The sequence below is a fragment of the Saccostrea echinata genome, unplaced genomic scaffold, assembly GCF_033153115.1.
Source record: "Saccostrea echinata isolate AGI-Se365-2 ecotype Australia unplaced genomic scaffold, CSIRO_AGI_Sech_v1 ptg000030l, whole genome shotgun sequence".
Lineage (NCBI taxonomy): Eukaryota > Metazoa > Mollusca > Bivalvia > Ostreida > Ostreidae > Saccostrea > Saccostrea echinata.
In genome coordinates, this window is record NW_026889779.1 from 36,147,501 (window position 1) to 36,248,625 (window position 101,125).

The window sequence follows — 101,125 nt, forward strand, 5'->3', positions numbered from 1 at the left end:
TGTTTTGTTTTGTTTTGTTTTTTTTGTTTTTTGTTGTTTTTTTTGCTTGTCAAGAAAATTCTGTCAGACTCGGAAATTTTTTGACAAGCAAAACAAAAACTGAACAGCTTGTCAAAACCTGAATAATCTATTTCTCTAAAAGGGGACATTCCTAAGTAAATTTTCTTACTTCTTACATGTCTATTCTTGCCATTTTAAGGTGATTCCATGTTTCCCAGGAGGAGCCAATGTCATTAAAAAAAATTTCGTCCCTTTTACATAGAAATCTAATAATTTCCGGACCCACCCACCCCTAGATAGACTAACCCACCCCCTCTAGATCCGCGCATGATATAGGTTCTTAATTTGGGATATGCTGGTAACCATTTCCTCATACGTTCTGGGTAAATTCGTATAGCTTCCTTTTAATTCCTTTAATACCTATTGAATGTTTAGAAACACATACATTCATATTCAGCTTTTCACATATATTCTGTTCATAGTACCGCGTTCCATGATTACTACAATTACCCTATGCCCAAAACGAACGTTTACGGGAATTATGGATGTTTCGGGACCGCGATGTTTCGGGACCCCGACGTTTCGGGACCTGACAACACGTTTCGGGACTTGGGTTAACACGTTTCGGGACTTGGGCTAACACGTTTCGGGACTTCTAAATATTTTGTAAAGGAAATGAAATAAAACTTGTTTACTTGTGTTTTTATGTTTATACATGTATAATTTCTCAGTTTGATACACAATTTATAATTTAAGAAGCACTGATTGGAGTTTTTTATTAGTTTTAAAGTTTGCCTGCGGCATGGAGCACGCCTGCCGAGAAAATCAAACGCCCGCGGTGTTGTCTCTTTAATTTCTTATTACAGTATTTGATATATTACCTTTATAAAGTATTTGGTTAACATTTGACCAAAATTTAATTCAATTTTTTTTTTAAATATTTATTTGATTTATTTATAGTGTTTGATACGAGAGTTTGTAGAATTAAAGCCGGGAGACATCGTAACTGCTGTGTGAAGACCACGGACGTGTTTTTCTTTCTAAGACTTTCTTTCTCTCCTTTTTAATAATAATTTTATGTATTTGATTTCATATTTGTTTACAAAATTTACAAAGACTCAAGCTAGCACATGTGCAGTAAAAACTTTACGTTTTACGGGTAGTTGTTTTGAATCAGAATCTGAAATATTCCATGTTCAACTTTTTAAACATCAATGTATGAAATTTATAATTATTATTTCAGGTTATATATGCAACAAAATCATAAAAGCAAATTTATACAAAATGTTATGGGTAAGAGAAATGTTATAACTTAAGCTATAAACTTCCTACTCATCCATGTATACGTTAAGCAGAGAAGGGAAAAAAAACGAAATGGGTAAGAAAATCAGCATGTATTTGACATTTCAAATATATATAACGTCAAAGAACGGCTTGTAAAGTAAATTTTTCTGAAAGTATGATGTGTATATATATACCATGTATGCAACATTTGGAAATAAACCAAACTTACTAATTTTCAAAATATAAACACATTTAACTTATTTTTCATCTTAACGTTTCAAAGTTAGACAATTTCTTCGTCTATGCAAAGTACATGTACTCGATGGCTTAAGAAAAATGATGAAAGTAATCGATTTTATTCATTTATTTCAATTAGAAAAAAATTATTCCCACGAAAGTCCCAAATATTCCCGCTATATATTATTGTACTATCAAAATTGTTAATTTGTCTACAATGATATGGATGTCTGAATTTATGTTTACTGTGTATACACAGACTACAAATCTCAATGAAACTCAATTATCGATCTTCTTATATATCCGACCAGTGCGTAATATTATATGTGGTTTTACATAGTTAGGTACATGACAAACTTTAAATAATACTGTAAATAAATACTAAATATTATTTAATTTGCAAATATTAAATTTTTCATGCTACATGTATGTTGTAAAAGTGTTTAAAAGACATTCCACAATTGACTACGTTAACAGGTCAACTTAAATTTCAAATTTCCACCTTGCCACATTAAATAGATAAAGCTATGATGAAATTTGAAATGTTTTTAAAGACATTATTTGAAACGATATCAAATGAAATCATGTTGTTTATACCATTTAATGCTTTTTTTTAAAGTATGGTATTTTTTTTTAAATTTAGGGCCAATGTTCTCGCAACATCTGTAAAATATGTTTATTTACAATGTTTTGGAAACTTTAAAAATGTTTTCGTAACATTTCCAGGGAAGAATCTTACAGATACTATGCCAAAACTTTTTGGAAAAAAAATATTTGAAACTGTTTGGGAAAAGGTAGACAAAATCAAGATCAAAACATTTTGAAAACCTTTATATTTTGTTGAACTATTGTTTGATTCTCAATTATTTCATTTACCAATAAACAAACGATATTTTTTCCATATTTTTAGATTTCTATTTTCTTAAAATAATTTCAAAAGAAACCACACAATCTTTTTAGTTCCCATTACCGGCGGCATCTTTATACATGTACGTAACACCTCCCTATGTACAGAGTATCAGTTGGGATATGTGTACCTGATCCCAGTTGTTGTTTTAACAATTTACTGACATGTTTTTTAAAGATATATTCGACGGTAGCTGGAGATCACTTGAATATTTTAAAATATCTATCATCAACCTAACTGAGAAGATTAAATTTTGAAACCCCCCCCCCCCCATCACCACACACACAAGAAAAAATAACTAATAAAAAAAAATGATAAAAAATAAAAAGAAATAAAAATGAATATTGTAAAGATTTATTCTTCTTCGTCTGTTATGAAAAAAACCCCATCAAAGTATATCTTTATGACAATTTTTATTATATATATACATAAAAATTAAAATTCGGATTTAGCTTGAAATATTACGTACTATGTGTAATTAGAATAATATGCTATATCACCATAATAAAATAATTTGTTTAGATCCCGAAAAAAAATAACTCAAGTCCCGAATCGTCTTTACCCAAGTCCCGAACCGTCTTGTTGCTAGTCCCGAAACGTCGTATTAGTCAGGTCCCGAAACGTCGTGGTCCCGAAACATCGTGCACCCGTTTACGGACATAGCCGAAGCTTCAAAGACCAATGATATTGCTGGAATAAATCCTCGGGATTGCATCTTCCTTCCGTTGTGTAAGTTCAAGGAGAAACATTTGCGAAGTATTGACATTGCAGAAAAGTCGTTTAGAGTGACTAGATCAGTATTTGTTAAAAGACAAAAGATGCCACGCAGAGGACGTGCTTCTTCCCCAAAACCAAGTGGTGGTTCCGGTGGATTTATGGGTGCAAAATCGGGGTAAGTTCACAGATGTAAACAAACGCACATGGCATCAGACGATCGGTACTTCGGACGTTCCATAATCTATTACACAATAAAGTTTGATAATAAATTAATTGTAAAACATTATTCAAGAACCCCAGGGTTAAGAATTAATTTTAGTAAATAAATGTAAAACCACATTTTTACCTATGCAGAACCTGAGCAAATATATTAGAAAGCTTTCAAGACTGGGGGGGGGGGGGGATTCAGGTCCAATGTGTGGGAATATTTGCCAAAATATTTTGAATAAACAAGCCTTATTGAAAACAAAAAACTTTTTCTGATAATTCATGTTTCCCAGTTGGAGATGTGTATTACCAGAGACACAAATTACTTTACTCTTATTTATGTCTCTATAGCTGGTATTACAGTAACATACATTTGTTCACCTTTTACAGCTAGTGTGATGTAATGGATCTGTACCTTATAGGTGTAGTAACAGCATGAAATTGATGATGTGTTGGTAATACATAATGTTAACCATTCATTGTCTTTCTCTTTTAGACCCCCAGCTCGTGCTGCCCCGCCTCCCCCTCCACCAATGGTTGCCCAAACACAGCCTAGGCAACCTGGACTGATGGCACAGATGGCTACCACAGCAGCAGGTGTAGCTGTTGGATCAGCAGTTGTAAGTATACTTATAGCTGTAATGTACTCACTAGCTAACACTGTAATTTTATCGGTCTAGTATTCAGGGGCCCCACAGAAGCCCCCAAATTAGAATTTGGGACTCTTCTGGGCACCTTGCCAGGGCTAGAAATAATTATTTTATTTCACTGGTCCAGGGCTCAACATTAACGCTTGTCCGCTTGCCCGGTACCAGTGAAAAAAAATTACAGACAAGTGAATATTGCTGGGCACTTGTCCAATTGGACAAGTGCATTTTAATGTAAAGGAGTCTCTAAATAATAATAAGAACGACTGTGAAAGATAATCGGTAGTTTCAAGACGGAAGCTGTACATAAAAACCGGACTTCGATCCCGATAGGGAGTTCACATTGATTCGGGATCGAAGTTCACTAATTGCATACTACTGAAAAGGCATGGAACTTACGAACTTAACGAAGTTTGGTTCACTTGTGGACATTTATGTTGTCAGGACAGAAAGCCTAGATAAAATTTCGTTTTATGTGTTTGTTGTAAATATCAATGACATCACGAATCAATCAAGCACATGTCATGTGTAATGGACTTTATTTTAGTTTTCAAGTTGACAGTATTAGATCTTTATTGAAAAATTTTCGGACAAGTGAAGTTGAAGTTCGGACAAGTAAATGTCTTGGTCACTTGTCCGAATGGACAAGTAAGAAAAAAAGTTAATGTCGAGCCCTGTGGTCATTCGGGCTATCACCTTAAATTTTTACTGGTCAGCTGAGAACTTTCACTGTCCCACTGGACCAGTAGATTTTTAAAAGACTGGCCCTAAAGATTAAAATCATAAGAATAAAAGTAATATTTTGTTTATGTATTGTGTTACTTAATAGTACAACTTAACAAAACAGGAAATGGCAGAACTTGGACACACAACCCTGTCAAGTTCACTAGCCCCACCGTGAATGGATATTGTTATGCATAAAAAATACACTGACCCAAAGGGCACATGCCCTTTACAATGTACTGGCCCATATTAAAAATTCACTGGCCCCAGACCAGCGGGCCATCAATTATTTCGAGCCCTGCTTGCTGAAATCTGATGAAAATCTGTCTGTCATCAATTATTTAAGTCTCACAATTTTTACTTCATCCAAAGTAGAAAAGGCTTTTCAGGACACTTGTGCTAAAATCTATACTTTCTGTCTATAATGTGTAACTGTTCACAATTTGGACAATGTTACTGACACACTGGATCATTTTCACCTTACCTGTGATTGAGTATCCATGGGTGAAAACAGAAAATGATTCATATTTGTTTAAAAGGAAGGTCATGCCCACTTACAAGGGGAGATAATTGAATAGGGGGAAATAGGATGGAGTAAAGAATCATATGGTCAAAAAAGACAGCATTTGGAGGAAAGCTAGCCTGTGTGTTCTTCTAATGTACATGCTTTATGAATTTTTTCTTTGATGGGTTGAACTTCTATTTAAATGATGTATTTCTGAGTGAATTTAACATTTACCTGCTTGTCTTCAGGGTCATACACTAGGAGCAGCAATGACTGGAGCAATGGGAGGCGGAGGGCACAGTGAGCCCGCCCAAGCTCAGAGCTACCAGGAAAACCCCCAACAGTTTCAGCAGGCACCAGCCTGTCAGTTTGAGCTCAAACAGTTCATCGAGTGCACTCAAACTCAGCCAGACATATCACTGTGCCAAGGCTTCAATGACCTCCTCAAAAACTGTAAACTTCAGCATGGTAAGTTTATGGAGAATGATACATAAGAAAATGTTTGCTAAAATGATATCTTTTGTCAAACTTGCTCCTTCAGACTTCTGTTAAAGTCGTTGAGGTAGCTGGTACATTACTCTATTCCAATTATTAGAACCCTGCTCTGCAGGTGCCCAATAGTAATCAGTCTGCCTGTCTGTACATCCGTCCATCTGATTTCATTTGTCCAGGGCATATTTTCTCTCCTCTTGGCCCAGTTGAGCTCAAACTACACTCGTAGTGTGCCCACCAGTAGAGGGTGTGCAGTGACCTTGAGCCAATTTTTCTAGATCAAAGGTCAAGGTCAAAAAACCTCTGTATAAAATCCTTGTCTGGAGCATATTTTCTCTCCCCTTGACCCAGTTGGGCTCATACTTGACCAATAGATTGTCCTTGGGTAGAAGGTAGGCATTGACCTTGAACCAATTTTCTAGATGAAAGGTCTAGGTAAAAAAAAAAAAACCTCTTTGTAAAAATCCTTATATCTGGAGATCTTAGCATATTTTCTCTCTCCTTGGCCCAGTTGAGCTCATAATCCATGGATTGCCCATGGGTAGAGGTTATGCAGTGATTTTGAAGTAATGAACCAATTTTCTGCTTGAAAGGTCAATATTAGAAACCTTTCTGTGTAAATTTCTTGTCTGGAGCATATTTTCTACCCCGGTGGCCCTTCCTGGTTCATACTTCACCTGTAGAGTGTCAGAGGATAGAGGGTGACCTTGCACCACGTTTCTAGATTTGTGGTCAAGGTCTCTGTAAAATTCTCTTTTTGAGCATTTTCCTCCTGTGCCAATCTGGCTCAAACTTCCAAAGATTACCCTTGGATAAAGGGTCTTTCATCTAACATCCTTTGCTAAGGACCCTTTGAAATGGTCACTATCTAAATGATGTCTTGTTGTAGAATTTGTTATGAATTGCACATAAAATATTTACAAAATACAAGTATTATGGATTGATGTATTAGTTCATAATAATTGTATTTTTAATTATACATGTATGTATTTGAAGATGTTTTCTGTTCTTTGCAGGTATACAGTAAACTATTTATGTGATAATGGTCTGTGGTGTGAATAAAAGAAAGTAAATTTGAATGTGTAGAATATATGAAGCAGACCTTTGGACAGTTGCATTATGTGATAAACATATATTTTACTGTGACAGTTTTTGTACAGTAAATTTTTCTCACTGCAAATAAAAGATTTGAAATAAAAGGTTTGTGTTATATTTCATGCCAGTAAAGCTATGACTTTAGTTCTAATTTACAATTGGTTGTCTGTTTGGTTTGGAGATGATAATTTTTTTTTTCTGAGTTACTTACATGTATAAGTTGAAAATCATAAAGTATCATGGGCATGATTCAAAGGCATCATGGTGTGGATGAAAGATGCATCTATGAATGATATCTAGATTTTAAAATTAATTTTTCAATAGTTTCTATGTTTCAAATGTTTCAATTGTGATTAAAATACCTGTTGATTTTCTGTCTGAAGGTCAGAGGCACTGAGGAATTGAAAATAATGTGTGATCAGAAAATGGGCATAAATTGAATAACATGCACATTTGACAAAGTGTACCGTAAAAGTCATACAGATATCAGTATGAAAGTTTAAGATATTCTTTAATTTTGACGTGTTCAAAACCTAATTTTACTGGCCATAGACCAAAAATCCTTCTGTCATGGTAAGGTTTCCTTTGTCCAACTGTAAAAAAGAAAAAAATTACTAAAATTTTATCCTATATATTTTTAGTGATGGGGTGTCTGTCTTTCTGTCCGTCCGTCCATAACGCTTTGCGGTGCCCATCTCTTATCCGCAACTCCTCTTACACCACTGAATAAAATTTAACAAGACTTTCACAGAATCTTTGTTACATAGTGCCATCGTGCACCTCCTATTTTACTTTTATGGACATAAAGTAGGGATTTGCGATAGCAAACATAGACACTGCCATTCTTTCTATAATATTGAGGGGTACCCAGCTTTTATCCGCAACTCCTCCTATACCACGGAATAAAAAATTTAATGATACTTTCACAGAATCTTTGTTACATAGTGCAAATGTGACCTCCTATTTTACTTTTTGATCGGACACTTATTTCGGGTCTCCCATAGCAAAACATGGACTTTGTCACTATAGTCATATAGGAGGCTGGGGGTATCATTTTGTGAGCTCAGTGCTCACAGTATACCTTTAGTTTGATTTTAATTTATGAATAAAAGGATTGACATTGCATTAAATTTGCGCATATTTTGAGACAATTTAGATGCTGTCATTAAAGAGTAATACCAGATCGCAAGTGTTTGCCTATGAGATTATTCTCCTTCGTACTTGCGTAACTAGTAAAGAAGCAACAGCATTTATTCAATAATTTACATAAATATACATTACATATATAAAATAGAGCATAAAATGCTCAGGTGAGTATATGGCCTATGGGCTTCTTATCAGCCTGAAACTAAGGAATTTAATTAAGCATCAATTTTGTTTGAAAAGGAGTTTTGGAAAGAAAGATAGATTTTCAGTTTAAAAAATTTTAATTTTGGCCCCTAACTGGACTCCGGGATGAAAATTCCCAATCTTATTGAATATCTACAGGACATTGCCAATCATATTCTAAACAATGATTTGGCTACTTCGTAAAATGTAAGAGGAGTTCTGGGAAGATGGATTTTGTAAATTTATGTCGTTTAGGGCCTCCAATTGGCTTACCCAATGTAAATGAAAATTCTGAACTTTTTTGGCCAGGCATGTAGTAATAGTAGGGGGGGGGGCTGTTTTTACTGTTAATTTAGTATGAAAATGCTCATTGAAAGGCGGGTCCCCCCCCCCCCCATTTTTGTAGTATAGGCAAATCTTCCTATGTTAATGTATTCGAATTATTTTGTCGAAAAAGTTTGAATCTAACGATCCTCCTCCCACCCACCAGAAGAAATACGATTTTATAGCTCGGACAATTTTCTTTTTTATGTTTTTCAAAGAATTTTCAGGTAGGTTGTCAAAACAATACTACGTGCCTGTTGGCTACTGCATAAAATGCAAAAGGAATTCACGGTACCGGTTTTTTGGTAGAAATACGTACGTATCTTTCGACCCCCAATTGGGTCCGAGAGTGAAAATGACATCACCAATCACAATCTAAAAGATTATTTGGCTACTCACAAAATTTGAGAGGAATTCTGGGAAACCGCTTTATGTGGGAAAATGTCTTTTTGGTCCCGAGGGTGAAAATGAAATTTTTTAAAAACCTTATTGTATACCTACAGGACACTATCTGTATCATATTCAACAAGATGATTTGGCTACTGAGTAAAATTTAAGAGGAGACTGATTGACGAAGATAATTTGACAGACAGACGGACGGACGGACGGACCGAGATAACAGCTTTCTATAGAAAGTTCGGGTATTAAAAAGTTGGATAAACTTCATCTGGGGAGGAGGTTTTCTCTAAATCCTCCAAAGACTGCATTTTACATAGGTTTCACATGAACTAAATTACATAAATTTATCATCAACTTGTACGAAAATTTAATTTTGCATTAGTGCGCAAAGATTGAACACACTGATGTAACACAATCATTGCAGCGAGCTTTGACTGATTCATTGGCGTAGTTGAGCGGTATTGGTTACAAAGAATCTGGGGGGATTACACGAGCCAAATGCCCATGCCCATTTTGCGGCTATACTGTACGAATTTACCTAGGCATTTAAATGTGTACAGTACTTGTCAAAATGTTGATACATTGTATCTAGATTCTAAACAAACTAAAAGCTTGTGCTTTACTTTATTAATTTTGGACTTCATACCAAGCAGATAGCAGCTATGTCCTCGTCATCGTTCTATAAAGATGGGATGACACGGAAGGGAGGGGACACAGTAATCAAACCACAGTTTCTCGGACTGAAGAATCATTAACACTCCATTATCAAGTAAAAACTTAATGGAAAGGGCATTCTGGATGGAAGGACAAGAAAGTTGTTAATACAAAAGAGAATTCAATTATTCAAATAATAAAATTCTCAGCAAGTCAGAAAGACTGCAATCGAGCAAGAATGTTCAGCTAATTTTTGCAGATGCCTCGGTGAAGATCTGAGTTTGAAAGAAATTATAAAATGACCATAACTATAAGCTAGCTAGTTCACTTTCTATACCTTAATATCTAACTGTATAATGTCCGTGAACATCTTTGGTTTCTTCAATATTCTAAATGGATCCGTCATAAGAATTATTTCACGACACGAAGCCAAGAACCATGCAACTCTTGAACGCGCGCACACACACACACACACACACACACACACACACACACATACACACACCCTCTCTCACACACAGTCATTCACATACAATGGACAAGTAAGAAACCAACCTGTATATATCGTATCACATACAATGGACAAGTAAGAAACCAACCTGTATATATCGTGGAAAGACTGAGGATCGCATAATAAAACAACAACGAAAGCTAGATAATAAAACAGCACAGAGGTGCAAGGGAAAAAAAACACTCTGCATATGATTTATGGAAAGTCTGTGAAAATTTCCCGTCATTATATGATTCCAATAACGAAGGCCTTCCCACAACACTCTGTAAACAGTTCCCTCAAGTCAAGTCATATGATTCTAGTAACACAGTGCATTGTGCATTTAATTTGTTCAGTTAATCTATTTATGCCAATCTAATTGATTTTGAAAAAGAATGATGAAGGTTTAAACCATCTTTGAAGGCAAATTGTGAAATTACAAATACATGTAAAATAAATTTTAGGTTCAGACATACAACTACTGAGTATATGACCTTTTCCGGAAAACATTTTAGATAGTGGACAATTACTAGTACTCCAGCTATACTGCAGTTCTGGAGAGGAGACCCCTTTGCAAACTAGACGGTGGGGATGCGGGACTTCATCGATGGTACATATTTACGTGAATTGGAGAAGTAACGAGGGGGGGGGGGGGGCAAAGAGGTGCCCAAGCCACTAAAAAAGTATTGCGTATGTGCATCAAAAAATGCGCGTTAATATTTAGTTTTATCTGATCAAAAGTTATTTTACTACATGACTGAAGCAATTTATCAAATGGATTATCAGTTTATCTTAACTTTGGTCATCTGCTTTTGTTTGTAGTCTAAGTAGTTCACACACTGGTACAAACATTGAGGGGAAACAATCTTCCAAAGTAAGTAAAATGTTTGTATCATCAAATGCTTGACTCTGTTACGTAGCATTGAACAAAAACCTGAGATGATTCTAGTGACCCTAAGATGTGTTTAATCTTTTTTTTTTTTTTTTTCATTTTTACATATTTAGATTATTTTGGTTGTATGTTGTTCATTATATATACATGTACATGTACGTACTCTGTGTCTGGTATGCAATAGGAGAATTCGCTTTCATGCTAAGGGTGTCGCTATCAAATATTGATTGAATTTGTTTGTATTGTTTAGTTTATAATCTTGTAACATCTCGTTTGAATATCTTCCACTGTCGATCTATCTTATCTATTTTCCTCTGTGACATATTATTGCGTATGATAAACGCAAAGATTTTTCCCCGAATAAACAAAATACAATCATTATCTTTGCATGAAATGTGAAGATAACGAACAGTGGTCATTCTCAAAAGTCCATTTAAACAATACAAATTATGAGCAGAGCCAAGACGGACCTCTGAAAACAGAGGTAGGATCAGGTGCCATAGAGGAGTAAGCATCCCCTGTCGACCAGTCACACCCGCCTTGTGCTCCTTGTCATGATCGGGTAAAAATAAAAATCAGTAGACAATTCAGTGTGGAAATAATGGTCTAACAATTTGTATGAAAGACATCAGTCAACATTGGTCTTAAACGACAGATTATATTTTCAAACAAGGTCATTATATCGACCATAGAATTTGCGAAAGGTTGACTTTAAACGAGATTGTTGATATTCTTGTTTCATCAACTTACTTTTCAATAGCTTGTCTCGTTTTAGAAATTGTTTGCATGTAGAATATTCTAGCGTATCGAATCAAATGTGATATATACTCCAAATCAGGGATGGGGTCAATTACTTTAAAAAGTAATTAATTAAATTACAATTACTTTGACTTTTTCTTCAATTAAATTACAATTAAATTACAGGCTTTCTAAGACATGTAATTAATTAAATTACAATTACTTTGCAAAAGTAATTAATTAAATTACAAATTACATTTTTAATTTTTTTGAAAATTTTTATAATCCTTCACTGTAAAAAATGTGTTTACAATTCAAACACTTTTCTAAACACTTTCTTGTCACCTCCTTTTTTATATGTTTAATTTCTAAACATGTAAAATTCCTAAACATGTCTTAGAAAGTGTTTAGAAATTAAACACTTGTGTGCTTAGAAATTAAACATATCTAAACACATAATCACAAGTGTTTAAATTCTAAACACATAACAGCACATGTGTTTAAAATCTAAACACATCATAAGTTTAATTTGTGCCTGCAGAAAAACAAAACACTCTCGTAAATTTAGGCACAAAAAGTTTATGTTTTTTAAATGCGCATAATTGTCAAAATTTTCAAAATATGTAACCAATATTAATTATTTTCCATAAAGGCACTGAATGTTGGGATATGTATTTAATTATACAATGCAATGGTCACTGTGCGATGTACATGTACTTAATTTACACAAATAATGTAGGAGATAGAACTGAATAGATTTCATTTATCTCAACAATTCAATCGGAATGACACATAATTTATAACGTACACATAGATAAACAACTTTTAATCTTCAAAATTATTAAGAAAATAATATTAAGCTGACAATTTAATATCAAAACTTCATTGAATATTTCTAAAAGGCTTTATTAAAGAATTGTTAAACTAAAAATACAAAATGCATATTTATATATATATTTATTATAATCATATTTTGAATCGGCTGCAGAGTTTTCCTCATGTCAATCACAAAATATAAAATTTTATGAACTTTCAGCAAGTCCCAAAGTACCACATATTATAATCTATATCCCATCAATAACTGCCAGAAAGTAACCCATTTCGAATGCACGAGGATAATTGTAAACACTGTCGAATTAACACAGTAGTCTTCAACAAATGAAGTTTCAAAGTGTTGATTATGGAACAACAACATTGCTCTTGAAGATGACACCAGGTACTCTGATACGTGTATTTTGAGTTCGATCTGGACTACGTACGGTGCCTGTAGGAAAGAGAGCCAGATTTTAGAAGAAGTACACTATCACTGATATTTTACATTACTTAGAAAAACAAAATTGTTCAAATTTTAGTGAAACTACACAGATATAAATATAGATGATTTTAATGACATTTAATATTATTTCTTCTCCTGCAAGTCTATGAACGAATTCAAGATATCCCAAGTCAACTTTATTTACGGTGCTCATCGTGGTTAATTAATGCAAAGAAAAAGAAAACAAACCTTTAATGTATTGCAGCAACAAGATGCCCTTTCACGTATTTCACTATTTTGTCATGGTTATCCCTTAAATTGGGTTGTCATAACTCTCATTTATACATCACCTTAGCTTGTTGTGTTTTCTTTGTTTACATAGCCGCTCAAATTAACGTTCAAATATATGTGTGTCATTTCCGGGAAGATAACTCTGCACTTTACAGTAAAACGTGTTTAATTTCTAAACGCGTTTAGATATAAAACATGTTAAGACATAAGTGTTTAGTTGTTAAACACAATACTATACACGTTTAGATCTAAACATGTAATAGAAGTGTTTATTTCCTAAACACAATTTTTACAGTGTTGTCAATGAATATACAGAACATCATTTATTTGTATATAAGCTCAGCCTCTGCACAAACAGTACAAGAAATAATATGCTATAGGCATTGTGTATCATTCTGGTTTAATTTATATCATTTATTTACAAAACAATAAGAATCTCTTAAAGAACTATCCGAGTTCAGTTTGATGCAGTTTCCACCACACAAAACCTACATGTACACAAATTGCATGGCTTATGATATTTGATTAAAAGTGAGTATTTTAATATATAGTGAAATGAGTCGCAACTGTGACCCCTCAAATTAAACATTTCCTTTGAAGGTAACCTGAACATCCTAAATTGCTATTTATGTTGAACAATTTTACTTCATAAATCAGAATTGTACAGATAGAAAATTCATTCATAAATATCTGTTTAGATGTTAAAATAATTATCAAATTGAAATAATTGAGTTTTTCTTTTCTAAAGCTAGCGGGGCATTTTAAATTGAAATAATTTTAGCTGTGATCTGGAGGGGAATTATCTCTTCCCAACAAGAGAGAACTTTATTAATGACACACACCTTCTTTTTCTTTCTTATTGATCAAACAACAAAGATTGAAATATAATAAATGTGTGTTTTATAGCTGAATAGACCTAAGAAGGGTGGTTCAAAATTCATATTTATAAACATAGATCAAAAAATTCAAATTTTACATAATGATTAAAAAGAAACTAGTTTATTATTATCAAGCCAATCATTTAATTATTTTTTTGTAAGCATTAACCTAAGATTTTGTAAAATTGAAGGATTGAGGATATGTTTAACAATAAAATAAAAACCAGTAAAATGGGGAGTAGTGGTGACGATATATCATGAATGAATGTGTATTATATAAAGTAATTGAAAAAGTAATTGAAATTACATGGTATTTTTTCAGTGTAATTAATTAAATTACAATTAAAAGTAATTGAAAAAATGTTCAATTACAAATTACTACCAATTACTTCAAAAAATGTAATTAATTACAGTCAATTACAATTACTTTTTTCAATTATCCCATCCCTGATCCAAATGCATGCAGGTGATAATGATATATTGTCGCATAAATAAAGAAAGTTCATAATAGAAAAGTTGGAAGTCATCACATTTATCATAAAGTTTAGTTGTCTCTAGTTTTTCTCTAGTAAAACGTCCAAATATGACACTCATATGCATGTGTCAGACTCTATGGTGTCGATTTTTGTTTCGAGTTCAATGGGATATATCAAATCAACGCAGGAATGAAACTGAATACATGTAGTGTTAATTGATAAAACCTCGTCGATATATCTTAATGTTGAATTGATTGATTGATTGAATGTTGTTTGACGCCCCGTTCGAGAATTTTTCACTCATTTAGAGACGTCACCATATTTCGGTAAAGGGCTTTAAATCTTTACTCGGCACTCAGGGCCATTGAGCAGCGAGGGTTCTTTCTCGTGCCTACGCTTACCGTGACACGGGACGTCGGTTTTTAAGGTCCCGCAAAACCGAAAACCGAAAGATCCGCAACTCTTACTTCAAAGTGCAGAGCGTTTGGCGAAGGAACAGTTGCTTCCTATTTTTTTTATCGAGTCGCGGCTGTGATTCGAACACACGACCTCCCGATCACGGGACGAGCGCTCTACCGACTGAGCTATAAATGTTGAATTGAAGGCCACAGCAAGAGACTCATTCTTTTCATGTAGAAGTTTTTGAATAAATCCTGCTTCATAAGAATACATAAAAGGTCTGCTTGTAATGGGGCACAATAAGTACCCATGGAAATTCCAGCAGATTGTTGGAAGACCTGGTCTCTGAAAACTACATAGATATTGTTAATGAGAAATCCAAGCATACTTTTAATATCAACGACGGAGTACTTGTATGTGTAATCAGACTGTTTTTTAACAAAATAAGTTTGCAAATGACCAATGACAAGGTATACAAATTTATGAGTTCCATTTGTATTGAAAAAGCAGTTTATTTTAGTACAATTTTGTGATTTTAAATTCTCTAAAAGTTCCTCGGGGTTTTAAAGTATCTACATCTGATTAACACCGCTTCTCGGATACTGTATGAGTATGTAAATTGACATATTCAAATTTTAGCGCAATCACTGGGTATTGGGTGGTTGGCATAATCATGAATTAGCGCAACGCAAGTCTGCGCCACGTACTGTGTTTATTTATGATTTACTAACGGTATTCATGAATTAGCGCATTCTTGTCTGCACCAAAGCCGCTAAAATATGTAGCCCGCTTTTTTAAATACACATACAGTATGTTGTACAGTACTCCTGAAGTTTCTCCTTCATTGCTGTTAGGGTAATACATGTATTTTCGCGAAGAGTAAAGAAAGATGCTTGGTAGAACATTATCTAGAACCCGCTATGTATCTTTGTAGGGATTTTTAGGGAGTTTATATAGGAATCCAGTATAGATATGGTAAATCAAGTTGCTTGTTAGGAGTATTAAAAATACTTAAAACTGACGTATTATTTTGAAGAATTTCCACCGTAGAAAGGGAACCGTGAGTATAAATTGGATCACCACTTGTAGAATTAAATCCAAGTTCCTCTAAAATGCTGTTGTACTAATGAGCCTTACAAAGACAATGTTGTTACCTACTTTGTCTGCTGGGACCATTATATAATGATCGTTTAATCTAATTCTTTTTTCACTTCTGAATTATTGAAGACAGAAGTATAGATGGTTTTCATATTGCCCCTCAACCGTTTGAGTTGTCAACATCTATCTTGTTCATTTAATCCATTCTGGCAAAGTGTCAAAGTCTTCTTCAAATTTGACCCATCGTCTGGCATAATCTTTGACAGAATTCATGATATTTATGAAATTTTGTTGCAGTTGAAAGACTGGGGCTCCCTAATTTGCATTTATGGGTAAAATTGGATATTAAGTAATTGGTATTGGTTTCGAGCACCTTCACTCCCATTCCCCAAAGCAAAAAAGTGACATAAAATATTTCTCTAAACCTCAGATCGACACAAAATTACACGACACGCAGCGAGTTTCCCACTTCATTCGCAAGTAATCAGTTCAATGTAAAATTTGTCATAAAACGTTTTTAAAAATCAAAACTCCATAATAATTTTCAATGGATCGTGTGTTTTGGGTGTCCTATACCTAATTCTAAACGATGCATCCACAGAGAAATTTTGCAGCCTTTGACAATTATGATACTTAGTCTACCTAAATATCATTTCCTCTTCTGATGAATTTCAGGGAACGCACCATGCTTCTGAGAACTGCTCTTCTGGTTGGTGGATTTGTCCTCCGATTTATCGAGTTTTTCCTGTTCAGATTGGTGAGTATCATCATCAAATGATGGGCTGTTTTCTTCTTGAGTTATTTGGTAAATATGATTACGAATATCAAATTATGAAAAAGATGCCATAGATTACATGTTTTATATAAAAAAAAATACTTGAGTTCGACACTGATCTAATCAATATTTAATTGGAACTACTGTGTATTTGTTTTTACTTGTTGGAACACAGATGGACCTGTACGACAAATTGCTGTACTCTCCTCTGCAGACGTCACTTTTACCAGTCGTCTCCAAAATTCCAAGAACACTGGTTATAGGAAATAAGACTTACACAGTATTCACAGCTAATATCGTTTCCTACACCAGAACCTTCTTGGTCATACCCATTGCTATCTGTCTAAAGTTAGTATGTCTTAGGGAAGTGGTTTTCTTAGATTTGGTCCAACTTTTCATCACGTTATAAAATTATAACCCTGAAGAGATATCTCGGCTATTTTGTCAGGTACCAATGCCACATGACAGCATTTCTGTTGGTTGTTCTCCACGATTTCCTTGATCACGTGGACGGAATCGTAGCCAAGGCTCATCGTGAGATGTTTGGACAAGTTGATGATCCATTGCTTGGAGGATTCATGGATGCCTTTTGCGACAAGGTGCCACTTACGTCATTATTCTTCATTTCATGAATGGTGAATTTCTGATTTGATTTCTTCACATTTGTTTGTATTACAGATTGTGAACGTCTTCGCTCTCTGGTCAGTACTTATGGTTACAGAATTTGGTACATTCTCCATGTTTGAATCCTGTTTATATGTTGGAGCTTGTGGAATCATTATATTCTATGAGTTCATTCTTGGTGTGGTGCGGGTACAGGACTATTTCAGAGCATACTACGAGAGGTTTTATTTTTTGTGACGTCGTTAATTCAGAACTTCTCATCAAACATGGAATGAAATTTGATTTTTATTTATGTCAATTTTTTGTTTAGATTGTATGGTAGATCAGATGATAAAATGTCCAAAAGCAGTACAGCCGCTGTAATGGAAGGGAAACTGAAGGAAAAACTGGAATCCACGGGAATTGCATGTCTCTGTCTGGCTCAGGCAAATGCTTGTGCTGCCTCCTCCATATGTAAGTCCAAGCGGAGTGTAGAATGCGTCAGTACTGAAGTGTGAAATTAAAGATTCATTTTGGGTTAATCAGTTACTAATATGTTGTTTTTTATTCTTATTAAAGCTGGAATAATAGGAATTCTGTGTTTGCTCCTGTCTGTTCGTTTGGCCCATGCAAGTCTTCAAAACAAGCTACTTGCTAGGTCAGCAGCAAAGAAGAACGAAATGGCTGAAGAAACAACAGTCCCTGAGGGGAAAATCAAAACAGATCTAGAAAAACAAGAAGACATTGTTTCTGAATACAAACCAGTAAGTTAGCAAAGACGTGAAATGTTGCAATTGTTTCAGAAGTTTAAGGCATTTCCATATATTTTTATTATTATTATTGAAACAGATACCAAGGCAGTCGTCTGCTCTTGATCTTTCTGGAGAGCCGGAAAAGGATTCCAAGCTTCTGTACGATGATCCAAAGACGAAAAAGGACGACATCAATAGAATGCGGTAAGGACATCTCATAAAACTATTTGGTCAATGAAAATTCTTGATTAAATGCTAAAAATGGTCTCTTGCACCCATAGGATCGAGTCAAGCAGTGGGTCAGAGAGTACTGAAATAGAAGAGGATGGTAAACAATTTAAACGGTTGAGCAGACGGCGATCTTTCATAGCAAAATCTCTGGACGACCGCGTAGATAGAGTCTACACTGTTGGTTGTTTTGACCTCTTCCATCGAGGGCATGTTCGTTTGCTCCAGAGAATGAGGAGGCTTGGAAAAGAGGTTGCTTGCGCTTCTCATTTTCAATCCAAGTACGAAAGCTAATTATGATGTTGTTCCAAGAAGTCAGAGAGTTAATGAACAAGTTATTGATTCACAGGTGATAGTGGGAGTTCACGACAGTAGAAGCATTCTGAAACTGAAGTCCAAAATCCCAATTGACAGCACTGAAACTCGAATGACCAATGTTAACAAATATGCAGATGTAGTAAGTAAATAAAATACCTAGTTGTCAGCTGTTCTATTGTTTGTCAATCATATCACAATGGTTCATTGTCGTTTACAGGTATTTTGTGTAGCTGGAACAGACCCTACTCCATTTTTGGAATGCATCGCCAACACCAGCTCAGATTTGACCAGAATGTATGTACGCGGTGATGATATGCAGAATTTTCCCGCACGCCAACTCGCTGAACGAATAATGACCATCAAATTCTTGCCCTACTCACAAGGCGTGTCATCGACTAAACTCCGTAAAGAGCAGTACAACTCCTCTAGATTTGGCCCTCATATAAACGATGATGGACATGCGATGTTTTATTGAGTTGCATAATTAACTTCCATGTTTATTTATTATCCATGACAGCACAATCAATACGTTAGTTACAATTGCAAATAAAACATTCTTCACTTTACCATTTTCTTGCTTTTTAGCTCGTCTGAGCCGAAGGCTTTTCTGATCACATTTTGTCTGATCGGCGCCCCCTGTCCACATTTTCGACTTCTCCTCAAGAACCACTGGGCCAATTTCAACCAAACTTGCCACAAAGTATCCTTGGGTTTAAGGGATTCAAGTTTGTTCAAATGAAGGGCCACACCTTCTTCCAAGAGGAGATAATTATGGATTAGTGAAAAAATAATGGCATCTTTAAAAAATCCTCTTCTCAAGAACCACTGGGATAGAAAATATGAAACTTACGTGGAAACATCCTCAGGTAGTGTAGAATCAAGATTGATCTAATCATGACCCCCGGGGGTAGGATGGGGCCACAATGGGTGATCAGAGTTCTACATAGGAAAAATCTTTATAAAATCTTCTCAAGAACAGCTAAGCCATGATTGATCATATTTTTATGGAAGCAGCCTCAGGTAGTGTAATCAAGTTTGTTCAAATCATGACAACCGGGGTAGGTTGGGGCCACAATGGGTGATTGAAGTTTTACATATATATACAGTGTATATAGAAAAAATCTAAAAATCTTCTCAATATGGAAGCATCTTCAGATAGTGTAGAATCAAGTTTGTTCTAATCATGACCCCCAGGGGTAATGTGGGGCCACAATGGGCAATCAAAGTTTTACATAGTAATGCATAGGAAAAAACTTCATCTTAAGAACATCTAAGCTACATGTATGATATAAATTTATATGGAAGCATCCTCAGGTAGTGTAGAATCAAGTTTTTTTTTCTTCAAATGATGACCCCTGGGGTAGGGTGGGGCCACAACGGATGATCAAAGTTTTACATAGGAATACATAAGGAAAATCTTTAAAAATCTCCTCAAGAACATCTAAGCCATGATTGGTCATATTTATATGGAAGCATCTTCAGGTGTAGAATCAAGTTTGTTCAAATCTTGTCCCCTAGGGGTAGGGTGGGACCAAAACAGAAGATCAATCGTATAGGAAACTACTTAAGCCATGATAAGCCAAGAAATATGGAAGCGTCCTCAGGTAGTGTAGATTTAAGTTTGTTCAAATCATCCTTCTTGACCACTTATATAGTTAAATTTTTCAATACTAAACTGATTTCTGCTTTTTTTCCTATCTTAAGTGCTCAGGTGACCCTAGCCCTAGGGGACAAGATTTGAACAAACTTGATTCTACACTACCTGAAGATGCTTCCTATCTTAAATGCTCAGGTGAGCGAAGTGGCCCATGGACCTCTTGTGTAAAATTCCTTATGACTTATGAAAACTCCATCAATTTACAGTGATAACTTTACAACACACTGGAGTGCTTGACTATATGTCAAAGGGGAAAATAAAAAAGAAGAAAAAAAGGCAAAACATGCATTAATGGATTATAAATGTTAATCATTTTTGAAAATCCTTTATATTGTTATGCCAGTGCCCCTTACACAGCAATGACAAACAGATGTACCTGCATAGACAGCCCTACGTCAGATGGAAACACCCCCCCCCCCCCCCAAAAAAAAACGACTATGGTGGGTTTCTAAAGCTAACCAGATGTGAGTTTCCAGCAAATAAAGAAAATATGCATAAAAGACATGTGAAGTACTTGTATTATAATTTTTAATTCTTAATTTTGAAAGTTGCACAATAAGCATATTAGATCTTTAACATCATTCATTAGTTACAATTTCCCAGTAAATCAAATTAATCCAAAAGCAAATTATAGATACTTTGCATAATTTACTGAAGTAAAGAAATAATTAAAGTCATGAAACTGAATAACAGAGTTAAAAAAAAAGTCATATACATGTATGCACTATGAAACAAAAGTTCAACACATGGAAATAAAGAAAAATAAAAATAGCATCTAAAAATTATTGATAAAAAAATAGGGAATAATGCTTAAGTTTCAACAAAATGAGAAAAAATACTCCTACATCATTCAAGATAGACAGATCTGCAGTCACAAATAAAAAAAAAAAAATCAGAAAAGCCGTTGGATATCACAAGTATTGTTGATCTTTTTATTATATATAGCACCAGCTGTCATGAGTATTCAAGACTCTCAGTAAATGGGACATCTTTGGTATAACCTGAACATAAATGCTGCACTGAAATTATATTTTGTAGTTAGACAAACATTTTATTACATGTAAAACAAAGTCAATTTCATTTACCCTCTAAACCTGGTCAAGTCAAGTCTTAAACAGTCTTCACATCTCAAGAGTATTGAAAAGGAAAAGATATTTTCATGATGAATAAATGAACAAAATACACTCAAGAAATACAATAAAAGCTAACTATGGGAAGAAACCTGTTTAAATACACATCTTCCTAACTATATATAGTTACATTCAATCATGCAGAGTAATTGAATGATTTAGGGATGATATCAAAAGCTCAAAATCTGATTTAAAAAAAAAACTAAATTCAAATACTTAGGGGGGAGGAGAATAAGAGCCCCAAAAGTTATTGTTGACTGACATCAATAATAACACATAAAACAAGAAGTGTATATTGTACCTTAGACTTTATGTTTCTGGTATATGATGTTTCTTTTTATAAATAAACAAAAGAATTAAACTTATGGTGTAATAAATACTAATATTTGCTGATCTAATTCGAATCAACATCTATCATTTAGTTTGGAGTTGGAGGGGTCTCTTTGTAAAAAAAAATGTTTAGTTTTTTGGTCAGATATTGAACTTTTGATCTTGTCCCTTAGTTCTCTCTCACATAATATCATCAGTACTCAAATTGATTATACATACACATCAAATATTGTCTATAAAGCATTAAGAATAATGTATATAAAAAGCACCTTTAATATGTATCTGAAAGTTGTTTAAAAAGGGGGTACATGGTAAAATCAAAATACTAGAACCGGGTACAAAAATATCAATTTAAAATTATTATAATAAAAACTTAAAAGTCATCTATAGACAGAACACATGGATATTGTTTGTACACTTTTAAAGTGCTAATATACATGTAGACATAAAACTACACAGAGTTTTCACAATGTAAAGAATTGTACAACTATCAAGAAAAAGTGTAATGCCTTTGATTTACATAAACAATTTTCTGTATCTAGCACCCAATTTATTTGCACAGACCTGCAAATAACCTAACACAGTGAAGAATGCAAAATTCCCCTGCAATGTCTAATTGCATAATATTCACATATGTCATTCATTCATGGATGCATGTATGGAACAGTTTTAAATATCACTCATTTGAAGGTAATTTTAAAGACTTTAAGTAATTATTTCTTGTTTAAGCAAGGTCGTACATTAAATCCCCCAACAGCATCTTCGGGGACTCGTAAAGGCCCGTTATTTTGTATGTATATGTTAGATATACAACCACTATAGTTCTCTGAGTATGATCCCTTGGTAATGGTAGGCACCAGTGAAACTCCTCCTATAAAACATAAAGCAGTTTTGTCTCAAAATTTTTATATCAAAAACAAATCATATTTGAATATTTTTCACTAAATTTAACCAGCATCAACAGTCCTATGTTATAGTAACCACAGAGCTAATATGGAGGCTAAATATCAAAACACTCAATGACAAATTTGAATGATGGATATCAAAGGTTTTCTTTGGTGGACACCAGAGGAGTGGCTTCACCTTGTATGGTATACAGCTCAAATTTCCTCATGGTTACTTCTGTGCTTTTAACCTAATTCCTTTTACACTCCATTTTAAATTAACAATTATCTGCCCCTTGTATTGATTATTAGTTATAACAATTTTCAGGGTTTCTTCTCCCAGGAAAATGAAACTGCTGTGAGAAAATTGCTGTAACAGGATTACCCAAAATTTAAAGATGTATAAAAGTTTCAGTGAAATATTTTTTTTCTTATACAGAAGATAACTTTCTTTTTCTCCTGTCAGCATACAAAAGGCGCCACAACAGAAACCCTCGTGTTCTTACCTAAGAAAATATTTCCCTCTGTGTTCAGGCTCTGGAGCGGTCCTTGGGATTGCCCAGAAGTTGAATATGACAGATTGTTGTCAATGGTCAAGCTTCCTTGCCGACCTAATCTGGTTACCTCAATGATATGTGCATACCCATCATTGACTCTGATTGGTGACGTTATGTTTGATGGACCACTTCCCAGGTCATAGCTGAAAAAAGTTATTTGGTTACATCAGTTTGGTTCAAATTGATAAGAAAGGGAATTCCAAAAATCAAATACATGTACAGTCAAACTTCATTATCTCAAACTTGATGGAACCTATCTGAAGATTCAAGATATCAAAGTTAAAATACATAAGAAAAAGTGATTGGGGCTTCCAAATCGCTTCCACATACCCATCGTATTGGAAATATCAGTGTTCGAGATACCAAAGTTCAACTGTACTGTATATTGGGAAATTTTAGCTCTGTTTTATTTTTGCCTTTGTTGTCCAAAGAAGAAATTCAAAATGGGACAAATTCAACAGAGGCAGAGTTATCTCCCTTTAAATTCAACTTATGTCTTGTGCATATTCAAAACAAGCAAAATTGTTTGCAATTGTAATACTAGGGCCAAAAATAACATGGGTCAAAAAATAACATGGGTCAAAAATAACCCAGTGAACAATAATCTGTAAACTTTCCATTACCTATACATGACATAACCATTCTTTAATCCGATGGACAGGTAGTCTCCACTACTTGACCTTTGTAGGGGCATGCGCTGACCCTTCCACAGGACTAGACCATTGCTCTCTGTTGTTTTGAGGGTAAACCTCATGTTTTCTTCCTGCTGGGGAGAGGCCGTCAGGTAATCTTTGGAGAATTCCACAAAGCCATCACGGTTCACCTCAATGTTCTCTCCTAGCTTGATTACTACAATGCAGCAAATAAAATTCTGCATCCATCTACCACATCTTTTTTTTAAACTCACTTTGCAGACATTTCTTCCAATGATTGCTCGTTTAAAAACTTCAGAATCTGCTTCATAATTACAATGTATCAGTCATTGGAACCGATAAACATGTGATCTGAAACTTTTGGAGGTATGCAGTAATGGAAAAAAAATGACAAAAAAAGGATCAAATATTGGATTACAATCACGTTCATAAACACCTTTGTGTGTAAAGCAAAACTGTAATTTTTGACCTATTAATTACCTGCTTCACAGTTCTTTCCCATGAATGTTAAGGGGCAGTCACACCTGTATCCTGTGTTGGTCACGCTACAGACTCCGTTATTTTGACATGGTCGCTGGGTCAAACACAGATTAATCTCCACCTCACACTTTTCACCAGTGTAACTAGCTGGACACAGACAGGTGTAGGAGGATGCAGTACCCCCCTGGCAGGTGCCCCCATTTCTACAGGGATGTCTATTGCAGATGTCCGTTTCTTCACAATCTCGCACATCAAGTGTTTCTATGGCATCTTTGACAAGGTTGGTAGACAGCATGTTTATTTTCAACTAAACACACAAAAAAAAATGTTTACTTATTTCATACAAATGTATATTTGTGTGTATTATTATTAACCTAATACATAACATATACAACTTTTAAACACATGTTCAAGTTCCTCATATGAGAACATACTTTCTTTTAATTTCAGTAAGTTAATTATGATAAATTTTTAACAAAAAAATCTCTATTGGAAAGAAGCAAATACATAATTAATGATGTTTAAAATCTCCCTCTTCCAGAGAAGCAAGAAGTTACACAAACCTCAGCTATACATCCATAGAATCCATTCTGGACCTCCACACCATCAGGAACTTTCTTATCTGGATCCACTCCTCCTAAATATAACCTGGTTCTCAGATCCAAACCAATGTGGGTCCCTGGAGATGTATCTGAAAGTAAGCGAAAAATAAAGTTATACTTACTGAATTACATATCACTGTAAGAGTAAGTCTGTTGTAGGTAAAAATTAGACTGACATTCAGAAACAGTACTTGTAATTATAGTACTTGTACTTCAATACCTAATTATAAGTCGGAAATACAACAGCTACTGTATATTATATGTCATAATACAGTATTAACAACTAGTTACTTAATGTAATTTATATACATAAAATGTAGCCATTTTCAACTCTAAGCAATGTCTTAAATCCCCTACATTTTGTATTAAAAAAATTCTTATGTAGACATAAATATAAAAGAACGATTTCCTGAAGAATCAAGCAAAAATTGTAACTAACTGAAAATACTTTTTTACTATTTACTTTTTATGACAATGACATTACTTGTTTCTAAGAATTTTACTTTACTTGTGAATTAAAGACCAATTTCACAAATACATGTAACTAAATTCTTAAATTATATTCATTATTTCATGCAAACATTGTGCATACATTTTATAGGCAAGCAATTTTCAACAGTGAATGGAAATTGAAATAAAGCATTAAATACAATTCAAGGTGAAACAAGGAAAACGCTGCTACATGTACTAATTAACATTTGGACATAGGAACAATTCTGTCTACTTAAAGCAATAATCATCATTAAGTTGTAAAAATAAAAGATTAAAATCTGAAAATTCTAAATCTATGTTAATTCACTCCAGTACTTAAAAACATGCATAACTTAACTGTTTATAATCACCATACATCTTACAAGACACATATACTTATTCCCTCCTTTACCTCACAATGAAATGAATGGCTTTTACAGAATCTCCCAATGATGAATTACAGAATCATGAAGATGTACAGGACCACAAGTGTTCAATGGTCTCAATATGTCAGCAACAGAAAGCAAAAGAGCACAGTATGTATGGAAAGCACGAGTTGTACAATGTATGTGAAATGAGAGTGAAAAATACAAATATCGGCATGTGAGAGTATAAACCATGTGTTTGCTGAAGGTTAGAACAGAAAGTATGAAAAATGGTCTCCAGAATGTTTAGACACATGCAGAATAATGCCACCCAGTAAAACTGCTGAAAAAACAGTAATGCTGGCAACACAGAGCAAACTAGCAACGCCAAGCCTCCTTTGCAACTTGTTTACCTCGCCTGTACCGATATCGTCTACGCAAATAATAGTTGTAGTAGTTGTTGCGCAAATTGTTGGTGTAACTCCATGGCCAAGCTAAAGTCAAAGTAGTGTTTCATTAAATGAGACAAGACATTAGCTGTTACCCTTGGCAGTGAAAAGTATTTGTTTGAAACTAATATTAATGATCCTAAAAATACTACAGTATACTTTTGTGTTGGGAAAAAAGCTTCAGCAATCTTAATTAAAACCATATATATTTCAATTTTCTTTTTTCAAAAATAAGGTTTCATCAATTTTATCTGCTTGAGATGTACAAAATAGAATCAGAATGGAAAATATATTTTGGTTCTGAATAGTAAATTTAATGACAATGTTCTGTAACAGAAAAGCTACACTGTAAACATGCCAATCAAATATCAAGATCAGTAAATAGCTCATTCACTTCACTGCAAAAAGTTTATACATTACATAACCTGGTCATTTTCATGTACTTTTTTTTTTTAAGGGAAAAAATTAAAATATTTCAACTTACACTAAAATTTACCCATTTCAGAGTCAAAGTCGATTAAACCTCATCAATGACTTACCAGGTAATATTTTCACAGATATCAGTAAAAAATGTTAATTTTCTATGCAGAACTATGCATGTAAATTACCATGAACTTCCTATAGTATGGCTATTCTGTCAATGACAAACTACTCCTAGCTATCCTCTGTAAGAATTTAAAACTGAAGTGTACTTGGTTATGTTTAAGAGGCGGCAGTCATGTATTGTTTGCTCATGCAGGACGAGCAGTCTCGGACTTGCCCAGAGTTACCTACCTTTAACTGGTTCCCCGTTGTTGATGATGAGGCTACCCTCTTGTCCAGACTTGGTGGCGGTGATCCTGACCCACTCGTTGGACACAAGTTTCTTCTTGCTTTTCATCACTGCGGGACCTAGTCAACATAACATTCTCCATTAATGATACGTAACACAGATTCATGTTAATGCAATTTAGTGAATGACAGTAAACACTAAAGCATTTATCCGTGATGAACCCCTGCTCAATAAAATTAATAAAACAATGAAATAGAGTGATAGTTACTGCAGTTTTCATGAGATGATGCACAATTTGAAGACTGAAGTTGAAATATCATAAAGTAAAGCAAGAGGCCCAAGGGCCTTAACGGTCACCTGAGTATAAAACAACAATCCATAGAAGATCCATAGAGTATAAAATAAACTGATAGAAGGAGCTTTTGTAAATCTTTGATCGTCCATTGTGGCCCTACCCTATCCCCAGAGTCCAGAGTCATGATTTGAACAAACTTGAATCTATACTACCTGATGTTTCCATGTAAATATAACCAATCATGGCTTTGCTGTTCTTGAGAAAAGAATTTTTTCAAGATTTTTCCTACATATTCCAATGTAAAACTTTCATTGTCCATTGTGGCCCACCCTACCCCTGGGGATCATGGTTTTAACGAACTTGAATCTACACTACCTGAAGATGTTTCCACATTCCCTCTTTCTTGGCCCAGTGGTTCTGGAGAAGATTTTTTTCAATGTATTCCAATGTAAATCTTTGATCATCCATTGTGGCCCTGCCCTACCCCTGGGGGTCATGATTTGAACAAATTTGAATCTACACTACCAGAGGATATTTCCAGATAAGTTTCATTTTTCTTGGCCCAGTGGTTCTGGAGAAGAAAATTTTTAAAGATTTTTTCTATGTAAAACTTCGATACATCAAAATGACTAATCATGGCTTTGCAGTTTTTGAGAAGAAATTTTCATATATATATATATATATATATATATATATATATATATATATATATATATATATATATATATATATATATATATATATATATATATATATATTCCTATGTAAGACTTTGATCCTCCATTGTGGCCCTGCCCTACCCCGGGGGGTCAGGATTTGAACAAACTTGAATCTACACTACCTGAGGATGATTCCATATAAATATGACCAATCATGGCTTTGCTGTTCCTGAGAAAAAGATTTTTAAAGATTTTTCCTATATATTTCTATGTAAAACTTTGATCATCCATTGTGGCCCCGCCCTACCCCCAGGGGTCATGATTTGAAGAAACTTGAATCTACACTACCTGAGGATGCTTCCATATAATTATGACTCATTACGACTTTGCTGTTCTTGAGAAGAAGATTTTTAAAGATTTTTGATATATATTTCTATGTAAACTTTGATCATCCATTGTGGCCACGCCCTACCACCAGGGGTCATGATTTGAACAAACTTGAATCTACACTACCTGAGGATGCTTCCATGTAAATATGACCAATCAGGGCTTAGCTGTTCCTGAGAAGAAGATTTTTAAAGATTTTTCCTATATATCTCTATGAAAAACTTAGATAGTCCATTGTGGCCCTGCCCTACCCCTGGAGGTCATGATTTGAACAAACTTGAATCTACACTACTTGAGGATGATTCCATATAAATATGACTCATCATGACTTTGCTGTTCTTGAGAAGAAGATTTTGACAAGATTTTTCCTATATATCTATATGTAAAAATTTGATCATCCATTGTGGCCCCACCCTACCCCCAGGGATCATGATCTGAACAAACTTGAATCTACACTACCTGTGGATGCTTCCATATAAATATGACTCATCACGACTTTGCTGTTCTTGAAGAGAAGATTTTTAAAGATTTTTGATATATATTTCTATGTAAACTTTGATCATCCATTGTGGCCACGCCCTACCACCAGGGGTCATGATTTGAACAAACTTGAATCTACACTACCTGAGGATGCTTCCATGTAAATATGACCAATCAGGGCTTAGCTGTTCCTGAGAAGAAGATTTTTAAAGATTTTTCCTATATATCTCTATGAAAAACTTAGATAGTCCATTGTGGCCCTGCCCTACCCCTGGAGGTCATGATTTGAACAAACTTGAATCTACACTACTTGAGGATGATTCCATATAAATATGACTCATCATGACTTTGCTGTTCTTGAGAAGAAGATTTTGACAAGATTTTTCCTATATATCTATATGTAAAAATTTGATCATCCATTGTGGCCCCACCCTACCCCCAGGGATCATGATCTGAACAAACTTGAATCTACACTACCTGTGGATGCTTCCATATAAATATGACTCATCACGACTTTGCTGTTCTTGAAGAGAAGATTTTTAAAGATTTTTGATATATATTTCTATGTAAACTTTGATCATCCATTGTGGCCACGCCCTACCACCAGGGGTCATGATTTGAACAAACTTAAATCTACACTACCTAAGGATGATCCCATATCAATATGACCAATCAGGGCTTAGCTGTTCCTGAGAAGAATATTTTTAAAGATTTTTCCTATATATCTCTATGTAAAACTTTGATCAGCCATTGTGGCCCCACCCTACCCCTGGGGGTCATGATTTGAACAAACTTGAGTCTACACTACCTGATGATGTTTCCATATAAGTTTCATCTTACCTGGTCCAGTGGTTCTTGAGAAGAAGATTTTAAAAGATACCATTAATTTATCACTAATTCTTAATTATCTCCCCTTGGAAGAAGGTATGGCCCTTCATTTGAACAAACTTGAATCATCTTTACCCAAGGATAGTTTGTGGCAAGTTTGGTGGAAATTGGCCCTGTGGTTCTTGAGAAGAAGTCGAAAATGTGAAAAGTTTACACACGACGCACACCTGCATGCCGATGGACGAAAACAGATAGCAATAGGTCACCTGAGTGACTCAGGTGACCTAAAAAGTAAGACAGACAGCTACTACATATACAGGTGTATGCACATCATAGTTAAATCCCAATGATACATCTAGAAAGCTACTTCAAAATGTATTTAGATAAATCCTCAATGATACATGTAGAAAGCTACAACAGAGATAATTCCTAAATGATACATGTAGGAAAATATTACACTTCACAGATATTTTCCAAGTGCATTTTCAAAATAATACAGGTCAGAAGACAGCACTGTACCAGATCCTGTGTTGTATCTGAACTCCAGGTAGCCATCTTTAATCAGGATGACCACATAGTCCCCGGATCCATCCTCGTTCTGTCCACTGTACAACACAAGTCCATTATCCAGAGATTGGGGTTTGATCTCCAATTCAATCTTCATCTGGAAGCGAGCATTTCTGATTGGATCATATGATGAAAAGGAAGACCCATTGAATTGTGGGTAGATGACCTGCACAGCTGTAAACGGAGTAGAAAAAATGAATTTTTTTTCCATTTTGAATAACCAAAATAGTAGGAGAAACTTTTCTGATTGTTTTATTGGTAGTTTGAGTCACCAGAGAGTGGGAGAGAGAGAGAGAAAGAAAGAGAGATCTTACTCTGTGAGCAGCCTGAACCAATCCTTCCCATTGGACAGATACATTGGTGGCCCCCAGTTACATCACGACATCTTCCTCCTGGTCCACAGATTCCTTGCATAACAATAATCATATTCTTTTTTAAATTATTGTAGAAAAAATTCTTCAATAAATACATTGCTAGAATCTTTATTTAGACATAATAACCTGCCCATATACCATACAAGTTCTCTCTGTTCAATCTACTGACACATTATAAACTGGATGTAAAAGATTAAGAACTCTTTTGAACTCTCCCCTTTCTGATACCTGGATAGCAGCCTCTTCCTGTGATCTCACATCGACTTCCTGTGAACCCAGATGGACAGTCACACTTGTAGCCATACTTGGAGTTGGCTGGCAGACATCTTCCTCGGTTCAGACATGGTCGGTCTTTACAAGCGTTGTACGGTTCAATCCCCTTCAGCTCGATGGCATCAGCCCCCAGGTTCAGGTCCTTGCCATTAATAATCACCTGACTCACAGCACCTTTGGAGGACAGAGCACAGGTTTTGTAGCAATGGTCTTCTATTACATATATATGTACATCTGCATGAATGAAGAGATTGCCAACAAAATGTTACAGAGTATATTTACCAACAAATCCAGATGAGTGTCTGGCTGGCTCTGGTACCTTGTTGGGATCTGGCACATTACCCAGGTACATGTTCTGACCAAGATCCAGACCACTGAACTGTCCCAGTGAAGAACCAGTGTAGACTGGCTCATCATTAACCTCCATACTTCCTGTAAATTTAGAAATAACCAATATTGAAAACATTCAACAGAAGGAACACATAGCCACTAGATCTGTAAAATTTGGTCAATTTATGTATTTGCTATTTTCATCCTTTGTGAACACACTCTAGATAAGTACCGGTAACATAAAAAGAAGTAGCCCACTACACTAGAATTACTGAATCCCTTGAATTTCATGTAACTTAAATATGAGGTCCAGAGGTGAAAAGGTACCCAAATTATCTTGTCATAGTGCCTTACAGAAGAACCCAGTACTTAATATAGGGCTCCCACATCTTGATGCAGGCCCCTAACTATGTAATTATAGACCACTTTAATTTCATGTCAAGACAAAATTGCAAAATTCAGTTCTCGTAAATAAAACATGATTTCAGACACTTTTAAATCATTCCAAAAGTATTTTTCAACCTGTTTGAGTCAACATTTCCATGTAACAGTGCTTGAAACATTTTGTAAAATCTGATGCTACATGTACATTTGTACATGTCACAGTAAAACTCACCAACAGAATTTTCCCTCTTGAGTTTGATGGTATTCCATTGGTTCAAAGGAAGAGTTCGATTGCCCTGTATTAGAGCAGGTCCAGAACCAACATCAAAGGTGAATTCTGGGTAGCCTCCTCTCATTCCCAGACAGACATAGTCACCTCTGGCATTATCATACTGTCCATTATACAACACCAAACCTATAAAACAGTCCACAATTAGTCATTTTATTTGATCCAAACTGCAAAATTTTGAAGTAGGAAGGAGCTAAGTGTTACAGCATTCTCTCTAGATTCAGAATAGAATTGCACTACACAATTCTGAGCTGCGTTCAAGACCATAGCAGCTAGCCTAGCTACACTTATTTTTCTATGTAGTGGCTAGGCCATGATCTTGAAGCAGCTCTGGTTTCTTACCATCTGTGGTTTCTGGTCTCAATGAGAGTAAAATCTCAAAGTTGATGTGGTGATCTTCAATGGGAGGGTAGCTGATATATGATGTAGGTTCCTGATCAAAGTATGGAACCAAATCTGTGCAACACCATATGGGGACATTGATTAGTTACATAAAATAAACAGGGGGCATATTAAATTTAAATAAATATGTAAATACATGGATTCAGAAAGTATTAATTCTTGAATGGGAAATCTTATTTTAAATAATGTACTTTAATTTACTTCTTTTATTATCTCATCAATAATACTGTTATTTTGTCATGGTTTACTGTAAATATCTTTTGTGTTTATAACTCATGTATTTTACAGGAATTTGTTCTTGATGAAAGATCAGTGAAACTCTAAACCAAAATATCCAATATAGAAATTGTGAATGTATAAGGAAGCAAGCACTGCATAAATCTCTTCTCTTGTTTCATTCACAGTTATGTCAGTGTGTTGTTGATTAAAAGAAAAAAGTATGAAACAAAAAGCTATGAGGCTATATATAAATATCAAATATGGTAAGCCTTGAAATACAAAGAAAACTTTTATATAGAAATATAGAATATATCAATCATACATGTGTTTCTAAAATGTGCAACATCTTTATGGTGAAAGATGTACTTTCAATAACATCTAAAATAAAGAATGATAATAATAATTTTTCTCTATACATTCAATAACACCAAGCAATTCTCAGCTTGTGAGTTTGCCTTTTAAATTATGTGTACTATATGAACTTTTACATCATCATACTAGCAGTGCATTACTCTTAGCCATATCTGTAAATTGTATATCTATAAGTAATATCCCATCCACTTGACAACACTAACCATACATAGCAGCTAATATACATGTACAACAAATAAAATTAATAGACTATACCCCCAACGGTTAGGTTATAATCTTTTTCATTTTGACCGAAGTCATTCTGGGCTTGACAGACATAAGTGCCCTGGTCTCCGGGGTAAACACGAGGAATCTCCAGTTTTCCGTTATCTACTGTGTAATCTCTGAAAAGTACAGACAACAGTAAGAAACAGGGAAGACAACTCCAGATCTCCTGTCCTGCATAGAGGGAGCACCTGTTGCAAAGCTGATCAAGGTGAAAAAGCATGGGGCGGATCCAGTGACTTTATAAATGAGGGAGTGAATAGTGTTAATCTTCCTCATGATATAATAACTTTATAATTTAAAAAGATTAATAAAATTTTAAATTGTAATGTTTTTTAACAAAATATTTCAAAATATAACTGTTACATTAAACTAATATCAGCTCCTTTAATTACTTGAGAACTATGTTTTTATTTCCACAACATTGTTTAATTTGAGATCACTGAATCCAGGACCCCGCAAGCACTGATACACAGCAAGCGACAGACTGAGGTGTGTGAGGCCTTACCCCCTACGAACAGATTGGTGGAATGCTCATTTTTGCCCACATCATTTTGTGCATTACAAATGTATGTGCCTGCATCTTCTGGTCTTAAGCGATCTATTTTCAATGCACCATCATCGACTGAGTAATCTCTATAAATCAAGCGAGAGCACAGAGCTTGGATTATTTTCATAATGGTTCAGGTAATTTCTTCAGGAAATCAACAAATTATATACGGAAAATAATTTTAAGTTCAGGTATTGTTTTTTTCCTCCACAAATGAAAGGTATTAGAATGTATATTTCTAGCAAATTGAATATCTAGCTCTTCTTTTCATTACAACATAAAAATTGTAAAATTATTTTTAAAAAGATTCATTTTTGAAGTGCCGAATGAGATACATGTAGGTCTTTTTGCACAATGGTGAGAAGCGCTGCATGATGAATGTAATCTTGAATGATACCATTCCTAACAGTGCCAAAATTTTTACAGCAGTTTACTTCATTGTATTAAAATACACTATAAAATAAATGATTATTCAAGGAGATTGCAAGCTTTTAGATATGTATATAAATATTAATTTTGTACTTTGAATTTGCTCAGCAGCTTTATCATGCTTATGATGTGTGATAAAATGAATATGCTATTCTGGATAGGTGCATTTTTCATTAAGAAGGACATGAAGGTTTGCTTAACATCTTCGCATTATTTGCTTTTCTGACTTTTTTGGGGGGTTTGAGACAAACTTGCTTTTTAATTTTTCTAAGAAACAAATGATATATGGTAACAGTACAACATACTTTAATAAATATTTATCTTAATTTAATATATTATTCCAATATTCTTTATAAAAAGATAAATCTGGTGCTGTTGATCTCAGAAATATTACATATATTATTACCTTGGCATATTTCCCTCTCGTTTGTACCAGCTGATCTCTGGTTGGGGGTACCCCACGGCTTCACAAGACATGGATGTACTGGACCCCAGGGCTGCTGTCAGGGACTCACTACCCCCAGTAATGATGGGTTTAGCTGTAGGGAAAAGGTGATGATAGTCATCCAGAACCTACACCACATCTTATTTACAAGAGTAAAATAACAATTTGGAATATTACTTTAGATTCCTGATTTTGTGTGTCACTGAGTACTAAATATCGCAAATGACTTGTAGACATTAAATCATGAGGAACTGAATTTAGAAGTGGACTGTTGAGCAAGGGTATTGACATATATTTTTGATTAGCTATATACATGTATATATAAAAACAAGTACCATAATTTTATTTCACAAGTGGTGCTTCTTGAGAAATTTAACACAAGAATAAATCCCTGTGTACAATGCATATTTAAAAATATACGGTAATTTCCTTGACTATTATGGCAATTCACTTACCTCTGACGAACAGGGTGACCCTCTTCTCGACTGTTCCCACAATATTCTGTACAGTACAAACATAGGTTCCCGCGTCCTCTAATCTTATAGACTGAATGACCAGGAAGGCATCATTGACAATGGCAGTGGGTGGAAGAGGACCTTCCAGCTTAGACCAGCTGACTGTAGGCTGAGGGGATCCTATTAAATATTGTTTTCTTTAAAGCTACAGATATAAATTTACAAATAGATGTGGACATCGAACAGGAAAAGAGAGAGAGAGAGAGAACCATGACCTTACTGTTCTAAAAATATAATGGTGGGTAATTTACAAACAGATCAATCAGGCCTCTTATGGTAGTACACTGTACCTGTTTGTCATAAATGATACACTCCCACACTGTATAAGTTTAAATATATGATCCTGATCTGTATATGTAATATAAATATAGCATTTTATTGACTGTACTTTGGGCCGGTGGCCTCAATACTCAATAAACATCTTGAACTGAACCTGCTTGTCTGTCCCAGTATGTTTTCTTGTACTACAGAAACAGGAACAATACCTGTTGTGACACATTCCATTTCCACCTTTTCTCCCACATTGACAGTCTGTGTGTCATACTGAATGGAACCACCACCATTAACTAAAAAATACAGAAAGAAGACTACACTATCAACAGTGAAAGAATCTCACAAACTGGTGTCAAGAACACTGCAAAAAAAAATCTCAGCTTTTATGAACTGATTGTATTCAACTACATTCAATGACAGATAACGTCAAACCAACAGAGTTCAATGTGAAGCCGTATGTTACGCCTGACCTGATTGGACAGTAACCATGATGTAGTCCCTGGCAGACCCAGCTGTACTTCTGGCGTTACAGATGTAGCGTCCTTGATCCTCACTTCTCACATTGTATATACTGATAATAAAAACATACATTGTATATACTGATAATAAAAACATACATTGTATATACTGATAATAAAAACATACATTGTATATACTGATAATAAAAACATACATTGTATATACTGATAATAAAAACATACATTGTATATACTGATAATAAAAACATACATTGTATATACTGATAATAAAAACATACATTGTATATACTGATAATAAAAACATACATTGTATATACTGATAATAAAAACATACTTTGTTAGTACTACCTGCTGCAATACATCTTTGGTATACGTTGAAAATCTGATAACTTAATTTTTGTTTTTCAAATTTAACATCTTTCAGAGTACTGAAATAATTTAAACAAACACTTGCTGCAAAGCACATTAACAATACTTCAATGTATTTTTTATTTATATTCTTACGTTAGTATGTCATTCCTGATGTCGGAATTAGAGGGGAGAGCACCGCCCTGTTTTTCCCATGTGACCTGTGGCTGTGGTGTCCCCGTAATCTGACACTGAAGTGTTACTGTATCACCTTCACGTACAGACCTATCTCTGTCAGAAACAACTATTGTGGGGGGTACTGCGGGGGGAAAAAAGGGCCAATTAAAATAAATCATGAACAGTTATTTGCTAAAACCACAGAGCGACTCATACTTTATTCTCTTTTTTTCATATCAAAAGCAATAGTTTACCTTGCACTATGACAATGGCAATGCCATCTGAGGATCCTGCAGAATTGGTAGCCACACAGCGGTACCGTCCGGCATCAGCAGCAGTCACCGCCCGGATCTCCAGGATTCCGTCCACAGTTTGGGTGGCTGAGGGGGATAATCCTCCTCCCAACTTGACCCATTCAATGTTAAATGGTCCCTGACCCTGGGGTTGACATCGGAGTTGTACTCTCTGACCAGCCCTGGCCTCTACTTGAGCTGGTGAAATGCTCAACTTTGGGGTCACTGCAACATTAGGCTAGTTTGTCAGTATGGCATTACAATTTCCTGATTCATATAATCTATTTTATAAATTAGAATGATATTCAAAGACTTCTCTACATTGAATCCAGAAAAAATATAGTGACACTCTGTACATTTAGGGGATATATGTTCATATTATGCATATCCAAAAAATCAGTCAAACTTCTTGCCTGTCACAATGATAAAAACAGAGGTCTCATAATTTCTAACTGGTGTGGTAGCAGTGCAGATGTACTCCCCGGCGTACTCTCTTTGGAAGCGTGGAATGTACAGGGTTCCTCCCTGAATGCTGTGATTGGGGGGCAATGGACCCTCCCTTCTCCTCCACTGGATTACAGCATTATTTAGGCCTAAAGCAATAATCAATACTGAAAATCTAACATGTACAAGAAGATTCTTTTATTTACAACAAATTTGCTTGAAAGCATATTTTTAAATTTAATCTTTTTATCTATGGTAGGTGATGATATACTTGTAAATAACATAGGGATTAAATCCCCAAATTTCCATTTTATTTGATTTTTATACTTTTTGAAGCACTTGCCTTGTGTTTCACATCTCAGAGTCACTGACTGTCCCTCTGTGGCAGATAATCTCTGAGGACCAGAAATCGTAACTCCAGGCACATTAGGGTTCTCTTCACGCACTACAAAATATAATGTGTACTGTAAAACTATAGTGTCATAGACAATATGAATTATGTTAGCTTTGTAGACAGAGATTTACTAAGATACAGGTATGTATCATAAAATACAGAAATCTATAAATATGACAATACAGTCTACTTCAGATATATTGAAATTCAAGGGACCAGCACATTTTTTCAATAAACTGAAGTTCAAAATAAGTAAAATTAGTCTACAATTAGATGTTTAAAAGTCCTGATCCCAATCTAAAACACGAAGACAAACCCAAATCACAATAAAGATTACACAGTTAAATTTATGACACTTCAATAGTTAAAGGAAATTGTTCATTTAAAATTATTTTTGAAAAAGTCAGACATTTTTCAACCTCGTATATTTCTTCAAATCTTGTATTTATTCTTTATCAGTGAGGGAAAGTCGCCAGACTCGCACGGACTCGAGGGTTTCAAAAACGACACACTGCTGATTTGTACATGTGTATCATTGCTAGTGTACGCGTGCCAGATTTATCCTTTGCTAATTTGGATTTAAAATTCACAGTTTTTCTTAGGCAGTCGCAGACATAAATTCATTTTCGTTATTTAAAGTTTATCTATCTTTCTTGTGATTTACCCATTTTCACAAGCAGGTGTTTAAACAGCTCTGTTCAAGAGCGCCATCAATATGTGATCTGAGAGAACAAGATACCCCTCAGTAATTTATTTCTTATAAAAACACGCAATGAAAACACATTACATCAAAATATATTTACTGACACCTTATCATCTATCTGCAAATTACAATGTCACCAACTGTAACGATAACTGGCCAGGAGGACTTCAATTTTCCATTATAAACAACAACTCATTATCATCTCAGTGGATCAATAATTTAAGTGATTTCAATTTAACATATATTTTACTGCAAAGATAATGAGAAACTTAGACTGGGGATTTGGTTTTACTTCAAAATAATCAATATTTCAAAATAAGTGGAGTAGGCTGTATTTACCAATAATCTGGGCAGTTTCCTCTACAGATCCAGCATCATTTGTGGCGACACACACATAGTTGCCACTGTCACCGCTAGAGACCGACTCTATGGTCAGGGTGGCTGAACCTGGTCCGAGATCCGCGTCCAAAGAGACGGGCAAATCTCCTCTGCTTGGAGTCGCCTCGTATCGCCAGTAAATGGTTGGTGTTGGAACTCCCTGAGCTACACATTCTAAAGAAACTCTCTGTCCAACAACTGCATAAACTGTTCGGCTGGGTTGAATGAGAACTTTCGGTGGTCCTAAATGAGATATTGAAACTTGACATCTCTAGAATGTTCTAAATCTAATGCTATTTGATCAATAATTTGCAGAATACTAGTACTCTATTAAATGCCATATATGATAGCAAATTTCTATGGAGGAAATATATGACCTTTGACCTATAATTAAAATTATGCTTTTCTTTATTCCATTCTACAGTTATTTGTATTTATAATGTATTAAAGTTAAGCATATACATTTTTTTAAAGAGCAATTTACTGAAAACCAGTTTGTACTTGTCTGTGAGAAAAAAAGTAATTGCAAGTTTCCCAGCATTCTTTTACTCAAATATTTCCCACAGCAAACTATTTATTTCATTGTTTATTTATGTCAAATAACTGCTAGTGGTAAGGCTAGTCATCGCAGATAGATTTCAAACTGACGAATTAAGAATAAAAGTTGTTGCAAAGGAAGTTGGTTTACAGTAATGGGTGTACATGTATTTCTCCCAATCAAAATGGCTAAAAAATGAATATATCAAGTACCTGCAATGAGCAGGGTTGCAGTGGCACTAACAGATCCCATAGAGTTGGTGGCTGTACATATATAACTGCCCTGTTCCTTCCCAGTCACCCTGGAGAACATCAGTAATGTTCCCTCCTGTTTCAGTTCCGTTGTTCCACTCTCAAAGGATTCACCACCAGCCCTGGAAAAACAACGAAGAGACAACGACATAACGTTTCAGGTCTTTAACAATGGGACAACACCTCAGCATTGTTCTAAGTACAAACCTTGTCCATGTGACTGTTGGTTGTGGTTCTCCCGAGGCTCGACACACAAACATGGCACTCCCTCCTATAGTAGTGGTAGAGGTTTCCTCTGGATACAGTGTTATTGTTGGTTTGGATCGGGCTGAATCAAGAAATAATAAAAACTGAACAAGGGCACCACAAAAAGAGGAACATTCCCTTGCAATTTAGAGCACATTGACCCCAACATACATATTTTTATTTGCATAACTTCAATTACACGTGCACTCACTCCCCCCCCCCCCCCCCCCCCCCCCACACACACAAAAGTGCCTTACTATATCGATCCCCTTGAGCTTTGTTGCAAGGGGATAAAAAAGAGGCTGAAGATAAAATTAATTGCTCAAATGCTTCATTATACTGCAATTTTATTTAATAATATTTGTTCCAGTTCAAGGACACCGAAGAGAAAACCCTGAACTTAAAAATATACCCTTATACAAAAGTCTGATAGCTTACGCATAACCTCCACAATGACCCAGGCTTGGTCCGACCCAGCTGTGTTCTCTGCCACACACAGGTAAACTCCTCGGTCCTCCACCTGAGCTCCCACAATCCTCAGGGTTCCTCCGGATACCTACAATGACAACTCTCTACTCTACAATGACTATCTAAACAATAGTTTAAAGAACAAAAATTTTTATGTCAAAGGCTAACACTTAAGTTTTCCTTTTTAACTTTTTGAATTTGGTGTAACGAATTGTCCAGAGATTAAATTTACAAAAGTAATGTCAAGCATCTTTTTCTTTCGTATAATTACTGAAACATTTTATTTTCCATTAATAATGTTCAGTCATTACTGAGCATGTGGTCTGTTTACCCTGTGCCTGCTGGTCAGTTCCTCGCGACTCTTGCTCCATGTGATCGTAGGTTGCGGCGTCCCCGTTACCTCACACCTGATGGTTGCTGTGCTGCCCTGGTCTACAGTCAGTCTATTTTCTGGTACATTCACTTCTGCTGTTGGCCTCACAGCTGTTTACAAACACATACATTAAGTATGTCAATATCAAAAAGGGTTATGTTGAGCATGGTTAAATCAGAAACATGATTTGATTTACAGTAAGATATATTTTTTGCTAAATATTGGGCAGTTAATTGGATATAGTAGGGCTGAGCATCGGTTGAAAATTTCGTATTGCGATATTTGGAACTGTATTGCGATATGTATTGCAATATTTATTATAACAGTTAAAATGCTCTTTTCTTATTTTATTAACCTCCATTTATAAGCAGAGTGCATAAAACTTTTATAAATACGTGGTAACAAAAAAGTTCTAGATTTTGCTGGTATATTGATACTGGAAAAACGTATCGCAATACGATATTTTTTGTTAACGAATCGCAATATATCGGAATATTGATATTATTGCACAGGCCTAGGATATAGCATTGATTCATGTATATGGAAGCAAACAACTGTATGTAGAGGATTTTTGCCCCCATTTTATTTTGTCCCTTTCATACTCATCATTAGTAGAAAAATTCAATATGGAGCGAGTTCAACAGAGTTATCTTTCTCTTAACCAAAACTGGGCAAATCTAATACTGGGCTAGATCATTTGTAAGAGAGAGATAGGGTGAAAATATTACATATGGAGTAGAAATAATCCTGTGTACGTAATCAGTCAATTTTGGCTGTCCTTAGCAGTTTACACCTTTTAAAATACAAATCATTCACAAGATGGAAAAAGATACACATACTAAAACGCAATCAAGATGCTCTATAAGATATCAGTATGTCTTGAGAATATGGTGAGCAAATCATCTGTGGACAGCTTACAACTGAATAGAAGCAATGAGTCAACTTGATAAGTAAAAAAGTACCAAATTTAAACCGCACATTTTTTCTTGCTGACAATAGCCAGAGAGTTATAAATGCCAAAAAAAAATGCTGTCAGTGCTGTGTGTAATGGAGGAAAATAATACTTTGGTCTTACGTAAATTATCGGCCCTGACTGTGATGGACGCAGTGACTGTGCCTCTATCACCGACTGGTGTGATTGCAGTACAGAGGTACTGGCCGGCTCCTGACTGCTGGATGTTGGGGATAATGAGGACTCCATCTGTCTGTGTGGAGCCCGGAGGGAGGCCACCTTGTCGGGACCACACTAACTGTGCCTGTATTCCCTCTACATAGCAAACCAACTCGGCAGTGGTTCCGGACACCGCAACAACAATTACCTGTCTGACCTGCACATTAACATCTGGTCTGGTCTCATCTGCAAAGTATAACAAATCAATCAACTATTGTACATACAGCCATTTCATCATTATTGCCAAATTTTCAATATACCATGACAGCTTTAAGCTTCTTCCAACACGGGACCTACCTCTCTGAACATACAAGATGGTGCGTATCTCTGACATCCCTGCAACATTGGTACCTTTACAGTAATATTCTCCTTCATCAGTCATTTCTGCTCGTGGAAGTCTGAAGACACCATTATTGAGAACTGCGTTTTGGCTCATTGGATACCTGCCCTCCTTCCTTCTCCATTCGAGTGTGGGCGTTGGTCTGCCAGCAGTAGCCAAACAACGGAATTCTACTTCCTCTCCCTCCTTCACAGTCTGGTAGCGGGGCTCAATTCGAATTTCAGGAGGAGTTTCCGTGGCTGCCATAGATAAACAGACAGGACATATATACATGTATTAATTTTAAATTTGTAGACTACATTCTAGTACTGTATATGAATAATAGTTAATTCAATCTTACTCTCTTGTATAACAATTTAATGACAGAGAACTTGGAAACAGTTTATCAGAGCTGACATTTCATGACAGAGAACTTGGAGACAGTTTATCAGAGCTGACATTGTACCTACCACTGACAGTAAGGACAGCTACAGCTGTGTCTGTGTCAGTTATGTCAGAACCTGTACAGATATAGGATCCAGCATCTTCTGGTTGTACATTGGGAATCACTAAAACACCATTACGCTCCGTTGCTTTAGAGGGAACGGTGCCACCTTGTTTGGACCAAGCTAGTATGTAGGTCATCTGACAAAGGATAATCAAAACATTAATTTTTATACATATATATGTATAGGACTACAGGAGTTTACAGTATTCAAAATGTGGCTGATTTGTAAGATCAGTAAAAAGTTAAGAAACATTTAATATTATGATCATTGACTCAATGTCAAGGTCGAATATAAACTAGATAATTTTCTTTTATTGTTTGTAAATTTAAAGTAGATTTTCTAAAAATTTGCCATCTTCAAACTGAGTCCTGATACATTCATCCTACTAAAGGCTTACTGTGTTAGGTCCTGAAGCTGTGCAGACAAAGCGAACTGACTGACCCTGGTTCTTGACAACAGACGTTGGCTCATCAATTCTCACACGGATGGGCTGTTCACGACCTGCAGTACAGAAATATTTTTACTAAGTCTTTTATTAAAAGTTCTTCATAGCATTTTTAGCGAGAAAATTTTTCATAAAAGATACTGTATTTGCAAATGGAAAGTACATGTATGCTTTAATATTTATAATGTTTACATCAATACCTGTGACCTGTAGGGTCACAATTCGTCTGGTACTTCCATGCCTATTGGTGGCAGTGCAGATGTACTGTCCTGAGTCCGTCTGCACCAAATCTCTGATAGTCAGAGTGTGACGAGGGCTTACATTGGCTCGTAATGGAAGAAGCTGACGATTGGCTCGGGTCCACACGGCTGTGATTGGTCCAGGGCCACTGACCTCACAGGTGAATACGACTGTGTGACCTGCTGGCTCTTCCACCCTCAGTGGGCTGACCTCCACCACTGGCTCCAAGGTTGCTGTGCAAAAATAAATTCATCATCCATTAAGCAATTCTGTCAAATCTTACCTCTTTTTGATCATTTTTCATGTTTTTGTCAATGAGCAGAACTTATTATTCATGAATAAACTGTTTTTACCTCCAGCAACACATGACCCCCCAATAACTCTGGGATTGCCTGTGTAACCTCTTGCAGCATCACACCTTTAATAATTACACAAAATTAATATATTCGTCAAACATTTACATAGTCCAATTATACCCATTTTTTAAAAAACTTCAAACAAGGAGTACTAAACATGCTTCAGTAGTCTTGACATAGTTTATAACATACGTTCCACAGTCCCTTCCAAGGTAACCCTCTGGACATCTATCACAGGTCGGTAAGCCATCTGAACCCAGTCGACAAGTACGGGAGAATCTATAATAATATGTTACATATTGCTAATACAATAGCAAGTACACTTTGTACAAAAATACAGAATGGAGGTTTTTACTAGCTGTGTCATTTGTCTATATCTGAGATTTTATGAAATTTTTTTTCAAAAAAAAGTGTGAATTCAAGAAGTTTTAAATTTTTTGTAGTTCATGTTAAATTCTTGAACACTGAAAAAAAATACAGTATTTGCACAAAATTCAGATATTTATGATTCTGTTTAAAACAACTTTGATTTACAGCATACTGAGGCTTCATATGAAGTTTTCAAATTGCACTTTATTGTCCTTGAGGAAATTATAAAAAATCTTTAAGATATGATTTTTCCCTCCTAGTTCTAACTGACAGGTAAACAAACCAAATCAATAATTTCACTGTCTTCATTAAGTTATAACAGACTTACTGATTGGATGGCACGGTCAGAGGACAGGGACAGGGCCTGCAGTCTGAGGCAGTTCCAGAAGTGGCATCTCCATAGAAACCATCTGCACATCTCTCACACCTGTCACCAACCGTGTTATGCTGACAATTCTGTTATAAAAACAAATTACAATATTGTAAACTGTATAACATCTCAAAATTTTGTAATATTTTTGAAGTTTTCATAACCCCTTTTCGATTGTGGTGTTGTCCTTAATCTAGGGGCCACGTTTTGAGTAAATTTTTATCAACACTACATGAAGATGCTTTGATTTGACTATTATTGCCTTGCTATTCTTTAAAGACATTTTCATAATTTTTTTCATATACATGTAAATGTAAAATGTTTGATCAGCTAAGATAGCATCATCTGGCTCAGGGAAGCTAAAAATGAGCTATATATTTTTTTTTCTTTTGACTCTTGGCACCTACCAGACATTGTCCAGTGCCAGGATCACAGGAGTCGGCATGGTTGTTACAGCTACAGCGGACACATCTCCTCCCCACCCCATCCTCCTGTAGGAGGTAACCTGGGGCACACTGTTCACACGAGGAACCGGTGTGGCCCTCAGGACACTGACAGCTCTCCACCTGTGGCATGCGACCAAATGTGGTAGGAGTAGTAGTTGAGGTCTCCATGTACAAATCACGCAGCGAGGCGCTACCCATAACGGTGTGGTAAGTGGCTCTGATCAGAATGGCTTCAATGTTGGACAAAACAGACAAGAAGGTTTCTCGTGTTGGTGAAGTGCCATCCAGCATTCTGAATGTGCTCTGTAAGGACAATATTCCACAAACTTTTTAAATCATGCTTTTACAGGTTCTGAAGTTGTTTCTGCTGCATGATTTTCAACATCCTTACTGAGTCATTTGAATTCAGTGATAAATGATGATTGTTGCATTAAAACAAAATGAAAGTTCATGACATATATTTGTGGTATCTAATATATATGTCACGTAAAGAACTGAATTACTAAAGAACAAGTTTATCCATCATCTTACAAAACCCAAGAATTACACATGAAGTCACTTTACAATAGAAGTGTCGATAAAATAATTCCCTCAACTACAAGTTTATCATATTTATATCTTTGACAATAAATTCTGACCTCTACAAGATGAATTTTGTAAGTCTCTGGTTGATAAGGCTGTAGGGGAGGGTTAAACAAGTAATACATTCTTTGTTGTTGGCCTGGTGTCTGTAAATACAATTTATCCATGTACTTATTTATGAAAATAACACACACAAAATTAAACTATCTGAATTTCCCAATAACTTCATTTGAAAGACAATATGACTTACGATAATTTCCAAGTCCACATCTCTGAAAGTATTGCCTCCATCCAAAGCCACAACTGTCTCCAGGGTGAAACTCAGGTATCCTCCATAGGAAGTGACCTAGTTAATCATATTGTTCACTTACAATCAATGTACATTACCAAGGCAGAATTTTGAACTTCAAGAACTCCTCATACATTAAATGTCTATGTTATGTTATTCCAAAGAAAAGACAACTCTTTGTTCTCAACTCGTCTCCCCACCCTCCTTCTACCCCCAAAAAGGAAATGCTTCAAGGCGATTTTGATTAACCCAATACATCTCTTTACTTTACATGTAAAGTTCGTCTTAATCAGTTGAAGAGAGGCTGACCTTATTTCCTCTGAATTTAGGAGGGAGACTGAAGAAGAGGCTCTCGCGTTCTCTCTGGATTCCAGAAAACTGGTTGAACGTGATCTCATTTCTGTCAGTATTGATGTCAAAGCCATCCGTGATAGAGTTAGACAGACGACGATTGGTCAATACAAAGTTGTGGGTGTCAGCCCCAGACAAATTTGGATAGATCTGTTCAAGGTGAAAATGATACAAAAATAAGCTCTATGAAAATTTCCCATTTATTCTAAAGAATTAAATTGGTAAATGTCCCTTTGGAAAAATCTGTTGTCCTGACCCTGTCTTTATAAAAAGCTGAAGAGCTGCACTGGGTGGCCACACCTGAGCACCAACAAGACAAACAGCCCTGGGAATTCTCCTCACTCAGATGGAAGTAGCGATCTTTACAGAACCGACATCTTTGTCCTCGAACATTTGCCTAAAGAAATAGCAATTTTGTTAACAGACATTGGATTGATATTTGCAGATAGATCATGAATCAATACAATGAATGGTACAAGTCTAGCACCTGCTGCCTGCTTTTCTCATTAGGAAATGGGGGAAATTTGATAATATTACTGTATCTATTTTAAATGAACACTTATTGGTCATCCTATCATGCAGGTGATTTATGAATTGAGCTTATGATTCCCAACTACTTGATAAGTATCATGAACATGTATTAATACACAATAATTAATACTCACTTTACATTGACACTGCTTTGTCACTACGTCACATTGGGTGTTGGGAACTGTTCCTCGACTGTCACATTGACAATCTGGACCTGAAGCAGTTAACGATTCAAATTGTAAACATGTTAAATTTTCAAAATTATCAACAATAGAGTCTTCATTTTTACAGTCAGATTTTTATTTATATTTAGAACAGCAATTTTCCTTACAGTCTTCTTATGGAGATCTTACAGTAGTCTCCTGGCTGTAGACATATAGAGACAATGTCTAACCTGTAGAGATCCAACAGTAGTCTCCTGGCGGTAGACATATAGAGACAATATCTTACCTGTATAGATCTTACAGAAGTCTCCTGACAGTAGACATAAAGAGACAATGTCTTACCTATAGAGATCTTACAGCAGTCTCCAGGATGTAGACATATAGAGACCAATGCCTTACCTGTAGAGATCTTACAGTAGTCTCCTGGCTATAGACATATATAGGCAATGTCTTACCTGTAAAGATTTTACAATAGTCTCCTGGTTGTAGACAAATAATGTCTTATCTGTAGAGATCTTACAGTGGTCTCCTTGCTGTAGACATGATGTATATAAGCAATGTCTTATCTATAGAGATCTTACAGAAATCTCCAGGCTGTCAACATACAGAAACAATGTCTTACCTGTAGAAATCTTACAGTAGTCCCCTGGTTGTATTGGATTTCCTGTGTATCCCTGAATACAGCTGTAACAAAGGCAATGTACATGTATTTATTGTAAAAAAAAACCTAAAGACATTCTATCATCAGAAGCATCACTGCAATAACCTTTTTTCAGTGAGACAAAAACTGTGTTTTAACTTGCATACACAAAATAATGCAATCTTACTTGAAATAGAAAGTTTGCACTATTAAAAAAAAAAGACTAAAAAAGTTGACAGTCATAGCCCAACCTTTCACATCGGAGTCCCCTGTGCCCTGCTGGGCAAGCGGTACATCTTACTTGTCCATTTCTTGCCAATTCACATGTAGGACTGAATCTGTCAATAAATTCATTCATATTAAAGTACAACTATGAAAACTGAAAAACGCAAACAACATGCACGTACCTCATATAAATGATGTATCTGATAGACAATTTACATATTAGAGATGTATATTAATTGAAACAAGGAGCCTACTGATTGGGTGGCTGGGTAAGGGGACAGGGGCAGGGCTGGCAATCACTTGGGGTACCTCTGGTGGCATCACCATAGAAACCAGTGGCACAACGGCCACACTGCTCTCCATCAGTGTTATGTTGGCAGTTCTGACAGAAGATATTTTTATCTTAAATTTCTCAATTTACATCATTACATATGAATGAAAATTAATTCATACAACAATAGTTACTATCAAATTTTATAATAAATATAAAATTTCTCAAAAAAGAGATTTTGAGACTTACCCTACAGCGTCCTGTATCAGGGTCACATTCACTGGAATGGCCATTGCACTGACATGGTTCACAAGTCCCGAGATAAATACCATCGCCACGACGTGTATAACCCACATCACAGTCCTACCAAAGGTAGAACAAAAAATTCCATGTACAAATGTTATGTGTATCAATAGTCAGATGCTGCATTTTAGATCTGAGTTTTGTGGCATCTGTCACATGACAGCATACATGGATTAGGCAATGTTTCTCATATTTATAAGACACCAGCATTCAACTTACGATGTCAACAACAATGTTTAATTCATTCAAACTGAAAAGAATTTGTTGTTAATGATCCTTATTGATGGTTTTTAACAAAGCAGAAGAGGGCTCCATATGACAACTCATCATTCACATTTTAAAAATCTTAAAATATTATCTTCAACATCTAAAGGTAGGAATGTAAATAACATATTATGATCTTCAAAATACCGTATACAATATCTCTATTCAATCAAGAATTTAGCATATCTAGAAGAAAATGAACAGGTCTCACTAAACTTTTGAAATAAAATATTCACTAAAATAATCAAAGACAGCAATATCTCTCCTTCACTCTCATATTTAAAGACTATAATGGAAAACACATAAGACAGAATTGATAAACTTTGCTACCTCGCAGGACAGTCCTTTGTAACCTCTGGGACACTGACACTGCTCAACCGTGGATGCACGACCTTGACCTGTCACTCGGTCTTCTGCAATATCCATGACAACATCACGTATACTGAAAAAGTAATGTTTTGTACTTGATTACAAACATGTTCTCAAAAATCTAATTTTTCAGTAGTATTGTCAACAAATTATGAAGACATCAGCAAGTTTGCAACGAGAGGCATGTAGGCCTTTGTGGTCACCTGTGTTCACCATACATGTTTTCTTTTCTGAGCCACATTATCTGTTCCTTTTTTTCTCTAAATCTAAAAATATATTACCTGGCTTGATCTGTTTCTCTGGTGAATGTAGCTCTGATCAAAATAGCATCCAAATCTGCCAGGGCCATTAACAGAAATTCCCTTGATGTGCTTGATCCATCAAGACCAGTCCAAGCATTCTGTAAACAAAACAAACTCTTACAACTCTTTTACATGTTTATTATCTTACCTGAATGATTTTAAATGTAACATTCTTTTTTATCTTAGAAACTGAAAACAGAGACAATTATGTAGCTAGCTAAAAATCTTATATTACATCAAACATTTGATGATGAAAGGTTTTTAATTTTTTTTTTCAAGTTTGCAGTAACCACATTCATCTTTAGTGCATGCTGACCCTGTTTTACTCTTGACAAAAACCTACCTCTGTAAATGGCACTCTGTAGGAAGAGGGAGTGTTTGGTCGATGTTCCTGTGTAGATCTGTGAATCAATGTTACTCCATTTCCCTAGAGCACAAAATTTTATTTTTAATAGCTTGATCACAAATGATTCATTAATTGCTGTTGAAATACTAGGAGCAGCAATTCTTCAGCATAAGATACACACTTTCAATTACATGTAAATTTGGAATATCTCTATTTTGAAATTGATAGAAATTGAAATTTCTATTTCAAACTTTAGTGTTTTCGTTTTGTTTTGTTTTTGCAAATTTTGATAAATATCTGAAGATCACAAAACCTACAATGATTTCCACAAGAGGGCCGTCCAGCTGACTGGGTGAGGCATCTTGTCCCGGCCGGTACACCAATACAAATCTCAGGTAACCCCCATAGGACACCACCTATAAATATATAGTAGATTTAATTAAAGTCAACTCCATATAACACCACCTATGAAAACCATGTGCATATAACTCAAGTCAGTTTCTGACCTCACAGAAGTTTTCACAATGCTATCTACAATGTTCATAATCTCGACAATAATGAATGCTCAGAGCAAATGTTCAAATAACTTGATATTGTTCCTTAAAATGTACTTATTTGATCTAAATTCTCATATTGACCTTGTCTCCTAGGAAACGCTTTGGAAGTGACCAATAATACACAGTGTCTCTCTGGTTGCTAAAGCCCCGATAAACCAGCTCCCTGACATTGCTGTTGACCGTGAAGCCATCTGAAATTGTCTCCCTTTGAAGTAGATCTGTCAGGACAAAACCATTGCTGTTTCTTGTGAATGAGGAACCAATCTAGAAATAAAACAATTTAAAACTAATGTCAAACTGCTCTAACTGATAATCTCAATCAACAAATAAAATCATATATACATTTGGACCTTCATTCTGGCTGCATCTTGGCTAAATGCCTCACCCCACTCCAACCCTCCCTAAGCCAAAAAGTTAAAGACCCAATTTTTTTACCGTACGGTTACCTGAGAAGGGGGAGTGGTCTAGGAAGTACTGGTGTTATTTACCTGGAGAGCCCCAATACTCAAGATGTCAAAAATCCCTATACACGCTGCATTACACAGGAAGTCCGGCTTTTGGTAATCAGGGTCAACATTACGCGTTTTGTGCATAATTTTGAGTGAAAATATTTAAAATAAATTAGGTACTGAAATATAAAATTTGTAGACTTAGCGTTTTCGTCATTATCTTTTGAATAAAAAAAAAATTAAAAAGACATATCTTTTTTAAAAATCGTAAAATTAATAATAATAAAAAAAAAAAAACGGGTGAAAACTACGAAGCAATCATATCAATATTTTAATCGCCAATAAACTGATAAAAGAAATTATTATAAAACATTAAGTGTGAATATTAAAATAAAAAGATTCCACTTATTGTGTGAACATTTACCACATCGGAATATTATTTACTTTTCTGGCGAACGATTGTGTCCAAATATTCGCCATTTCCGAGGGTCCGTGTTCTTGTGCCCTGTTTACAGATTTGGACATAAAAAGAATCTTTCGTAATTCATGGCGTTAGATACAAGATACTTTATTTATATTAGTATAAACATCTTTTCTTATTTAATCCATTGCATTTTGTTATAATATTCAATGGTGGGGGAGGGGGTCGATTGTTTCTAATTACAGCGAATTGAGTTTCTGTGTAGCCAAGTGCAAGGTCGACAAGTGCATTACATACATTCTTAAAATCAAGGCACAGGTTGAATAAGGGGCTCGGAAGAATTATCGGTCTGTGTTACTACAGAAACTTCTTCTCTCTCTCCGGATCTCAGTTACTGCATGAAAGAAGAGAGGGCTTGAATATCCGCTAATTTTTCTTCGAAAAGTTCTACAATTATTTTGGACGTCATACCGCTAACAAGTACAAAACAGCAGTGGAGATTGAAAAAAAAAATCACGAAGTCACTGTTTAATTATCTACTCTCAATTATTTTTTAAAAATAAAATTATCAACCAATATAACAGCGACATGATTTTTTTTTTTAACCAAAGTGTATACAAAGCGACCATTCATGCGGCACATGAAAGCGTTTGACGCGTGACCAGGTAATTGTTTTCAAAACATGCAAACTCAGATTATCAGGTAGCCCTCGTAGCTGGCCCGTCAATCAAATCAGAAGCTATTGTTTTTTTAATGATTGACAGGCAGTATATTATTGATCTTGAATTAGGTAGATTTTGGGGGCGTTAACATAAAATTGGGTGTTTAAAGAAATGCAACTTCACCTGCATCTAAACTTAAATATCAATCACCTCTCAATTTTTATTATAATTCAAGAATCAAACTGACATAAAATCTGAAAAAAAAACACAATTAACATTTTCATATACACGTACAAGGACCTACAATAAAACAAAAATCACCAAGTTTCATGCGTTACAAAGTGGTAAGGAGGTGAACTGCAATCTTCCCATTTTTCATTTTAAAACAAGCTGTTCTGCAAGTCTGGCACACAAACTACCTGAGCTTTATTCCAAGAAGTGCTGGTACATTGGGTTGTGACTCCCATGCAGAAACAACGCAGACAGCCAAAAGGATTGGCAGCATCCAGATGAAACGTGTTCTCCCTGCACTGGTCACAGTTCTTACCGACAACATTAGACTGAAATAAAAAGTAATTAACACAGGCTTTAAATACAGATCACAAGACGAGACTGCTTCATAATAAGACTCCGAATTGGCAATATTTTTTTAAGTGAGTACAACAGGTGACCTTACCTTACATCTACAGACACCGGTCACAGGGTCTGGTTGTCTGCTGTAACTGCCTCTGGAGTCACATATATCAGGCACTGCAATGTATCAATATTTTATCAGTATCTCAAATACCGTGGATATGTTGAAGTAAGTTTCAAGTCCCAACCACTTTTTCTTTATGTATTTTATTTTAACTTCAACATTTCAAATCTTTGAATATTATAGTTTTTTCTTGGTACCATTGAGATTGAGATGATGAGGTTTTATTGTACATTACTTGAGATCTAACATTCACCCCCTCCCTTATTTTCTTACACAGCCATAGACTTACAGTTGACTTTTCGGCAGTAGTTTCCTATGATACTGGGCTGGCCAATGTATCCTTCTGCACATCTCTCACAGTTTCGCCCGGTGTAGCCTGGTTTACAGGCGGTACATGTAGGTCTGCCATCAGAACTCAGGACACAAGTCTCACTGAACCTGTAACAGAAGATAAAACCTAACATGGCTGACACAAAAAAAATGCAAACAGCTCTAATTTATGAGTGCACAAATTTATGAGCTGAAAGTGCATCAAACCTGCTTTAGTGACCCAATTTATTAAGCAACTTCCTGCCAAATGTGACTGTAAAGGTCCTCAATAAAAGTTTTCTTATTTGCAATTGTGAGAGGCAAAAATAACATGGGGCCAAAATAACCCTGATACAGTAGTTTAAAAATCAACACACAAAAATAAATGGATGTTTTATAACATTGTGTCAGTATTTACAATTACATACTGGTTTGTTGGTGTGGTTAATGGACAAGGGCAGGGCTTGCAAGCATCAGAAGTTCCAAGCGTGGCATCTCCATAGTAACCAACAGCACAACGCTCACATTGTGCACCTTCAGTGTTGTGATTACAGAACTAAAATGAAATTTACCTCTAACATTATACACCGTTCATATACAGTCATAAAGAAATCTAGAAAACAGCCATGACTGACATTCCTTCATAAGAACTCACCCTGCAGGCTCCAGTGATGGGATCACAGTCCGCTGAATGTCCGTAACAGTTACATCTGGTACAAATCCCCAGGTAGGGACCTTGCTGAACTCTTGTGTAACCTGGGGCACAGTCCTATAACCAAACAAACTCTCAATTAACAGATTACTTTTATTCTAAATCAAACATGTTATCTATAAGTACAAAACATCTCTTGCAGAGAGTGAACTGATTGAAAAGAAAGGCCGCAGTTTCCAGATACAGATTCACACTTCTCTGAGAGTGACCCAACTTGAAGGAGGGGTCAGCACTTTCTCTGACAGTGACCTACCTGACAAGAGAGTCCAGAGTAGCCAGGAGGACACTCACAACTCTCCACATACACAGCTCTACCAAGACCTGTTGATTCCCTTGCACCACTGCTCAACTCTATATTGCCAATCCTGAAATCAGTAAATCAAGTTCTCATAAACCTATGTAATTGCTTACGTAAAGAAAGGCGAAAAATGTTTCCTCTATTATCTTTTCACAAAAACCTGAAATTTAATGTAAATTTTTGGTATTCTATCAGTTTAACACACAATAAGTTGTCTGTCTTCAATACCTTGTAAGTGCCATGCTCGAGTCATAGTGAGATCTAACGTAGATGTATTCCAGGTTCTCCAGTACCATCATGAGGTCTTCCCTGGTAGCATATTCCAGCACAGGTGTGTCCCCTCTTCGAGGCATGTCACCTTTTGTCCAAGCACTCTGAAATACCCATCACAGACTAGGTTGAAGAACTCTTTTTTTTTTTCATGGAATTGTAATCTTTGAGATTAAAGAAAAAATACTGAAAAACAAGGCTTACCGGCAGCAGAGGAACCTGAAAGCGAGTCAGTCCCTCTGGTCTGGCAATGGTTGACGCTCTGTGGTAGATTGTGATGCCATTTCCCTGAAAATCAAAAATTAGAACCATGAAGATTACCTGCCAGTCTGTCAGTCATCAATCAATATCCTCCTCTCTCATTCAAAAGGTACAACTTACCCTCATAACCACATCTGCTTGATCCAAAATTTTAGACTGACCTCTCCCGAGGGAATAGAAAATATCATACTGAAGACTCCCTCCATAACTTGTAAGCTAAAATATTACATTTTAATTAATAAAACATTTTAAGTGGTCCTGCATTGAAAAACTCATGAAAAAGGGTATTACACAAAAATTGCTTCGCTAAGAATTAACACATTCCAGAATTTACCCTATCCCCTAGGAACTCTCCCGGAAGTGACCAGTAGTAGATCCCTGGGGGCACCAGTCGTAGTCCATCTCCCACCTGATAGAAGCCACCATACTCCCCTGAGGGAAGGTACTCCACATACCGAGAGTCAATAGGTAGTGAAGAGTCCACATTCACCATCGTAAGTTCACCCACTAGATCAATCTACAACATCCATACAGCAAGTGTTTCAATGAAGTTGACAGCATATTCTAAAAATCAGACTTAATTTTCTTAGTAAGAGGTCCTGACCTTTGAGATTTGTAAATCAGAACTGTAACACTGGGTAGTGTGGCCAAAACAGAAGCAGTTGATGCAGTCTGTGTCAATGGAGGCTTCCACATTGAATCTAGGAGGTTCACAAACACCTTGTGGGGTACCTAAAATCAGGGCTTATAATTTGGTATCTATGCAGTATGAGTTTCTTTGTCATAAATATTGTTTTCTATGTTTTCAAGCAAGATGTATTTCCATTATTTCTAATTTTCCCCTTGGAAGCTGAAATCTTATATTTACACTGGAATATGGAAAAGCAAGCATTGTCTTGATTTAACAATTAAATAACAAGCAGATTAAATAAGTTAGCATCATCTCCACTCAGCACAAGATTATGCCCAATGTTCACTAACTTCACTGAGAAAAAAAAAGGGTACAGTATTGTATTTCTGCATACATTCTTAGAAAGGGTTGTGTTTGTATAACACCATGTCCAATTACAAGGGCATGCCCCAAATTGAGAAGTCCTTGTTATCACACATTCACCAGCTAGCAATCTTCCTCTGCATCAAAATGTCAGAATGTATATATGACACATAACTAACACTATAAATCATAAAACCAGATCCACAAATCAAATCACCAAGTCTGAAACATTTACAAATCCAAAAGGATAACCATGAAATGAAAATGATGAGCAACACTGTACTCCACATGTATCTGATGTTGATCAACAAAAGCTTACACCATCTACATCACCAGCAATGTCAATATGGTCCTACACACAATACACTGTTACATATTTCTTACAGTTTGGCCAGGTGCAAAGTCTTTTACAGGCCAGATGTTTCCCATGTACAGACAGACAACGTATTGTGTCAAATCTACCATAACCAACAATTTCCTGCACTCTTTCTACAAAAAAGTCAACCTCACATAATATAAAAATTATAGACCATTGTCCATCCAATAATCTTGAAGTATTGTTTTTCTTATTTGCTATCTGTTTTATTTTAAATAATCAACTGTCATATCTACATCTTTGAAATGCATTTTTTCTTCCGTTGCTGTTACGATTTGAGAGTAATATAGACATACCCTGTTTAAGATCATGGTGATGATGATCATATCCAATGTGGCCATATAATTCTATAACTTTATTAAAAAAAAATTTAACACATGACATATCTGTAATGTAAACCAAGCAGAAGAAAAGAACACAATAGTTTGATATAAACACCTTCCATTAGTATCATCCAAAAATTGAAACATGTTTCAAAATAATTACATATTTTGTTTTAAAATGACTTGACATTAAAAATGTAGGATTTTTTTGGCCTTCCATTATTAAATTTCTAATAATATTATAATTGCACCTTTGAGAAGAATACATGATCATATACACCAGTTAATCATGCCATTCTATTGTCCTGTATAAATATGATTGGAGAGAGACATATTCATTAATACCTTAATATTAAACAGCATCATTTCCCTAAGATCATCTCCAACCATAACCAACCACTATACAGTGCATATGAAAATATCAACTGCGTAGAAATAGTGAATAAACAAATCTATCTCTCCAATAAAATGAATACAAGATACCCTTTATTAAAAATATAGCCAATCCTGTCAGAGCACAGATTTCTTCTCAAAACTTTCAACACAAAACCTTACAATAACCCAAACAAAAAGACTGAAACTTTAAAGCATGTATGGCAGCCATATTCTCCTCACCCAGATGAGCCCATCCCCACATTACCTTGGTACTCTTGGCGAGAAAGGTCGGTGACCTTTTTCTCACCAACCACAACAAACTCTGAAAGAAAATGTCATGACATACTCTTTACCTACAATGAACTCTTTTTCTGACCTCTCTCTTGGAAAAGTATGTAAGCAGAGTATTATGCTTTGCTGTTTTTCAATGATATGGTCATAAAGTCAATTTATTAAATACTTATATCTGCACAAAAAAACTTTTCTATATCACTGTGTTATTCAATTTTCACCAATTTTCAAGCTTAAAGTACCACCTTGCTAAGATACATAGAGAATATTAATTGTTAATGTAGAAAAGCCCACCAAAAATGACACTACCTGTCAAAATAGTCTACACCGGTACTTACGTCTTACAATAATGATTGCATCAGGAGATGCAAATACGCTTCCTCTGACGTTAATGGCTTCACAAGTGTAGGCCCCAGAATCCTCTATTCTGGCATCTGTGATTGTGAGGTTACCCCGTCCATTGACACTGGAGACATATATCCTGTCCCCTGTTGGAATGTTCCCCCAGTTTAATCTCCACACAATCAGTGGGGTGGGGACACCCACAGCCTCACAAATAATGGTGAAATAGCCACCCACTTCTACCTCGATATTGGGGGGAGGAGCAACATTTATAGTGGGTGCAGCTAAAAGATATCAATTGAAAAATTCAATCACTATAAAATTCTTTAAAACACATGAAAGAAAACAAATAAATTCATTCAAATGACAAAAAATTCTTTAGAATACATCTATCAAAAAAAAAAAACAAACAAAAAAAAACAACAATATAAATATTGTTTCAAATACATGTGAAATTTTTTTATCTCTTATTTAGCATTTATTGACATTGTGGACATTGTGGTAATGAAATTTTCCTTACCACAGCCAATCTCATCTGATCTGTCCTGACAGTCAATTTCTCCATCACACTGATACGAGGCTGGCACACACTGGTCCCCGGATGTACACTGGTACTCCTTAGAATCACATGGGTCTCCGGGACGTCGGGTGGCTGATATAAAACACAAACAGAGCTTATCTTGGAGTCATTTATTAACGTGGGGAAATGCAAATTGAATGTTCAATTAATTTATCTTGGCCTAATAAAATGTTAAGTGTGCTTGAATTGATTACAGATTGAGTAAAGGACTGTAGATCCCAATTTATATTAAATGTATGTTCGATCTAAGGGCAGATAACTCTAACAATATAAAAATACTACACTGTATATGATTAGAACTCTTTAGTGTGCAGTGTATACTGTGGAATCATCATTGTAGGAGAGGAACCAATGCTCGTGGAATTTATATATATCCTTTACCCATGAATTTACACCCTCACAAACGTTTTTGTAAACATATTGATTCATTGATTCTACTGATAAACGAGCATCCCACAAAATTTCATCCCCACGAACAAGTAAAATTTTGCTTGCCCACGAACATTGACCCCAACGAATTAAAATGATTCCACAGTAGATGGGCCTATGATGTGTACGTTCAGAACTTACGGCAATTCTGTTCATCGGAATCATCTCCACAATCATTATCTCCATCACAACGCCAGATCTTCATAGCACATCTTCCATTGGAACACTTGAATTCATTTGGTTCACACAACTTCTCGACTGTAAATAAACATGCAAGTCCATAATATTTAAGAATAGGTATAAATATAAATTATCTATTTAAAACATGATATATATCAACATCAACTCGGTACATGCACGTCAAATTCATTAAATTCATTTGATAAACATATGAATCTAGAACAATTACAAAGTAACTTATGAAGAAGTAAATGATTTTAAATTTTACATAAATAAAGCACACAGTACAAAATCTTGTCAGGACTAATGGCTTTTGACAAACAATTAAAAACATACCATCACAATAAGTTCAAAGGATTGAAATGGGTTAGTAATTATATTTATTTTTTGTTTATTTTGCCCTCTAGCTATTGCTTGATACTCAGATGAGGACTTTTTTTTATTTGCCCTCTAGCTATTGCTTGATACTCACTAGAACATTTTTTGTTTATTTTGCCCTCATTTTTTTCTTGATACTTACAGTTACAAATGCTTGGATCTTCATCTGAGCCGTCTTCACAGTCCTGGTCCCCGTCACACCGGTAGTCCGCATTGATACACTGTAGGTTCTGACACACAGCCTCCCCGGGGCGACAGATTCCCGTGGGAGGGAGAGTAGGGGGAATCACTACATACAGAAAAAGTTTGTCAAAAAAATGTATTTAAATTGTTGTACCCTTTATAAAAGTATATATGAATAAGTCTGACAAAGCTTCCAAGTATATTCATCATCACATGGTACAAGTTAAAATACGTGGGGTTGTACATCTAGTGTACCAAAAAAACTTCCATGATTGTACATCTAGTGTACAGAGAAAAGTTACATGACTGTACATGTAGTGTACAGAGAAAAACTTGTATGACTGTATGTCTACTGTACAGAGAAAAGTTACATGACTGTAATCTAGTATACAGTGAAAACTTACATGACTGTACGTCTAGTGTACAGAGAAAACTTACATGACTGTACATCTAGTGTACAGAGAAAATTACATGACTGTATGTCTATTGTACAGAGAAAACTTGCATGACTGTACATCTAGTGTACAGAGAAAACTTACATGACTATACGTCTAGTGTACACAAAAAAACTTACATGATTGTATGTCTACTGTACAGAGAAAACTTACATGACTGTACATCTAGTATACAGTGAAAACTTACATGACTGTACGTCTAGTGTACAGAGAAAACTTACATGACTGTTCATCTAGTGTACAGAGAAAACTTGCATGACTGTACATCTAGGGTACAGAGAAAACTTACATGATTTGCAAGTCTTAGTGTACAGAGAAAACTTACATGACTGTACATCTAGTGTACAGAGAAAAACTTAAATGATTGGTACATCTAGTGTTCAGAGAAAACTTACATGACTGTACATCTAGTGTTGCAATGGCAAAGTATCTCTGTTCCTGCCCTACCACGGAACACATGTAAGATCCGGAGTCTGGTAACTGAAGTTCTGGTATAGTGAGAATGTTGTTCTCTACTGAGGCTCGGAAAGGCAGGGCTGTCTGATTTTGATTAAGAAATAAAATGCATACAAGTACACGTACATGAAATAAAAATAAACCAGCTAGAACAAGTTAACCTTGTTTTCAAAACATAATCTAAAGTTCAGTCAAAGCTTAATTTCTTTCTACTCAGTCAAAACAAAATACCCAGTACTCAGTATCCTTATTTTAAGTAAAAATTATAAATTCTTGAATTCAACGAAAACAAGATATGCTTTCACTTCATCAGAACAACATAAATGATTAGGTTTCTTTGAATAATATACAGGATCAGTACCCCATTGCTGCTGCGCCTGGTCCATCGAAGAGGAACAGATCTGGTGGCCTGACACTGGAACTGTGCCTGTCGCCCCTCCCTCAGTCTCAAACTGGGGGGTGAAATTGTGATGATAAGGGGTCGCTGAGGTGCTACAGTAGTGGTTGGTACTGTAAAAAGAAACAAACATCATGTTAAATTATAAGCTTGGTTCAGTTATAATAATACATTTTACATGTATATACTGGTATGTACATGAATAATATTGTAGATGACTTGCAAAATCTTTCCCAACTTCAAATTAAGAATGCATTGTCTGGTTTATCTAGAGTTTAAATTATTCCTTAGTAAAATTGCAAATAATAACAACCTTCACCCTCAAAAAAATTGAGAAAGTTTGATGATACTGTGTTGGTGCATATCATACAGAGAGCATTATAAATTAAAAAAAACATTACTTGATTCCACAAATCCCAGTAACAGTGACCTTTTGGGTTGTGATGCACCCTCATATCAAGAGGCATAAGTTATGATGGTGAAGTGATCCTAATCTTCACCATAAACAAACATCTAGTGTAATAAGAGAACTTACAAGACTACACATCCAGTGTAATCACAGAACTTACAAGACTACACATCCAGTGTAATTAGAGAACTTACAAGACTACACATCTAGTGTAATCACAGAACTTACAAGACTACACATCCAGTGTAATTAGAGAACTTACAAGACTACACATCTAGTGTAATCACAGAACTTACAAGACTACACAGCCAGTGTAATCACTGAACTTACAAGACTACACATCCAGTGTAATCATAGAACTTACAAGACTGTACATTTAGTGAAGTAAGAGAACTTACAGGACTGTACATCCAGTGATGCAATGGCATAGTATCTTTGTTCCTCTCCTACCACAGCACACACATAAGATCCTGAGTCTTCAGATCGAACTTGTGGAATTATTAGAATGTTGTTTTCTACTCTGGCTTGAAAAGGCAGAGACTGCAGGAAAGAAAAGATGGCAAGTTGTAATAATGCCTTTCTATCCCATTCTATATTAATCTGAAAATACTACATACATTTCACTATATTTTTCATGTACCAAAACTTGGAATATTTTGCAAGAATTTTTAATAAAACCGTTGATTTTAAATTTGTCAATACAACATGGAAACCAATTGAGCTTTAGTTGAGTGACAAAGAAATACAAAGTGTTATGAAGGCATATTTACAGTTTTTAATGGAACATGAACTGCTATTTATGTATCCAAAATTTTTAATATCAGAAAAAATGAAGGTTTATAAATTTCTGTTATTCACATTTGTGTTGGAAAAACTATTTTTAAAAAAAGCTCTGATTGAAGCAAATAACATTATCAATTATTATATTAAGATAATTTGATTTATAAAATAACATTATTATTTATTTATATATTACTACACATTCTAAAATACAGAATTTTTTTTCTAATAAAATTGAATGCTTAGTTTAGTCTTATTGATCATAAAAATTTTAAGTTACATGCTAAATCATACAGTCATGTAAGAGCCCATTTTGCCCTCATTCAAGGACATATAAAATTATTCTCTAGTTTGACTTTGAGCTTGAATACTGTTTGTTATCTCCATATTTCATTTAAGAGTTTTATAGAAAAGACTGAAATTAAAATCAAGAAATATGAGGTCAAGGTCATATTTTATCAGATATTTTAATCCTAAATGCCATGCCAAAGAGGAAAGACTGACAGAAGATGGGCATGAACAACACTGGCCAAAGTCGAATTATTTAACAACCATAAAACAATGATCATAATACACTACATTAAATAAGTACCCCAATATTGCTGCGTCGACTCCAGCGCAGTGGGACAGATCTGCTGGCCTGGCATTGGAATGAGGCCTGTTGTCCCTCCCTAAGTCTCAGGCTGGAGGGGGCCACTCGGACAATCACAGGCAGTTCTGTGGTTGGTGCAGGGGTGGGGGCTGTGGGCATATTAGTATACAATATCATTAGATATACATGTAGTTAGAAGCCTGGTTTGGAAAGATACTGGGTAAGAAAAGAAAGCCTGTACATGTATTGTGCAAGTCGAAGCCAAACCCTGATACATATTTTCTTTTTCTCACGCAGTAATTTTCCATATCAGGTCACTATATCACTGCAATGAAATTATTCCATGGAAGACCTTTCCAATGGGAAAATAAACAATAACATCACAGTCTATGTTGATTACAAATTTTTTTTCAATCCAGACCATCTTTTTTTTGGTTATAAACTGTTGATCTGTATTTAACCTTTGATGCTGCTGAAATACCTTTTCTGAAAATATGAAAAAATTTAAATTTAACCTGTCATGCATGTAAAAATATAGGAATATAATATGTCGTCTGCCTAAATGGTGGTTCATTTCAAGCAGAGGTCACCATTTGCAAACCTTGATATCTGATATGAAATTACACACCCGATATTAATAACTGAGGCTCAAAATGGAATTTTAATTGAAGTAGGGTAATAAAATTGAAACTGTAACTTTAGTATGATAAACTAAGTGTTTGGCTAAATACAGCATCATCAGTTAGAATAAAAAGCAGTTAAATTTTACTTTGCATGATAATGCTAAAGGAGTGATTTGACTAAAGCTTAAACTGAATTGATATTTTTTAGGCCAAATTAATTTAAATAAGAAGCCATTATGAAAGTGTGATGTTGAAAAGTATGAAAAAAAATTTCTAACTTTAATTAAGACAAATTGCAGTGAAGCTTACTTTAAAAATAAAACCAGTAAATTATATGCAACTATAGTGTTAATTAACTGAGTGCAAATACATGTACTCCATAAATAAACATGCTTTTTTAATAAATACACAATTCATCAAAACACTAAAATTATGTGCTAATAAACTACTTAAAAGAGATAAGTAATATTCTAATAAAAGTAAATAAATTAAGTATCTCTAGTAATTGCATAATACTTGAATGTACATGTATATCTTTTCAGTCATCCTCTTGGTCATTTTGTCATTTATTTCTATTACTGAAGTGAATAGAATTATATCATGTACAGTAAAACATGTTTATAGTGAACACGCTTATAATGAATTGACACAGTTACAGTCAAGTGATTTTCATTCTCTGTGGCTTTAAAATAAATTGTACAGTAAATTGTGAACTTCATGGACATTTAAATTATATTTAAAATGAGGCAAAGTTGTCCATCCCTGGCACTTCTTTATAAGCATGTTTTACTGCACTTTTTATTTCTACCACAATTATACGGAAAATCATCAGAAATCGTTTCTATTTTTCAATGAATCTGACAATTAAGATGCCTCCTTCAAAATCTCCAACCCTCCTCTGATCCTTTACAAGAATTCAGTCACTAGTAAAAAAAAGAAACAAGGTGTAGAGAGAAAGAGAGTTCACACACAGAGACAGACAGACATGCTACAACCAATTTACAAAGTTTAGAATTTGCTGTGTTAATCAACAGACACTAAAACTTATGAATGGTATCTCAGAGACTGAAGTCAACCCAAATGGACTATATGCAACAATGCATGCCCTGCACATCCCTGTAAAAAAAATTCTCATTAACTAATTTGACTGGCAACACAAAGTGCATGCCAACACACACTTGTTTTTATTTTACAAAATTTAAAAATACCTAGTAAATAAATTCTGAGCAAGATTTCTTCACGGTTTTGTGCATTTGACTTCTATTTTTTGAAATTTATGCCAATATCCTTACATCAAAATAGCATATCAATTTAGCCTTCCCACATATAGTCCTTTAAGCCCCTTTCACATATGTCCAACAACAAGTCTACAACATCTCTACAACAGAAAATGGGTATAGTTCCTAGGACAGTCATAATGGTGTGTAATACACAAATCTAGGATTCTAACTATGAAAAAATGTCAGAGATCCTTGTCATAGAATTTTTTCTTGTGACGATCATTGAGGATAGAATCACACGACTATCATGGGAACATTTAAATATTTAACTTCAAATAATCTTGACATACAGTATTTTCCATTAAGGGTCTCACAACATGTATTTTAAATGTGAAGGCAGCATACAATTTCCTCTTTTGAAACAACAACCATTTATTTTTCTCTCATAGCCACTCTAAATTTACTACAATAAATTGTATGTGAAAGGGGCTTTAACACATAACAAAAAAATTGACAGAGAGGCAGTTCACATTAAAATAAAACAAAACAAAACACACACACATGACCATTTCTTACTCATACACAATTTACAATCAAATTTAACTAACTGAGGAACCTAGAAGAGACAGATCTAGGTAAGACAATTAATCTAGGTCACACTGACCCAGATTCTGTCTTAGAGCAGACACACACATAGAACAGAACAGCAGAGTCAAACCTACTCAAGACATCTTACTCACAGTTACACAGAATTTCATCAGAGCCATCAGGACAGTCAAAAAAACCGTCACAGCGCTTGATAGCCTCCACACAGCCCCCTACTGTACACTGAAACTCGAAGGGGGTACAGCGCTCCTCTTCTTACAGACACAAAACACATGGACACATTTAACATGACACAGGTTCATTATGATTTACATGAAAACAATTAGTTACATGTTGTACACTGTGAGGATTTAATAAACATGAAGTGTGAATTATGTGTAGATATGACAAACTATAGGTGCAAAAAAGCATTAATATTAACAATCACACAACTATTAATACTGGTAAATGTACTTAATTATGATCATTTTTAACAATGATCCTTGCAAACTGCTTTTTTCATATTATTTTCCATACAAGCTCTTTTGGATGAAGAGTTTACAAGGGGGGTTCAAGGTAAAGGTACACTAACAAATGTAAACTTTTTATTCATTTAATTTACATAATGAAATGGTGATCATCTGTCTGCATCCTCTAAAAATACTTTAAAATAAAAATAGTGCAAATGAAGACAAAAATATGTTTAATACTTACGACAGTCAGTTTCATCACTGCCATCTTGACAATCTCTCCGCCCATTACATCTGTCAGATCGCAGTACACATTTCCCATCCGAAAAACATTTGAATTCATCAGCACGACAAGCTAAAATTGTAATCAATATATTCAGCAAAGTCCATAAAAAGATTCTCAAAAGAACAGCTTTTAATCTGTCTGAAAAATTGAGCTGATTTACAATCTAGTACAAAAGACCATAAGCCCACTGTTGCCAATTTGAGATTTACCCGAACTTGCATTTTAAAGAGACATCTTGGGGGAAACATGCTATTAGCGTGTTCATCATTTTCCCATGAATAGCAGTAATAGAAATCTGACATACATTCAAACTACATCATCAAACCTTCTCCTTTTTCTTAAAAACCTGTCATAATTTTATCTCCCCCCCCCCCTTTCAAGCAAATATTCATCATGTTTTATACAATTGACAGAGAACTTACGACAATCTCGTTCATCAGAGCCATCAAAGCAGTCTCTGATCCTATCACATCGTCTCCTAATGTCTATACACTGTCCACTTGCACATGTAAATTCTGTGGACTTACTACAGGCTGTAATAAACAATGTCACTCATTATAGTACCCACATATATAGAAACATTGTACAAAATGTACACATGTATAAAGATCAACACTGAATGATTCAGCATATACTGTAATATTGTTTATTTTCATGGGGCCAGATTTTCCTGGTTGGGGGAAAATATTTGGTTTGTGGTGATTTGAAAACAAAACATGTTTCTCTAGTTTGACATTTCAACATTTTCGTGGAGAACATGAATTTGTGGGTCTCTTCATACCTTGAAATCAACAGAAATTTAAAAAACCCCATGAAAATTAGTGATTTCACAAAAGGCCTAAGAGGAGCAAAGAATTTTTTTTTTGTATTACACACAGAGAAACATGACAGATGTCTATAAATACAGATGTAAAAAACAAAATGTTGACATTGACTCATCTCTAAGTGCATGCTTTTACTTTGAGGAAAATAAATTGATACTGCTTGTAGAAAACCTATGATATCACATGCTAAACTTGAACAAGACAGACAGAAATGCAATGAACACACTAACACAGCAAGACAAATTCAGCCAACTTTAAAGCTTAAGCTAAGATCACACAGTACCAACTCTACTTCAGTACATGTATAAACAAACCCTAAATACACCCCCATTTCTCCCAAGTAAAGCTTTGTATTTTTTATGGAAAGTTTCTCAGATTGATGCTCACGTATGAGTAACAAAGTGAATTCAAATAAGCAACAGTTACGAAGGACAACCAGAAGTCTCTGACGAGACTTTAGCTCTACTGGTGCATACACATAGTAGAGATGTATCTTAATTTAGTCTACATTTGTATACTTTTAGTAACCATGTCAAGACCATTTGTCGAAATCAAAAACAGATACACATTATGTATCTAAGTATGGTCTACTTGTGTACAAAGTCTAATTGAAATTGGCTAAAACTATAAATGGAGTAGCGTTTTGAAAGGGTTTCAAAGAAATTTATTTTTAGTAACCATGGCAACACTGCTCGTCAATACCACAAAACGATAATCAGCATTACGTATCTTAATATTTCCATTTCTATTTGTTTTCTCTGTGATAACTCTTTGAAAGTTAGGAGAGTTGATTTCTTGATCATTCTAACGGCCGGAATGCAAATTTTGCCAAGTGAAAGGTCAGTAGCTAAGAAGGCCTAATATGCATGTAATTCTCGTGCGGCTGTCTTTGTGTCTGACTCTAAGGAGGCCTAATATGCATGTAATTCTCGTGCGGCTGTCTTTGTGTTTGACGTCAGTGGGTGGGGACTATTGAAATTGACATGTGAGGCCTTATGTAATTTAAATCTATTAGTCAACATTTTTAAAATCTAAATTTACAATTTTATTTCAAAATGAAATGGAAATATAAGGAATCACTGTCTAGTTAGTAGAGTATACCAGGGACATCAACGATAATTGGAAACGTGGGATAATTTATGCACAACGGGCTTTGCCCGTTATGCAAATTATCCCACGTTTCCAACTATCGTTGATGCCCTGGCATACTCTACTAACTAGACAGTTATTCCTTAAGTATAGTCTTATAGTCTACTTCTGTACCAAGTCTTATTGAATTGGACCAACACTGTAGGAGGCGTAGCATTTTGAAAGAATTTCAAAGAAATTTCTATTTTTAGTAACCATGGCAACATGTTTGTCAAAATCAAAAACCAATAAAGAGAATTATGTATTTTTACTATAGTCTACTTGTGTACCTAGTCTTACTGAAGTTGGACCAAAACTGTAGGAGGAGTAGCATTTTGAAAAATTGTTTACAGATGGACAGATAGATAACAGACACCTTACTAATGCATAAGCTCTTCTGGTTTCTGACCAGTAGAGCTAAAAATGAGTATTTTCTAATCTTTGTGCCAGTAGCATACAATATTTATACTTGTACTTCTTAGGTTTTGCTCATTATAACACATAAGTTGGGTAATGAAAACTAAAAATACTAGCACAGAAAAACTGACTCTCAGAAAACAAATGAACAACATGCCATTATTTATCTAGCAATATAAAGTTAATTAAAAAATTAAAACTCAAACTGAAAGTGAAAGTACAACTATATTGGTGTGACATGACTCAGGATCCGCAGACACTTACAGCAATTCATCTCATCCGACTTATCTACACAGTCGGCAAACCCATCACAAACCATCGAGACATTAACACACTGATGTTCAAAACGACAAGTAAACTGGGAACCACTGTCACATTTACCTAGATAGGAGTTACACACAAACAATGATCAAAAACCAAGATACAATTAACTGGAGCTTAAAATAATACAAGTATGTAAAACAACATTCAATTTTCAATAAATATGTGCTAAAATAAAGAAAAGAAGATAATATGATACAATGTATAGGAGGCCCAAAAGTCAAACTCTATTTGAATTTCCTTAACTGCATGTATATACTGTAATATGCATATCCTTTTAATAATATCAAAATTTGATTTCAATATCACTTTAGAGAAAACTCAAGTAAGTTCAAGATTGAAAATGAGATACATATGATTGAGCGATACATTTTGATATCAATTAATGTTTTCTAACAAGTTACAAGTGGTCAAATTCAGACAGTTCCTAATCCCAAAATATTTTTCAATTTAGATTTATTTACATACTTACAACAATTACTACCTAGTTAACTGAAATCCAAAGCACTCTTTGCAGCGGTAACAAAAAGAAAAAAAATAAGTAATTTCTCCTTAATTTTTTTTTCACAGATATAATCTACTTGAAAATGTCCTTGCCAAAATATTTTTAAGCAAATATCTATGTCAAAGAAGATCTAAATTTTATTTGCCTTCATCAGATGTCAATTAAGATAAAACTAATTTTTGCAAAATTGAAAATAATCTCTGAAATTCACAACAATCTCGGACTGAAATTTACAACAATGTTGGACTGAAACTTACGACAAGCTCTATCTTCTTCATCTGACCGGTCATTACAGTCTGGATACCCATCACACAGCCGAGCCCGGTCAATACATTGTCCACTTTGACAGGTGAATTCGTCCGCTCGGCAGGCTACAGCTGCAATATCAAATCAATTATTACTTAGTGATTATGTAACAGCCAAACCTGGTTATCTGTAACTTGTGGGAACCAACTTAAAGCTTCAAAATATCCAAGGATTAAAGAAAACGAGGGTAAAAAACATAAAAAAGTAGTTGGGACTGCCAATGCACTTCGACATATCCCTGGTATTGGAGATATCAGTGTTCAAGATAATGAACTTCGACTGGAGTTTAATACACTACTCTCACAATTCTTTTATCCTAAGATGTTATAATTGCAATTTCATGGAAGTTGGTTAAACAAGAAACATTACATAGTTTAAAGTTTGTGATAAAAGAATTTCAGAATGAAAAGTTATGAAAAGAAAGTTAATCTAATATCATGACACAGGCACAGTGATATATAATCTTTATAAGGAGACCTATCAAATGATACAAGTATCTGAGCTTTTATGGTAAAGAGATTCTATATCTATTAAAATGGAGTTGGATTCTTTCTATACGTAGATGGATAAATAATCTACATACTACAATTGGAATGCTCATCAGATCTGTCTGGACAGTTGATTCTTCCATCACACTCCTCAGCCTTTGATATACACCGCTTCCCATCAGCACACATAAACTCTCCAAGCTGACAACCTATTGTTTCAACAACGTATAAATTCTCAGTCTTTTCGTGAAGCAAATCAAATGGTAATAATTTTCCATCTTCTTACCCTATGAAGAACTTCCCTACCTATGAAATACTTGATTTATGTACTATGCTAGTAAAAAAGTTGTAATTCCATTATTTTCATAGATGAAATGGTTGTAATTCCTGAATATACACTTTATGCATAATTCTAAAGAAATCTGTAGAAATGCTCAATATTCTATAGGGACATATGCATCTTGATATCTTTGGGAAAACTGTTTGTGTGCTAACTCAAAGTAATGCTAAAAACACTAAATTCACAAATTCAAAATCCACGACTTCTACATGTATTTGCATTAACTTTTGAAAATGCTAAGTAAGTAAATGTGCAGCATCTTCCATTTCTCACTCACCGCAGTATCTCGGGAATTCATCGCTACCATCTCCGCAGTCAACCTTTCTATCACAGTTAGACCCAGGGGGTGCACAAGTGCTGTCATCACATTTATACTGACCCTGGGGACAGTCTGTGGTGGTGTTACCTATAAGATTTATGTCAAAGAAGAGTTACTAAGTAACAAATCTGACATAATTTCTCTACAAAATTTGAGATGTATCATTTCCATGCCTCATGACCTCGAGTCGGATTCATGGGCAACATTTTTATAAGATGATAAAGTTTAAATTTATTTAAAGAGTATAAAGTCATAGCTAGTATTTATTTGTAATAGAAATGTGGTCACAGATAGACAGATGGACAAACATGAAAAAAAAGTACATCTATCCTTCAGTTTACATGTAAATAAATTCTTTTTATGAAGTTTGTTAGCACTCTTGAAGAATATTTCATCTAAAATAACAGTAAATTCCTTTTTTCTGATTTCTCACTTTGTAAAATTAGAACTATCCATATGGTACATTTACTCAAAATGTAGCTTGCAATGATCTTATGTGACAAATAGTGATTTAATAAGCATTGTAAAAGATTCTTTTTTTTAATACATGTACATGAAATATAAGACTGCTAAATTTTTAATCAATCCCTAGTACTTTTTCAGGGTAAAAATGTAGTCCAGTACTGATCCCAGGGAGTTAAAATTTTGAATGTTTGTAAAGGGAAGCTTTGACACATCATATTCCTAGTCCAGTGCTTTGACAGAACTTAACTTTGACCTCTTGTTTTCCCCAATTTTCTTCCAAAAAGACAGTGGCATAATGAATGTTCTAGGCTTATGTTTTCAATATCTCTATCAATTTTTGACATAAAAAATTAAATTATCAAGCTTTGATTCATCAGATAAATAATTATACCCTATTCCATATAGTATTCTTTATATATAAATTTCTAACACCAACATTGCTTAAAATTCCGAAATTTTAAATTCTAAAATTCAAATCCAATAATTAAAGATAGAAATAACTAGAACTGTCCAATAGGGACAAATACCCCCCGCTGGGTTTTTCAGAGAAAGTACCAAATCACTAATGTTTTCTAGATGTGAGAGGTGTTCACAATTTCCTTAAACATTTCCAGTGAAAATTTAATTACTCATTATATTTTTTATATGTCCGTCTTAAGACGGGACGTATTATGTTATAGCGTTCATGTCCCTCCGTCCGTCTGTTAGCTTTTTCATGTCCGGCTTATTATTTAGTCTTATTTTTTTCATTATGTTCTTTACAGCAATCTGTAACAAGAAAAATTCCACCTCTCCCATGGGTGTAATGATCAGGCACTGGTCAAGGAAAATTTTGATAGCAGAAAATTGCATGTCAAATTAGAGATAAATTAATGAGTTTAGTGTGAGGTGATAACTGGTAGAGCATCTCTGATCAAGCAGGTGTTATCTACATCTCTTGGGAAATGGGCAAAAGGAATCAGTCTCTTAATTAATTGCTTGTGTTGTATTGAATTGTTCTTGTTGGCTAGTCTTACTTTCAAGATAAATTTGATGTAATTAAAACTAATTTGATATTGTTTATAATAATTAAAACTTATATGATATTGTATAATATAATTTAAACTAATTAATTTTTGTACATTTTTTATTTGAATTTTTATATCTTTACAACAAATTGCAGACTGCCTTGTCTCACTAAGATGTCATTCGACCAATTGAATCTAAACTGATTATGATAATTTAACAATATTTGATGGGCGTATAATGCTGTGGTGGGGCACTTTATTTTAATGAATGAAACTAAGGTGCAGCCTAATAAAATATCAACACTAATAATTACAGTGTTTTTTATTACATTGAAAAAATAGTTTGCAACTATCTGTCATCTTTGTGAGACATGACACTCTGCAAATTGATTGTTGAAAAAAAAAAATATCATAATTAATTATACAAAATCAAATTGATTTTAATACCTTTATATCAAACTCATTTTAAAAATAAAAGGCTGGTTTTAGTAACTATGTATTTTGACAGACATAAATAACAATTAAGAGACTTAGACAACAGAGATCTTTATTTCTTTCTGCCCAATTCCCCGGAGATATAGATAAGACCTGCCTGATCAGAGATGCCCTAACAGCTTCCCACACTGAACTCATTAATTAATCTTTAACTGGATGCATGTCCACTCATTACTCCCAAGGGACAAATGGATTTACACTATCTGCTGTGTAATGTAAAAACTGTTTTTAATACTTTGTGGGTTTTTTTTTAGTTCTAATGAGTAGTTTTAAGCTGTAGTTCACATTTTTGTACAGATGTTCTAGATTCTATGTCTCAAACCTTAGACATGAACCCGAAATGACTAAGTCAATAAAAATTTTAAAAAAACACCTGTAAAATGCAGAAAAATTATCAAATAATGTTGAAAATACCAGGTGCACATCTTCATATGGTAAATAATAAGTGTACAAATTTTCATACAAATCTATGCAATAGTTTCTGGGAACAGATCCAGACAAAACCACATAATAAAAATGAAAAAAACACCTGTAAAATGCAGAAAAATTACCCAATCATAATGAAGATACCAGGTGCACACCTTCATATGACGAATAATAAGTGTACAAATTTTCAGACAAATCCTTCCAACAGTTTCCAAGAAATGGTCAGGACAAAATCTCGTCTACAGACAGACGGACAGACGGACAGACAGACGGACAGACAGACGGACATGCTGATTCCAATATACCCCCCCTAAACTTCGTTTGCGGAGGGTATAATTATACGGAAAAGCAAAAGTTGACAGTGATATGTAATAAATCGACAAAGGAGTAATGACTTACAGTTTCTTTCATCAGCACCATCTATACAATCGGGATAGTTATCACAGAGATAAGCTCGGTCAACACAAGTCCCATCACTGCATCGCAACTGGTCAGCCCTACATGCTAGCACAAAAACAAAGAAGGCATGCAAAGCAAGGACAATAGTACTGGTACACAGAGAATAATGGCCAAACTTAGGAATAATGAATTCAGTTGAAAACTGTACACACATATAGACAGTCTGCATTTATATCTTCAAAACCCAAAAAAATAAAGTACAGTCAAACCTTGATATCTCGAACTTGATGGGATCAAGAGAAAACTTTGAGATATCTTCAAGATACTGAGGTTAAAATACATGTACATATTGAAGAAAATGTGATTGGGACTTCCAAATCATTTTGACTTATCCATCATATTCAAGATATCAATGTTAGAGATACTGAAGTTCAATTGTAACTCCACCAGCTACATTGCATGCAAATAGTGCTTTTCTGATATGCTAACAATAATTTTACACACAAATCAAATGCTTTTTTACTAATCTTAAAAACCTATTTATCACGAATTTAAATAAAATGAAAAGTGTACATAATTATGTATAGGATTTTATATAGCCCAACACAGCATTCATATTGGCAAGCCCTGCAGGTCTTTCTTACCTGGTATGACAAGTAGATCGACTGTAGCTTCTCCAACCCCTTGTATTGTGTCTGTGTAACAGATGTAGTCGGTAACATCATTCATTGTCACATTAGGAATGGACAGCCTTCCATTCTGTAGCACAGCTTTTGCAGGTAAGGCCTGGGTGTAAATATAATTTACTAAAGTAATTCTGTTTTAATATACATTAACATGCAAGAGAAACAGATATAACTACAGTCAAACCATGTTATCTCAAACTTAATGGGACTGAAAAAAAACTTCGAGATATACAAGGATTCGAGATGTGGAGAGTAAAATACTTAAAAGAATAAGGGGTTGGGACTTCCAAATCACTTTGACATAGGTAAGGTATTCAAGATATCGATGTTCAAGATATGGAAGTTCAACTATAAATTGTGGACACAGTAGACTCATCATTAAGCTAAGTTTTAACTTTCTCATTTTAGGTGACCAAATGCTTTTCTTTCCCACATACCACTGTCACAGGGTCATCGTTAAAGAATATAACGCTGGATTCGGATTTATGAAGTTTTAATGAGGATAACAAAGAAATGAAACCTAGAAAACATAGAAAACACACTCACAACACACACACATTAACAAGAGACAAATACAGCACATTAAACAAAATTACAAATTACACAACATGAAAATTCACGTCGCTGCCAATAAAGATAAATTACGTATTATCGAAATTGGTTTAATAAGTATTTACATCATTAGAAATAAATCTTACCAGGTATCCAGTATTATAAAATATGAAATATAATTATCACATCATCGTGAAAGTCGATGACTTCAAACATAAAGGTTTGGACCTCTTACACCGTAAAGGTAGAAATCTAATAGTTATTTGATTTGGCGGGATAAGCGCTTATGTAGTGCACGAAGTTAGTATACATGCATATTAATTATCAAATAGTGGTCTGTCATTGGTCCACTGGTCGTATTCGTATACCTGGTCAGTTTGTAAACTAAAAATAGAAATATCACGTGACAAAACAAAACATTCACACATGGCACTCATTCACACAGACGGCGCTATGTTTGATTAGCAATGCGCGCTAATCAAATATAATTTATTAACAAAATATTTAATTAAATATCAACTGTGACACCACATTTAAATAATTCATGCTTGAAATAGTGCATCAAACTTTTACAATTCCTTTGACCTTTAATTGACCTCAATTTAAAGTTACGACATATATCCAGTCATAAGTAATACCTATGTCAAAAATTAGCTTCTCTTATTTCTTATATATATCATTATAGACCAGACATACCTTTTGTACTTCCTATGCTCATGATCTTGACCTCAGAAATTACCCTAGGTCAAGTCATGACAGCACTATATAGTTATTAGCAGTACAGACATGAGTTACTAATGTTTCTCTTTTACAGTTATGGAATGATTAAAGATGTTATACTCTCAATCCCTGAGAGGTTAAACTTTTGCACACTGACATTGTTCCAAAATCAAATTGCATCCAAACAGAGGATAGACTGATCATTTTCAATGGACAAAGGTTTTCGACAAAATAGCATCAGATAATTATTCCATTGGTTAAATGTTTCTCATTAAAATTTATGAGAATGAGTGAACCTTGCAGCAGACAGCCTTGTATTTGTGGAAAAAGAATGGACAAAAAAAAACTTTGAATTTGGGACTAACTTCAATTTACCTTATGTCGGTGGTACTATAAGCATACCACTGTTGAGGATACAAATTTTTTTCCCAAAAATACCTACCCCCTCCTTGGTCCTCCATCTTATTGTGACTCCAACATTTCCTGTAGCTACACAGTTAAAGACAGCAGTTTCTCCTTCATTGTAAACTTGTTGAGACTTGGTTATATCAAGTTGAACACGTACACCTATACGTAAACAAAATAATGTATTTCTCCACTTTACTTGGCATTCCAGTGAAGTGATATTTCAGATAAAAACCCTCAACAATAACATAAATAATTCTGATGTAATCCCCAATTTCAATGCATGATAGTGTGAATGCTGTGCATTATTGCTTTCCACCAGGGAGTAAAACTAAGATTTCAAATTTGGTAATTTAATTCTTTCTTCCATTTTTTTTTGTGACTCTACCCTTTAGATTTCATGGGTATCTTGACTGAATATCTAACCTGAATGAAGAACACTCAATACCTGCTTATTTGTGTTACACTTACCACAGGTGCTGACAGCCTCATCTGAGCCATCTGTACAGTCCTGGACAAAATTACAGGGTGCATCCGTCCTCACACACTCCCCATTGTCACATCGGAACTGTCCCTCAGGACAGACAGTAGAAGTTCCTACAATTTCAAGTTTTACACCAAATAAAACTTTGGGTGTTAATTAAGTAAAAAACAATAAAAATAATTAGCCATAACTATTTGGCATTAAAAAGTCTGCATGAATCTATCCAGTATGGTGAATGTCTGGCAAATAACCTGAAATGACATTTTGCAATGATATTGAAACATTACATAATTTATGCTAGCTTCAACAGTTATGGGTAAACACTAGGGATCATGAATGGTAGTACTTAAAGTGTATGTACATGCATGTGCTATTTTTTTTTAATCTCAAAAGCTCTGTAAATTCACCTGTAAAAAGTAGCAAAATTAAATGCTCTAGAGGGAACATATAAGTAATTTGCTCTATTGTCAATGAAAGAGAAAGTGAAAGACTTTGATTTTGGGTAAATCTTTATAAAATCAATATGGTTGAGTATCAATAAGTGAAAATACAATTTCAATTCATTCCTCGAATGTTCTCAAGGTCCTCAGTATATGAGCTCACCACATAATGTCTGAGATTCGTCTGACTGGTCGTCACAATCCGGGGTTCCATCACATATCAAGTCCTTTGGCATACACATTCCATCGTTACATCGGAACTCAGTTTCTGTGCAGATTTCTGGAGCTAATGTTGGAGGGAGTGTGCTGGTTTCTATGTAAATAATGTATCTTAATGAAAAAGTGCCCAAATTTATAGAGGAAACATATATAATTCTACTCTTAGGATTATGGATCAACTTCAAGTTAAACCACACAGCTCAAATATAAGAATCTATATACTGCGAGTGCAACTTTATACCCAAACAGCAATACATCTTGTATCTTACATCTCCAAAATATACATACATTTCAAAATGTAGTGCCATTAATATTCTCCATAAAAAAAGGAATAAGAGTTGTTTCCACTTCAGCTTACCACAGTTTTTCTCGTCAGAGTTGTCCCGGCATTCTGGGAGTCCGTCACATCTGTTTCCTGCGACACAATCTCCATTATCACATCGTAACAGGCCTTCAGGACAGGACTGAGATGTACCCCCTGTTTAAAAAAACAAGTTATACTTTGTCTAGTACTCTGTATTCTGATATGGCCTTTTTTCTTCAAGTACTAAGACTTCATTTACTATAAATGTGGACATTTACATGTGTTGTTAATTACACAAATTAATAGCAAAATCCATACACATCGGGGTTATTTCCACTTATACACATACAAATATAATGTATTGATAATACTGAATAAAATATGTACACAAATATTGGTACTTGAGGAATGTTCAGCAAAAGATTTCTTATCATGTGTTTATAGTGTAAATTAATTACATTCCACACATAAATTTCCATGTTTACAGTCTCCCATTACAAGAAGCATGAAAAGAAAACAATTATCAATTATAGGCCTTTTTTAAATTACATGACTATATAAGAGACCAAAATTTTCTTAATGTGTGTGTAACTATGTACAATTATTAAATATTATGGCATATCCAATGATCACAAGAAATTCATTCTTTAATGTATGCATAAAAACTTTTTTCCCCAAAGACTTATTAAAATCATTTTTATATCTTAATAAAGTATAAAGATCTTAGATTTTCAAAATGCTTCTATGAATTTTTATCTTTTATTTGTATTTGTTTATTTTACAAGATAATATTAAACACACAATTTTTTTTTGGTTTGAAATGGTTTCATTGGTTGGTAGGCATTAAAACCTCTAATCAATCTTTCTCCAAGGATTTTGTCACAACCCTTTTTGACAATCTTAGAATTATACAGGTTTTTAATCTAGACAATTTCCTTTCTTTATTATATACAGTGATATCATTATCTATACAAGTACCACAGCGAGCTTCATCTGAGTTATCCGGACAATCGCCAGGCACGCCATCACACCTAAACTCAGAATCGATACAGGTCCCGTCATCACACTTAAATTCCTGTGCCTTACACTGCGGCTCTACAGCAGAAAACAACAAAGCTTTGATTATTCCAAGTTTGTTTACAGGATTGTTTGCCAGACTGAATCACTTGCCATTTCATTCCTTTATGCCAAATTCTATTATACCACACAGTGTGGGAAAAAAATGACACAGAGAATTTCTCCAGAGTTAATTCTTGTTATTCAGTCAGAAGAAGACCCCAAAATTCATATTTTTAAGTCGGAAAAAGACCCCAAAATTTATATTAAAATTTCAAATCTATGCATTATTTTCAAGAATAAAACACATGAAAATGAGCACCTCTCAATCATACTTTTGAAACCCTCGAGTATATATTGAGAGAGCGTCCGACACTCAGACATGATTTGGTCACACATACCACATCTCTCCTCGTCGCTGCCGTCTAAACAGTCTGGCTGGAGGTTACAGCGGAAGGCCGCAGGAATACACTGCCTATTATCACTACACCTGAACTCATCAGAGGCACACACCGTCACAGCTACAACAGGTGGTCGTAAAAATATTTCAGATAATTAAGAAAGAAGCTCATCATTTGTATTTTCTCTCCTTTCATTAAATAACAAATGCATGTACATGTACTGTATATCTAATTTTCTGAAAACTTGGGATTTTTTTTATCTAGTCTTATAAATGTTTCATTTTCATTCATTCTTCTATAATCTTGGATTTTTTTCTTAATAGTCTCATAAATGTTCCTTCGTAATTTTTATGACAATAATATTTACATTTGACTCATTTTTATTACTATGATATTTGTTGCAGGGCTAAATTAACATGACAGGTGCACAGAAATTATACCCTTCCAACAAATGAAAATGTCAAAAGCAATTAACTAGATGTGCCTAATAACACACCATGTGTGTTCTGGCCATTAAGTATTTTTTTTTTTTGTTACTTACTCCTACACAATATTAGTCATATTTTCAAATTACTCACATACACAAAGAAAAGAAGCATAAATTTCTGATTCACTAATGATACAACACTGAATCTGCATGAAAGCCTTTCATATTGACCTTTACCAAATGATCTGAAGATGATATTTATCATACTATAGGAACAATTCTTATATTCCACTCATATCGCTTTAAATCTGTTCACAAGAACTGTGATTGAGCAAAGATCTATTAGTAAACAATGTCTTAGATAAAAAACAAAGTCCAACAAAAGAACAAGCTAATTCAGACAAACAATGTCCCTAAAGGACAAGATAAGTATATGGAACACCTAAAAAAAAATGCAGATTGAGAAAGAAAAGAACTATTGGCTTTGACCTTTTATCTTTTGGCTTTAAATTCAATAGAGGTCTTTCCTAAGTTAGAGAGAGTCATCTCCTTAAATGTCATATTGCTTAACCTCAAAGTGGACTTAATTAAGTTATAATCTGGAAACCATTTTATGTAATATATATTTTTGACCTTGACCTTTAATCTTTTGACTTCAAATTTGCAAGGGTTATCTTAAAGTCATATGAAGTTATGACATAAAATTGTATTGAAAAAGTTGATGAGAACTACAGTTACCAAAAGTTATAATTTGGAAACCAATGGATTTCTAACCTTGACCTTGACCTTAAAATCAGTAGAGGTCTTTTTTAAGTCATAGGGAGGTTAAATATAACATTTCATTGCAAAAGTTAAAGGATTTCTAGAGATATCATCCAAAAATTGAAGTGTTACATGTACAGACATACAGCATGAAAGACATACAAACTCAAATTAATGTCCCTGCTTTTTGTGAACATTGGGGACAAAAACTGCACCTTTGACCTGTCAGTTGTGCACTTGACCTGGTATGAAACCTTCATCTCCACTGTCTCTAACTACAATATTTAATCAACAACTATGACCATAGTCAAAGTAATAAAGATCAAGAAAATACCCTCTATATCTCCATTTAAGAGGGCATAAAAAATGACATTTTGTCAGCTACTGCTGTACGTAACATCCAGCTGCCATGTTTGTAATTTGTAAAAATGAATGAAATATACATACTTTACACTACACTTATATAGTCCAAAACAGAAATTCAACATATTTTCAAAAATTTTCACCTGCAGACATCAATGACACCAATAATAAGCAGCAATTTAATAGTACCAGTATATATACATGTACCTAGGTTACGGTTATGCTAGGGATTAAATGCTATGAACCTGACCAGAATTCGAACCTGGGTCCCCTAATATCCAGATAAGGTGTGCTACACAGAGCTATCTGACCAGTAGCTAATGAACCTGTCTGACTGCCCGACATTAATACTCAGAAATCATGTTCAGTAGCATATCTGCCTTTGAACATTTGGTAAATGTGACTGTAGCTTTCATTACTTCTTCTCTCTTGATTGTTTTCATCGAGACCCTCTCCCCCCATCCCCAACCCCACTCCCTCATGTTTCAAATTATATAGAAAACAACATGCATAATTTGCACCAAGATAAATACTGTATCCAGATGAATAAATTCTTAATTTAAATTAAAAACCATCCATCTGCCACATAAATCCTAGTTTTCAACATTAGTAAAAAAAATTATGAATCCACATTGACCTCTAGTGAATTATCATTTTAATTATATTCCTGTGCTTCTTATATACATACGACAGTTCTTCTCATCTGATCCATCAAAGCAGTCGTCCTGGCCATCACACTTGTATCTGCCATCTATACACTCACTATTGGAACACTGGAACTGATCAGGCAGGCATTTCTTGGGAACTGCTCCTATAATGTACAGCAAAGTCTTTATAGCTTGTGTTTCATATCTTATACCTGAACAGATTTAATGTGCACTGTTTACTATATTTATTCAACACCTAGATAAAGAGTTAAATTGGCTTATGAAGAAAAATTTTTGAGTAAAAAGTTCTTTTCTGTTTTTTGTTTTGATGAATAATCCAGGGTCAACAAACTCTGAAGGGAAACCAAAACAAGAGGGGCATGGTTTAATACATCACCAAAAAGTTTTCTCACCTATGGAAGTATAATCCATAATGGCTTTGATGGCAAAAGTAGCTTTGGTTTCTTCAAATGTGACTTTTTCCAGGTTAAACTCTGATCCAACAGTGAAATCTTCATCATAAGCAGTAGCATAGTAGTTTATATAGAGTTCCCTAATGGAGATTCCTGGGGTTTCATCAGTAGCACTAGCTACCACACCCTCCTCAACTGCTCGGGGGTAGAATATACCTATGAAGTCCCCCTTTTCAGCCAGGATGGGGGTCGGGAGGGTCACCGTGATGTTTCCAACAGTGTTTCTTACCGGCAACTCTGTTTTTCCAATGAGGGTAAATTTATAGTCATCCGTTTGTCTCCAAATTCCCACATAGCCTGAGTAACGTGGAATGATTCTATAATACTGCCAGCCAATGACATAGCCACGACAGGGAAAGATATTGTTGATGAGAAAATTGGCCCTATTGTCCCCAGTTCTGGGTAGCGGCTCTGGGTCTCTTCCAACATAAGATGGACAAACACTGCCATCTATAATAATGAAAATAATAAAACTTCACGCCATATAGTATATATGTACTTATTTAGTGTATTCAAAATCAACCACATTTCTAGGTTATAGACTAATTAGAGCAATCACAGATTAGGTCTGTTATATTTATAAGGGAATTCATATTTCAACTATTATCATGACACTAAAGGTGCTACAGTTAATGGAGTCTTTTAAAATATAAAATACCTACATAAAATGCTTTAAGTTCTAACACCTGAAATATATAATGTTACATTCAATTTTCCATATTTTTATTCTAACTATCTTTACATTCAAAACAAAGAACCTATCTCAAATTATTCACATGCACAGTAAAATACCAAGAGACCCCTGTTACTCATATTTTGACTTTTTATTCATTGCTTCAAGTTTGCTTATATCAGGCATATAAAATTCAATATCATGTTCATGAGAACTTTTTTTTTTTAATCTAAACTCTATCCAAACCACTTCAGTTTTACTTTAAAAAAAAAAATAAAATGCATGTACATGCATTTAAAACAGCACACATTCACAATGTACAATTCACAATCCACAATTCTTGATATACATTAATTTATATTCTGAAACAAAATAAAAATCCTGCAATGTATTGCAAAGGTTTAAGATCCAATTTGAAAGTAACATAAGATTTTAAAAAAGTCGAATTTGGAACTTCTTTGAAATGATTTTAAAAAATGGAATGTTATGTCAGGAAGTGATTTTTTTTTCTTATTATGAAAAATTGTGCTGAACCATGAAGAAATTGCTTCACTTTTTCCAATGTTTTGAGAGAATTGACAGACACCTCATTCAGTTAGCATTCAAAGTAGCTAAAAATAATCCCAACTACTGCGGTGGAAAACAGTTACCAAACAGCTAATAAACTTCAAAGTTATGTTGTGCCATATTGCATTAGTTATTGCGAAATGTCTTGCAGCACATGTCTTGTTAAATATCAAATGCACTTCTCTGAATGGAAAAAAGTTGTACACCTTTCAAATTTGTTACAGAAAAAAAAAACCAAGTCAGATGGCCAAACTTTGTACAAACCTTGAAGAATCACATGTGATTTGGGGTCTAACATGTCTAAATTGCAAAATATTTTTTTTTATTATAACTAAAGAAAAACAAAATCTAATAAATCACTGTAAACAAGAGATCCATAAACAAAAAATTCACCAAAAAAACTTCACCCAATGACCCATGGACCAAACACTTCACCTACAACTACTAAGTCATTTTGCTCCTACCTAAAGGTATAAATATTTAGATTTTGGATTCATTGTACTGGTACAACAAATGTCAAGATTTTACAATTTGACTTGACAGTATTTAGTTTTATTCTTAAGATAAATTTTTTTTCTAGATTTCTTTTTGCTGAAAAGTAAATTCTTCACCATTGTTCCTATATTCCTGTTGAAGACCATTTGTCCTACTTGCATTTTCATTCTGAATTTCTAGCTGGGGAATAGATTAAAATGATTTGATTAAACTTCAACCTTCACTACATATAAAAAATCTTTGGTCCACATTTTGACTGCCATCTCAATTTCCACTGCAACACACTGCCATTCATTAAAAAAAAAACTGATTTCACTTTACTAAAGACTGTCAAATAAGTCAAATCTTAAATGGTAAAATGCCATTTTTCCTTTTAAGTGAGTACCTTGTTACTTAATCAAGTAACTCTAGTTGTCAAATACCCTGTCTATTGCACCTACCACGTGCATGGAGCATAACTTTTCTTACACATGAACTGCAGGGTTGATAATTACCCTTGAGGTTTAACATCTACTCAATCCAATTAAAATCAGACTTCTTAGATCTGCGCCGTATATGGCGCAGATCTAAGAAGTCTGATTTTAATTAGATTGGACAACTACTGTGAGTGTTTTTTATTGTGATGCAAATTTTGAGCTAAAATGTACATGGATAATTTTCATTGTAATTAAAAAAATTTTAAATGCAATAAAGTGTATGACATGTACCACAGTTTTCACAGAGTAATCCAAGAGTATAAAATTGGATGGTTGGACCTCCCTAGTGGTACCAGAATGAGTGCTCATTGTACTCTTTATCCCAGAAAACATGCAAAGTTTGGTTAATTTGGCTAAGCAATTTAGCTTCTCTGGTTTTTAATACACAAAAAGAAACTAATAAGAGCTAGATAAGATTTGAACACAAAAACTCATTTAATTATCTAGATAAGATGAACAAAGGAGAACAAAACAGAAAACAAAAGAAAATGCTGAGATACTGTTATAACTTTGTATTAGTACATGTGACTATTATTAAACACTTTACAACAATGTACACTGGAGAAGAAACATAAAAATCCTTTTCCCTTCTAAAAAGACATCTGAGGTGAAAGAAAAGAACCTGTGTCTTTCTACATTTCATACTTTAGTGAGACTGAAACACATGTATACCTTACCTTGCAAGGGCCTGAACTCAAATCCAACTGGACTAACACTGAAAGGGGAAATAACTCCACTCTGTAGGGCATTGTTAAGTGTATCAAATAACACAGAACGATCATTAAATCCTTGTGATCCCAAATCAAATGTCACCATTAATGATCCTGGGCTAAAATAGAATAAAAAAAATATTCGTTTTACAATACAAGTAAACTTTTTTCCCAAATTTAAAATTAAAGACCTAAATACTTGACAATACATGCACATAATAAAAAAAAAAAAAAAGAACATGAGTACTGAAATACACAAAAGCCAAATTTGCTCTTTCGATTTTACAGATTACTGAAGTTTTCAATTTTAGTTTATTTCTTCTTATACAATTTGTTTGGTAGGTATTTCTCAAATACGACTGATCAGAAAAATGTTCTGATCAAAAAAAAAGAGCTTTCAATAAGAAGTTAATTTTTAAATTTTGTTGGTGAGATGCTGTCATAGTTTTAGGACCTGATCCTTAGTTTGTGCCTGCATGGTTTGGTGACAGCATGGACAAATATTCTGGAAACGTAAAGTACCGTACCTGAATTCGAGCACCACAATAGTCTGCTGTCCTGGAACATTCTCGTACAGAAGTTCTATGGCCGAGGTAACTTTACCGGACAAATCCCTGTAAGCCACTGATGTACGGTCCCCAAGGTCATCTGTGTAAAACTCGCTGGTAATGTTTATCACAGCTCGGAAGAATTCTGAAATCAAAAACAAAATATTTGTTTTTAAAATATGAACTATAGTAGAATAACTTTATGAATTATCAAACATGGTATTTAAAATTTACTCCTCTAAAACAGTGAGAAATAACCTTCTAAAACAATTGTTTATTTGAGAAATAAATTTAATTTTTGAAAATTCATGAGGACATGAACCACAGCTCTTCATGCTGGCATATTTATCATGAAACGCTTCAGCACATTATGATAAATATGCAAGCATGAAGAGTCGTAGTTATATTTACATTATTTATCTGATGACTTGCCACAAATTTTTGTTATTCAACTATCATTTTTGAAATAAAACAATTTTCACTATAGTTTTGATGCCAAGTACAGTATTATGACTTCACAATGGAGATATTCATGCTCATACATGGTAGTTCATGGTAGTTCAATTCTAATTTGCAAAGAATCTTAAGGAAAAATATATAGAAATGTAAACATTGTAAAAAGACATCATTCTGTAGATCTTGATGAGTTCTTGCTGCTTCCATCATGATAAGAAAATTTAATTATATAAAAATGTTCACTAGAAAAGTTGTTATTTCACACAGAGCGAGCACCTCATGTCAATGAAGACATATATTTACGTAAGATGCTTTTTTTCTTTTTTCGTTTAGATTTATTTGAAAGAAATTCTAAGTTCATGTCTTCAAGTACTACAACTGATGAGTAATACTGCCATATGGCACTACTCTAAAATTTGGGAAAAAAATTGAACCCTAGTTCAGTTTGTCAAATCTGTGTATTTCAATGAAATAAATGAATAGTTGGAAAAGTAAGTATTGTATTTCAGTTTCAAAAGTTTATGATACTTTTCACAAAGACATACTACTGCCTGGGTGAAAATTATACAGTCATACCTTCAAGGAAAATTCAAAAACTCATGAAGACCTGTGTCACTAATGATATGTATTGAAAGGAGTTTTGCCCCCCCCCCCCCCCCCCCAAGGACTCACTACTATCACTAATTGCTAGTCATAACAATTCTTCAATTTCGTTTATCTTAAATTAACAACATGCTCAGACACTTATTTTTTCAGTGTTTACGCCAAAATCAACAAATTACAAGAATTTAGATCAAGTTATTTTACGATCTAAAAAATTTCCTTTTTAAAGCAGATCTACACTGTAGATTCAACTTTTTATATAGAAATCTGACCAAAATTTACCAACAGGTGTAAAATGGAAAGGTGTCTTATTTTAATATCTGATCCCCAGGCATTTGTATATAATGACACAATTATAGCACCTGACTATCTATTAAAGATCACAGATACCTAAACTGCACTCAAATTTATATTTTCTTTTAAAATCCTCTCTCATGAATAGATTGTCTAGACATATGACAATACAGGGATTTCATGAAATCTTATTCAACAAGTCACTTCAAAATTTTATCGAGTTTATGAATAGAGCTACATGACATTTACTATTAACTGCCAAGCATCCAGACTTGGCTGATTTGTGCAGCGAGTTTGAGCCCTCAAATACTTAAATGCATGTGGTCTACAAATTTTGAAACTTGAAAAATGCCGGATGTATGATTCTTAAACTTTGACAAATTAAAATGATGACTGAGAAATTTACTGTACATTTAAAACCCAAGAAATAAATATTTTCTGATACGCCCCCTCCCCACCCCCAAAAAAAATTCATATGTCTTGCAAAAATGTGTTAGCATCAGAAAAAACACAAATATCATGCAGGGTTTCTGAAGAAGAATATGGTCCTTATTTTGCTGAAATACAAGGAGACTACTTTAAATGTTATGAAACCTGAACTCCAATGCTAGTACCTGTCAAGTTTCACTGATAAAAAAAAAATCTGTCTTCCCCAATATAGTGGATTATCATAACCTCTGTATGTGTACAGAAAGTGAAAGGTTTTTATCAGAAATTGACTGCTGAGGGATTCTAAATAGAGTTGATTTCAGCAGCAGTATCAGCTAATTATCTCTGGCTGCTAAACCAGAATTCTTTGTGCATACTCAAGTGCATGTCTCGTTACCAAGTTGAAAATAGAAATTAAGGCTGTCATGTGTCAATCAAGCTTATTACTTATCTTAATTACATGGATTATGATGTGATGGAAAGAAAGAATGTGTATTTTTTTGGTAATTTTAAAACCATTATTCATGCATGCATACCTTATTAATCTAGTAAATAAATCTTTATACAGTAAAACTCGGTTATATAGAAGTCACTGGGAACTCGAATTTTCCTTCCTTATAACTGAAATTCTTCATAGCAAAGTAAGAAACCAAGTGAAATGTCACCTAACCAAGATTTCATTATTAAGTAAGTTTTTTATCACTGAGTTTTACTGTTATATGAAAAGGAAAGCTGGATCTTTTTTTTTTTTTTTTTACCAGAAGGTGTAAGATTGAATACTATATAGTGTAATACCTGACCCTGAAGTTAAGTTCATATTCATATTCTCTTTAGAGAAAGTGGACAAGCTTTAGCCAAAATGCACTTTCCTTTGCAAACCTTCATAAAATGTAACATTTATACATATAAGGCCATCTGTAATATTATATGTACCTCATTTTGTTAATTAAAAAACACCATTGTTTTATGATTTATACAGTAGATTGTTTCCTTTCAAATTTTCCCCTTATGAATTTGGGATTTGCTAAATTTATTTTGAAGAAGTACTCCAGAGCTAATCATAGCTTTTGTTTGTTTGAGAAGAGAGGGAGGATAAATGTCCGTAGAAGGACCATTAATTAACCTGACTCTTACTCCTGCTTTTATATTATGATGTGTGGGGAGGGTCATCTAGTAGGAGGGTATTTGTGTCAGAGCTAGGAGTCTCAAAATATTCATTAGCCATTCTGTCACATTCAAGTTTCTTCATAATTCATTATATTATTAAATGAATGATCACAGATTGTAAATTACATGTATTAGGGGCTTAATGAAAATCATATCTAGGTATTTTATTTTGATAATATAAATTATCTAATGCACTTTACAATAAAACCTTGTATCCAAAAAAAAAAAAAAAAAAAAAAAAAATGCATTTATGGCATAAATAATTTTAATCTATATGTTCTTGGCTATATAAATTCAATTTCTATTGCTATTTTTTTTATAAACTCCTCTAAAAGAATTATCACTTGCAGCTGTACCTGCATGTAAATTTGTTTATATTAATTACCACTGCAAATTATCTGTGGTTCCTTGGCAAGTATGTATGTGATATATTTATTAAGTACTTTCTCACTACAATTAGTCATAATACTGCTTTGTAGCTGTTTGTCCTTGGTGACTCTCTAATAGATGCACCCTCATCTACAATCTTATTTAATCTTTCATTACGTTACTTTTGATATTGTACAGTTGTAAGAGATATTTCCTAGATTACGTTTCAAAAAAGATTTACACAAAGTACCACGGTTAATGGATTAAAGGAGTTTCCTGAACCAAGGCATTTCAAAGCCCTTAATCACATATAGAGCCACTGCATGGAAAAATACATTCAGACATCTTCGTTCTACAGATACAAGATATTCCCGTATTTTTTGCTAGACTGATCGACGCAGAACACAGTTAACAATCATGGGTGATGAAAACGAATGTGCAGCTTGGCTACACAAACAAGTATATCTTGTTAATTACTCTTGCAACATAGTAAGTAGCAATAAATTTTTTGCAACCCCAAAGATCAGATGGACGTCAAGGAGTCATATATTATCTTGTGTAAAGAGAAGCATTAAGGAGATTACTAAAACTTCATAAACTGTACACTTTTTATCTTCTAACCTGCAAGGTATATAAACAAATGCTGGGTCTGGTCATAAGCCAATGCTTAAGGGGGCCAGTACGAGGCTGACGGAGACTCAGGGAGCATTCCCTGTCCCAGGTAGACTGTCTGATGAGCCATCAAAAGATAAGAGTCAAAATATCACAATGTTAATCTGTTAACCTGGTGTTTCTATACTGCCAATATGAACAGGTGAATGATTTATCACCCTTAATCCTTGCATCCTAGATTCTCGGAGGCAAATTCTCTTATCTGGAATTTGACACATCTCATACAGTTTATCGCTAGGTTTTTTGCATCTGCATATTGCAGTATTTTGTCAAAAATAAATGACTCTATAAGCCTTGTACTTGATAAACTAGCAAAACAAACCTTTCAGTATAAGCATTTGTGTTCACTATATCAGTATTGTAAGCCATCATAAACACATATGCCACCAATAAAGAGTGACTTGTTTTTCTGTATGCAACAATTATGCAATTGTTATATGAAAGAAGTATCATTCCAAGACAAATGCTCCATTAGCACTAAAAATACACCACTTGTTTTAGACATTTCCATGACAAAGAGTAACAATAAAATGTGGGAGAATCTCCATTTTTCTGTATTTTTAAGGGTATTACTCAGATCTGATTTGTCTACAGTAAGTAAATACACACAACATGTCCTGAGGTGAGTATCTTTATTTCCTATGTAGCTTGTAACACGAGCTTTGATTGGTTACAAAGTCGGGTGTAAATTTCCACACACCCGACTTGAGCCTGGGATAAAAAACGTGACATCACAATGCATAGTTTCTCTATGATAAAAAGCAATAATATGACGTCACGATGCATTGTAGGACGTAGTAAATCTTATCGATAGCTTGAAACACAGTTGATTGGACTTGTTTACAAAGAATTTATTTGGGTACATAGGAAATAAATTCTTTATCCAGGTCCAATCAAGGGTGTAGGGATTACTTTGGCCTCAGGGTGTATTGAAAAAAACCCGGGGTAAATCCCCATACACCCTTGATTGGACCTGGATAACTAATAATACCTGGCACTGTGGTAAGTGGATATACTTGGTAATATGGTAAATAAATATACTTGGTACTGTGGTAAGTGGCTATACCTGGCACTCTGGTAAGTGGCTATATCTGGTACTATTCCAATATGGTAAGTAGATACATGTATATCTGGTATTGTGATAAGTGGAAATATTTCGTACATGTACTGTGTAGCTATATCTGTTACTGTGGTAAGTGTTTATACCTGGTAGTTTAGTAAGTGGCTATACATGGTACTCTGATAAATCGTTATACCTGGTACTGTGGTAGTGGCTACACTAGCCTGGTTTTGTGGGAAGCTTCTGTATTATGATGGTATGGTAGCTACACTACCTTGGTACTGTGGTAAGTTTCTATATCATCAAGGTAATGTAGTAAAACTAACCTGGTACTGTTGGAGGCACAAGGGTTCCAGTTCCACTGCCCTCCACGTCACCTGAACCTTCATCTTGTAAAAAATCCTCATCATCTTTCAATGTATTTTCTACAGATCTCTTCTGGACTACAACTTGTACATCATCAAACTCAAAGTCCTTTTCCTATACAAAAGATTAAGACAAAGTTAGAAAGTCATCATTGAATTGATTACAGGAAAAAATCCATCCCCATACCCACCAGTACCCATCTTTTATTTCAATGGGTAAACAATGATGTTCACCAAAGAAAGGTGACTTTGCATCAAGATCATGTAAACTGAACTCTTTGGTGCGAAGTATCAATTCATCTATCATGGCTTTGAAAATACAGCTCAAGAGCTACAATCACCTTGACCTATCTGAAATGACTTGGGGTCAAGTCATGAAACACTATAAAATTGTAACAGGAGAGGACCATCACATTCCTCCCTCCTTAAACATCTTTGCCCCAAAAAACACCAACCCAGACTCTTCCCAGGCAGGTCTTTCACCTGTCATTTCCAGGACATGGCATGGCACCAAGTGTAACAGACAAGGGAGAAGAATGCAACAGACTAGACCAGAATTTCAGAATCACCTGTGGCCAAATAGCTCAGTTGGTAGAGCACCTGCCTAATGATTCATGGGGCCTAGGTTTGAATCCTGATCTGGTCCATCACATTTTTTCTTCTCTTCAGTTACATCTGGTGTGCTGTGCCATGCCCTGGAAGTGATAGATAAAAGATCTGCCAGGGAAGAGCCTGGGTCAGTGTCTTCAGGGGGATCAAAGACCTTCAAGGAGGGGGGATTGTGGAATTCAGGCAGATTTGATCAATGGTGGCCAGATAGCTACCTGACTATATAGTGTTAAAGGGGGCCCAGGGTCAAATCCTGTACTTATCCACTGCATTTTTCTCCCTCATTGGTACACAAGTATACAACAATGTGAAATATGAGGTAAATAGCTGGACAAGGCATAAAGATAAATTACAGAATGCAACTTTAGCAAACCAGTTGAACCATCATTTTTTTAAAAAAAAACTTCGTCCCTAAATTACCACATGTACGATCATCACGTTTATATATTTTGCAACTGGTTCTCAGGCTCAAACTTTGCATAGCTTCCTTGGTTTTTATCTTTTATAATAAATGAAGAGGAAAAGATTGCATGCAGGTTTTCTTTATCCTTTCTGACCTAAAATTCACTTTAATAGCCTAGTGTCTTTTCTGGAATATAGCAACACACCTGCAAATCATACATTTTTTTGGCATATGCTTATGTTTCACAAGACACCTGGATTGAACTAGCTCTGCATTTTCCTGCACTTTTCAATCTCTTTACCCCATCGTCAACAGAAAAATAATTAAAAGCTTAGTCAGACCTGCTTCCACATTACTTTATATCTTCACAGCATCTTAACCAGATGACTAATCTATTTACTCATTCAATAGCTGTTTTGTCTGGCTCCAGTCTTTAATATTAAAAACATCGGCATTTTTATCCACTTGACTGAAATTATGAAAAGTTATCTACAACAACATACAGGCAATATATTCATGACATTTAAATCCACAAGATTTTTTTTCAAGTATACATGTACATGTAATCTGACAATATCATCAAAGATAGTGCCATCATTCAAGATGCAAAGACCTGCTCCAGAAGAGGTCTCCAAATGAGCATTTTATTTGCCTCTATTTCCAACCCTCTATTCAAAGTACATTCATGGGAATTCCTCGGAATCAATATAGATGTACACCATTTCAACTTTTTAAAATTTTTCTCAAACCTATACTCTGAAGCATCAATGGAACATGGAAAGAATTTACACAAATATGAAAACCCGTTCTCTGTGGTTTTTACAGTAAATTAAAGCTCTTATATAATGTGTGGGATATACAAGAATTTTATGGCATATCTAACTTAAGATTCTTCTCAACATACATTTATTCAACACTTTGGCATTAATATACCCTTAAAATTCCTAATCCTCCTACTTATATCAAAATTTTTAATCATTTCTCAAATTGTATATTTTATGAAAAATTGATCTAAAATATATGCTACCTTGATATTACATATGCCAGAGGACAAACAAGTTGGCATTCTCTCCAATTTTCACTCCATCTCCCTTTATCAAATCAGCTTCTTATTCAAAAAGATAAGTAAATTACCTGATAAGATTGTCAGATAACAGATTTATAAAACAAGTATTGGAGAATTAAGCCTGGCAAGTGGGCAACTATAAATTGATCTTTGGACCCAGGCATTGTGGTGTGGTCATCGCATTGGTTTTACAACCCTTTGGTCACACTATAGGTTGACCATCAATTCACAGATCATTTAACAATTTCATGGTACATAGATCTGAAAATGCCTGGGAAATGGGTAGGCATTTTGTCTACAATCCCACTGGTACAATAAACCTTCTGAGTTAAGTGAAAATGAAACTGGTTTGTTCACCTCAGCCAATTCTCATTAGAGAGTGGAAACCTTATAGTCCCTCCATTTCCAACGCGAAAAGCAAAAAAATAAGTTAATCAGTTGTGATCTATATTGCGAAACGTTACTGGCTTCTCCAATATTCATGTCTACTATATCATGGTGCATTTTATACATGTATAAGCAAAAAGCATTATAAACAAATTAAACACAGTAAAAGGTAAGGGAATTCTAGTTCTGACTAGGGGGAGGATGGGCAAATGAAATGGAAGAACCTGAATACAATTCCAAGGTCCAATATCAACTGTGACTATATAGAGAAAAATTATTGAGAACTTTTCTGCTCTTTGATTTTAAGACATTTGCAAAGCTGTACATGAAAATACTATTTTTGCTTTTAAACTCCCTCGGAAATAATTTAACATGCAATTAACTTTAACTGTAAAGCACTGTATCTAACATATCTAAGAAGTTTTATTTTTCATGAACAGAAGCTATTCCTGAAATTACAAGGCCCCTTTCCCCTAAATGCTCAGCGATACATTCCTACTTTCCATGTTTTTCAGCCAGACGCAATTTCTTCCAAGATAAATAACTTTATTGGTAAACTCTTGTAGTTTTTATTGATATTGGAAATACATATATTTTTCTATTTAGCTTTTACTACAGCAGGTATCCCCACTGGTTATAAATTAGTTGTATGTAGAGAAAACAGATGCTTAACCAGCAGTTTTTTACTTCTAGACCACACCAACTCAGCATGTTACATTATTAAGCCAATTACACTGTTGGTTTAATTTTTACTTCACCTTTTCCATTATTTCGATTTTCTAGGCTGTGCATTATAAGAATACTGCCCTAATTATCAACTGCGTAGTGTTATTCTAAGGAAAGGGGGGAAACATTTTATTTAAAACATTTGGGAAATATTACCCTTCCTCTTAACTATGCTCCCCATTTAAAGTTGCTAATAGTGAAAAAAAAATAAGTTTAACAATCAATCGCATTCAATACTGTTTTGCGACCTATGATCTGTTTACACTAAAATACTAATTGCCTCTGAAAAAAAAATATCATAGTTGCAAAATTTATTCATATCACCTTTAGAGTAAAAAGTTTCCATTTTTTGTGTTTTTAGAGGAGGGTAATTATATTTATACAAATATTTACTAATATACCTAAACAAATACCCCCTTCAGACACCAGGTGTTAATCATCAAAAACCTGACAGGTAATTTAGAACAACAGAAAATTGTTTAGAGTTTAGGTTACCAAAAAACAGAAACATCCAGAAAGAGAGAAAGAGCGATCTTTTGGCTAAGCGAAAATTATGAAGTATGCGCAAAATGCACACAGTCGCTAAGGGCTCGACGGATTTTTCCAAATTTGTTTTACCTAAGCAAACTCTGTGAATGAAAAGTTTAAATGCTTTTAAAGCCAAAGAGATCAAGTGGTCCGTTGACTTTAACATCCAGAGAAAAGGATATTTCCATTCATTTTTGTCAACTCTGCGTAATTTAATAGTTTAATTACAGCACAATTATACGACTTACCGAAGACTCCCCATTCACAGTTCCCTGAACAATGAGCAACACAAAGACTAATCCTATTAGCAGCCCGTGGGGTAGCGACTTAGCAGCAGACATCCTCCGCAAAAGAGGTGCAAACTTTCCCCCACCGTGAGGACTCTTGGCTAATAACGATCCGTGACTTGCTCTGTGAAGAAGAAAACAAACGTTCTCTCTTTAGTGCATTCGCCTAAAGAAAAACATCGGAGTCTCTCTCCGCCTTCAGCACAGAAGTGATACTCTGCAACTCTTACCTCGGTTGATCGCACGCCCTCGTACACACACGTGAAGTGGAATCCACCGGGTGACCTAAATAAGTTCGTTACCAAGAGTTAATTGTTTCTTAAAACTTCAATAACGCAATTAACATTCTTGTCATCTTTTCTTTCTTTGTTTATTAAGTGGCAATTACTTCCAAATTATGCTATATAAGAGTAAAAATATTTCACGCGACATGTAAATGACATTTGCAGATTGATAAGGTCTGTGACCGAATTACGGGTAGTATTGGCGAGGCAATTTTTATGGGGGTCAATAACTGCCAACCAATTTTAACTACAATATTCACTGTTTGGGAGGTTTTCCTGTTTTTATTTTTCATTACATAGTTTCTACATGAATGACGCATTAAGCTATCACCAGTTTTTTGTGGGGTTTTTTTTTCGGAAAAAGGGGTGCAGGGGAGTTTTGGGGGGGGGGGGGTATACCCTCCCCTAAACCAGATTTTTCTTTTTTAAAGAAATGGGTAGTTTTTGAAGTTCTGTTGAATTATGGAAGTCTTTTTCATGTAAAACTTGCTATATCTGAGAGATGACTGACTCTTTGTCAAAAAGGGGGTGGGTCACCCGGTGGGGACAGGGGTGCGATCGCACCCACCCCATTCAGAGGGCCTTGAAGTGTTCATTCAGAACAGAAATAGTAAGGACCATACATGTCAACTTACCTTCTTTATCATTACATGTAATGAACACAAATTAATTTTTAAAATTCTGAAAACTCATAGAAAACAGACACGTAGTATAGTTTTGAAAAGGGGGGGGGGGACAAAAAATGACCACATACCTGAAAAAAGTTTGAAAGACCAGAAACAAAAGGAAAATAGCCAAGCTCGAAAATGGGTGGGGTGGGGGGTAGGTTCCAATTCCTTTCACAACCAAATTTTATTCATACATTACCATATTTTTGATATAGCTTTAAGAAAATTTGAAATAATTAAGCATAGGAAAAATGTCATGAAAAACTATAATTTTTTTTTCATTTTGATTATGAGTAGTAGCTTTTTTAAAAAAAAATAATAATAATAATAAAATGTCTGCGATTTAGAAAGAAAATCGGCGAGATATCATATTTCTGTTATAAAGCCTAAGTTCGCGTGGAGCACTATTCAAGACAGCTAGGTGCTCTAATTGTGACGTCATAGTTAGGAAATGCTATCTATCTATCTATCGATGGATCGATCGATCGATAATACATTCATTCATTTATTTATTCATTCATTTATTATTAATTTTAATGAATTTAATATTTGTTTCTTATCATTATAAGTTTTTATTTTATTCATTTATTTTATTTTATTTTAGTTATCTTATTTTATTAATTAATTTATTTATTTATTTATTTATTTAATGTATTATTATATTGGAAAAATATTCGGGACTCCCCTCCCCCAAATTTGACAATGGCTACCAAGTCTATTTAAAAAATGATCAGCTGATCTGAGTAAAGCTGGACCCCTTTTTACACTTGTAGCTACGAATCAAACGAGGAAATACATTTTATGAAGTCTGATATTTAAACAGATTTGCATCTTCGCTAGCGAAGATGACAGATTTGTTGATGGATATAAAAACGTATAACATTTCCAGGGGGGAAATCCTTGATTATGCTTAGTTCTTTGCACCAAGAACGAAAAGAAACTGACATTTTTTATGTATACTAGTAAATAAAGAAAGCCCCTCAAAGAAAATGGTTCTTTTGGTTCTTCTCTCTCTCTCTCTCTCTCTCTCTCTCTCTCTCTCTCTCTCTCTCTCTCTCTCTCTGCGCGCGGAAATACTTATAACTAGTGTTTTGTTAGTCCCCCCCCCCCCCCCCAAGGTTTAGAAATTGATAGATCTTTGATTTTCTTTCGGGTACCGGCTTTTCTTTTGTTATGGTTGTTTTGTTTTTGTTTTCTTTTTTATTTATTTTATGGGGGGGGGGGGTGTTTGTTTTTCTTTTTATTTGTTTGTTTGTTTTGGTCGGGGGGGGGGGGGGTTCCAGACAATAAACCGACTTTGGTTTGGAAATTAGTTTAACCTAGTTTCCGGATTGATCGTCAAAGACGCTATGATCGCAGTATCGGTATCACAGTCGCTATCAGCTTAAGGTTATGGATAATTAATTTGGAGAGCGTATTTACGATCTGTGTAAACTAAACCTTTCCTTTTCATATTTGTTGGATTGTCAGCTTCAACTGATTCCTTATTTTCTATGCTCTGACATGTTTTGAAGTAGCCTATAATATTGGAAAAATTGTGATTTATAATAAGCTGAGAGAAGATGAAAGACACTTCTGAAATGGATTTGAGGCCAGTTACCAACTTGTATTCTTCAAGAATAGCTGAATGGAAAGACAGAGAGTTACAGTTGTCTCGATTACATGAGGAAATGTAAGACTATTAGGTTGGTTTGGGATGAAATAATGGATGTTGAAAAGTCAGAAAGAAAGCCGAGGGAAGGGGTGTAAATTATTGATGTAAACTTTAAATGTTTTTCATTTGATGACTGTGTGCCTATTATTTTGTTTGTTTGTATTGCATCTCCTAGTGAATGCCATAATGTAGAAGTAATATATAATAAACCATGATCTGACGTGAACCTAGAGTGATTCACAACATTCACATCAAAGCATGTGTAGATACAGAACACTGAAGTCCACTTGTGATATCACTTTATTGTAAAGTGCTCCATCATTTGCATAAGAAATACTGTATCACTTTTAAACATCTATCAAGACATAGATATGGGTTGATTATTACGTGATCAAATTCCTTAAAGCCTGTATTTACATTTGTGTTTTCATCATAATAAAGTGTTATATTTGCACTGTAATATTATTCTTAAACCCATGAAATGTATTATTTTTCGAAACTCAGCAGTATAAATTGAATCCTTTATGACAGAACTGAGAAATTAGTACATTAATTTATGGCTATGTGATGAACCTGTGTACAGTACCTAATAAATTTAAAGATTCCTGAAATAGTGTTACATAAGAGAATATTTTTACGAATGTAAATATATTGGGATATAGATTGAGTTTAGAAAATTAAGTTGTGTTTATTTGACATGCCTACATATTCATGTCCTTCTTTGTAATGAAAAAATAAGTCAGTAGTACTGATTAGAGTAGATAGAGGTTCCTATACCTCTCAGTTAATGAGACAAAATAATGTACTGAGAAACTGTTATCTGTATGTAGTCTGTTTGAGAAGAGTTTCACAAGAAAAGAAATACTTGTAGGCAAAACTTGTTAAGTTTGCTTAAAAATGATTTTTCGTATTAACTAGTGCAACACTTTTTCATATTTATTAAGTGAGAAAATTACATCGCATCTGCCATCATATATGATAGTAAAAATCTTAGGAAGACCATTCTTGAATAGAAGTTGCCTCCTCTCCATTGCTGGTAGGACAGGAGGGGTACTCTGACATTTTTCCTTACATATGATATTGCTCTCCCCAATAGCTTCTCAATCTCTAGCTACCACCTGTCTTTATTTATAGGTTTAATATATATCTATACATCATCTTTGCTAGTTTTTACATGACATATTGTTACTTATGTTTATAAACAATAATGTGTGCTGATTAAAGTTTTTTTTTCACAAGGGTTATAAGGTGATAGTACATATGTTCAATGTAAATTGATCAATGTCTGCTGAAGAATCGTTTGATCCTCTTTTCATACTTGACCTTATTCTGACCTTATTCATCTGATAAGACAGCATATCTTAAGACCATTATTATTTTGGGTGTGTGCATAATGCCATTTCCTTCTGATTTAAGATATTCCCCTTTACCATCCATTTGTTAGCATTTTTTTTATCTCTCTTCTTTATCATGTTCTATATATTTACAATAACACAATTTTAATATGTTTTACTAAATTTTTTTTGTTTACAGAGTAGGAAAGAGGGAGACTCACTTGAATTACAGTTTAGCTTACTCCAAAAACAGAGCAACGAGACTCCAAACCACTGAGCTTGTAGATATAGAAAAAGCACGTCAGAGGAATGAAAAATACTTACAGGTTCTCATCCACAAAAACTTTATTTTTTTGCTTATTTCTTGAGATTATGGGGTGCAAAAAAGTTCTGGTCAATAATGAAAAATCATGACTTAAATTAGTAAGATGTCAAGAAATTATGTTTTGCAAAGTGGAATACTATTGACTCGTGAAAGTTCATTTACATGAAATACTTTACAGGTTTTTTAAGGTCACTTCACTTAAAATATACTTTGATCATGTAATTTTGTGTTTATGACCTACTTGAGCCCAAAGTTTTCATTTTATCTAGCTAATTAAGGGAACAATGAGAAATAGCTTAATCTAACAAGTCTGAAATCAAAATTTCAAACTGCCTTTACCAATAACTTAAATTTCATAAAATATTTTTTCTTTTCCATTAGGATTTAATGTCAATTAGTGAGAACTTAAAGGTGGAGGGAGACAACCCAGTTAGTCCCAGACTGGCCACTCTTCAGGTATGTAGAGACGCTAAAAGACAGAATTGGAGTAAAGCACTTTATTTCAGATTATTTTTATGTTTACTTATGTACGGGAATATTTCTGAAAGAGAAAAAATTTAAAAATTAAAAATAAAAATAAAAAAGTTTTAATTTTAAAATGCAAATTATTTCATACATTCTTAAGATTGTTGAAACATTGAAGAAATCACAAATTTTTGCAAGAGATTTTTCTATCAAATAACTCATTTCTATATAATATTATGTGTAAACTGATTGATATGATATGGTTAGCAATTTCGTCCATAGGCCTCAAACTCAGATTACTGTAAATTTGTATATATACTAAAGAACTCATCACGAAAAGCACCATTTGCGAAATAAAATTGATTGATTTTAAGCTCACCTTGATGAAGTTGATGAGCTTTTGCTATACCCCCAGCATTGGCATTAACATACCAGTTAAAGTTTTAGCAGCAAGTTCATTGCATAGGTACTATAAAGCCTACCTGGAATCCTGGACCAAACTAGCATGGATGATGCATCTAAGGTTGCACACTAACAGACATGCATTGGATGCTGGATCTGACCTACATTTTCCAGATGAGTGACCAGGTTTAAGTTTTTGGAGCAAATCCATTCCCAAGTAACTATAAGCCCTCCCTGGACCTAAAATTCATGAATGATGCATCTAGGGATATACAGTATCGGGCTTGCTCCGGATGTTGGAACTGACCTACATTTTCCAGATAAGTGACCAGGTTATAGATTTCAAACCGAGCCCATTCCAAAGTAACAATAAGCCCTACCTGGGCCAATCGTAAAGGATGATGCATCTAAGGAATCACATTACCAGACTTACTTTGGATGCTGGAACTGATCTACATTTTCCATTTGATGAACAAGTTGAAGATTTTGATACAGGTCCATTCCCAAGTAACTATAAGCCCTAGCTATACCAAACTTGCAGGGATAATGCATCTAGGGATGCACATTACCAGACTTTCTTTGGATGCTGGATCTGACCTATATTTTCAGGATGAATGGACAGGTTAAATTTTTAGTCCAGTAGAATGCGGGTGGTTACGTTCCGATGACTTGTTCCACCTGCGTGGTTTCGACACAAATCCATGTTCGACCCGAGTGGTTTCGTTCCAAAGCAATTAATTAACAATTAATTGCTTCGGAACGAAATTAATTAACACTTTTAAAAGTTTTACATTTTATTTTTTCGTCTACAATTTTTTTATATTGACCACGTATATTTGTGTTAATTATCTTATGTAATTAAATTAGGAGAAACGTACATTGTTCAGACAGTGCATATGTGATCACGGTACATTTGAAGAAGTATTTGATTAATTTTTATGGAAAACTGTTTAAATATAATTCATTACTAAATCAAATTTATCAACATTCATGCTCCGCGATAGTAGAAAAAAATGTTAGGAAACCTGCATGTTGACTACACATACGGAAACAACTACCTATTGACACGCACATCTCTGAAGCCATACAATATACAGCTACCGGATATCCATTTGTTTACCGCACAGTGTATACCCCTGTACTCAGGTATTGACATGTAGGGATATATATTAGAGTAGGTCGAAACCACTTGGGTCGTAACCACGCGGGTCGAACACGGAATCGGAGCGTAACCACCCGACACCAGTCCAGTATATGGGCCCAACATCAAACTAATTGCAACATAAATTATTTTGTTATAAATTAAATCTAACATATACAAAATTTTGCAGCAAAAAAATCTAAGAATATCTAATGGGCAGAAAGCATAACTTAGGCATGATTTAATTAGCCATTGGAATTACTATAGAAAAGGGGTATAACTCTTCAAATGCATCCAATGTTTTGCTGAAGCAATATTAAAAGAAAATTTCAGTTTTTCCTGAAATTTAATTCTGATTTAAACTTTTCTGAAACAGTTTAATAGATCATTTTTTCATGTAAATAATATGAATTTGAAATGGCCATTTTGAATTTAATTTCATACTATTTGGTAATTTGGAAATGCACAGTTAAACCTTGTTATTTCATACTGGATGGGACCCCCCAAAAAACGGGATATCCGTGTTCGAGATATCGAAGTTCAGCTGTATAGCATTTTTTAAATATAGATATATAATGATCACAGAATTTAAAAAAGAATAAAAAAAATAAATTTTTGTTCGACTAAGATTTAGTAAGCACAGATCATTTCATTTAGTACATATTTACTAAAATATAATAAAAAAGCACATATCCATAAAAATTTAGAGACAGAATTTTTGATAACAGTCTGCCCTAAAATTTTATCATTATGGGGAAAATAAATGAAACATACACTCTGAATAAGCCTAAACACATCTATAAAAATGTTTTTTGCTGGATATAAAAGGCTTTATTGCATCTATAAATGTCATTTTACACAGTTTAATTCATTTCCTCTTTATTCAGGTTAGAAAAATGCACCAAAATTTTAACCAAAATCTACTAAATTGACAAGAGTTATGCCCCTTTCCATGGTTATTTTCATAGAAAATTTATGAACCCCAAATAATATGCTTTCCGGTCATCCAATTTTGTAAGATTTTATTTATTTTGAGCATTCTAGAGTTTATTTAAAACAAAAGAAACTGTGTTGCAATGAGTTTGAAGTTTCATGATAAACTGACTGGACTATTTTTGGAACTGTAAGTCCTACCCAAACCAAACTTGCATTGATATTGATCTTGGGATGCACACTAACTAGAAAAAATTTGATGAGATATGCCTTACTTTATAGATAAAATTCTTTGAGGTAATCTTTAATTACCTATGTTTTTATTTATATTGCTAAAATACATTTAAAATGTCTTGATCAAAGTTCACTGGAAATTTTCTTGCAATTTGACATCTAGGTCATTTTGCAATATTAAGTACTCAAGTAAAACATTACTCTTGTTAATGAAATATGATTACGATGAATTCAGTTTATGGAAATTCATATTATAACCTATTTGTATTACAGAATGACAAAGAAAAAGTATGACATAATATGAAAGAAATATATTCTGAGTAATTTACATTTGAGAGGTTTTAGTTTTTAAAAGGTCAAAATACTCTTATAATATAACTCTACAATTATTTACATAGTGCATTCCAGGAATGTTACTTAAAGCTTAATAAAGAGCCTTCTTAGAAATCTTCTGCTACCTTAGGAATACAGCTGTTTCTGTATGTGGTATATCAAGACGGGAAAGGGGGGGGGGGGGGGGGGAGGGGGTAGGCTTTATACCTTTAGTACATTAGGTACAGGCAATTAGTATGTACAGTTTAGCATGATTACATGTTTGTTCCTTTTTTCCCTAGTTCAATATAAACTGGAATGTCTGAGTAAGACAATATCTATAGACTTTGATAAGATTTAGTTCTTGGTGATGGACAAATGATGGATGGTAG

At 34.5% G+C, this 101,125-nt stretch overlaps 4 protein-coding genes across 4 annotated transcripts; 3 read left to right on the forward strand and 1 right to left on the reverse strand.

The window, feature by feature from the left end:
* Positions 1–3,157: 3,157 nt before the first annotated feature.
* Positions 3,158–6,918, forward strand: LOC133196790 (coiled-coil-helix-coiled-coil-helix domain-containing protein 2-like). The gene is made up of 4 exons (XM_061332648.1): positions 3,158–3,320; positions 3,849–3,972; positions 5,476–5,695; positions 6,736–6,918. The coding sequence occupies exons 1-4, from the start codon at positions 3,247–3,249 to the stop codon at positions 6,744–6,746; spliced, it is 429 nt and encodes a 142-aa protein (XP_061188632.1). The 5' UTR covers positions 3,158–3,246; the 3' UTR covers positions 6,747–6,918.
* Positions 6,919–16,719: 9,801 nt separating this feature from the next.
* Positions 16,720–19,241, forward strand: LOC133196791 (uncharacterized). Its single transcript, XM_061332650.1, has 10 exons — positions 16,720–16,794; positions 16,988–17,160; positions 17,261–17,411; positions 17,491–17,657; positions 17,747–17,889; positions 17,995–18,179; positions 18,265–18,371; positions 18,449–18,647; positions 18,745–18,852; positions 18,931–19,241. The coding sequence occupies exons 1-10, from the start codon at positions 16,723–16,725 to the stop codon at positions 19,186–19,188; spliced, it is 1,563 nt and encodes a 520-aa protein (XP_061188634.1). The 5' UTR covers positions 16,720–16,722; the 3' UTR covers positions 19,189–19,241.
* Positions 19,242–20,881: 1,640 nt separating this feature from the next.
* Positions 20,882–80,185, reverse strand: LOC133197799 (basement membrane-specific heparan sulfate proteoglycan core protein-like). Its single transcript, XM_061334011.1, has 86 exons — positions 80,032–80,185; positions 79,660–79,782; positions 77,420–77,539; positions 76,941–77,057; positions 76,017–76,136; positions 75,603–75,752; positions 74,987–75,112; positions 74,553–74,677; positions 72,797–72,938; positions 72,153–72,257; positions 69,319–69,447; positions 68,797–68,910; positions 68,165–68,284; positions 67,342–67,462; positions 65,135–65,238; positions 64,671–64,781; positions 64,112–64,228; positions 61,529–61,677; positions 60,555–60,696; positions 59,712–59,860; positions 59,290–59,434; positions 58,399–58,545; positions 57,840–57,956; positions 57,210–57,341; positions 56,686–56,973; positions 54,593–54,720; positions 54,323–54,505; positions 54,109–54,204; positions 53,932–54,015; positions 53,686–53,831; positions 53,413–53,524; positions 53,103–53,216; positions 52,876–53,003; positions 52,428–52,576; positions 52,118–52,191; positions 51,861–52,001; positions 49,991–50,173; positions 49,670–49,768; positions 49,350–49,433; positions 48,986–49,104; positions 48,666–48,777; positions 48,018–48,131; positions 47,752–47,879; positions 47,524–47,610; positions 47,255–47,316; positions 46,603–46,682; positions 46,194–46,334; positions 45,896–46,087; positions 45,548–45,643; positions 45,354–45,443; positions 44,677–45,018; positions 44,228–44,355; positions 43,723–43,809; positions 43,528–43,592; positions 43,135–43,407; positions 42,887–42,990; positions 42,451–42,625; positions 41,959–42,240; positions 41,566–41,847; positions 40,449–40,600; positions 40,088–40,205; positions 39,611–39,731; positions 39,365–39,525; positions 38,576–38,857; positions 37,483–37,584; positions 37,109–37,288; positions 36,657–36,920; positions 36,382–36,544; positions 35,869–35,969; positions 35,611–35,691; positions 35,066–35,245; positions 34,572–34,704; positions 33,178–33,305; positions 32,272–32,385; positions 31,873–32,055; positions 31,209–31,358; positions 30,882–31,100; positions 30,594–30,686; positions 30,232–30,453; positions 27,066–27,182; positions 26,256–26,336; positions 24,968–25,095; positions 24,405–24,711; positions 23,895–24,120; positions 23,221–23,414; positions 20,882–22,701 (listed from the first exon to the last, which is right to left on the reverse strand). Exons 1-86 carry the CDS (start codon positions 80,048–80,050, stop codon positions 22,544–22,546), a joined length of 12,270 nt encoding a protein of 4,089 aa, XP_061189995.1. The 5' UTR covers positions 80,051–80,185; the 3' UTR covers positions 20,882–22,543.
* A 15,137-nt stretch (positions 80,186–95,322) lies between these two features.
* On the forward strand, positions 95,323–98,016 carry LOC133196085 (uncharacterized). Its single transcript, XM_061332027.1, has 4 exons — positions 95,323–95,605; positions 97,121–97,247; positions 97,628–97,733; positions 97,994–98,016. The coding sequence occupies exons 1-4, from the start codon at positions 95,496–95,498 to the stop codon at positions 98,014–98,016; spliced, it is 366 nt and encodes a 121-aa protein (XP_061188011.1). The 5' UTR covers positions 95,323–95,495.
* The last annotated feature ends 3,109 nt before the right edge of the window (positions 98,017–101,125 follow it).

Excerpts from the sequence above, each read along its gene's own strand:
- LOC133196791 (XM_061332650.1), top strand. The coding sequence starts at position 16,723 with ATGCTTCTGAGAACTGCTCTTCTGGTTGGTGGATTTGTCCTCCGATTT. Across the intron at positions 18,180-18,264 it reads TTGTTTCTGAATACAAACCA|ATACCAAGGCAGTCGTCTGC; the intron begins GTAAGTTAGCAA and ends TTATTGAAACAG. Across the intron at positions 18,853-18,930 it reads TTAACAAATATGCAGATGTA|GTATTTTGTGTAGCTGGAAC; the intron begins GTAAGTAAATAA and ends TGTCGTTTACAG.
- LOC133197799 (XM_061334011.1), bottom strand. Across the intron at positions 46,683-47,254 it reads CTACTGTAAGATTTCTACAG|GTCCAGATTGTCAATGTGAC; the intron begins GTAAGACATTGT and ends TAACTGCTTCAG. Across the intron at positions 43,408-43,527 it reads GGGGTCATGTGTTGCTGGAG|CAACCTTGGAGCCAGTGGTG; the intron begins GTAAAAACAGTT and ends ATTTTTGCACAG.
- LOC133196085 (XM_061332027.1), top strand. The coding sequence starts at position 95,496 with ATGAAAGACACTTCTGAAATGGATTTGAGGCCAGTTACCAACTTGTAT. Across the intron at positions 95,606-97,120 it reads TCTCGATTACATGAGGAAAT|AGTAGGAAAGAGGGAGACTC; the intron begins GTAAGACTATTA and ends TTTTGTTTACAG. Across the intron at positions 97,248-97,627 it reads GGAATGAAAAATACTTACAG|GATTTAATGTCAATTAGTGA; the intron begins GTTCTCATCCAC and ends CTTTTCCATTAG.
- LOC133196790 (XM_061332648.1), top strand. The coding sequence starts at position 3,247 with ATGCCACGCAGAGGACGTGCTTCTTCCCCAAAACCAAGTGGTGGTTCC. Across the intron at positions 3,321-3,848 it reads TTTATGGGTGCAAAATCGGG|ACCCCCAGCTCGTGCTGCCC; the intron begins GTAAGTTCACAG and ends TTTCTCTTTTAG. Across the intron at positions 3,973-5,475 it reads TAGCTGTTGGATCAGCAGTT|GGTCATACACTAGGAGCAGC; the intron begins GTAAGTATACTT and ends GCTTGTCTTCAG.